We start from the raw sequence: 103527 nt of genomic DNA on the forward strand, positions 1-103527 counted from the left end.
TGAAAGGTTAAAATCCTTCTCCAACATCATGTTGCAAATATGATACAGCTAATGTGATACAAATGGACTGTGTACATGCTAGTTTCAAAAAAAGGAACATATTCTCAGCAGAGTAAACTACCACCATAGTGTTGCTATGCACAAAGGCAACTTATTGCCCACGCACGGCCAGCTATGATGGGAAATGTGTATGTAAAGGAATGCTGTGCCTGTGTGGGTCTTGGACCTCTGAATGGTTCTTGGAGCTACCAGTAGCAGACAGTGTGCTGCAGCAATGGCACTCACCTGATCTCTGATCAGCCACATTGCTGCTGCTTACAGGGAAGGAGTGTTAAGTGTGGTGCAAATGCACCAGCAGAGCCAATCTGGTACCTCTGCTAGTGTGTTTGCACTGCACCAGCTTCCCCTTCTTCCTAGTAAGTAGCTGTGATACAACTTGTGAGTGCCACCACCCCACCCCACCATCTTACTAGGAATTACATGTGCTGTTTCTGACATTAGGCTAGCAGCCATGCATGGAACTCCAAAAAGGAAACAGTTGTTTGAAGTAGACACAACGCCCAGACATATAGGAAGGAGGGTTTTGATTCAGCCCCCCAATTCATTGGAAACATACAAAGGATCCCATAGAAAATCTACTGTTGTACATCCATTATATCTAAATGTGGTGTAGTCGAATGGAGATGAATTAATACTTTCAACAAATATTCCAACTATGAACCATGCAATAGATATGCAACTTTGAAATGCAAAAACAACATCACAGATTATTTAGATTATAGAGAATAAAAATTTATTTGCTATAAAATCAATTTTATTCTTACTCGCCTTTCCACCCTATTAAAAATTGTTATTGGACATTCCTGGAATTTTTGGACAAATTTGTCTTTCTGTATTCAATTACTTCAGCACACAATTCCAAATATCAAGAAGTGAGTGAGATTCAAAAAGTTGACAAATCCTTCAGGGCTAAGTGACAAATAAGAATTCTGTTCCGAAGTCTCCCATTGCAATTAATATTGACATTCTAGGCCTCAAGGTTATGCTCAGTACCTTAATGTCATAAAGGCACTGGCTAGAGATCCTGGTGACTCCATTACGATATAATGAGGGGAAAGCTGCACAAGTTAGGGGAAATAGGTTGAAGTTGGTATTCTGCCTTATCAAACAGTAGACCACAATTGGGAGACGGGTGATGTTGGTAACGTGGTGGTCGCCAATCTGAACCGGGCAAAATTAAGCAGAGGAAACATGACATTTTTATCTTGTACCTGACCATTAAAAATAGAGAAAGAAGAAAATGTATGCTTAATTATGCTTCAAAGACATCAGTAGCTCATTGCATTTGTGAGTTCTAGTCCCAGTTCCGTGCATTTTGTTTGTTTGTTTGTTTCTTCACCTCTTTTGAAATTGGATTGGCGCAGCTCTTACACGCCACTCTTCAAGGCCACTTCTTGTTGGTTCTGTGTTTCATCTATTGCCTGGAATTCATCTGTTTGGTTTTCTGGCTTCTCATCATGCACCAAATGAACCATTTCCCGAGATCTACTGGCTTCTCCATTCAATCCACCCTTTTTTTCTCATCTATGCCTCCTTTGCCATTGTTGATAATAAGTTTTTGCTTCTGCCCACATCTAATGGAAAGGGAAAAACAGGATGTCAAAGCACACAATCACATAAAAAGTGAAGTAAAACTCACCAATTCTATCTGGGGTTAATCAAAGCTTTAAAACATAAAAAGTCCAGCATCCTGCCCTCACTTTGGCCAACAAGATGCCCATGGGAAACCTGCAAGTATGCATGTAGTATTTAATCTTGTGATATTTGAAGAAAAGCTATGTTTTCAATTAGGATGCCATCTTGATTTATAGCTTCCAGACTGAGCCATTTTAAAGGAAATGTTATCTGCATTTGATCATGGTTGGTCTGTGCTTGTCTGCTTCTTTCAAGACAATGGGAGAAAATTAAGAAATTAATATGTTTTCTGGAAAACAGCAGCTATGAAAGGTCAGAGACTATCATTAATTAGTAAACGCTTATGTCCACACTTAGATCCATGCATCAACTTACAAACTAGTGGGAAATTCTGCTGAAAAGTACATTCTGTGTTTTAGATAAGATTTTTTTTAAAATGAACAAATGTGACTTTGATAGGACTGGAATGCAGATTGCAGCCAAGGTAGTGATTCTCAGGCCACAGTCAGTGGAGGGCTGTCCGATCATGACTCAAAATGGGTTAATACTATAGAATCATCTACAGTTACAGGCAGGCGGGTGTTTGCTGCATTGCAAAGAAGCCCACAAAAGTTACAAGCCTGCTATTTTTACTATCGTTCTGAGGGCTGGAAGGAGGAGAAGGAGCTCCATCTCTCCTCTAACCTACTGCAGTTTTATGCTGGGCCCAAAAGAGAGGGCTTCCTTTCTTTGGCAGTCCACTTGGTTTCTATGCTGGTTGCATAGGATGAAAGGAGAGCTCCATCCCTCCTATGCCAACCTCCTATGCCACTTGCCTGCCTGCTCTCACAGTGGCCAACTAGATGCCTATGGGATGCTCACATGCAGGACTGAGTATCCTTTAGAAAAATACTTATACAGTGCAATTTCATGTAAAAGAAAAAAAATCATACTAAAAATACATAGTTGACAACCTCTTTCTTTCTTTCTTTCATCTATCTATCTATCATCTATCTCATCAATCTATATCTATCATCTATCTATCCATCTTTCTATCCACACATCCACTATAAAAACAAGAAAAATTTAAACTTGCAGATTACTAGCTATTACAGTTGCAAGGTTAAAAGATATTTAGATGCACAAAGAAGTTCCTTCATTACTTACTTATTTAAATATTTACCAGCCACACTTTTGTATAAATGCACTACTGTGTGCCTTGATGTGTGCTTTTCAATGGACATCTCTTGAAAGAAGGAGCTGCTTTCTCCTTTGTATTATTTAAAGATGTCAGATCTTGGAATTTCCCAGCAACAAGACTAAAAGAAAGTTCTGGCACTAACCAGTGGAAATTTACAAAAGCCATTCCTTACCTCCTTCGACTGTTCACAGCAATGCAAACACCAAGTATCAATGCCAGTGCCAAGAGAGAAGCAACTACAATAAGCCAATCTGTGGGTGGAAGTTCAAGGGAGGAAAAAAACATGGAAACTTTTACTGGCTAGTCATCTGGATAGAGAGTTGACACAGTAGTTGGCATAGTATCATTAATAATCCCACTTTACTTCCTTAAAGGACCCATGCTTATTGTTTTTTTTTCAACATATGAAGCAACAGAGTGAGGTTTCCTCTCAGGTCTGGCTCACAATATTCTATCCTCCCCTGCATGCCCATATAAATGGCAAAAATAACTGTATGGAGAACATTTTGTGAGAAGTGGGAAGCATACAGAAACCTGATCATAACAGCTGGTACACAGCACTGCTGTGACTGAGAAAATGGCTGCTGGTTGTTTCCAGGTTCCTCCTTCGTTACGCTAAGATTTCTCCACAAGGCTGTGTATCCACATACAAGGCTGCATGAAGGAAACACTTGAAAAACTAACATGGTGCTGCAATATTATTTTTAAAGGTGGGTTCAGCCAGGTGCCTGCCCCCCGCCCCATGGACTCCCCATCTCTGACCCAGATAGGATGAGTTAGCAAACAACAATGGTGCTGAAAAGAAACAATAGAAGCTGCTGCCTCCTGCTTCCTCACGGGCTCTGTATGGCAGTGGCAACTAGCAACAATGACACTGAGGGTGACCACTGAGAGCGAATTGCCCCTGGGCTCCCCAAGAACTGATAACTAAGTTCCTGAGACTTTTCCTCCTGTTTCCTGCTCCACTGACCTTGCAAATACATGGGGAAAAAATAAGCCACTTTATAATGAATCTAGTGGCCTATGTAACCCAGTGTTTTCCTTGTCTGCCTGGTAGAAGATCCTGAAATGTAAGGTGACGGTCTTCCCTAGACTCACCGTCAATGGAACTTTAACTTAATTTCTCTGTGATTTAACCTAAGAACTTCTACATGCAAAGCATCTAGAGCTATGGTTCCCCAGCTGTGGGGGCAATTTGAGAATGAGTTATTAACAGTTAATGGCCTTTTAGGCTTCCTCCATGTGAATAGGGGGGCAATCAGGATTTTAGAGATGCTTACCCGGTAGGTTAACAGAATATTGGGAACCACTGATCTAGAGGCTCACCACTTCCAGTGGTGGCAGTGAGAGGAGCAATCACAAACCAGTAGGACTTTATAACAGACATAAATGGGAAAAGTAAAGAAACCAACCTGGTATGATAGACATTCGTGGCTCGCTTTTTGGTGATTCCCCTGTCTGGTCAATGTGTGTCCCTCTTCCGGACCCCTTCTTTGGGTCATTTGGGTTAACACCTAGATAAAAAACAAACAAACATGTATTACTCACAAAACATCAGAGCTGTGTTATGAATCTGGAGCCCTTGAGTTTTCACAGATAAAAAATACATGATGTTGTCAAAGGAAACACAGGTGCGTTGAGTTTCATAACAAGGCCCTATTCCTTGACATGGGAATGGGAAAGGACAAGGATACAGCAGTACTTAAGCTCCACATAAACCATAGTTTCCTCAGAGCTTTCATTTGGGTTTCTCCATATCACACCTTGTTTGCCAACCATTTTAAAAAGCCTTTTGTAAATATATTTTTTTTTAAAATGGCAGGCTATGCTAAGGAAAGGGAAAAGGGGGATCTATTACTCTATGAAAATTAAAATCAGTTTTCCAAACCATGATAAAATGCTTTCTTCTTTTAAAGTTCCAGCTAGTGGTATATTTATTTTATCCATTATCCCTGTATTTTGAGTTCTTCTGCGACGTGTATCCCTGTAGCAATCAGGGTGAAACTGCCTTTCCAGAACACCACATACACTCATCAAATGCATGCAAATGCCACAGACATTAGCTAATATTGCAATGTGTAATTGTTTGTAGTGATACTTATAGAAATTTGTATTAATCCGTTACTAATTTGAAAATAGTTCCCATAAGTGAGAAAAGGGATAAAAATCAACTAATCTCCAAAACTGGAGCGACAGAAAGATTGTTGAGAAACGATCATGCACCTTCCCTCTACTAGTGCAAAATCATTCATTAAAATCAGTTTGATCATGCATCTTTGCAAGAAGCCATGAAATAAACAGAATGTAATCACAGTAAGATTTCCATCTAAAAGCTATTTGTTTCCACACCACATTTCCCCAGGATTTTGATGTATGGAAAAGTAAAGGTTAGCTGAAGTTCCTGGAATCTATTACTCTTACTGGCAGTAGGAGATGATGGATGTCTGTCAGAACCACTGTCAATTTCAGGAAAAACTCCAGATAATACATAATCTTGAGTGCCATTTACAAGAGGCTCATCTTCAGTGCTCCATTCAGGATGCAATCCATGTAACTGTGGATCTTGTGTTGATTCTTCAGTTTTGGCTCCATCCTTTGAGACTACTGCTGTTGTAATGATGGTTGAATTAACTATTAACTATCAATTAACCTTTAAATTTGCAGAATTAAAACCGTTTTCTTTGTTTGTTTTACAAAATTCCTACTATATTGAAAGTTTAAAAAGAGCAAAACAGGGAAGGCACAAATTGGTTGCAATGGTTCTGATCTGCTCTTGAAACCTTCCAGTAGTAATGGACAGAGAATCAAGTGAGGAACAGCCAGAAGCAGCTCAGATCAAAGCAGCATTGTATCAGAGGACCATTCGGCAAAACATGCCCTATTAGAGTGTGCATACACATGGAACTACAGTATTGTCTAATAATAAAATTCATGCATTGCTTCTGCTAACAAGCCCATTATCCCACACCACGCTTGGGAAGTAATGTGTTGCCGTTTCCTTCCTTTTTTTCAAAACATAAACAAACCCACTGACTCAAGTTCAGTCCGGTTTTTATCTCTACTGAGATAAATATTCAATAAATGTAAAGCATACTAGCAGTTTGGAAAGCCCAAGCATATGCCAGGAACAACAAAGTGAACTGAATAATCAATATATCAGTTCTCACTACAGATATTAAGAGATGCTCTAATTGTATACCTAAAAAGAAACACTAGCCACTGATACTAGGAAACAAGTCTCTAAAGTACACCAAAAACTTCAACACATTGCCATCTTTAAGCAAGCATCCTGCAAATCTTACATCTTGGCATTAATACTGACATAAAGACAATATTTAAAGACACCACCAGGCTCTCAAGTAGGAGATGTAACAACAGACAGTATAATAGATACATTTTGAGAAGGATCATTAGCTCCACATGATAGCAAAATGACATAATTCAAACAATAAATGCAAATATTTGCAGAATGGAACAGAGAAATCATTACCTAAATTGTTTTAGAAAATTATTCCCCTGTACATATCATACACACACACCCCGGGGCAAAAAAAGAACATGGGTAACAGGAATAGTTGGGAAATAGTCAATTTGATCACAACTCAGAATGCAATACTCCTCCGACAAGTTTACATTGTGTAAACGAGCAGTGCCTGGCCAACAGACAAGTACGTCTCACAATCTTGGTGGCTTTCAAAATGGTCATGGCTATCACAATCACATGTGCTCCCAAGCCACAATTAAAGAATATTAAGTAGGGAAATTTGACAGGGAAATTTCAAAACTGAAGTTCAAAGATATGGAAACGTCATTAGGCTTCAACTACTTACAACTGATTTTATGACATTATTTTATGAGTTGATCTTCACATGGTACAGTCCCCAAGTAGCAACTTCAACACATTCCTTTTACCAATAAGGGTCCTGGCCAAGGTAACAGTTTAGTTTCTGTTCCTCGGCCTGTCAAATGGCATACCTTATATAAGATCAGGATACCTGCAATTTAATTGTCTGTGTCTGTTTTAAAATAGACACCAAAATTAACAACATGAGATTATCTCACCTAAGATAGACAGGGTTAAAAAGAATCCCACCACCATTCTACTGGATACCTGTATGATCAGTATTATTTTTTTGACTTATTCCTCTTCGAGGAACAATTCCAGGAACTAAGACATCTGCTGTTGCGTTGTGTATTTGTCTTCGTGACCCCATTGCCTCACTGGTTCTGGGGTTGAATCTTCTTTGGCCACATCTATGGCAATGGTAAATGAATTGAGATTGTAAAAATGGCAAAACTATTAACTGCATTTCACTCTGATCCACTGATTTCTTACTCTACCAGCAGAATATTTCTATCCAAACAACATACTGGGATGCCAGATTTGCTACAATTCAGAAATTCCAAAAGACTTTGACAGTGATCTGGCTCCCCCCTTTGTTTTATTTTCGGACCCAACATCTGGCATCACCAGTTGACACTGACGGTTGATTAGGCATGCAGGAAATTTTATAAACTTGTCAATGACATTTGTGTTATATACTTTTAATGGAAGAGAAAACTGTTCATGAGCTACAGCCAAGTACTTGTCAGTTGTGGATGAGAGCCCATGTTCTTCAACCTTCTGCTCTCAACCTTTCTCACACACTCATTTCAACTTTTCTACAGGTTTTAACTTGGGCTAATTTTATTATAAATCATGTCATAATTAAATGATCATCACAGCCAACACCATTATTTGACTCTGGGTGATTGGCATATGCAAATAATATTCATAATGAATGAGATATAAAGAATTAAAATGTGAGACTCAGTGTAAATCTTGTTTGTTTATGTTCTACAAGCTCTACACATGATCAGAAAGTAAAACCAATGGACATTATGCCCTACAAACTAGCTTGAGAACAAAACAAACCATTAGCATAGAAATATCTGGTCAGGTACTATCAAGATCTTGTGTCGTGGAATGAATGCTATTATCTATATAATAGATAAAACCAGGCCTGGTTTTTCTGGAGCCTGCTATATAAATTTGATGGGAGGAGCATCTCCTTTAAATGGGGTTTGCATAAAATCAACTCCTAGAACAGGAGTTGTTCCTTATTATATTATTATTAAGGAATAGCAAGCTTGCCTCTAGTGAGAAGACTTTTAATTCTAATTTTCAGAAGGCTATGCCCCAGTATAATTTATGCCCTAATCCTATTTTGAACAAATCACTTGTCCTTGTCATGTATCATTGCCTAAAAATATCCCCATGGGCATTTTCAGCTCCCAGAGTCTAGATCTAACATTCAAAAGTTAAAATCAGAGTATTTCCTAGGTGTGAGACGTCGATCCCAAAGAATCAGTCCCTCTCAAATTGCCTGAAAAACAGCTACCTTATGTTAAAAGGAACAAATAATATTCCCAGATTAGAATTCCAACCTGAAAATCTAGACATTAAATACATTTCCATTTGTTGGAAAAGCAGGGTACAAATTTAAAGAACGATAAATGCTTTGTTTCAAAGCAGTGCTTCATTTCATCGTGATGAAATGAATAGATTATTCAGTGCAATACCTGTTTGTTTGCTTTCACTATCTGAATCAACTCCCATCAGTATACCATCTCTAGAAGTATTGTGGGATATATTTCTTCAGCATTCCAGCCTGGCTGATGAATGGGAGGTAATGGTTGTTGAGGTGAGTCTTCATGATCGTGTGTATGACAGCTGTTTGGTGAATCAATGATGAACTTGGGTTTGGACGTGTTAAAATACAAAATGATGGCTTTTGCAAGCCACTCCCCTCCCAATGACTCACTGCACAATGTTCTCAGCTTCACTCATATTTACATGCAATTACATTTCTTGTGCCCCTGACATGTTCAACTATATTTACTGACTGAAAGTAAGAATCCAGTTGTGAGCAATGTGATTCCCACACCATCACCAATCACCACATAATTAAGAATGGATCTGCCACAACTACCTGTATGATAGAAATTATCTATGTTACTGTTTCCAGCTGGAGGAATAATTTCTGTGGGTACTTCATCCTTCGTGCTGTTTGTAGAATAATCATCTTCTCTACCCAATTCATCATGTATATCATGTACTGTTGGATCACGAGTAGCAACTTCATGTTTGATATCATCACCGGAACCCACAGCTATGATAATGATGGTTGGGTTAATGTTAAGTGTTCTGTAACATTTGCAGAACTACATCCCACATGATTTGCTTAGCATCACATTAAATTGTTTAAAATTAGTATTGCTAACGGATAACCATTTTAGTGGCTCTCAATGCAAATTTAGTTTCCTTACAAACCAGGACACAAAAAGAATATAATTCATTTGGAATATATCAGCAGAATGAAAAAGCAGAAGCAAAACAAAATGCACACTTCCTCTTTAGAGTTACATGAAATGTTTTCTTTTTATTCTAACTTTCTGATAGAGGTATACTACTAAGTAGCAAGTTATCTCTAGACATTTGCAGTGTATTTTACTGCTATTTAAAAGCTTTACTGTGTGCATGAATGAGATATGAATGTTCAAGGCTTATACCATAACTATAGACCACTGCTGTTGCAATGATGCTGGAATCAAGTTTAAATATGATTGCACAGCCAGTTCTCATATCAATTACAAACCACTGTGCCCACGAGCATCTTCCATGTTTTGTTTAATGCCAATGAATTTCTATAGTTGATTTCAGTGAGATTATAATTGCAACCTGTTATCTAGCTCAATACAGCAGCCTAATTCATCTAGAACGTAACAAAGAGGATAACTGAATTTTCTTCTTCTTGCTTGTACCTATATGTGAAGTTTCATTTCCATGCACGTATTCAACTGAAGAAATAATTCCAGGTACAAAATAATCTGTTGACGTGTTTGAAGGATGTTTATGTTCATGTTCTGGCCAGTATGTGCTTCTTGAAAAGAATCTTCATGGTCACTACCACCATTGGAGACCACAGCTGTCACAATATAGTTAAATCATTTATTTATTTATTTCAATGCTTATGTAATCTATTATTAAATTGTTTACTGAGAGGCACATTACCTGGCCTTCTACTGCACATGGATTCAAGTTACAAGAAAGGAGATTCCAGCTAAACATTAGGAAGAACCTTCTGACAATAAGAGTAGCCCAACAGTGGAATGGACTCCCTTAGTAGGTGAGGGACTCTGCTTCACTGGCCAACTGCCGTGGAACTTTTGTTGAGATTCCTGCATGCAGGGGCTTGGACCAGATGGCCTTTGGGGGTCCCCTCCAACTCTATAATTCTATGGTTATGTATTGGGAGGCTTCTGACTCTTCCTGAATAATGCATACATTAGCCCATCAACATCCCTAAATGGCATGTTGATGGCAGAATTTCCTTCAAAAGATTTCAACAAACAGATTGGTTTAACAAAAAAACATTCATGTACAGTTTTGTTTTGTTATTGTAACTTGGAGGCCTAATGCCAAGTAGCCCTTCAGCCCTAGATTTATTTGTATTTTACCTGTCCTTTACTACTCCACCAGTAAATTACTCCATTCATCTGTGGGACTGATGCTAAGGCAGTGGGTCACTGTCATCCCTGGAAATCACAGCTATGGCAATTTATTCTGTACTTTCTGCATTTATATAGCCACTGTATAACAGTGACTCATAAAAAACACATACCTGGATTTAAAGGCTAAGTATGGAGAGTCATCTCCTGTAATTACGGACTCTGCTTTTAAGTGGGTTGTGAATACATTATTTTATTGCAAATGAATGGAACTTTATTATCAACTGACAGAGAGAATGAGAGTAGTCGGGACAGCTCTTCAAATGGAGGTACGGTGACAATATGGTACATTTGAAAATAATACAAAGAACTGCAAATTTATTAAAGTTCTATTTCCTGGGAGGTACCTGTATGATGCGTCTCCTTTCCATGCTTTCCTTCACTTGAAATAATAATTCTAGGTGGGATATCATCCATAGTTGTGTTTGTGGTATCTTCATCTTCACTTTCCCACCCAGGATGCATTGCATGCCACTGTGGTTTTTTTGTGGTGTCTTCCTGCTTGCCATTATCACTGGAGGCAACAGCTGTTGCAATGATGGTTTGAATATTTTTCAAATGTTACATAGGTATCGTTCTTTTCATCAATTCTTACTAAGTGCTATGTTTTGTTGAATTGAATCAATATCCTATCAAGTTTTTTAAAGTACAGTCATACCGCGGGTTGCAAACGCTGCAGGTTGCGTGTTTTCAGGTTGTGCTCTGCGCTGAACCTGGAAGTACCAGAACGGGTTACTTCTGGGTTTCAGTGCTCGCGCATAAGCACAAAATGACATCACATACATATGCAGATGCAGTGCTGCAGGTTGCGAATGCTGCGGGTTGCGAACGTGCCTCCCGCATGGATCACATTTGCAACCCTAAGCATGACTGTATAATTACGTTTAGTCTGATGGCATTTACCTACTATGATTTACAGTTCAAGTACCTTTCATCCAACACCAGAAGAATTAAAAGCCATTAGAATTCCCATACTGGGAAGACACCTAAGGAGATGTTTCCATTTCAAGACTGCTTCAACTTGGAAGAGTTATTTCAGGCAGGAGATAATCTCAAGATCGTTTTACAGTAGCTACCTATATAATGACTGCAAAGCAGCAAACAAATTTTGCATACTTTTTTCATCACGCCATGCTTCCTATTTAAATGGAGTCAGGATTACATCTTTACATAGCTTGAGATAGTTCCTAACTTATCTAGAGAGATTACCTGTATCTGAATGTTCATGTTCATGCTCGCTTTTCAGCTGCATGAAGAATTCCAGGCAGCAAATGATTTCCAGATGTGTTTGTGAGATGTTTTTCTTCATTATCCTGTCCAGAATGTTCACTGTGCAACATTGTATCCCGACCGGAATCTTCATAGTCAGTGCTATCACTGGAGACTACTGCTGTTACAAAGATGGCTGGGTCAGTTTTGAATTCTCTGCTTTCATATGTGCTTCATTAAGTGCCAATTCTACTTAGCCCTAACATGGAAAGTGGAAATTAGTAACCACCTTAGCCATTTTAGATGAGACAGAAACTATAGCTCTATCTAAAGTATATTCTATGGCTATAAAATCTACATGTAAAACAGGCCCAGTATACCTGAAGGAGCATCTCCACCCCCATCGTTCTGCCCGGACACTGAGGTCCAGTGCCAAGGGCCTTCTGGCGGTTCCCTCACTGTGAGAAGCAAAATTACAGGGAACCAGGCACGGGGCCTTCTTGGTAGTCAATGAAATAAACAACTATCTGACGTTTAGAAGGCATCTGAAGGAAGCCTTGTTTAGGGACATTTTTAATGACTGGTGTTTTAATGTATTTTTAATCTTTTGTTGGAAGCCGCCCAGATTGGGGGGCAGGGGTATTAATAATAATAATAATAATAATAATAATAATAATAATAATTACTATTTATAATTTAGCTAAAAGATTTAATGATAATGAATCATTGTCTGTACCTGTATGTGGCAATTCCTTTTCACTCTCTTTTTACTCTGAGGAATGATTCTAGGTGGCTAATTAAATTTAACATGCATTTGCAAGGTATTTATTGTCACTGTCACAGCCAAGATCATATACAACCATCTCTGCTTCATGAATCTTTTAAAGCCTCTTGTCTGGGAAAGCAAATCTTTCTGCCATAGGACTCATTTTGCTGGACTCTGGAGTATTTATAAATACTTGTCCAGATCAAGTCAACATACGCCTTCAGTCAACCTCAATGGAAGACTAAAGTAACCCAGACTATAAAAAGAAAAGGCAAGAATAGGTGGGTTGGTTTTTTTCTCTAGCTGCAAGAAATTTGCCTTCACTGCCCCAGAGGATATAAACTAGCCTACATGTGTGAATCATGAGAGGAATCTTTGTAGTTCATTCCAACAGCTGTTATAATAATGTCTGAATCTGTTTTAAAGGCAACGAATGATACCAAATGGCAGCCTGATAAAGAGTAGACCCATTAAAATCAATGGACTGGAATAATTTAAATCCATTATAATTTCAGTGGGTCAGCTCTTGATTTAGTTAGACAATACCCTATGTTAGCAGTCTCCTCATAATTATTTAAGGCCCATCTTATCTAGCTTTACGGGCACTATCAGAATTTTAGGTGAAGTCAATTAAAATATTAGGTTAAGCATTATTATTAGGTTAAGACTGAACTCCATATGCATTGTCAAAGTAATAAATTCCATCTGGGGAAACAATAACCTCCAATCTAACATGCCATATTTCTCAAATTCTTTCCCCAAAGAAGTATGCATGGCTTCATCTTTAAGCAGACTTCAACCCAAGAAGACTTCAAAAATGTTTCTGTTTTGTTTAGAAATCTACTGATGTGCTATGCAAGCTTGCTACTATTTCTTGTGTTTGGCATTTTTCTAAATTGTTTTTAAATTATTGTTTGATCTTAACATATTTGTCAGCCATCTTGTGGACGGTTTTTATTTGTTCTGAAAGGCGAGTATACATTTATTAAATGAATTTTAAAAGTATAGAAAAGTTTAACAATGCAGAATTTTCTTTTTCTTCCTAGTACCCAAATGAGATATTTCCAAATCGTCTTCATGCTTGTTTACGCTTGAAATGAGACCAGGCATAATTCCATTTCTAGATGTTTTTGTAGGATATCTGTTTTCATTGCTCCCACCAGGATGGATCTCATTAATCAACATACTGTGATTATCAGTCTTCACAGTTAATCTCACCCATGGGGAGACCACAACTGTTACAATGATGACTGAATCAATACCACATTTTCACTATCACGCTCATGTTATGTAAATTAAATAATTTTCTTAGGATATATCAGTAGTTAAGGCTGCAATCCTGATTCATGCTGACTTCATAGGAGTCAGAATTACACCCTTCGTAAGAAATAATAATGATTGGGGCTGAATAGAACTTTTCTGAGATATACCTGTATAAATGGATTCATTTTTTTGCTCATTTTCACTTGGATGAATAATTTCAGATAGTGTCTCTTTTGCTAGATGAGTTTGTGGGGTATCTTCCTTCATTGGACCATTCAGGATATATGCCATGAGATGGTGGGCCTTGAGTGGATTCTCAACTTTCATCCCATCATCTGCTTTTATGGTAAAGTATTTTGTTAATTTAATATATGCAGAACCACTGTCTATTGTACGTGCATCTTGCAGTTCAATATGAATCCACTACACTGGTGGCACTCAAAGAAAAAGGGTGCTTTTAGGGGTCTGTTTATCTGTCACTAAGTCAAGATTCTCTGTTACCACTTTTAGTATAAGCACTTTTCAATAAAAAAATAACCAGTTCATATTTCAGTTAATTCATTTTAGTTAAATCCTTTGAAACCTCTTTTTAAAACTTAGGTGCCTCTGATGCAAAAGAACCTAAGTCCACCATTCTTAACACTGACTGAGCTAGCAGGACAGAGAAATGTGCATAGGAGCCTGCAGAAGGGATAGCGCCGTTTGGAGGTTGGGCCTCCATGGACTGGTGGTAATGCAATCCATTATTGGGAATGCTAGCAATCCATTATTAATGGAAGGTTTTGTCAGACTGTCATGATTATCTTAGTGCCCTAATACTGGAATACTAGGAATTTACTTTAAAGGGCAGTAAGTAATCCAAAATATATGTGAGATGCAGGTCTGTGAATGTAGCTGCCATGTAAGGGGCAGCTGAACTGGATCAGAACCATGACATAGGAGGGGCTGCTGCTTTCCTCCTGTGCAATTACCACAATAAAAATTGCTTCTCTTTCTGAAGCCATGTTTCACCCCAAATGGAGAAGCATCAGACCACAGTTCTAAGAAAGGCTGGACTTCTCGCTGAGACATAAAAGCCTTCCTATTCGTGGACGTAAAAGAGAAATAGAACTGAACATAGGAAGATTACATTAATATCCTGCAGGCAGTACCTGTCTGAGAAGATTCATTTTCATGAACCTTCTCACTTTGAGGAATAAGTGTTTCTAGGACACCAAGGATCGTTCTGTTTGTGGCAGAACCACTTCTCCGCCCAGGTTTTCCCACTGTTGATAACTGATCTTGATGTGATTCTTCATGTTCAGCACTTTCATTGAAGGCTAGAACTATTGTAGCAATGATAAATAATGCAGGAATCAGTAACTCAATATTTTGGATTTCCGTGTGTTTAGTAGATAGTGAGTGACTCAGAAGGTTCTGTGTGTGAACTCCAATGGAAACAAGCTTCCCCAATTGTTTCACCATAGGATGGAAGCCTTATTTATGCATGTAGACTTGCCACAGAAGTTAATAGAGAAGCCCCATTTGCCTGTCAGAACTCTCACCTCAACAAGGTACAATTTGAATCAGTATAGTTCAAACCTTCCATGGGGAAGAAGCTTGACTCAGTGGCAGACTGGGAAAGACTGTCTGAAACCTGGTAGAGCTGCTGCTAGTCAGTGTAGACTGTCCATCTTGAGCTAGATAGAGCAGTGGCGTGACTCAGTATAAGGCAGCTTCCTATGTTTGAGATGGTATGCTAATCACTAGTTAGTGCAAGAAGAGGTATAATTTTATCATTTTATATAATTTTTCTTTTTATGTGGAAATGGGTAGAATGACTAATGCACAAACCAATTAGGCCAAAATGCTTGGATGAAAATTCAGTCTTTTTACAGAATCAGCTACTTCCACTGAGTTCAGTAGGCTTACATCAGCTTAAATCCAGATTCTTCAATTTGTATACTGTAGCAATAAGTCTGGCAACCAATACAACTCAGCTTCTGCATTGCCACAACAGGGATAAAACACAGATAACTTCAGAATAACCGACTAGCAAAGTGGTCTTGATTTATACCTCTGTGTCCTCACACACGGCACATCCTTAATATTCAGTCAAACCACTGGCCCATCAAGCCCAGTACAGTCTACTTTTAGATATTTATATAGGTTTACTAGCAAATGGTATAAACATATATTTTATCTGTATGACATATTTGGTGTACGTTTGACACTGATAATAGATTATACCTATCTTTTTAAAAATGTAACTAAAAATAATGGTTCCAGTTACAGGTGGGTAGCCCTGTTGGTCTGCCATAGTCAAAACAAAATAGAAAATTCTTTCCAGTAGCACCTTAGAGACCAACTGAGTTTGTTCTTGGTATGAGCTTTCGTGTGCATGCACATGTGTGCATGTGTGCACACATGCACACGAAAGCTCATACCAAGAACAAACTCAGTTGGTCTCTAAGGTGCTACTGGAAAGAATTTTCTATTTTGTTTTAAAAATAATGGGAAAGAATGGCTGCGAAAAGCAAAATTCTCAACAGTTTGCAACTCACATCTCTAATATATGGAAGAATAAGTAAAGGACACTCATGACCCACCCACCCCCCACCCCCCGGTGACTAAAAGTTCTATTTTTAAGTAAGGTTAAACACCATTTGTCCAGAAACCTGGATCAGGAAATGAAAGCAAACAATCCAAATGAAAATCTAATTCTAAAGTTCACTATTGGTTCTGATACCTGTATGGTGGGAAGATTCTTCCTCCAGAGTTCTTTCTCTTTCACTTGATGGAACAAGCACTGGATGTGGTACATCTGAAGTTGTGGTTGTAGGTAATGTGTCTTCAGTTTCTAATCCAGAGAGAGCACCATCTAGTGGATTCTGAGTTGAGTCTTCCTGCTTGAAGAAATCATCACTGGAGGACCCAGCTGTTATGATGATGTTTTTGAATCAGTTGCAGAGTTATGCTTGCTGAACAACCATCCGGATTGTTCACTTTATCTCGTTAAACTAGACATGGCTTGCTTTTTCAATTATGTGCATAAGCGAAAGGAGGAGGAAAGTAGATAATTTTTTTGGAAAGTATTGTTGAATTCACAGCCACCCATTGTCATCACCTCGATTATCAGTAGTTGCTGATTTTCCAGACAGTGCCCCAGAGACCAGGAGGAATAGCGGAAAGGAGTGTAACAGTATTATAGGCAGAAAAGATGTGACTACAGCTTGCACCTTTAACTGATCTATCAAACGTCTTTGATAGATGCCAAGGCTCTTTACCATCTGAAATCACAGCACCATCTTAAGTCCATAAACTTTCTCTTTCTTGTCTTCTTTATCTTCTTCCTTTTTCTTTGAAATTGTACTTTTTGGAATATGTTTAGACATTTGTTCCAGGCACTAAGGCCAAATGCTGCGATAGATGATGTTGGTTCACACATTCAGCTTGGGAAAAAAATATTTTGGCTGGCATTCTGAGCCAGATGTAGTTCAGCCGTTTCAGCATAGCCTTATACAGTTCTAAAGGTGCTGCTGTTTAAATCCAAGGAAACTGTCAGAAGCTTCTTGAAGTACCACCACCACACCACCAGATTTTTCCTTCAGAGTCAAACCTTTTCCTAGCATTCAGAAGGAAGCATAATGTGTTGAACATTATGGTGACTGCCTGAGATCAGCCTAAGAGAACATGCTTTAGATTTTGAGAATTAACACCAAGCCCACAGAAAGCCCTATGGAATAGGAAAGCAAAGTAGACCCCATCTGCCAGAGAAAATGCTAATAAACCAAAATTGCAATGCAAGTTGTGTATGTGTTTGTATAAGTGCCATTTATTCATCTTTCATCCCATAATATTGCAATCGTCCTCTAATGTTGGCAAATCTATGCTCTTGGGTTCAAAAGATATCTGTTTCATGTGTCTGTATAGCAGTTTAAATAGCTTTTTCTTTAAAACAAAGCGAAGCTTCACAAAATGAGCTCATGTTAGCTCCCAGCTTTCGAAATAAGGAACTGATCTGAGCCAATTTTGTGAAGTCTACAAGCACTGGCTACTTGAAAAATACAGTGGCAACTTGATTGGGTATGGGCCAATCTCATCATGTTTCTATACCTACTTTTATTGGCTGAGTGTCTGATCTATGTGTACTTTAGCACTGCCAAGCTCCCTTTGTGTAGCACTGAATTGAGGCCAACGTGGTTACATACGACAGCACTTTCAAAAATACTGCTTTAAGATATGGTTAGACAGGGATGACACGTTGGTTTGGAACTTCTGCAAATTTCAGGGAACTTTGGAGTCTAAAATAAATTCAGATTTGGGATTTGTGACTCACTCTTGCTCAGCCAAAGCCAAATAACACGTGAGCTTTTGGTTTCATGGTTTTGTTAAGATTTAACCGAACACATCTGGGGGGGGGGGAAATTCCTTCAAATGTGACTCTGCTTTCTTTTTTTAAAGTAATCACAGCATATTATCTACAGATGTAGTAGCAGATATACTACAGATGTAGCACTGCACCGTGATTCTAGTTATTAACTAACTTCTAGACTTTGATACTGTGAGAGTTGATGCTGACATGAAAGAGGTGGTGTCAAGATCATGCTTTAGTAGTCATACCAGTAGCTGTTGAATAATGTTCATCATCACCTAGAGGAACATTTCGGGGTAGCACATCCTCCCTTGTGCCATTTGTAGAATATCTGACTTCACTGTCTTTTTCAGAGTGTACACCATGCAGAAATGAATCATGGGCCGAGTCATCATGCTTGACATCTTTGGTGGGGACCACAGCTGTTGTGACAATAGTTGAATTGATATTTATTTGGCTATATTCCACACTACCACCAACCAATTAACATTGGTCTTATTTCATGGGTATAACACAGGGGTCCCCAAACTAAGGCCCAGGGGCCGGATGTGGCCCAATCGCCTTCTAAATGTGGCCCGCGGATGGTCTGGGAATCAGCGTGTATTTACATGAGTAGAATGTGTCTTTTTATTTAAAATGCATCTCTGGGTTATTTGTAGGGCCTGCCTGGTGTTTTTACATGAGTAGAATGTGTGTTTTTATTTAAAATGCATCTCTGGGTTATTTGTGGGGCATATAAATTTGTTCATATTTATTTTAAAAATATATATTCTGGGCCCCCACAAGGTCTGAAAAAGTTTGCTGACCCCTGGTATAACACATGGGTATAACATAAGCCATCTATATTATACAGTTATTTTTAATGCACAGCTCACATATCCATGTCATTTCGTCTTTAGCATCAAGTGGATACTGACAGGTGTGAGAGAGCCCTCTGAAATTCACCATCGCAGGCACAACAATTTGAAATCAAACCCAATACTTTACAATGGACAGTTCACACATGTCCATTGAATGCCATGTCCATTGAATGCCATCAAATACTGAATAAATAAACATCCATGAATCAGTTATGTCCTCTTTACATTGCAAATGTTCACTCTGGCTGAAAATTGCTGCAACAGTAGTAGATCTGCAAGCAAAATCCATGATATGGGACAGAAAATTTCCCCAAACCTGAATTTTTCTAGTTTCTGTTTCAGAAGTGGTAATGAATGGCTGCCAATTGCTAATGTAATATTGGGAAAGTTTGGAAGTTTCAACAGTTTTGTTCTGTTTACATAATCACAAGTAAAATAAATATGCTAGGTTAGATAACCATGTAGGTCATCAGAAAGTTTTCTGATGCAAACACTTCTGGAAAACCCACATCAATGGGCAAATGTCAGGATCATTGCCCACAAATGTCTTGGGAAAATAGAATTTTGGAAACTTAACATTTTACTTTTGTTTTTAGATGATGATTTCATCAGAGTGGCAGAGACAAATTCTGCATTTATTTTAAGTACAGGTGGGCAATTGCACAATAGTGCCACTAGTTTTGTACTACTGCTGAAGAAAATTGCAATCATGACCACTGATGAGTTTCAGAGATCATTACAAAAATCCAAACTCAACCCTTCTGTTACCATCAAGTGCTATGCATACTAACCTTTCCACTTATAACCAAAGGTTGCCATTAAAACAAAAACTGGGATTGGTTCTGTGCTTTGAACAGCAACTTGATACAGAAAAGTAAGGGTACTTCCACACTGTCGTTGTTCCTGGGTGCTGCTCAGTCATGTACCAACAAACTCAGCTTATACAATTAAAGCAGGTCTGGCACTCTTGTGCAACAAATCTGCTTCTCCTAAAAATCAGACTTAAATGCGATGGAAAGTGTGAAAAGTGTGGGATAACAATGGCTTTATTAAATAAAAATAGTAAGTAAGTAATGCTGTTACTAAAGGCACAAAAATATAAGTTTCCAACTACTGTATAAAATTATGTTGGAAAACAGTAAAATAAAGTTTTTATCCACATAATTTTTTCCCTTTGAAATGCACTCTTTGACTTATGATTTGCTTTGCTTCACTATGGAAGAACTATAGCAAAATTCATACAATGCAGTGAGATCCACTACACTTCTGATAGATACAAATGACTACAAACTGCTTGACCGATTTCACTAAATTGCATTTTCCACAATTAAGAGAAAGAATAATCCAGGAAGATATGCACAACATATGTTAATTTAACATATAACTTGATGCTTGTTGCTAAACCCAAAGAATAGCTTCTACCACCACCACAAACCAACCACCACCTCACCATAGCAAAATAAATCTGACCTCAAAGACCACCTATGCACAAATAACATGAATGACAAACGTCGCGAGCCTAGAGATTAAATGTATTGATAGGAATGGTACCTTTCCAAATACAACTGAAGGCACCAGCACACTTTGCAATGTCCCCATCATAGAGATAATCCAATGCAAAAGAAACCAAAGTAGTTTAAGGATGTTTACCAAGGAAAGCGTAGTTTCATAATATGCACTCCAATGTGAAGAGGTAAATGAACTCAAACATAAAAATGAGACTTGTTTGTAAGTATGCACCCGAGTTTCCATTTCCAGACTAAGCCAATAGGATTGTACCATTATCAGATGCAAACACGAAGTCCTGCTCCCAGTTTAGGATATGCATAGAAGCAATGGCAGAGTAAAATAATACATGGTACTCAATTAAACCTTCTTTGCTTTGTGTTGTCTATTAAGCAGTAATCTTCCACTATATCCAGAATTGCATTATAACATTATAAATTAATTTTGGATTCGATGCTGTTGTATTTCTGAATTATGTATGGTGCAAACTATTCCTTATAGATTATCATTTATTACTTCTAGAGTGCTTAATATGTACACATACACCCAAATCCCATCGTTTACTGAGACACACCTAATGACTTTCATTATAGCGCAGTGCATACATTACAGGAATTCATGCTTACTGGTTTTTGATGGCCGAGGTTCGTTATCACCACTGCTGTTCCATTCAAGAACTGTTTCAGGATTTAAGTGCCCAGACCCTTCTCCATTGTGATCATCATCATCATCACCACCATCATCATCATCATCGCCACCATCATCATCATCATCATCATGTTCTTCAGAACTCTTATCTAGTGATTTGATTATGTAAACCTACAGTAAGCTTTTAATATCATTATCCATTTCCCAATCACCAAAGTAAGTATTATCCATCCTTATCCTTTTCTTCCTTATTTGTGGTAGTGTTTTCAGAGCTCCTCGTTAGAGATGAATAATGAGTAAGAGATTAATAATGCGTAATAGATTTCTTCAGTGGAAATAAAACAACCAATGGTGGCGGTGCAACAATGTACAGTGGGCATCAAATCAGTGAGAGTGTCTGTGACGCAGTGCATGACAAGAATATGGTTGAATTGGTTACAGTTGCCTTGTATCACTGTAATACCACACAAGGCATTGTGAGTTATATAATAAAGAGAAGAGAGAGCATTTACAAGGTGCTCAATACACCAGGATTGGTGTATTGGGAGGCACTGCAAGATCCTTTGGATCTCACTAGAGAAAAAGTTGGAGATCTGAATACGGGTGATTTGACAAGAATCTCAGTGGAAATGCTATATTCTTACTCAGGCATAGGCAAACTCTGTCCCTCCAGATATTTTGAGACTACAATTCCCATCACCCCTGACCTCTGGTCCTGTCAGCTAGAGATGATGGGAATTGTAGTTCTAAAACATCTGGAGGGCTGAAGTTTGCCTATGCCTGTTCTTACTGTATAATTTGCTACCATAAGAGAAGAGACAGTTTCACAGAAGTTAGAAACAGCACAAGAGAATTTTCAGTTTATGCATCCCACTGTCAGCACAAATAATGGAGCTGGCATTAAGAACAACCAATGGATAAGAAGAAATAAAGTTATTCACGAAGCAACCCAATATTAGGATGCTTTGAGGAGCTATTAAAAGAGCAGGGGATCTCAGCAATACATACATGTAGCAATAGAGGATACATATTCAGTCCAAATGAATATTCATGCATATTCAGTCCGAACTACATATTCAGTTCCAAAGATTTCTGACTAAGTGGGGCTTTATTGAATAGAAAAATCCTTACAGAATTAGGGGCTGTTTTCTACAGTCAACACACTACTTCTGATGTTACCATTAAGTTTGTATTCTAGACAATTATAAAACGATTGTTAGCAGTTAATTTTTTTACCCCAAGTTCCTTCAATGGAATGGTGCACCTCCTTAAAATCAATACTGGTGGACATTTCCTCATGTGAGTTGTGATGAGGGCTGACAGCTGTTCAGACAACAGAGGAACGAGTTATGATATTTTTTATTTGTTAAGCCAACATTTCCCAGCTAAGCTACTATCCATCAACACCTTCCTGAATAAACAACTTGCCTGCCAACAATAAGATTAATAAAAGGAAGGGAGAAAGGGGCTTAACAGTTAGGTGTTTGGTGCTTAATTCAAGAATGAGGTGTCTGTTCCTATAGTTCTTGCATTGACTTCCCACAGGAATTGAAAACCTTGTAGTATTTATCAAAATCGGAAGAGTTTATTTATACACTAGAGAGAAGTTAGCTTAGGGCATGGAAAAAGAGCAGGACGTTGATAAAATAAAGCCAAATACAATATTAACCAATAAGGAAGCAAAATAAAGTGGAGGAAAAATTAAGTGAGGGTATTGGATCCCTTTATTTAAATTGTGGTGCATCTATAAGCCATTTTAGTGAATCCCAAAGTCCTTACTCACATCCACCCACCAAAGTTTTACCCTATGTATTTTTGAGCTTACAATGGGTGGAATCCAACCAGGGCACTTACGCTAACAGGAGGCTTTTGATTCAGCAGGTGCCTCTGCTAATGGACAGGGAGGGCAAAAGATTTTTCCCAATTCACTCTTCATCCTGCAATCCACCCCCACAATAGCTTATACTGTGTTTTGGAAGGTACCCCAAGTTTCTGGAGCTGCTTTTCAGGGGCACTGTGGAAGGGGTCAGCATACATTTCCTCCTCTCAACCGCTGGATCAAAAGCCCTTCCGTGAGCTCAGGGAAGGGTAAGAACAAGGATTCCTTTCTGTATGTGTGCATGCATGCAAAGGGTTGCCCTTTTAAAACACCTTATTGACTATATTATTATTTTTCTGATTTTAGAGTTGGTTCTGTTTAAACCTTGTACAAGAGAAAAATAGGACAAAGTGTCAGACCAAAAAGTACTGCTCACAAAGCTGTCCTCAAAAGATCACTAAGAGAACTGGATCCCATAAAGTCATTTGCCCATTTTCTGTCTCTCTTGTTTCCCATTGCTAATTGGCCACCCAAGTAAGCTGCTATTTTTTTATTCTGTTTGCAACTTTGATTAGTTTAAAGAGAAATGTCAAGCTGAGTGTGTCAAGACTCCTTAAATAGGGAGAAGTAAATACAAGGCTTATGTGTTTTGTATAGGCTACAGAATAGATCAGTTATAATGACTGTTTTCTGGTCCATGGTAATGCCAGAACTGTTCTAATAACGCTTGACTATGGTTTAGTGCTACATTCCACGAGCAAGAAAGAGCTACAGAGAGCCTTGCACTTTCCTTCTGCCCTTTCTGATCACAGGGGAGAATATTTATTTCATTTCTGAAAACCTGGCTTGCCATTAGTAGGAACCAGGGACAGTGGTTTAAGAGAAACTGTGGTTATTTAAACAAGCTGGTCATAACTCAAGGTTTGAAGTTGGCTTGTTCAGAAATTGATTCAGAGTTTGGTTTACACCAATCTCTGGTTCATATGTTATCAGTTAGATTCTTTGAACTTGGGACTAAAGCTCCAGAAGCCTTCTCCCTGCAACATGGAAGGAGAGCAGAAACAAGCATGCCCAAGACTCACAGAAGCTTCCTCACTTGTGCATGGTTTGTGCGACTAAACCATGGCTTTCATTATGTGCAATGCAGTGAATATGAAATTATCTAGGTTATACCAGGCTACAGTATAATACCTGGCTAATGTATCACAGTGTAATACAATTATGAAGAGTAATGAAGAAAGCCAAAACAATGTCTTTCTGGATTCAGTATATGACTGGCAACTTCCAGTGGTGAATGTTTTGCACAAGATAATGATTTCGTGTCAACGGGCTTTTGTGGACAGTTCTCAGGAAAAATATAGCTATGAAGTTTTAATTGGTGCCTAAAGAGGAGGAAGTGGAAAGGAGAAAGCCATGACTAAATATAATTATTGAAAATAATGACAAAGCAAAGTGACGCGAGTACAATGCAAGACTATGGAACTAGTTCCTCTTCTATGGCTACATGGGGAAGATACCTGATAAAGCTAGTTTACACAGCAAAGATTTTACCCCTAATTCTTATTTTCACACTAAACTTTTATGGATTATTGCGTATTTCTAAACAGAGGCACATATGTGAAGCTGAGGCCAGGGCCATCTTAAAGGGATCAGCTGCCCTGGTGCGACAATCCCTCGGCGCCCCCGGGAGGGGGGGTGGGCGAGCGGGAGATGAGGGGCATGGCGCTGCAAGCCAGCCGCCCTCCGGAGCCCCAGCTGGAGCGCTGGGAAGGGCGCGCAAAGCCCCGCGCCGCTCCAGCGCCATGCCCCTCATCCCCCGAGGGGTGGCCAGCGCGGGAGGGAGGTGGGCAAGTGGGGGATGAGGGGCGTGGCGCTGGAGCGGCATGGGGCTTTGCGCGCCCTTCCCAGCACTCCAGCTGGGGCTCCGGAGGGCAGCCGGCTTGCAGCTTGCCTGCCGGCGCGCGAGCACCCGCCCGCCCACCCGCCCATAGGGGCGGGCGCTGGTTGGGGAGGGGGCGCCTGGTCTGCCGGCGGGCTCGTGGTGGCGCCCCTGGGGAGCCTGGCGCCCTGGTGCACCTGGCCACCCAGCCCCTATGATGAGATGGCCCTGGCTGAGGCATTTAATACCTTCTTGGTCAAAGGGAACTGTTGTATTGTGCTACAACCAGGTAACAACAATGAAGCTGCTAGGTCAATCCACATGACCACTTCCAGCATAGTGATTGCTGTGCACTTACACTGGCAGTCCTCCTGTGGCTACATGCAGTACAGTATGCTGATTTGTGCTTCCGCATGATGGTACATGTGGTTGGGGAAAAGAGGACCTGTGGTCAACTTGTGCACTGTTCTATATGCCACTGGCCACCACATGACTGCATCCGTTCATATTGCCAGTGCTCAAGCACAACAGTCACTGTGCTGGAGGCAGCTGCAATGCTGGTTTCAGTCACAGCAGGCAAAAGAAGACTTGCAGCAACTTCTCATCGAGAAGACAAGTTTCTTGCCCAAGCATTTTTAAGAGTAGGGGGGTGGCAAACTGACTAGCAGAACATTGTAAGGCATTACCCCTTCCTGGAAGTGTGTTGTGCACTTCTTTGTGTTCTCCGACTGCCACCAAAACGGGAATTCTTCAGGAAGCCTGTCGAACTTGAGTAGAGTTTTCAGGGCGCTTCCCATTATTTGACACTTCACAGCAGCTGTAATGATGGCAGAGTAACTAACGGTTGGATATATGCCTGTGGCAGATTTAACTCCATTAATTGTCTTCCATCACATCACCAGGACTTCCTCTTAACGGAGAATGAAGGATAACGTCCTGTGTTCTTGAATGGCGGTTAATGTTGGTTTTGTTGTTTGTTTATACAACACAGGCAAATAGTCCTCAGCTTGGCCATAATCCAAAATAAGGGAAATGTATAAAGGGGCACCAACAGAGAGAAAAGAAGCCACAATAACACACTAAATGGTATGAACAATGTGACTGCAATTAAAGGTGTGAAGGCCTGAGTGTACGGTGGGAGAATAAGCAAGTATGAGTAAGCTTCAGAAAATATCTACAAGGCCATTTTCCCAGTAAAAAGAATTATGCTTACTGATACTAGGAGAAAGCTGAGTTTTTTCTGCCATACTTATCCCTTCGAGTCCAGGGGTTTGTATTCTTCTGTTGGATCTTCTTGCTTCTCATGTGAGTCTAAATCTGTGTCATGATGAAGTTAAAGGGTTGTAAAGATTTCATTTCTATCCACAACACGTTTGAATATTTAACCGTAACTGGAAAAGCAAAACTGGAATTTAGGCTCTTGTGCTAGAACACAGCTGGACCCATCATGGGATCATCCCTCTTCTGCTATGAGGATGGTTTAAGCAGTTACTTGCTTAACATTTTCCATCGTTATGTTACTTCTGTTCCAGTGCTGAGTCTTGGTCTTTTCCTTGGGACAGTGCGAGAAAGAGAATAGCGCTATCATTTCCTCATCCATTCATTTACATCACTCTGTGAGATGAGGAGATGTAAACTTGATGGAGAGAATTCTCAATGATAAGAGGGAAAGCAGCAGCAATCCAAAGGGGGGAAAGCCTTGGTGAAGAGGAAGAGATCAATGAGAAGAAAGGAAATCTCACTGGTGAGAAGACAAACCAAGCGGTATCTTTCCATTTCAGCAAAATGGAAAATGTGAGAGTGAATACAGCAAAGATGTTCATGCTGGAAATTCTTTCATGTATTTTTTTCCCAAATGACAGCTTGTTGCTTTCATGTTTATTCTAAGAATGGCAATTCTTAGTTTTCAGCTTTGAGTTCCCAAAACATGTGCAAGGAATGGCATTTATTCTTCACCCAGAGTGTAAAACTGCCCGTTTTCTTAGGATGATTTCCAGTACAGCGACATTCATTATCATGTGGCAATCTGTAATTACTATTAGGTCCACAGAATCCAGAAAAAATTGCAAGGGGTATTGCAGGCAATATAGCCCAGCTCACTGCTCAATGCAGGCTGCAACCATGGCATCCATGAGAGATGGCCATCCAGCCTCTTCTTAAATGAAGCATGGAACTAGACTTCAGATGGGTTCGTTCCACCAAGAAGCAACACAAGCATAGCTGGATTATCAGTAAACTGAAGCCTCTTCCCAAACTTAAGGTTTCATCTAATCAAAGTTTAGTGTACAGAAATGTATGGTATAAATACATACTAAGCATACAACAGAATGTATTCAGTGCTTGGTTAGGATGCAATTCAGTTGACAAAATAGAAATCTTAGGGAGGACAAATTATATCACAAACACAAAGACCCCCAGAAACAACAGGGGTGCATCAAGAAGATGAAGCAGCTAAGAAGAAGACCCCCAACCCCTGGTTGCACTAGTGCACAGATCAACAGGCTCAGGGTGACCTTTGATCTAGTTATAGAGCAGAACTGCAGAGAAAAGACCACTGTTTTATTCAGCCTCAAAATTCAGAATAGCTTAAAACAATTAATTTATTTTACAGATGTTGTCCTGGTGATAATGTGCAACATGGACAACTGTAACAAGAGACCAAACAAACAAACAAACAATTATAGATCAAATAGCTGCAGCAATTTTAAAGTACCATTAATTATATATTTATAAAATCAATAAGTTGGTGTGGTTCGGGCTAGTGGACTAATTAGATTAGTGCTAAGTGGTTTTGTTGGCTGGCTCTTTAATATGCCTTATATCAGCTTGCCCTTTTCATGAACTTATATAGTTTGGGAGTATCTAGTTTATAAACCTGCCATCATTTCTCAAAAAGCTGGTTTGAATCTCCAGTCGCTATAATTCCTTAGACCACCCTTGAAGCAAGAAAGCTGAGATCAAGATTAGAAACGCACACACATTCACAAGTTTCTGCTCCACTGCCAATCCCACAAATCTACTGTTGCAAGTTAGAAAGACAAGTAAGCAGCAGACCCACAACTATTATCTGTGAGAAGAAAGAGCTGTGGTGTGAATTGCACAAGATTTTCCAGTTAAGGCAACTGTACAAGTGATGTGCATAACTGGTTCAAATCTGTACTGCTGTCTACGTTTTGATGAGAAAATTTAAATCGTGCAGTTACAAATGACAATACACATGCAGTGTAAAGCTGGTGATTCAAACACACTGCTTTTGTAGGTATTGGTCTCAAATTCTTGCTGTCCCAGCATGCAGGACGTATTTCACACATCCCTGATACCAATCTCCCTTCCAACACCTTTATTCCCTGCCCCTGCATCAGCTGTTAGTGAAGCCTTTCTCCATGTTATGCATTGCTACATGAAGGGAAGTCACCACCATCAGTGCAAATTGTACATTTTACTCAACATCAGGAGTTACCTTGCACTCAGGGGAATTAACATTATTTTAAGAAGCAGGAAATAACTAGTAACACTACTGTGCAAGACCATTAAAATACATTTTTATAGCTAGCATTTCCTTCTTGCTCGCTATTTCCTCAAGAAGCCCCAAAGTAAACCTAAATAGATTTATCTAGAAAGTCGCAATGTCAACCACATCGTTCAGCAGCTAAAAAGTACATTTCAGTGAAAGATCCAAAGAAGCCAATTAAATGGCAGTGCTGGCCAACTTGCATGTATTGAGAGGACCATACAAATAAAGGAAAATGATGCCTTAATAATAGTTCATGTGAAAAGTGGTGATCCAGAGAGATATCAAAATCATCTGGGCTCTGGTCAGAGAATTCATTCTCTCTCTCTCTCTCTCTCTCTCTCTCTCTCTCCCTCTCTCTCTCTCTCTCTCCCTCTCTCTCACACACACACACACACATTTCACGGGACACAAAATTAAGTGCATACAAAAAACACCAAGATGAAAGCAACATTTTAAACTCCTATCAGGAAAACCTGGATGACAGAATCTCAAACTGAGGCTTCTCTCCATCCCTGAGAAATGATAATGACAAGATGAATCTAGACTTCTTGTAATTCAAACAAACAGCCATAGAACTACCCTTGAGAATTTCAATGAATATTTTTTAGTTTTTCTATATTGTCCAACAGAGAAAAAAAGGGATCCTCAAGCACCATTCTGTCATCTTTTTCAATGCGCTGTCGAAGCTGGATATGCAGTATGGCCTCAATTAACTGAAAACCACATAGGCATGCAGTATGTGTCAAAAGGGAAAATGCCTTTCACAAATGGAAGACAGCTTTCTAAAGAGCCTAAGTTGCATATTTCCAGAAGAGTCCTGGACATCTGACTCAATAGCATACTGGAAATATGAATGCAATAATTTAATTAATCACAATTTTAAACACAGACTGTAGAGGCTAGATTTGGAAAACTTGTACATTCTCCATAGCATTGCTCCATGGAGTGGGTATCAGGCCCATGCACAGTCCACCACTACAAGTAGAATTTATTTGTGATCAGCATACATACAGTAACCATGAGATCAGCCCTTCCCTTTTCTGAGGGAGACATATCATGCCTCTGGACCAATCAGACATGTCGCACTAGGGACGAAGAACAACACCGATCATTTGCTCACCACTGCAACGATGTACACAACTACACAACATAAGGATTGTGCAAACTAATCCTTATTCAATCTTATTTCTACCACACATCAGATTTCCCTTCTTGTCTCTTCCAGAAGCACAGGAAAGTTTACATAAAATGTACCATTGTTACACTTACTAGGACTTTGGGGGTGCTGGTCTTTAGAATGTCCTCCTTCATGGTGGCCATCAAATGTATTTGGAACATCAGTTGCATCTTCATCCTTCTCCGCAAAAGGCTCTTTTGAGGTAAAAGTACCATCATCTGTGTAATAATAGATAAATGAGTTGCATAATGGATAAATGAGTGACCTGCCACCCATACTGTTTTCATTATGAATTCTTCGAACAAGTTTGTTCATTGTTTCATTATATTACAGGAGCAATACTCTAGTTTCTGCTATAATAGACTAACAAGGGCACTATTCTAGAATTTATCGGCACTATGTTAGATGAATCATCTACAATATTCTTTTGTTTATGGCAGAAGGAAATTATCCTTATTGATAGTTGCTACTTTTTCACATTATGACTTAAACAGTAAATCCCAGCGGTACCTGCATGATGAGGATAACGTGATGAGATACCCGGACTGATAATATTGGGATCTGTTGTTGATCTGTCATTTGCAGAACCACTGCCACCGATATTTTCATCTTCAGAAATAGGTGTCCGTTCTGTGAATCTTTCTCCCTCAATATAGCGTGATCCATCAGCATTGTATATTTCTGTCGGAAAGAGGAAGTAAGGAATTAAACATAGTTGAACAGAGGAACATTTCCAGCAAGATAGTACTACAACAGGACAGCTATCTCCCATGTGGTAACTTACCATGGAACCTGTGCCTTCAACTACCGGTACTTAGAGCCAAGTTCAAACCTTGTTTTAAGCAGCAGTGAGTGTCACACTTACATACTCCCATATGTTCTACGAAGAGGCAACCAGTGTTTATTGTTACATCAGAATCAGGAACTCTGATTATTATTTTTTTATTAAAGATTTTCGAAGGTAGTACAATGTCTCTCTCAAGCTTTTCCATATAACATTTTTTTTAAGTCAGTGTTGGTGAGACATTAGAAAAGAAAGGGGGGAAGAAGTGGGTGGGACGGGGAGGTAGGTGGGGTGGGGTGACTGTGTTTCTTTTTTACTTGATATGAGTAGTGTTTGGTGTCAGCATTGTTTATGTAGGTTCTCTGTTGTTTGCTTGTGCTCGTTTGGTGGTGAGAGAGGTCGGAGTTGGCTTGGGATGTGGTTGTTTGGTTGTGGTTGGCTGTGGTGATCTTCGGTTACTAAACTATGGTTTTTGAAACAAGCCAGGATGGTAAACTATGAATTGATTCTGGGTTTTTTTTTAAAAACAACAACAACAACAACAACAACAACTTAAGTTTAGACTAACCATAGTTTATCCTTCTTAGACTTAATGATAAACTGCAGTTAATTAAAAAGAAGGAATGGGTGTTTCCAATCTCCTCATGGACATGATACAGTAGTTAGATGCACATTGTACAAGTCATCTCTTCTTCATAAAACCTTGCCATTTTGTGGTTATCGTGCACTTAAGGCACTCTGCCCTGTAGGAACTTTTTTGTACTCTGAATTGTGGCATGCACTGTCTAGGCAATGGCATTTGTTGCCTTCATTTTCCAGTTGTTCTGTGCTTTGGTACAACTTGAAACTATTTCTTTCTAATCTTCAGTGCTTTTGATAGACAGTTTTGATAGTTATTTAGATATATTAAAACAATTATTGTGTCTCGTGAATATTACATTCAAGGATTGTCTGCCACCTGTAACAATTAACCTCATTGTATCATTGACGGGATAACCAGTATATTTGATAAACTATCCAATACAGTGACTTATTCAAGTCTGACAATGTGTTCTAGATTCAACCAAGGCAGGCACTGCATGTTAAAATAAACATCCATCAAGGAAGAAGATGCACAAATGCTTCTTGTAATGTACCAAAAAGAACATGGAGATTAATGCTTGTGCTTCAAAGGCTCTAAGCCAAGAAATAGTCAGTGGGAGAGAAGTTAGAGGGCAGAAACACCTATACACACAAAATTTTGCTGCAGGGTCTCACTAATTTAATTTGATAATAATATGGCTGATGTTTAGTCACCTCCAAATGATCTTATAAGGCCTAATTCTAGCAGATAAATGGAAAACAAATAGTTTTAAAAATCAGGCAGGTGATTATACCATGAAGTTGTACTAGATTATACTAAATACCTACACAAAAGCTCATACCAAGAACAGAATTACTGTAGTTGGTCTCTAAGGTGCTACTGGAGGGGGGGGGAATTATTTTTTATTTTGTTTTGACTATGGCAGACCAACATAGCTATCTACCTGTACCTATAGTAGGTTATTATATTCTACAATGTATACAAAACTTTATACACATTTTCTGAATAGGCTTTCTTATGGCACATTAAAGGTTTGCAAACGTTTGTTTTGGAGCCTGCAAAATATAGGTCATCACAAAATGTATGAAATTCAGTTCTTACCTATTTTGCTATCTTCATCAGGCCAAATGGAGTATAACTTTACCACGGGGTCACAAACTATGTCCCTTGATTCTACAAAGGGGAGAGCAAAATATTACCTGGTTAATTTTGTAAGAAGCAACAAAGGAGATCAGAACTGACACTAAATCGGTGGCTATGCATCATATTTCAGCTGAGAACTCAACCATCCCATGGACAAAAGTAAGTCTTCCACACCTGTAGGTTTAGGGTCTTGAATTTGGTATTGACATAAATACTACATTCATTCATTCATTCATTCATTCATTCACTTATTAAATTTATATCCCACTTTTCCTCCCACAGAAGCTGACAAACAAGTAATAAAACGTATTTAAAACAATGCCAATACAAATGCAGATTGTAATCATGTTGAGTGTGAGTTTCTGTTAAAAAACAGAAGCTGAGATGCATAATTAGAATGCAAAGCAGATTAATCCTTTACAACTTGACAGCAGTACAAAATTTGCATGGCCTGTATCTGTATCTGTTTGTGTGTATCGGAAGCATCATCTCCTTCCTAACTGCCCCCCACACTCAAGAATGTTGTAGTTAGACCTTTCCTGGTTTTTAAGCCAGCATCATACGGAAATTTAATTTTTTTTTGGGGGGGGGGGCGGAGGCAGAGGACTCTCACTGTTCAACCACATGTCAGCTTCTTAGGACATATCAGCTCCATCTGGACCGCAATGCAAATATTTATTTCTCAGGACACTCTGAGATCCTGTCCCAGTTGCCTAAATCCACCACACTTTATTAGCCAAATGCGATATGATGGAGACAGCTGTACACTGAGGCCTCAGCCATTTATTGAGGTTTGCCACAGTGATATATTAAGCAGTGGGGAGGGTCCAATTTTTAGAGCAATTTTTGTGGAGAAGTACACCAAATGCATGAGGAGGCCTCTACATTCCTGATCTGCATACTGTTTTTTTTTTCTTTTTTCTTTTTGTTTTGCCTGCTGGAAATTGCAGAAAAAAGTGGGAAGGGTTGGGCCGCAATATATGATGACTGGTTCAATATGTTCAACTTAGTCTGTTAGCAGTTATGCAGGCTTGCAAAAAAAAAATCTGTTTTTTAGCATATGTCTCCTGCATATTCTGCTTCGTAAGATATAACATTTATTTCAACAAACTGAGACATAGCATGTGTGGCATCAAAATATCTCTATTAGGAAGCATGTGAACAAACCCAAGCATACCTGATGAATTGAAGCAATATGTATCATATTTGTCAGATATATTTGACGTAAGTACGTATATCCCAGTGTGGTTTGCTGCGCAGAGCGTATAAGGGGTGTGTCGAGGAACTACAATTTTTTCTTCTATATAACCGTATCTAGGAAAAAGAGGCATAAACATATTGATGCATCTAGGTATATAACCAATGTACACAGAATTGTATACTACCACAAAGCATCTGTGAAGGAACCACATCAACCATATTGAAGGAGCGTCTCTCCCCCCATCATTCAGCCCATTCAGACACTGAAATCTAGGTCTGAGGGCCTTCTGGCAGTTCCCTCACTGCGAGAAATGAAACTACAGGGAAACAGGTAGAGGGGTTTCTCGGTAGTGGTGCCCGCCCTGTGGAACACCCTCCCGTCAGATGTCAAGGAAATAAACAGCTATCTGATGTTTAGAAGACATCTAAAGACAGCCCTGTATGAGGAAGTTTTCAATGCTTGATGCTTTACTTTGGTTTTATAATTTGTTGGAAGGCGCTCAGAGTGGCTGGGCCAACTTGGTCAGATGGGCAGCATATAAATATTACTACTACTACTACTACTGTAGATTGACTCTGATTCTGTCCACATAATTGGTTCCTCTCTCTCTCTCTCTCTCTCTCTCTCTCTCTCTCTCTCTCTCTCTCTCTCTGTGTGTGTGTGTGTATCTTTCAAGCCATGATCCATCCTGCACTCTACCAGATCTTTTAAAACAAATTAAAGAACAAATATGGCACTATAGTACTGCAGTGGATTCAACCATTTGGGGAAATGCTTTGGAAGGTCCAAGTTAGAGTCCCAGAAACTCTGCTCTTCTAGAGAGAGCCAGTGTAGCAGTGGATGGTACATACTATTGTTATTCTTAATACTGCTATATTGAATATGTGTACACTACAATGAGTTCCAGATGTTTTGCTTTTGTTTTATTATTATTTTTAAATAGAAATACTCATTGTAGGAAATGGAAGGGACACTATTTGAGTAAGAAAGAACATGCAAGCACCTGACTCCATGTACTCATGATATCTCAGATTAAAATAAAAAATCCCATGTAGCAGGGTTGAGAAACAGTGCTATCTGAAATCTAGAAAGCAACTGCAGACATCTTAGACAGTACTCAGCTAGATAGACTAAAAGCTTGATTCATTATTAGGGGGCGTCATTGATTAATTGGATGTAACAATAATATAACTGATTTGTCAGGTGTGTACTGGACATTAGGAATGACATTAGGACATTGGATTTGGAAAGGGAAGGAATTTTCCTGCAGCACAATTGGCAGGCCACTGTTTTGGGGCATTTGAAGCTATTTGCTGTGTAAGCTGCTGTGTTCTGAATTCCAGATGTCACTGTGGTAGGTGGGGAGAAAATATTAAAGGCTGAATGGTCCCATATTTACACAAAGGGTTTACACTAGGAAGCTATATGCGATCTCTTTCCGGTCTGTGTTCCATTAACCCAGTCTCTGTTACCAGCAGAAGAAACTGACGGGGTTATTGCAAGAAAAGGCAGAGCACAACAATGAAGGAGAGGCAAGGATGATGAAAAACATACCACGCTCTAAACTTTGCAAAGCTTCAATAAAACGTTGAAATGTAGCAATAATCCACACATGGAATGCTAGCTAAAATAAGTAACGCCCCCCCTTGCTGTTCTGTACTGAGCATAGGGCTTTCCAGCATATATGGAACGTTTCAATGAACGTTTCAGTGGAACATGTGGTTAATAAAATTATGTAAGAAATGAAGGTTTTTTTGCAATACTATCCAGAGTTTCTAGCACATTTAGTACCGATTTCGTTTAAATCTTCTTTGCCGAAAAGGTTTATTAAAAGTTAATCAACATCTCTGCCCCCCCTCCTTTTAAAAAATGGCTTTTGATTGGGGAGAGACAGCTAAGGGCTCATCTACACTTCCGCTTACCCTCTGTATAGAAAGCACAGGTCCTAAAGGTTTTCCATTTGAAACCTGCTGAATTGTAGGCAAGCATCAATCTGTGTAAAACCCAATCCGGGTTTGGTCCAGTTCAGTGTTAAAGAGTGGGTTTTCCTTAGGGGAAAGCAGAGGCACAAGCAGAAATTTGGACGTGCCCTAAGGTAGCCACTGCTGAAACTCTGGCTTGTATAGAATGCTGCTGTTCCATTTGTGCAACTATCACCTACTAGTGCAACAGATTTCCCCACCCTCCTCTGCAGTCCACTGCACAACCTCAGAGAGAGGTTGTGTAGCAGCTAGCACTGATTTTGAGGGGTGTGCAGAGACAGGAGAATAAAACGTCTTATTTCATGAGTGGAATGCTGTTCATGCAGTGCTGGATACAACCCTCTGGTTCAGGATTGAAGTGCAGAAAACTATACTGTACTCCATTAATGTGATCCCTGTCAACCTAGGACTGATATCCAAGGAAATGTGTGTAGAATCAGGCTGTTAAAGTGTTACTTCTTTTGTCCCGAGGTGTACAGTAAAGATACTGTACAATCGCAATGGCTTTTTAGTAACAGATCAACTCAAGCAGAAAGTGAAGCAAGCCCTTTTCAGATGAATGCACACTGGCATTGTGGCACTAGTTTCCTGCAAAATATGACATGGCTCCTCTAATGGTTTGCCTTAAAACCTGTGGAAATTCCCTGCTCCACAAAACTATCCAAAGGTGCAGAAGCTTTGATTCCTCCCCCCAAAAACCTGGCCAGACTATTCTTGATTCACCTTATACCCTTTCATTATGACCTGAATTAGGATCTTTCTTAGGCACTCATTTTTTAAAACAAACAAACAAACAACCCATACATAGCTTGCATTAAATATTCAGAAATCATCTCCCACAAACTAGCAAGCCTTAAGGTAATATCATGCAACACACAGTTTTGGGAGCCTTTTTCCTTCCAGTTGTGGAACTTGAACACAACAGTTAGGTCCCAGTTTCCTCACTGAGCCACGGTCCGGGCCTTAGAAACATGAGTCCTTCTCGTTCATAACTATTTCCACTGTACCATTAATGTGCTGTTGCCAATGTGGGTCCAACAACATTGTCTACCAAACCAGAACCCGTTTCTTCGGAGCCAATGCATGTCTGATGCGGCAGAGTTGCCAGGGTTGTTACCATGGTATGTACAAAGCAACCCTGAAGAGTCTCATCCTCTTTAACAAGCCTAGGCACCATACTAATCTTTTAAACCCCTTGCATAAGAAAATAAGTCATAATATGGGAGATTCAACTGTCCATTATGGAAAGAATCTCTAAGTCTCACAAGTTTTGAAATTTAGAAGGATCTTTAAGGTTCCGTCTCTTCCTTACTACACATGACCTAAGAGAACATGCGTTCTGTTCAAATATATTAAAGATAGGAAAATATATCTACTGGGAAGATATTCTCACCATTGCCATTACTGCAAGAATGGCCACAATCTCGGCCCTATCTAGAATTGCAATAACCTTTCCAGAGCCCCTTGGGAAGGATGAGCTATAAATAAAAAGGAATTAGTTAAATCATTTTTGCTCCTTGGGCAGGATTCAATTAATGAGTCCTGCTAGTGGACGTCTGCACAAGGACTTACACAGGGCTTTCCTCCACACCTCCCAGCTTGGGTGGTGGGTGGGAGAAACTCAGAACGCTGCATTAAAAAGAAGAAGAATTTTGCCAATTACACCTTAAGAGACTTTTCTATAACTTCGTTGACCATTATTTTGGATAAGATGGTTCCTTCATATTTCTCTACTATAATTCTGTTTATCCCATTAATTTATATCCCATACCCTGCAAAAAGGAATAATAATGCAACTCAGGCCCTTAGGGAAAACGGGACTGTGAAGACCTTTTGCTAATGCTTCCTGGAGACTATGCAACTATTAATAACTCTGCTTGACATTTATTCCATACACAGTTAAATATTTTTGAACAATTGCACCATCAGAATCTAACTAATCTAATTACTTACCATGCTAATTAGGCTAATTACTTTCCATACCAATGAATTTGCCTTTACTCCGCGTATTTTGAAAGTACTCTTATACAAGTCCAAGCACTGTGTAGTTCACAAACCAGCCATAAAATCCACATCATAAAGATGCAAAAGCAATGCAGCTAAACCTTTTGACAGAATGGACTTGGGAGTACTTAGGTGGTTGTGTTATAGACAAGAAGGTGCTGCTTTATCAATTTGCTTTTCCCCAGTTGCATGTTCATAAAATTTAATTGTTAGTAATGGTGCCACACACACGGCCTAAGCTAATTTAATATGTTAAGTTAATGAGGCATATGTTGCCCTTAGGCTGTGGTTCTGCTTCCATATAGTTGCCCAAGGTAAGTAACAATTCCTTCCAGACAACCCAACTGCCAGATCAATGTGGAAGCTGCCCTGTGGCACGTACATCTCTGCAGGTGGGCAGGAATGCTGGTAAATATTTATTGTACTTATATGCAATGCTGATGATGATACCTGGCACAGCATAGTGACTAACAGGGTAATTAGCAGCAGGAGATGGGAAGTCTTGCTCAAATCTTGCCTTGTCTGGGTACTGCCTAGGTGGCCTTAAGGCAAACAAAACACTACTCTCTCAGTCTCTCCATCTGACATGGGGTAATGCTACATTAATCCCGCATCTTACGCGCATCTGACCTGCGCAATTTCAGCCATATGCAGTTGAAGGCAGGCTGATTGAAATTGCACAAGTCCCCAAGCAAGGCGGGAGAGAGCTTAAAAGCTATTTTCATGCTGAGTCTGCTTGGAGTTATGGAGCGCAAAAAGAGCTCTTAAGTTCTCCTCCTTGCTTGCTGGGCCACACCTGCTCGGCACACTATGGGATGTGCAGTAAGATCTCGCAGGAGCATCCCTAGCCTTCTAGAACCAGTGCACTGAGCAGGCATTGGCCCCAAGCACAGCCGAGTGCTTAAAAGCTCTTTTCATGCTGGGTAAGCCAAGCGGACCTGATGCAAAAAGAACTTTTAAGTGTTCCACCTGGCTTGCTGGGCAAGGTCCCCTCAGCTCTGAGACTGCTGGGGATATTCTCTCGCCGCCCTCACCTGCTTGCCGTGGGGCAGCTCCAAGCGTTTGACTATACACAATTTTCACATATACCGGTACATGTAACCCTTGGGGCTGAATGAAAGATGGGGGATTACTATGCTGTTCTATTTTACAGGCTTGTTCTAAGGCAGGGGGTGGGGAACCAGTGTCACTCCAGATGTTACTGGACTTCAGTTCCCAAAAACAAACTATCCAAAACCTTTTGAAAGTACACCTGCAGATTTCCTACCTGCAGGTTTCAAATCCTTGGTCATAAGCTTTCTGCATCTGGTCCCATGTTGGAAGGGTGCTGTTGAGAGCTTTACAAAGCTCAATGGCCTCTTCTCTTGAAAGGCTATAACGACGGTTTTTCTCAACGTGGAAAACACCTGCATATCTGCAACTTATATTCAAATCTGTGCATTAGAGAAAAACAAAGAACTGATTACTAAATGACATTGGCCATTACATTTTAAATACCATATCAGATGTTTGGCTATTTCAAAATCCTAGTAAAAAAATTATTGTTATTACTGAACCAAAAGCACTTTAAGCAAACCATACAATTCTGGAAGGACCACTGAGGTGATTTAACGTTTTTGACCTTGCACTCAAGACATATCTCAGAATCTGGTGGGCAGCAATGCACAAAAGGGCCTTGGAAATGATAAGCAGTAGTTCTTTCATGTTACATATGAAGTTTTCCATGACAGGAACATGTTGGAGTTAGTTTCCTCTTGATAGTACCTTCTATATAATCTGAAACATATCTATTTACATTAGCATAAACCTTCTCTTAAGGACTGGCATTGGTTCAAAATGCATTTTTTTGCCTCAGAAAAATTAGTTGAACAGAACATGTCAAGAGAGGAAATGTTCAAGGTTCGCATATCTACATTCAAGCTTGAAATAAGTATTAGTTTGAAATGCAAAGGTGAGTTATGAGGATTTCGTAAGCATGGAATCTCAACTGTGCTTGGATTCCAACATGGGAGCAAGTGGGGCATTCTTACCCAACAGTATTTTTTTTTTAAAAAAAAAAAATTCCCATTCCAAGGCAACACTGGCCTTGTCAAGCATACCAAGGCATAAATAAATGCATAAATCTCTACTTGTGCTTCACCAGGGGAGAGATTGTGGTCACAATTAGTGAAGACTAGCCCATGTGCCAAATTTGCAATTATCCATAACCTTTGTCAAGCATTCCTTTAACTGGAATTCTGTGTTACTGTACAGGTTGCAAGGGCATAAACCAGTCATAGTACGGGAGAGAAACTCTCCCTCTCTCTGGAAGATTTTTTTAAGATCGTGGCTTAATTCCTGGCTACATTCTCAGTATTAATACTACAGCCCTTCTCCAATAATTTGAAATTGGCTTTGTATCAAATAAACCATTGTGTCAGAAAATATAGCACAACCAAACATGCAGGAGGTAAATGGTGTCCTTCTAGGCCCTTAGCACCATCCTAAATATTCTCCTTCCCTAATAAGAAAGACAGACTATAGTAGAGGTACAGAGTGGGCGCCACCTGCTAATGTCTGTAGAGCAAGCTGCTGTTAAGGAGATAAGAGATGGGGCCGGTGGTAATCCTAAAGGAAGTCCTCTCAATTGTGATCTGAGAGAAGTGCCTTTAAATGGTGTCTGTTGCTGATCCATTAAGCATGATGGACTCGTGTTGCCTAAGTGTTCCATCCCATTTGCGATGCCATCAGAAATTGGGCCTCAGCTACCCTATTTTATTCTTCCTTTGCCCTTCATAGCTGGCAGGCACTGGCATGACAATGTTGTTTTCCTGACACCATGTGATGTTCCATAGCTGGAAGCCAATATTGTTTAATAATGGCTCTTAAGAGAGGCAAAACTTGCACAACAAGCTGTAATTGTCCTAATCATTAATCTCGGCCAGCCCATAAGACTTTGGTGATTCAATGTGAAACCATGAAATGCCCCTGAGCGTGTTTCAGATTTTACAGAGCATGGAGATTGTTAACCCACAAGCATAAGCCTTCGTAGCCAAGCCTTTGCCTGTCTTCTTTTTCTTCTATCTGCCTTGTGTCCAGTAACCTCTGCAGCGGAATGCCCTGTGAGATCATTGCTAGTCAGCTATAGGCTCCATGGCTGATAAAGAAAGGGAACTGGGCAAAGTGGTGGTAACAATACCTTACAAATAACGAAGCAGGGGTTTTGCTGCACTTCCTACTGAGGGTCTACCTAAAATGGAAGTGAAATTTGCAATGGATTCACATTTCAGTCCTAACACAGAGCAAAAGCTTTTAGCTCTGAGGACAGTAGCAACAAAACTCTACGTCCACCAGATGGTTGAAATCAGGCAACAACTCTAGTTTTCCTCAGTTATCCCTCTGTCCTCCATGAGCCACATTCCTTGTTCTTCTCCCTCCGTGTTTCTGATGCCTACTGGCAAATTGGGTTCTCCTCAGGGAGAGCACGTGTTGCGGTGGGGGCTGGCAAGCCACCTCCCTTGCAGCTGGGTGGGATAGTTGGCTGGCCACAGCTTTGATAGGTCCCTGGGGTTTTGCTGGGGAGAGTTATATGTTGCAATTTGTGGTGGCCAGCCCAGCGTCCTTTATATTGTCCTGCACGCAGGGTGATCCTTCTCTTGGCTGCGTGCTTTGGATCACCCACCCTCCCTCCCAGGGGCGGAGCAAGGGGGCGGGGGGCGGTCCGCCCTGGGTACCGCCGTGGGGAGGGTGACACTCTGGGGGCAGGCCCCACGCCCGCGATCGAGCGCGGCAACTTTTAAAAGGCTGCAACGTGCGAACAGCAGCACAGCGTCTGTGCTGCTGTTCACGTGCTGCAGCCTTAAAGGTTGCTGCACCGCACGGAAGGGGTGCCGGCCGATCGCGCCCGCCATCTTGGGTGGGCATGCGCAGTCCACCCAAGATGATGGGTGCGATCGGCTGGCACCCCTTTCGACCGGCGCATTTTAAGGCTGCAGCGGGCGAACAGCAGCACTGCTGTTTGCCCACTGCAGCCTTAAAACGCGGCCTGGTGCCGGTCAGAAGCGGTGCCGGCCAATCGCTCCCGCCATCTTGGGTGGACTGCGCATGTCCACCCAGGAGGCTGCGCATGCGTTGTGACGTCAGGAGGCTGCACACGCGTCGTGACGTCACGACGCACGCGCGCAGAGGGGTGCCTTTCAAGTTTGCCGCCCCAGGCGGCAGATTGGCTCCCTCCGCCCCTGCTCCCTCCCTCTTTCTTAGGCCTCTGCATTGACCTTGCAGCTGCCTGTCATGGGGACGTCTGCTTTTGGGGCAGGGGCCTGGTAGGAATTTTTCCATTTGGCTGATTGGCGGTTGCCATTTGGTTTTCGCCTACTGCAGTAGCAACGAGTCACAACTTGTAAGGTTGGCGGTTAGACATTGGTTCTTGTGTTTGTTACTGGAGGGGTGGTCGCCCCTCCAAATGATGGTGGTGTGTAAGGAATTCGGTTAAAGGAATCCAGGGGCTCGACATGCTTTTGTCCGAACCCCCGGTAGGGGGACAGGGCCACACAAGAGCCCCTGGGAACCTCCAGGGAGAGGGAGGGCTCCGCCCCCAGCCTCCATATCTCTCCCCAGATGGGATCTCCCGTTGCTGACCGGTGGTCAGCTCTGTCCCGTCAGACAGCTAGTTAGAACCAATGCCTGCCCAACCACTCACATAATTTGTATTTTAATAAAGTTGTGGCCTAAATTATTGACAAAAACCCAAACAAAAAATTTATGTCTGAAGTGTGAATTTATTGGGGGGTGGCTTGGGGACCTCGACACGCAACTACTGTGGCAGTATATGACAGAAGCAAGATGGAGAATTATCAGTGATTCTGCCCTCACCCAGAGAAAGAACCTGCCTTCCATTTGTTCCTTCCCTACAGAGATTTGAAAAGCCCCACTCCTGGCAGAACCAGGGAAAAATTGGGTGCCCACAAATAACCCAGAGATGCATTTTAAATAAAAGGACACACTCTCCTCATGTACGAACACGCTGATTCCTGGACTCTCCGTGGGCCGGATTTAGAAGGCAATTGGGCCAGATCCGGCCCCTAGGCCTTAGTTTGCCTACCCATGCCCTAAATGGATATCACCTTCCATGTAGGAAAATGATGCCTAGTTTGCGTAAAGCAACATGTTTAAGGCCTCCTTTTCATCATGGGTAAGGGACAATGGCCTGAAGCCACAATTGTGTGGCCATTCAGTGTGTGGGAGAACAGACACAGTACACCCAACTTTCCCACAAAGAAGTGATATTTGTTTAGGAAATTGCCATGTGGCTTTCAGAAACCAGGGGCTCAAATGTAAGAGCCAAAGAGTCTTTTTCATCCCTGCTAACATAACCACACAGAGCTAATCATTCACAACAGCCTGGCTTTGCATCCGTTACTTGAAATAAGTATATGCAAACATTGCTTCTCTATGACGAATGTTGAATGTTAATAATAATGAGGGTTATTTTCCCCTCTGTGTTTTCTTTTTAAGTACAGAACCAGCAGGTTTCACACTCAGACAGGCTACCATTTTATATTTTAAAACTTAGTGCACCATGTAATTAAGAGATGTGTAGGGACATCAAAGTAACTGCAGCAGCAAAGTATTTACAGAAATATTGCTTTGCTTCACGGGGGGGGGGGAGGCAAAGAGAACTAGTATGTAAGCATGCAAAACTGCAGACGGTTGCCATGGGAACCAGGAACTGCTCATCTAACTTTGGGATTTTTGTATCTGGTTTCTGCGGTTCAGAGCAGAATGTTTGAGAACCGGGCAGGATGTGAGAAGTGGAGCCTGTAAGCTCCGATAATATTAGGGTTTTGATGGCGCAACGCATCGTCTTTCTATATGTTTGCCATGAATTCAGATTTAAGCTGTGGTGCTGTGTTATTTGTCCCTGAATATGACCACAAATAGGCATTTTATGGATTAGTATCTCATAAAGCTTCTGTATAGCCAAGCATGAGTTAAATTATCTTTTCAGTCTGTTAAATTCTGAGGTGGGGAACATGTGGCCTTCCCAGGTGCTGTTGAGACTCCCATGAACCTCAGCCAGTATGGCAAATAATCAAAGAAGATATGGTTGGAGACCAATAACATCCACCTCTGTTCTAAACCATTTGCATTTTGTTATGCTGCTTTCTGAATCTTTATATTTGCGCGTCGAGGTCCTCAAGCCACCCCCCAAGAATTAAACACAGAGACATAATTTTTGTTTGGGTTTTTGGCAAATAATTTAGGGCCACAACTTTATTAAAATACAAATTTGGTGAGTGGTTGCGTAGGCATTGGTTCAGACTATCTGTCCAAACGGGACAGCTGCTGACTTCAGTCAGCGTCAGGAGAATGCAGCTGGGGAGAGTTAAGGAGGCTGGGGACGAAACCTCCCCCTCACCAGCGGTCCCGGGGGCTCTGCCTATGGCCCTAGCCCCAGACCTGGGGTTCGGACAAAGCAAAAGAGCCGCCGGATTCCTTTAACGGAATTCCCTGTACCAACATAAACATGATTGTGGAGGTGGGGCCTCACCATCCGAGCAATCCAAAACATAACCAATGCCTAACCGCCAACCTTACAAGTTGTGACAAGTTGCTACTGCAGTAGGCAAAAACCATAAGGCAACCACTAATCAGCCAGATGGAAAAATTCCTACTGGGCCCCTGCTACAAAGCAGACAACCCCATGACAGGCAGTTGCAAGGTCAAAGCAGAGGCCTAAGAAAACAATGGGGGGTCGGGTGGGTGATCCGAAGCTCGAAGCCAAGAGAGGGATCACCCTGCATGCAGAGGATTATAAAGGACGCTGACCTGTCCATCACAAATTGCTACATCTCACTTTGCCCAGTAACTCTGCCTGACCAATCCTGACTAAGGCCAGCGTCCAGCCACTCCCTACAGGTCAATTTAGTGTCTTGCCAGGCCCCGACCGCAACACGTGCTCTTACTCAGGGTAGAACCCGATATCTGGAAATGGAACCAGGTTAAAATGGAGTTCCACAGGTTGTTTCCTTATCAGACAGGATGGCTGAGTCCTCATTGCAGTTCCTATATCAAATTACAGCATGCCCACTAGATGCAACTCCCACAAACCGTCTAATTGTCTTGTTACATGTGCTTCGCCTCTCTGAATTGTACTAAGTTTGGCTGGTTTTTATTTCCTTTCAGAGGTTGAGCTTTGGTGGAGGCGCAGCTTATCTACCACAAACAGCAAAATCTATTGCCCTTTGTCGGTTCTGCAGAATGAGGCAGTCCCCAAAAAGGTGCTTTCCAGAGTTCAAGGCTGGTCCTCTCTCTGTGCCCCACTCAAAACTGCAATTTGTGTTTCTGTTTCAGGGAGAGTGGGGGAGAAAGACTTGCTCTCACATTCCAAAGAGGTATCTATTTCCTAGCCATTTTAGGCCATTTACCAGTAATGTCTTTAACAATAGATGTGCCTGGCAACTTGGAACATTCATAGTCATTCTGGCCTCTCATTAACCTTCCTGTCCCAAACTTCAGGCTCCTTGAAAGTATTTATCACACCCACACAACTTCTTTTCAAACACACCTTGTTCACGAACCTTAGTTTGGTTGCTCATATTGGTATGTGCAGTATGTATGCATTAAATCAGATTAATTACAATAATCGTGTCTTCTTCATTACCATTTATTTGGGCTACAGATAAAACCAAGCTGCAGTGTGAAGCTTTGAAAAACACAATGGCTTCTTGATGAATTATGTCTGATTTCACAGCACATAAATACAAGGAAAATATACACTGGGTAGTATGAAATTCATCTCAGATCCAACTTTGGTTAATGTTTACATTTTTCTCTAATCTGGTTTCCGTTTCCTGACTCCAATATGCCAGATGGTTTAATGTAATCTCTATCAGGAGAAGTCATTGGGTGAAACACAAAGGAAGTTTACCAATCCCAAATTTCATTGAAATAAAATTATCGTGCTTTAAAGTGGGTGGAACTGCATGCTTTAGTTCCAGTGACTACAGTGGCCAGGCCTACACAACCTAGTAAAAAATCCTTTCTTGCATTCTTAATATATGAACAATCAGGACAATTTTTTTTTCCTTTTTAAAATGCATTGGCAAAAGGATGGCCACATCTTTTTTACAACACCCCACTGTTGAAAGACATCAAAAGACAACTGAAAGACACTGAAAGACAATACTGAGCACTGCCATTCCAGGTCTTTTACTTTTCCTCCTGGCTCTCAATAAAACATTCTAAGCACAAAGCAGGATTGCTCTTTACAATGCAAGCTGGGCTTCACAACTACTTCTGTCAATGCTTAGCAATTAAAACAAACATCCCATGGTGACTAAAGAATAGCTATTTCCCAATATTTCAGTTGCTGTATTGAAGCTGAACAGAGAATCAGGTTCTTAAAGGTGAGCCTGTCCCCAAAGACATCATCCATGAACCAGCTTGAGACTATTGTATTACTTTATATTTTTCTTTTGGAAGATATATTTTGTTTTTAAATGTATTGTTTGTTTCAAGAGGGCAACAGCATCTCTTTACCAAAAAAAGGTTGGCTAGCAACAAGTATGACATCTAAAACTTAAGATAATAAGATACCGTAGAGAGATTCCACAAATGTCACAGACATATGAATTATCAAGCCTATTTAGGATTAGATGTTCCACTGGATAATGGCTACAGACAACTATGAGTAATAAAGTAGTACCACAGACAGGATGATTGGTGACATGGAGATATGTCTCAGAAAAATTCCACAGGGTGTTGCGTGGGGTGCAGTCATCCCATTTAGCTCCTTAGCTTGTTGAGAAAGTCACCTCAAGCGACTTGCATTTCTTGAGTATATCTGCTTTGTTTGTCGCCCATTGTGGTTTAGGTTTAGCATGATTATTCTATCTACGTGGGGGACAATTTATTATCCGTTGACAATAACCACGAGTGGTATAAACCATGGCATTTAAATATTAAAGCATTAATATCTACATTTTGCCCCATGCCTAGACCAATGCTGAAGTATATGCTGAAGTGTCTCCGGAAAATTTTACACACACTTGGGAAGACAGACGAACTAATACCAGTGTACTGGATGAAGCAAAGATTACCAATGCAGAAGCAATGATTCTTCAACATCAACTTCATTGGACTGGCCATGTTGTTCGGATGCCTGATTATCGTCTTCCAAAGCAGCTACTCTATTCCAAACTTTAAAATGGAAAGCGTTATGCTGGTAGTCAACAAAAGAGGTTTAAAGTATCTCTCAAAGCAAATCTTAAAAAATGAAGTATAAACACAGATAACTGGGAAACACTGGCCTGCGAGTGCTCCAATTGGAGAACAGCCTTTACCAAAGGTGTCATGGGCCTTGAAGACGCTCAAACTCAGGACGAAAGGGAGAAATGTGCTAAGAGCAAGGCACGCTTGGCAAATACTCACCGTGATCAACTCCCACCCAGAAACCTATGTCCCCACTGTGGAAGGACGTGTGGATCCAGAATTGGCCTACACAGTCATTTATGGAATCACTGTTAAGACCGTGTTCATGGAAGACAATCTTACTCGGGTATGAGTGATCACCAAAGAAGAAGATATCAGTGAAGACTTCAACAGCAGACTTAGGCTAAGAGAGACTGATTTGTTGAAGGGCACCAGTAAGATCTACTTCCTGTAAGCAACGCCCAATTCTTTGTCCACTAGGAATTTCAAAAAGAATAGCATCATGAATCAAACCACAGAGTGATGTACGTGCCAGCATGTTATAGTGGTTAGAGTGGCAATATATGCTCAGAGAGACACAGATTCAAATCCCCAAACATCCCCAAACATCACCCTCTGGAAACAACCATCCAAGTAGGACCAGAACCACCACAAAGTGATGCCATCCACTGTCAGGGACTGGGCAGAGCAGGAATGGTGGAGACCGCCTCCCCATCCTGACCCTTCCAGGTCATTAGAAAGCATCCCAGCCCCTCCATCTCCCAGAACCCGATGAGCCTTGAAAGTAGGAGAGCAAAGAGCTCAAAGACAGAGAGCATGTAGCAGGACCCGTAGAGGAAATGATGAGAATGAGGAATGAGGAAATGGGAGACGGGGGATGGAGATTCATCTGCTGTAACAGCAGTCAAGATACCGATTGATACAAGTGATTTTATCCTCAAAATGCTTTGCAAACAAGTAACAGAGCGCTTGTGTCCTCGCCCAAAGCTCTGGAGAATACCAGGGAGCCAAGCAGGCCCCACAAAGCAGGAGAGGGCACTCAGGGGTGATTGTGTCAACGACCCAAGCCATTTTCTTGGGAAAGGAAGCTCTTGCCACAACATATGAAAACATAGTTGCTGAGCACTGGGAACATGGAATGAGCAATGGAAAAAAAATCTTTTAAAAATTGCATCAAAACTGCTGATCATGCTATGTTGCTTCCTCAAAGCTTCATACTTCTAAAAAGTGCTACTTAGCTGTATATACCACAGAACATTCTGTGCACTACAAAGTATTCTGGGACATGTTTAATTTGTTTTCTGGTTGCTGGTGAGGCTTGAGCCTGTGCCTGAGAATGTACCAAATTCCCTGCAGTTGTACATTGGATAACAATAAGATGGCCAACTTGCCTTTCAGGAAACCTTGTCTGCCTGCCATTACTTGCCACTGAGGTGTCACTAATAAAAAACATTTATGGATTTTTGGACATGTCTCCAACACCATTCTAAAGCTTTGTTGTTTTTGTTTTTGCTTTTAGGGAACCCTTTCGATATCAGTTTGTTGGCAATGGAACCCCATGTGCATTCCGGAATGCTAGGGACAATATTCTAGGAGGCTGAGCACCATACCTCCTAGCAGCTATGCTCAGCAGAAATGGGCCAGCAATCTATTCCAGTGCTATTTGTGAACCCTGGCTGACCTTTTCAATGAGGAACTAGGTAAGTTTCTGATGAAATCCAAAGTCTCCCAAGCAGTTTCCAAGCAAGTTACCGGTATTTATATCATGATTAGCACTTTATAGTGCAGAAAAAGTGAGTCATATTTAATTCTGAAAGTAAGATCCTATGAAGGCCTTAGATTTTATCCTTTCTACTTTGTCATCCTATACTTCCTCTAAGTTTAGAGTGGCATACACTATCCTTCTCCTTCCACCATGCCCCATTTTATTTTCAGAAGTTAGGAGACAGCAATGAGCTCAAATTCACCCACTGAGCTTCAAGGCTGAGTAAGGATTTGAACCCAGGTCTCCCCATTCCTAATTCAATACTCTGACCACCAAACCACAATGGCATGCCTTGTATATGTATGTGCTTTCATAATGAGTAGAGCAGAGAACAGCCAAAGTGGTTCTCTCCAGATACTGTACACTACAACTCAGCCAGCATGGCCAATAGCTTGGGGCGATGGGCGTTGTGGTTCAAAACCATGTTGGCTGCCCCTGGATTAGACTGCCACAGAATCTAATCTGGCACATTAAATAACTACATTAAATCAGCTTTATGGAGATGAAATAAGGAACACTGAGCCAAGCAAATGCAGGCACATTGTGTAGTTACAAGTAGGAACAAGACATTGCTTTCATTTCCTCAGCAACAGCTGCTTTCTCTTTTTCTTCTCTTCTCTTTTTTTAATGCTGCTAACAGGAGTTTCAAATATGCTTTATCTGTATGACAACTGTTGTTGGGGTAAACACACCGCCATCGTCCATACGATGTCAAAACGTTGGCCAAACTCCCTTCCTTGCTGTGCTAAACATTATGTGATTTACAATAGCTTCGGCCCAAAATAGAACAAGAGTCTTTGGGCCGGCCGCATCAGAATATGGCACAGCTGTGCAGTTGTGGCAGATGCTGCAAAGGAAAACTGAAGAGCTCAGGCAGTGAAGTCACCGTTTGTCGATTTAGACAATGATCAGGCATGGCCTCTGGAGAAGTCGAGATCATTAAAAGCATAGCCAGGCACCAATGACCTTATTGGAAAGCAGCTCACAGCACAGAGAACCTTTGGTGTAATCCCAGTTACTATGCAAGGGAGGTCACAGATTTTAACCTCTTCTGGCACTCTTCTAAGAATTCAGCTAAAGCCACTTAAGGGAAATGTAAGCTGGGGGAATACTGAAATTTGTATGTGAACAATTGTTTTAGATTAAAACAAAACAAAAGCAAAACAAAGCATACTTATTTGGGCTATGTAGCCAGAAGGAAGTCCATGAATAATCATATTAAGCCATAGCAGAGTCTTCTGCCAAAAGCAGACCATGTGAAGTGAGCAGCCTTTTTTGCATTCAAAATGTCCATGATGCAATTACTGTTCATGCTATTGGCCAAGCATCTTTGCGCAATCAATTTAAAAAGCACCGTGAAAAACTCTAAATAACTTTTAACTGAAATAAAAGGCAACGCTCATTCATATTCAGAAGTAATTTGTTAAATGCTTCCATCAAAGGTCCACAGAGCTATCCAATACTGACTGTTTTGTTTCTAAACAGTCTTAAACGGAAAGTTCATTAGAGAAGAAAAAACAGACAGTAGCCAAATGCAAGGAGGAAAGAAAAAGCACTCACTGAACGCTAAACCATCTGTTGACTTCACTAAAAGCTTTTGTATCAGAAACGGCAGCAAAGGGGAGGTTTTAGCTTTAGATGACTTTTAAACACATTGAATGCCAGCCAGTTAATACAAATGCACATGACGTCCACTAACAACCTTGACAAAAAGGATGAAACAGACTGGACTATGCCTGAAAAAAGGAAAGAAGTCAAGCCCCAGAAACTACTGGTGGGAGGAGAATATGGTTTAAAAATAAAACTGGATTAAACAAATTCGTGGAAGAATTCATGGTGCCTCCACGGGTCCTGATAAGCTGCTCACTTTCATAGCAATGTTTGCATAGGACCATCAAACCTCCCTGGAGGGCATGTAAAGAGAAGAGAGAGCTGCGGAGAATCGAAAAATACTGAGAGAATAGTTAGGTGTATGTGAAAGCTTGGCTCAGTCAAAAAGACCAAACTATGGCACAGCCGTAACAGACTTCAAGCTCACTCCCATTCAACGCTTTTCACATTAATTGTAAAAGTACCCTATGCTTGGAAAGACTCAAACCATATTTCTTGGGACTCAACAGAATTTTTATATGGCATTGTTTATGAGCTTTTGATAGAACACAGTTAATTGGAAGAATCGAAGGGAAAATGTTACTTTGAAGATGATGAGAACAAATGATTCATTGCAAGCAACAGCCACAGCGAAGCTTGTGGTTAGGTTTGTTTCCTCTTAATTTTGTTTCCTTCTCAATTTAGTCTTCCAGTTACTCAGACTACTTCAGTTACTCTTCTTCCCAGACTTGGTTAGTTTTATAGTTATGTCTCTCCTCATTCCCTTTCTTGTTAGATCTAGGATTGTCACAGAACCTTCAAATTTGCACCCTCACCCTTCAACTAGCCAAACATTGTTCTAGCTGCACTTGCCTATACCTGACCAATCCACTACTACCCATTTGTCAAGTCTTTCCCCTTGTTAAGACAAAGTCAAGGAGTGGCTGCACCAAACCCAGACCTGCAGGGTAAACTGCAGTTGTGTTGTTGCAAACCCACAGGAATGGAAAATACCCGCCCTTTTTTTTAGTCACACTCTGCTTATTCCCAGTAGAGCATACCTCACTCATCCTGGAACAAAAATTAAATGTTGTTTAAAAACATGGGGAGTCTCCACTTCATATTAGAGAACCAGCTTCTATTTAACACTGCGGATTCACCAAGTGTGTACAAGAGTTTCTACTTTACTCCTACCATTTCACACCTTTTAACCACTGCCACCATATACCTGTGCTATGCTGTTTACCTTCATCTATAGACCTGTAGTTGTCTGAAAATGGAGAAGCTTACATAAAACGCTTGGTATATGCCAGATACCTTTAGTCCCTTTTCCCCAGTCAGTCAATCTCAACACCAACAGGTACAGAGGAATCTTGCAGACTAGCCTGTTCTCTCTCTGGTCAGCTCCAGAAGCTCCTGGCTGAACTCTTCCTCAGTGCTCACAGCCCTTCGATGACCTCTCTTGCAATCTTCAGCTTATGCCAGAAATTCAGCTCTCTCGGACTATACTGCTAGGTATACTGCCAGCTTCAGTAGCCTCTTGTCTTCCATCATATTGTGCCTTTTCTCCCAGCTCCTTCTTCTGTTCCACTGCATTTCCTAGTCTCACTTTCCCTGAACAGTGGTAGAACTGGCCTTTTTATTTGCCAACCTGCCCTTCTAACAGTCAAATTTGAATGGCATAGCATTCTCCCTCTCATCAGACCACTTTCCCAATCCAATAAGTTCCCAAAAATTTTGCCTAGTAAGCCAATCAGAAGAATTTTTTTACAGCCCACTACTTCTGTAAAGGGGGTGTGGGTAGCGCTGAGGGTTAAACCGCAGAGCCTAGGGCTTGCTGATCAGAAGGTCTGCAGTTCGAATCCCTGTGACGGGGTGAGCTCCCGTTGCTCGGTCCCTGCTCCTGCCAACCTAGCAGTTTGAAAGCATGCCAAGTGCAAGTAGATAAATAGGTACCGCTCCGGTGGGAAGGTAAACAGCATTTCCATGCGCTGCTCTGGTTTGCCAGAAGCAGCTTAGTCATGCTGGCCACATGACCCGGAAGCTGCACGGCACCTTTGCCAGGCACCTTAATAACACTTTGCCAGCCTTTCTTGGAACTGCAATAACCAGGAACCAGGTCTGACTAAAGACAAGAGTACCACAATAAATACTGCAATGCAACAGGATGCAATGATGTCATCGAATCATCCATAATAATTGGGTGAACAAATGAATGCCGGTTCTAGAGAAAACAGCTAATATAGAAATACACCTTATTTCGAACAAGCAGCAATGTTCCAGAACAGCTGCAGCTTACAAACAGTTCGTTTATGATTCAAATAGAAATAGATGTTCAGCAGCTACATTAGCTTTTACATATGTCAGAAGAGGGTGACAACACGGTTTTGTAACATAGCCAACACTGCAGTCAGCTATGGAGTGTTTCCATTTATTGTGGACGCTTGCTTGTTTGGTCTGTGGCAGCTGTCCTTTAATCTTCGCTGGAAGGGAAATTGTGAAGCAACAGAAATTTTGGAGACATCTTGTAGGTAGGCCTATATATTTCTAGCATGCAGACATCTGGGAGCTTCAAGTTTCATCATTTTCCAAGTGTGGGTGTATTGTTACGCAACCCACTAAGGAAGGGGTATAGTAACTGAAAAGGCAGTTGTCTGACAAAGATAGCTGAAACAAAGTCCTATTTCAACGAATAAAAACTTTTATCTATTTATTTAGAAGGGGTTAAGCAAGATGGTAACATCTTATTGCCATTTTAGACTTTCAACAGCACATTTGAACCTTGTCTGAAGGATGGTATTTCGAAACCTGCCTTAACAAATTTGGCGAAGGAGCTGTATTATGATTCATGTATTACACATTAGGTAGTAATAACTGATGATGCAGCTGTTTTCTTATGTCAGAGATAATGCATTGCCAGTGTAAGGGCTTGGCTCATTCTTTATTGCGTGAATCAGTATATCATAACCTAGCGGAAGGAGTAGCACAACACTGTTAGTATAGTGAAGTAATGTAAGGGACGACTAGTACAAGACAGGTTGTGTGGGTTTTTTTTTTACCTACATGTGTGGTTTTATTTTCTGATTTGCTTTGTTGAATTTAAAAAAGGGATGCTGCCTACATGCAGCACCCAGCTGGCTTCTTAGCAATGCTAGGGAGATCAGTTATAAGCTACATTAGAACATTTGTTTGTTAGTAGTTTCATGGATTCCACATGACTACCTGTTCACTGGCCCAGTTCATCAGGACAGCTTCTAGGACATTTGCCAAATGAGTGTCAGGGGGTGCTTTCAGATGAGGGCCCACATTTGCAAACAGTTCTTTCAGATACTGCAAATGCTCCATTGGCAACAAACGCTTTTTAACTGAACAGATTTTCTGCAGAAAGGGTAGATCTGGAGTAAATGGGGAACAAACGCAGGCTGGCATTTTGATATCAACATCAGGTGGATGCTGTGAAAACCTTGCATGGGTGAAGTCATCTATATCCCACACCCTGGGAGTGAAACAGACATGTTTCTGAGAATTTACTAGATAATGTTATTATCATTTGGCAGACATAAAAACATCTTTCTGCCAATCTCTGACAGTGATGTGTTCTCCTTAGTTGGTGAATTGTCTCAGATATTTCGGGAGGGGGTTATTCCAATTTGAAACAAATCTTCTCTGTGGTTGCTAAGGGATGTCTCCAATCTCTCTAAAGAATTTTGCACTGACTTCAAAACATCAGTCAGGTTATCATCTTACCTATTTCAAATTCTGCCATTGATTTTGTCACCCTTTATTGACTTCTCCACAGCGTTTCTGTCCTTAATTTCTATGTTCTCATTTAATATCCTTACTTCAGAAATCTCCTCAGTCCAGTAACACCTTCCTCCTAGTTTTTCCTTTTATCTTTCCTCCCGATTTTATCTTATATTGCATATTTCCTTTGTTGGGACATTTTCTGTACATGTGTGTCTCCCAGATATTCACTTGGAAAGCTCAAAAACAGTGCTTTAGCAGTTCAAACTATAGGCTACCTTTCACTATATATTGAGACAGATGGAATGCACTGTTAATATAAACAGAACCACAGTCACAGATTATGCTGCAGGCATAGAGGTGTTTCTTTGAGTTTCATAGGCTTCTGTATTGTGCTGGAGGTGCCAGAAAAAAGAAACACCCACAATTCTGATTTGCATTGCTTGTTTATGTGTGCCCCTATCTCTACAGATGAATCTTGGCAGAGCAGTGTGCATTGCATGCCAGAGATGCAAGAGACCCTGTAATGTGATTCAGCATAAAGCATCATATCTTTCAACTCCTTTATATGTCAGTGAAACAAAGGTTTGGCTGCTGATGTGACCCTAGTGCTCTTTATTTAGTTAGACTGAGCATGTAGACCCTAATTTGCATTAGCACTTTCCTGAATGAAAGCCATCTTACTTGTGATTCAGCTTACCTACTGGGCTGTTGCAGGGGGTGAAGCCGCATTGTGTTAGGGGGAAATTGCTTGCAAAGTTGCACGTACTTGGCAAAACTGCATGCAAAAAATGCATATATAGGGAGAAATGGGGTCCTCCCTTAAAGAGGGCATGTATTGCAGTGAGACCTGGCAACCAAATCCCTGTGTTGTGGTTGGGAGTGATTGACAGCCACAACACCCAATCAGTAGGTCCCTTGATGCAGAGTTCAATCTGGCCAATGGGACGCAAGCTAAAAGGATTGAGGGACCTATTTATACCCATGCACGTGACCCTGAGGTTCCTCTTTTCGGTGCATGCATCGGAACACCTGCCCACCTCTCCCGACTTTTAGGGCTTGTGCATTTGACCTTGCTATTGCTAGTCGAACCAGAGCCTATGCAACCGATCACTTGCTGTAATCAATAAAGTTGTGGCCTGAATTCTGCCAAAAACCAAACCAAAATTTGAGTCATGTCTGAATTTATTTGGGGCGAGGTTAAAAGGTCTGAACACGCAAATGCATATGAAAATATACAAATTTTCATACAAGCTTTTTAATTTTCATTATACATGAACATATGTGAATTTGGGGTGAACTGAACTTAAAATTGGAAACATGAGAAACTGCAAGGTGCCAAAACTGACAGATTCATTGACTTCTAGGAAGAGCAGTTTGAGGAAGAAAATAAGGGACAGGGAAGGGATGTAGCCTACCTCTGCCTGTCAGTTCTCCACCTCTGAGGCTGGGCATGCACTACACCTTTAATGCACATTCAAAGCATATCTTTTCACTTAAAGAATGCTGGGCACTGTAGTTTGTTAAAGGTTATAACTCTGTACAGCGTAAAAGACAGTGTCCAGAATTAATCAGAGAAAGAATACAATTGGAATAGTATGATGTGCACACACCCTGAATCAACCTGTCACTAAAGAAGCATCCTGACCCAAAAAAGTGGTTTATTAAAAACTACAGTGGACGCTTGGGTTGCCTCCGTGCGGGAGGCGCGTTCACAACCCGCGCCACTGTGTCTGCGCACGCGTGTGACACAATTAGGCGCTTCTGTGCATGTGCAAAGCACAATTTAGCGCTTCTGCAAGCCCCGAAAACCCAGATCTTAATCACACTCCCAACCAGTTGTGATCAAATATTTAATGCTGATAACACTGCTTTGACCCCATTCCATATTCCTTACCAAAGGATGGGGTATGAATCATGTTAATACTGCTTTCCAAATAAGCTGTATTATAACTTCACCATTCTCAGAAATGTATTTGAAAGAATGTGTTTAAGACTGGATATACAAGGAGTCAGACCTGCAATTCTTCTGTTATAGCTATTTAACTAGCCAAGGGTCCTCTAAGGATCCTAAAAGGTTGTGCAAGTTAAAAGCTGTTTGGCAGCAGCTATTATTACGTCAGGGCTGGAGCTTGCTGTCGGCAAAAATCAGCTCTAAGTTTCAAGACGCTTCCTGACTTCCCTGATTTAGGAGAATGACTTTTTCAAGGTGACAATAAAACCTGTACTATTGGTACAGACAAATCTCTTGGTGAGACAGTCCACACATATGGGTGACATTTGATTATTGTGGTGGTGATATAATTTAGGAGTTTGCCATTGATCTGAGCAAACTCTTCATTTAGAGCTGAAACAGGAAAGTGGACGTCTCACATGACATGTCTGTTGCAGAGCATTGCAGACTCCAGATACCTGTACCTGAAACTGATGGTTTGAATTTTCTTCTTAACTTTCGGTTATCTTCTTTTGAGAACTTCTGGTTATTGATAATTCCCATGCAGCATCACAGATCCTGTTAGCAGAACATTGCAGCAGGCTTTTTTGCTGGTGCAAAATTCTTGTATTTTAGGGCAACAGCCTTTAGTAAGGTTAAGTTGGGTTATCTGGCAGGGGAGATATCTTGATCATGAAAGTTCTTCTAGGGTAGGGCTCATCCACTGCATTCCAGGTGTGTGGACCCCTGCAAATTCCCCAAATACGGGAAACTTGACTGCCTAATCTGTAGGGTTGCCATATGTCAACCAATCCAAGATGCTAAAATGCCTGAAAATTAAAGTTATCACCAGGTACCAGAAATTCATTAAACTAGGGGGAAGGTGAGCTTCTCTGGTGAGAATATTCCAAATGCACGAGTGAGGTCACTAGCCTTCCAGTCACTAGCAGCCTAATTCCAAACCATAGTGTGGCCCAGACAAGGACTTCTAATGAAGATCACAAGGTTCTGGTAGATAGAAGGTGCCCCTAATGAAAATATATATCTATTGAAAAGCTCCCACATGAAATCTGAGAGCGTCCACCTCCTTTTGTGTGAGACAAAGGTTAAGAGCTATCTTTGACAGCAATCTGCATTTTCTTTTCCTCTTTTTGTTTTTGTTTTTATTTAGATAAGTGTTTTAATTGTATTATGAAAAAACTTTAAAAAAAAATTATGGATTTTTTTTTTTAGATAATGCCACTAGCTCACTGTTGAGTTAACTACTTTCATAATTATTCATTCAATGTCAAAGATTCTGTCCATTCTGCAGCTCATGGTACTGTCGATGGTCCTCCTAGCACCAGCACATCTGTACCTACAGATGCAGAAGTTAGAGACTAAGCCTGATTGACAGCTCTGGGTTTAGCCATCCTTTTAAAAAAAAAATCTCTGCCCAGTCATGTTGGCATTTTCTAAATAATACAGAAAAGTTTTCCAGGCACCTGGAAGTAATACCCATTTCAGTACGGGAAGTTGAGGCATGAAAAATGAAACTGTAACGCTTAGGATATTTGCCCATACATGCTACATCCGATTGCTTAGGCCCACACCCAGAAGCAAACAAAAAACCCCACAAAGTGAAAATCGGCATCAAGTACTCACTTCCCTTTGGCAATGCCTTGCACAGCGGTTCCCCAAAATCAAAGCATCTTTGAAACAATGTCATGACATGCAGTAAGTATACTGCAGACCATTTTCCTTCTTGGGGTGTTTGGTAATGCCAGAATCAACCATTTCCTTTCCACACCTTTCTCCAAATTAAGTGCCAGTGCGGGAATCACTTGAGAATGGCACCATTCCTAGCAAACAATGCTGCCTTTTTAGCACAGCATGCCTGATCATTATTTTCTGCAAGCTCAAAAGAGTTTGGGTGCATCTTTTGTGTGAGTTTAAATCCTTATGGAGTTTTGACATAGTTACTTATTTATGGATAGTATAGATGAGTGTACTACAAAGTCTATTTATTTGGACAGTGCTATCACTTTAGTCTACAATGTTATACTCTTAACTGGGAATAAAACCCACTAAACACAATGGGCCTTACTTCTGAGTAGACAAATACAGGATCATAGAATCATACAACTGTCGGGTTGGAAGGGACCCCGAGGGTCATCTAGTCCACGCCCTGCAATGCAGGAATCTCAACTAGATCATTCATGTCTTGTTAGGTCTTGTGTATCACCACTTGTGTTTTTTTTGTTTCAAGCTTATATATAATTATTGAAGTTTCTTAGGAATAAGCATGACATGAGCCAGTTATTGTTCAGCACTTTTAAGCCCAACATATTTCTGTGGGGAAAATTGACTCATGAGCTTAAACTTCCCCCCAAATCAAGGTCACCCCAAAGAGTTATCTTTGGCAGCATAATTACCTGTGCAATTAATAGTTTTCAAAAAAATCAAAGAAAAATTATACACAAAATAAGCATGCAACAGCTGAGCTCAGGATTAGAGCAGAATTCCTCAGAAGTGTTCCACACAAGTTACCAGTAGTTAAGAGGATGTTTGCAAAGTGCTTAGAACTTACAACACACATTTAAACAAAAAAAATTCTCTCATTTTCCTTTGAGGGAAATGTTCGTGTGGATATTTGTCTACATTGTGTATACCAATAAAGGCTTAAGAAGCAAAAGAGAGAGAGTTGTGGAAAACTACACATTCATTAAATGGAATTAAAATGTGCTGGAATGTCAGTTTGATAAAGAAAGCCATTTAAGGCACCCGCTTTCTTATTTCTTTTCTGATCTTTTCTTCTTCTACATTATTTAATTCATATCCAAACATCCCATTCGTGCTGTGGGTGGGGTCAGCAAAAGCCAGGAGCAGGGAAATCGCAGCCAGCAGCTGATGATGATACAGTAGATGCAACACTTCAAGAGAGACTGCTTGTGGTTTGAAGATCAGGGAACTGACAAGCTGTCAGATTTGGCATTCTCCCCTTTCCAACTGGGATTCTATCTGCAGCATCAACTGTCAAATGTATATTATTCAACATGTTTTTATAGCAACCACTTTTAAAAAAAAGTTGGGTGGTTTCAACTGAAATCCCACAATGGGTGACTGAAATTAGAAAAGTTATCTTATAACTCTGAAGGGCAGGATGTTGGTTAAGGGAATGTCAAGAGTGCTTGATATATGAATTTCATAAACTGAAAACATTTCGCTTTGTCTAAAAAAAATATGCTAGTACATGCATGCAACTATGTGTGCTTGACTGCACTATTCCACTGCTCATAGCATCATAGAATTGTAGCATTGGAAGGGACTATGAGGGTCATCTTGTCAGCCTAAAATGCAACAAATTCATAAGCTTTATGGTGTATTATAAACTGTAATGGATAAAAACAGACCAATGGGCCACCTAGGCCAGCATCTGGTTCTCACGGTGGCCAACCAGATGCCTGTAGGAAACCCACAAACAGGACACATGCACAAGACACTCTCCCCTCCTGCAGTTTTCAGCAACTAATATTCAGAAGTGTACTGCATCAGACCATGGGGGCAGAACATAGCTATCATGGATAGTAGCTAATAGGGTCGCCATATTTCAAACAGTGAAAATCGCAACAAAAATTGACGGTTTTGAGCTATTTTTAAGGAAAATATGCAAAAACAACACTACCGACATGGGTTGCTATACACATGGAATTTTCCCAGACATTTTGCTGATTTCCGCCCGGACACTGCTTCCGAATGCAGTATTCTGGGTATGTCTGGGAAATTCCAGGTGTATGGTAACCCTAGCAGCCTATGATAGTCTTTATCTTCAAGTAATTTGTCCGATCCTATCAAGGTCTTGTTCCTGACAGTTCAGACCGCATGAGCGTGTATGTGAAATTACGAGGTCCCCCAAAACATGCACCACCTTACATTTGTTTATACAGACTTGCATCTGCCATTTTACCCCATATTCACTAAGTTTGGAGATGCCCTTTCAGAGCTCTTCACAACCTTCTTTTGTTTTAACAACCCAGGACAACTTAATATCATAAAAAACTTGGCAACTTCACTGCTCACCCTTAACTCTGGTCATTCATAAACCCGTTTAAAAGCATATATCCCAATATAAATGATTGGTGAACTCCACTTTCTACATTCCTCCATGTGGATCACTGTCCATTTATTCCTCTCTGCTTCCTGCTACTTAACCAGTTCCTGATCCTCAAGAGGACATTTCCTCTTTTTCCATGACTGCTAGGCTTATTCAGGAGTCTTCAGTGAGGTACTTTTCAGATTTTGTACTTTTCTCCACATGTAAGTGACTTCCAAACATCAAATGTGTTCTACTTAAATCAACATAAGGCTGTTGTTTAAATTCCATGTTTTGGGCAAGCTGTAATCTGCTATCTTTCTAAGAGCTAGTGACAGTGCAATGTGTTCCAGCTTGAACTCCCCAGATAACCTAGGAATCGAAGGTGCAATGCATGTCTTCACCATTATGCTAGTGATGGCCACCAGGATGAAAAGTGAGGAGAAAAGACTGTGTCAAAATCCACTCTGTGCATTGTTATGTGGACCCCAAAGATGTATCGTGGCTCCAGCTGCAGCACTAAATGCTGACTGTGGTTGGATGAAGGCAAATAAGCTGAAATACAAGGGGGTGGAGAGTACTGTTTTGTGTAGAAAGTTCACTTTCTGGATAGAGTTGCACAGCCTTTGATGAACCTGTTCTGGATAGAGTTGCACAGCCTTTGATGAATCAGGTACACATCTTGGACATCCTTCTGGACTGGTGCTATTTGTTGTAATAGAGTTAGGTGTGACCATCAAACTCCCCAACTCCAGCTGTTTCACACAGATGTTAAACAATACAGGGGCCAGAATAGAATCCTGAGGGCCTCCATAGCAAGGGAGCCCAGAAGGATACCATGGTCAATAGTATAAAAAGCTGCTGAAAGTTCTCACAGAACCAACTGGGACAACTCTCCCTATCCAACTGCTGGCAGAAATCATCTACTGAGGTGATCAAAACCGCCTCTATCCCATAATCAGGCCTGAAACCAAACTGGAATGGATCTAGATAATCTGACTCATCCAGAAACCCCTGGAGCTGAGATGCTACCACACATTCCTGTACCCTGCCTATACCCATATGAACCTGCTTGAACCTTAGGATCATTCACCTCAGAGATTGTTTCTTGGCCTGCCAGGAAAAAAACAGGTTGACAACAACTAAGACAGAGCCTTTTCAGTGGTGTTTTTTAATCTTTAGAACTCCTTCCCCCATCATTGACAAACCCCTTTGGGTTGCTTTTCAATCAGCTCTAATGACTCATTTGTTTTACTTAGACTTGTTTTACTTAGATTTCTTTGATTAATTTTTACTAATAATGAAGTCTCTTTGGATCCTTATGCTTAAGTCTCCGTGCTTAGAACTCTGTCATTCTGGATTTGTGTTGTTTTTGGTTGGTGTCTAGTTTCCATTAATTTACATTTTCTACTTTTACTGTAATTATTTTTTATCTATTGGTGAAAAACCACCTCGTTAGAACATTGCCCTAAAAAGTGGAGCATAAATATTTAAAATAACTCAATAAATATAAAGCTTCTCTGGAAAATACTAATAAAATACTACACTAATCTGTGAATCCAGCCCCACACTTTGTATCCTGCCCTTGTTGGACTCATGCAAACAATGTGGACCAGGTTGGAACTAGAATAAACTGGAACACCATTCTATTTTGAATTGTAGGCATTGTAATTGTAACTGCTGAATGAGAGAAAAAAGTTGTGATTGTGTACACTGTAAGGTAACTGCTTTCATGGCTTTTGAAAAAAAATCATTGTTTTGGCCATCCTCTGCAGGAAACATTCAAACCACAAATCTATTTAGAGCAAGTGTTGTTAAACTTAAGTTTAAACTGTTTATGCCACACATTTGTGTCTTGCTCTTGAGTAGTTGAATGTTGAGAAGACTGGGTGACTTTTGCATTTGCAGGTTAGATGTTAAAAGACTGTTTCAAATTTCAAGGCTGCACCACTTGTTTCTGAGAGGTTATATTTAGAAAATATAAAACACACAGAGAGAGAGAGCCATGAGCCATATTTTCCTGCTGCAAACTTTGTACCCAGTTTAACAGAGAAAAGGGGTGGAACACGGAACAAGCCACATGATTCCATAATTGTCCTCCTTATGAAATTATACCTCAGAGAAGTATTTGAATTCAGTTATGACAATGCATAAACCAATTCACATTAACTCTTTGTAGCATTCTGCACCTCAATTTCTGCTCAATCAAAATGTCCAAGGAAAAAAGCTGAACACACTGGAAAGTTCTTAATAGAAGTAAAATTATCAAACGTTTCATAAACCTTTTCTCATTAAGATCCCTCTGTCCTTCCTATCCTTCCTCCAGTTTTGCCAATTTTGCTGATGCTTGTTATTTAATAGCTCACAGCAGGTTCAACCTGAAAGGTATTGTTTCCTAACAAAAGCAGATTCTTTCCATGTTGTGATTTATTTGCTGAACTGCCACCATTTTGTCATTAGTATAAAAAGGTGGGGTAATATTAACAAAGAAAGGCTTTGAAATATTTCAGGCTTTAATTTTTGATTAAAAACTTTTTTAGTTGCAGTGTTTTTAATTTTTGTGATATTATGATCACTCACATGATACAGCCAGAAATGGGGTGAAGGGATCCTTTAATTTTCAAATAAGGCATAAGGGTTTTTTATAGTTGGTTTGCAATTTTGAATTTATTTAACCATAACTTTGGTGCAAAAGGTAAGGGACCCCTGGATGGTTAAGTCCAGTCAAAGGCGACTATGGGATTGTGGCACTCATCTCGCTTCAGGCCAAAGGAGCCTGCGTTTGTCCACAGACAACTTTCCAGGTCATGTGGCCAGCATGACTAAGCCACTTCTGGCAAACCAGAGCAGCGCATGGAAACGCCGTTTACCTTCCCGCCGGAGCGGTACCCATTTATCTACTTGCACTTTGACGGGCTTTCAAACTGCTAGGTTGGCAGGAGCTGGGACCGAGCAATGGCAGCTCACCCCATTGAGGGGATTTGAACTGCCGACCTTCCAATCTGCAAGCCCTACGCTGAGAGGTTTAGACTACAGTGCCACCCTCATCTAAACCCACTCCAGCAGTGCTTGGGACTGTGTTGTAACCATCTTCAATTCTTCCTTTGCTGCTCCTTCTTTTCCCCTTCTCTACCCCTCTTGCCTTCAACAAGTATCATCTTCCATTCCCTCTTTCAAACAGGTCTAGGAATCTACAACTGCAGCTGTAATGACCTCACACTTCTTGCTGGGATTGCATTTTTGCTGTGCTCTCATTCATGCTGCTGAGATTATTCCCTCGGCCAGTTGCGAAAACCAGAATACCACTTTGACATTTTGTGGTAGCAGGTCATGCTATTATCATATTTGGGGCATCCCCAGTATGCGGGGAAGCTTTTCATAGACATTTATTTATTTTATATCCTGCCCTTCCTCACAAAGAAGCCCAGGATGGCAAACACACAAACAATAAAACATCTGGAAAATCCCAATACAGATGCAGACTATAAGATCTCTACATAAAAAAACTTGTTGGAAGAGGCAGGCTTTCAGTAGGCACAAAAAGAGACAGCAGAGAAGGAGTCTAATATTTAATGGGAGGAAATTCCAAAAGCTACCTTAAATACCCTACCCAAAAAAAGACTGACTGCCCCCAAAAAATCCAACAATGGCTATAAGGAAGGGAAAAATCTATAACAGTTCTCAGACAACATTCATGTATTTATTTTAGCTGGGTATGTGTCAACAAGTTCTTCTGGGCAGCTTATGACAAGAAAAAAAAATTCAAATGCACAAGAAGGCAGGCCAACAATAAAGCATATAAAAGCAGTATAAGAACAAGAGGCAGAAGCAAAATGATTTAAAACCCTAGGAAAACAGTAACATTTTTGCCTTGCACCAAAATGGCATCAAGGTACGGTAGGCTTTCTCTGTGACAAACATATTCCATATCCTGGCTACCACCACTGAGATGCGCCTTATCTCAGTAGACCTCACCTGGTGGGTGCACCAAAGGAAGGAACTGGGTAGAAGCTCTTAAGGTCAGAGTACGTACATGTGGACAAGGGCAATCTTCCAGGAACTTTGGTCCCGACCCAAACCAATAAAGACTTTAAAGATCAAAACCAGAATTCTGAACTGGGTCCAGAAATGGACACATGAGAATCCAAAGGGAAACACCGACCTGACAAGGTGTGGTGTTGTGAAGTTCCAGCTCAGGCATATCACTTAATACACCTAATTACCTGAGTCTGTTCAGGAAATGGCCAAAATAACAGCACATGAAAACCAGCATAAAGAAAGGATATTACATTCACAACAAGTGTGAATAAAGGGCATACTGTATAAAATACAGTTTGACAGTCATCCTGTTCAGAAGGCAGAAAAACAAAACCCTCTTTAAGAACAGTAGACAGAATCCCATTCTCTTCTATAGGTAACGTTTCTGGTTTCATCACCTCACCTGAGTTAGACTGCCTCTTCAGCATAAGGACTTCGCCTTTCTATGTGTCCCTTGCTATTTCTTGGCACTCCCAAGTCTTCTATTACCAAACCCTGGAGATATCTGGATACACCCAAATAAATGAGGCTGGTTTTCACTTTCCTTGCAAGGGAGAGGCATAAGGCCCAACCTATACACTACCGATAGAGGCACAACCACTCCCATGCTGCACCTAACATTTGAAGGAAGGAATTCAAGAAGCCAAGGCCAGCACATGGTTCCTATCCATGCCTCATGGTACAGCAACATTGATATGGGAAGCAATGATGTGTCACTAGCTCTGCCGACACAGATTTGGTTCCATCAAATGTTTCCAGGAGTAGTGGTTGAGAGGCCATGCTGCAGCAACTGCCAGGCAACTGCAGGTAGCATATAAACTGAGTATCAGAAAGGTTCTGGATTAAATAGATTGCACTATTGAAGAGTCAATTGCTCCAGGCTGAAGGTACTATAGGAATGAGAGGCAATTTGGATCTGTAGCCTTTGGCAGCTGGGAACTGGGAGATCTGGGTTTAAATTACTTGAATGGTTGGCTTTGTGCAATCTGCTGTTTCTTAGGGTACTTACAGACTGTCATTATTTCAGTCACATACAAACTCAGGTTGTTAAAAGGATAGCCCCTTGCACAACAAACCTGTTCTCCCAAAAGACTAGACCTTATGCAATAAGGAAACTGATCGGGGAATGCCCTGGAAAAGGTGGGATAACATTTGTTTTTATGCAGCAGTCATCTAACTTCTTTGCAAACAAATCGGAAGGAATGCTCATTAAACAGCAAGTGTCATCTAATCTCCTTGCAAACAAATCAGGGTGGCTGCTCAGTCTCCACTTGGCCTCAGCAAAATGGAAATACAGTAATCGTATAGCTTTTTTAAGGAGGAAAGTCAAAGCTTTCCAAGCCTTGACATCTCCAGTTGGAACTGGAAAATGCAAGAGTCATTGTCACTCAGTCTAGACAATACTGACCTAGCTGGACAAATGGTCTGAATCGGTGCAAGGTAACGAGGACTGTAAAGTATTTTATAACTCATTTGCCACATCCTAATCCTGCTCCTGTTTCACAAATCTCATGGCAGCATATACGGCATTATCCAAGATGAATCTGGCAAGCTACAGGTTAAAGTAAGTGACAGTAGTGGACCCCAGGACACCCACAAGGCTTTATAGCTGAGCAAGAGTTTGCACTCATGTCTTCGGCTGTGGACTAGAATCCGATATCCCACTACATGACCTGTCGGAAAAGCGACAAAAATGCTAAAGAGAATTCTATCTAGTCCTGTAGAATTGTCTGTATTCAGATATAACAAGACAGGAAGATTGTTCTTTCTTTTTTGAAGAGAGGGAGCTGAAAACAGTTTGAGACTTTACATCCCATGCACTGTCTGACTCCTCAACCGTTTTCATTGCATCTGCTCATATAAAATCTTCTCACTGAAAAAACAACAACTACTGTACTGCCCGTCTCCAGCTCAGGGTGGTGCTGGTGGGGGAACCAAGTGCATTTGCAAAGCCATTTGTCACTATAAAGCTTGCCTGGAATGTACCGCATACCGACCAAAATATAATGTAGCCATAATCTAATACCTTGCTAAACCCTTAAAGAAACTCTCCTGCAAGACATACATGTGGCTTGACATGTTTTTTTCCTAACCACACCGAGGATTAGATTATCCGGGAAGGAGAGATCCTTCTCTCTCTTTTTACAGCTAAAATGCAACACAACCCAGAGTAATTGCAGGCTGGGCTTATTTATAGAAGGTTTGGCAGTTCATAAAAGGGAATATTAGCTGAGCAAGGAATAACTAAATAAGAAACATAACCATTCTAAAATGTACATATGTACGTACACATGTTATATCTAATCCAAAATGTTAGCCACACCTCATATATCTCTCACAAATCAAGAACACCTCCTTATGTTTGAAAAATGCATACTCGGGTACCTGGTAACCTGTTCGGTTGTGTGTGTGTGTGTGTGTGTGTTTTAAAGTAAAACCCTGATCACCGAAGAAGTATTTCTGAAAGCAGTGCTGGAAAAAAAAAAAATCTGGAAATTCCAAAATGTGGTTAGAACCGTGCACTCTGACACACCCATTTAGGAATTGGTAGAGCAACCTATTATCCAATTTACTTCTTTATGATCAAATAAGTATTAAAAACACTAAGGAGCCAATGCCCCCCTCTTTTTTTTAAAAAAAACCCAACTATTTTGTAAGCTTCCAATGATCTGGTGGGGGGGGGTGGATAAGGATAATAGATTCCCTTCAAAACAGCTCAAGGCAATTTCTATTACAATGGGTCTCTGTTGAAGGCACAGTTATTTCTTTGCAAATACTTGTGGTTCTGTATCACATCAAACTTTTAAAGACTTATTTTGTCATTCGGGGCATGTGATTTTCTTAAATGCATGAGCACTTTCATTGCCAAACAAGCATTTCGTTTTATTATTCACAGGCAGACTTCGGAAAGCTAGCTGGGGGGCAAGGAGGGAAATGAGCTGCCCATTCCTGCCAGACTGGCTTAAAGTTTGCTTCTAAACCTCCTCACTAGTCCTGCTCAAATTAAAGTTCTGAAAGCCAGCGAGCACTTTTCACTTTATGCCCTTAAAAGTCTCCAAATTTCATTCCCAGCATGGAGAAGAGAAGTCGTTATGGCTTCTGCATCTTGCAAGTATGCAACCGCTTGTTTCTCCTGAAACTCAAGAATACAGCTATTGTAAGGTTCCCCCCCCCCCCCCGATGTCTACTTCACAGAAGGAACGGAGCAAATAATAAATACATAACTGTGGTTTGCAGGGCTGAATATGGACCAGATGTGCAGAAGCTCATTTCTCTGTCCAACATTGTTAGCTTTAAACCTCAGTGTTTCAAGCTAAAAGAACCTTCTATACTCCTCTATCCTGCCTCCACACAAAACACACCCATGCATCCCTCTTGTAACAAAAATTCCAGTTTCCATTTCAGTGTCTTTGTCACGCGGGAAACGCACAGCAAAATGTCAATGAAGTTGTACAGTCCAGTAATCCCAGCAGCTGGCAAGCCGGAGGAAGTTTTTGCTCTCCGAAGTATCTCATACGCTCATCGGCTAGTATAAGGGATTTCATTCATAAGTCACTTACCTATCCGGGCTAAAGAAAGCTGCAACAAGTAAAATCCAACAGCTGCACCCAACCAGACCTTGGCCATTGTTTCCTCTCTTCGAGTTAATGTGTAAAAGTCAAGGAGCTCCTCTCTCCCTGCCTGCACAAAGGAGGGGCAGGAAGCCAAAGGAGGGGTGGGGAAGGTCCCAGGTCTTGTTAAGTCTGCACAGAGAGGCAGCGTCGGAAGTTTGCTGCAGTTTTTATTCCAATTCAAAGTAACTGAAGGAGTGACAAAACAGGGAGGGGAGCGGAATCAAAAGTCACACCCATCTTGAAACAAAAGTGACTAGGCAAAAGGGGGAGGAGAGAAGGCTACTACTTATGAGTAAGCAGTTACCAGCAGCAATTAGTGGAGGCTCCAAATATCTTTTACTCATCACAGAGAAGCCTTACTGGAGCAGATGTGCTGGGAATTGTCTGCAATTCTTCATGCTTAGCAAGGAGGGGAGAAGCTGCCCTCAAAGACCAAAAGTCTATATAAAAGATCCAGAATAACAGAGGTTTTAGAAGTACGTTTTAATATACATATATTCCTTGTGAATTCACAGCACAAGGTAGAGAGTTTAAACAAAGAACTACATTTCTCTGTAGGTTTGCCAGTAATCCAAATCTAGTTGCTTCTGCAGAAGACATGTTGTTGTTCAGTCATGTCTGACTCTTCGTGACCCCACGGACCAGAGCACGCCAGGCACGCCTGTCTTTCACTGCCTCCCGCAGTTTGGTCAGATTTATGTTGGTAGCCTCGAGAACACTGTTCAACCATCTCATCCTCTGTCGTCCCCTTCTCCTTGTGCCCTCCATCTTTCCCAGCATCAGGGTCTTTTCCAGGGAGTCTTCTCTTCTCATGAGGTGGCCAAAGTATTGGAGCCTCAGCTTCAGGATCTGTCCTTCCAGTGAGCACTCAGGGCTGATTTCCTTAAGAATGGATAGGATTGATCTTCTTGCAGTCCATGGGACTCTCAAGTGTCTCCTCCAGCACCATAATTCAAAAGCATCAATTCTTCGGCGATCAGCCTTCTTTATGGTCCAGCTCTTACTTCTATACATCACTACTGGGAAAACCATAGCTTTAACTATATGGACCTTTGTCGGCAAGGTGATGTCTCTACTTTTTAATATGCTGTCTAGGTTTGTCATTGCTTTTCTCCCAAGAAGCAGGTGTCTTTTAATTTCGTGACTGCTGTCACCATCTGCAGTGATCATGGAACCCAAGAAAGTGAAATCTCTCACTGCCTCCATTTCTTCCCCTTCTATTTGCCAGGAGGTGATGGAACCAATGGCCATGATCTTAGTTTTTTTTTTTTTTTAAGTTGAGCTTCAGACCATATTTTGCGCTCTCCTCTTTCACCCTCATTAAAAGGTTCTTTAATTCCTCCTCACTTTCTGCCATCAAGGTTTTGTCATCAGCATATCTGAAGTTGTTGATATTTCCTCCGACAATCTTAATTCCAGCTTGGGATTCATCCCAATGAATTCTGCATATAAGTTAAATAAGCAGGGAGACAATATACAGCCTTGTTGTACTCCTTTCCCAATTTTGAACCAATCAGTTATTCCATATCTAGTTCTAGTTCTAACTGTAGCTTCTTGTCCCACATAGACCCCAATGTGGTCCACACACAATCTAGACTTTGCCTCCGGAAAGGCTTCTTGAGAAACTAGCTTCATTCTGAAATTAAAAGCTGATTGCATTGCATTGAGTTCGCATTACCCTACAGTTTGTCCATTTGAAAACATTGCATTGGTGGTGCTGGGGGTGTATCCACACCTGCCCCCAATGACATTGTGAACAGAAGTGTGTGAATCTGAATTTACGACATGGTTTATCTCTGTAGATCATGACATAAGAATAAGATTGACATAACATAAACATGACATGCGGTTCTCCATCCTGACGTGGTACAAACCTGGTACTGGACTCCTCTCTGGAAATACTTCACACCTTGAGAAGGTCAATACATGCAAATGCAGTTGCTAGCAGTTCAAACTCCTGACAATACCTTCAAGCTAATGGTGGCACAGGAGGCAGACAAAGAGATGGCCACTGCTCACTATCACACTTCTTCCACCCTTTTGTTAAGCAAAACACAGAGAGTGAGAAGCAAACAGGATAGCCAGTTTTTAGCCATTTCTCACTAGGATGAGCATTGCAAGGTAAGAAACAGGCAGGAAATATGGGGGTGGGAGGCAGCAATTGCTAATCTCAAAGCCCCTAATTTCCCCCTTGGAGGCATGAGCTAAGAACCCCAGCATTCCCAGTAGTTAACTAACAATCCTAGCTCCAAGGAAACAGCACACATACAGTACCTGCTTCACTTTAAGGACAGATACTGTATATTCTTCCTTCTCATTTCTTGCTCTTAGCGTGGGCCCTGCTGGCAAAATTGCCACACCCACATTTCTGTAGGCTTTTTAGAATAGGGAATCTTTCACCCTTCAGATCAAGGGTGTGTGTGTGTTGTAGGAGTTGCTGCCTGCTTAAATTGTAATTGTGCAGTCTGAAGAAGCATTTATAGGTTCTGTCTCTTGTAGTTCATATACAGTAATAGGCCAAGCTTTCTTTATTCCTTTGGTGTGAGAAGTTCTTTTGCCATAAGGTTACCATGTATTCATAACAAGCACACTTCATAACTCCAGCCAAAGATCCTAAACCTCTCAGCAGTGTGTATATGAGTGCTTGGACATGTATGTGGGTTCAGACTGCAACAACGTTGTGGGTGGGCGGATACCAAGATTGCCGCCTTCATTCACCCAGGACATGTGCAGAGAGGAAAAGGCACGGATCATCCAATCAAGGGGCAGGTTTCAAATGCATACCAAGTAACCACAGCCACACTTGTAGATGGCACAATCTAACACCAATCTAGATTGAAAGCAACATGCTGAGGATGAGCATAAGCAATTCCAGACTAGGCAAAAATTAAATTAAAATAAAATAAATGGTGCTACAAACCTGGCTAGTGTGAACACAGCCACATATTTTTTTTAGATAGATATGTGCCATAATTCACTACAGACATTACACCTAAAAGAGCCCCCCCCATAGGAAACGTTAGTTACTAAAGCATCCTCTAGCCTAACTTTTTGTGTCATATCTGAAGCTACCCTCAGAAAGTTGATAACAATTGATCCAGACAGCATAAATCAGAATTTCTGTACTTCTTCAGTTACTATTGACCTAGGCTAAGGACGCAGGTTTTATTCTGTGAACCACCCTGAGACCTCTGGGTATAGGGCAGTATATAAATTAAATAATTGTAAAATGTAAATGTAAATACACATATATAGTTTTATTGATTTCCAATATATAACAATTACAAAAAGAGAGAGAAAAGGATACAAGGTGGGATTTTGTTTTTGTTTCCAAAGATCACTTTTTAAGGCTTAAGTGTACCTAAGAATTTTACTGTGACTAAAAAGGATACATTAATGATGATCGTACCAGATATGACTTCATTCCTCCCCGGCAAGGCTCAGAACATATAAATGTTTAAAACTCCATAAAAATAAAGAATGCAATGGTTTTCATAATAAATTTTGTCCAGTAACTTCTACCTGGCATCCATTTTTATTGATTACTTAGATTTTGATTGCTTTTTTATTTCAAATTTGTTTAGATTTATGTGAAATTTAATACATGTTGGTGACAATAATAAAACACGAACACAAAGAAGCACCTGAGATATGTAGCATAGATGTACTAGGATGGACATTTGAAGGATTTCTTGGTCCAAGTTCAGTTTAAAAATAAAGGCCAGTAAGAAGATTGATGTTACTCAACAAGAGTTAGCACCTTGACAGCAGAAGCACACAGGCTAACTAGTCAGAAATCTTCCCCAATATGGTGAAATGTACTGTAAAAAAAAAAGGTAAAGGGACCCCTGACCATTAGGTCCAGTCGTGTCCGACTCTGGGGCTGCGGCGCTCATCTCGCGTTACTGGCAGAGGGAGCTGGCGTACAGCTTCCAGGTCATGTGGCCAGCATGACAAAGCCGCTTCTGGAGAACCAGAGCAGCGCACGGAAACACCGTTTACCTTCCCGCCTGAGCGGTACCTATTTATCTACTTGCACTTTGACGTGCTTTTGAACTGCTAGGTTGGCAGGAGCAGGGACTGAGCAACGGGAGCTCACCCCGTCGCGGGGATTCGAACTGCCAACCTTCTGATCAGCAAACCCTAGGCTCTGTGGTTTAACCCACAGCGCCACCCGTGCCCCTGAAATGTATTGTATTTTCATCTAAATGACAGCATTTCTTCTAAATCAGCATCTATACATATAATATGCAAATTCCATGCAAATCTGTGTTCTCTTTTGCCCTCTTTTTTTTGGGTAGTGCTGTTCCTCCTTTTTGGCAAATGTGGCTGTCCTAAAATACAGGCTTAGCGTATGGGAAGAGGGTAGTTTTGTGCAAGCAACTCCCACTAGATTACTCTGCCATGGCACTGCTTGCCAATTTCATGAGCGTCTGGCCTACTTCCTACATCACGTTTGTTCACATCTGCAAATAAGCCCAGATTGATGCTTCTTTTGTGTTTTTATCTGTGCCTAGATTTTATTTTCTCCACTAACGGTTTGTATGGCACAGCAAAAATGCCCTTTCTTTGTGGCGCCAAAAGCTTTCCATAACAGAATGTGTGCTCTGAGCTGGTTTGAGCCAGATAGTCCGTTTTGTTTACTTGAAGGCAGAGAAGTCTATTGGAAAGCCAGGCATCCATTTCTACTCCTGCCAACCACTTTGTTCCCACGTGTAATTTATGGCCTGTGTCCTGCAGAGCAGCAGTGAGGTGAACAATGGCCTCCAGTAGTTTATGTTCAAAAAGGGAAACAAGCAATAATCCTGCACAACCTCCACATGTTCCAGTTTCCTTTCCTTACTGAGTTCGCAATTAATACTGGAGGAAACCATTTCAACAGCTGTTCTTATACCACTCCTTTAAATTTCCTTTTAATGTAATGAAGTGTGGGCCAAAGGGATGGTTCTCTGGCCATCTCACGCAACTTACAAACTCAGCACATATGCAAAGGCATTTTGCCACTGCCTCAATCACCTATTGTCACATCCCTTAAGATGGACTACTTTGTGTTTGTAAATGGTGTTCTCAAGAAATTATTAAGCATGCATGCACAACACAACTGATAAATGACACCCGTGTATCAGGCTGCAATTGTTACCAGGGAGTAAATCCCATTAAATTCCTGAAAACACATAAAGGCTTACACAGCAATACGATAATCCTGGACATATTTCCCTGGAAGTAAGTCTGTTCAACACAATGGTAGAGGTAAAGGGACCCCTGACCATTAGGTCCAGTCGCGGACGACTCTGGGGTTGCGGCGCTCATCTCGCTTTATTGGCCGAGGGAGCCTGCGTACAGCTTCCGGGTCATATGGCCAGCATGACTAAGCCGCTTCTGGCGAACCAGAGCAGCGCACGGAAATGCCATTTACCTTCCCGCCAGAGAGGTACCTATTTATCTACTTGCACTTTGACATGCTTTTGAACTACTAGGTTGGCAGGAGTCAACACAATAGTACTTACCTCCAAACACACAGAGGATTGCATTGTAACTGTAACTTATTATTGTTGCCTGTCAATGACATCCTTTTTCACATGCTACTTTCATGTTATTTGTTGAAACCAGCATTTAGTACCTTCTACATGCCAAGCGGAGCTTGTGCTTTACATGTAGAGTAATTGCTTCCGTGAAACCATCATGAGTCATGGTGGCAGGGAGAGTATGTGTACAAATTCAACAGGGCTTAGTTTCCTGGTTGCTATTTTCTTAATGTTGTTATTATTGTTTTCAAGATCATGAATGATATAGTACTTTGTGAATCCTATAATATGATTTTTGGTGTAATTCTGATGTTTAGCTTATTTTTATGTTTTTTGTTAATAGTGTTTCGTAGATGGTAATTGTTTTATTCATGGTTTGTAATTGCTTTACGGACAATTTGATAATTATTCTATATGATTTATGCTGTATTTGTGATGTTCTGTTACACTAATGTTAATTATTTTTGTAAGCCGCTTTGAGATTCATTTGAATGGAAAGCAATATAGAAATATCAATCAATCAATGTAGCAGAAATGGCAAGGAAACTGCTAGAGAACCTTCAGAGAGACTGCCGGTCACAGTACACAGAACTGGGTTAAAAGAACCAATAGTTGGACTCAGCATTGGGTGTTACATGCATTTTGGAAACAAAAGTCATTATTTCCTCTTGTAAACATCATTCATGAATGGCACGGTGTACTTTTATTTTGTACACAAGCATTGGCTCCCAGCCAAAGAACAAAATGATAATACATGAAGCAATCCAAAATCTATTCGGGAGAAACTGACTAGATTACTATATAGTGCAGAAATAAAATGTGTTTTCCGCTGTAGGCCCTCTGAGAAGCCCCTTACTTATCCCTCTTTCCTCCAGCAATTGCTTTGAACCTGCCACAGAAAAATCCAGAATGAAACTCTAACAGCAGTAGGCAAGTTACACAACTTCCCCAAGGAATACATTCAGCATCTCTTGGGGACCACATAACCACTGAGAGTGGAGCAAGAACCTGTGAGATAAGGATTGTGGCTAACTTCATGCGTACACCACTTTTCAAACCAGTGGTTGAAGCACACCGCATGCAGAGTAAACAGGGCCTTTTAAACTGCCTTCCTCTCAAGAAAGTGTGCAAAGGATTGAGCTTTGTTTCAGTTTGTAAGTAGAAAAAGGGGTTAAAAGCAAAAAGCTCCACAGGAGAGATTGACTTTAATGTGTGTGTGTGGGGGGGGTTGTTGGATGCTGGAGACAAAGAAAAGACTTTTGGTTACCTGCTGAAATCCAAAGCAACCTCAAGCTGAAGTATATTCTTACAAAACACAAAGCCAGAGGAAGTACCGGTAAATTCATCTTAGAACCATGTGTGTCTTTTACTGATTATACATGGGGGCAACTCCATTAACCAATACAGTTTTGTTTATGCCACGTGCCAAAGAATGCAAGAATGATAATTCATCCCCCTTGTTTTCATTATAACACTTCGCTAGCCTATACACAGGTTGTGTAGAAACAAGCACTGTATCAGATCTTCAGCATGTGACCCCAGTGTGGGAGGAAAGCAAACGAAGAACATTGTATGTTTAGAGAAAATAATAGGGATCCACTTGTTTCCACTGACTCAGGTAATAACTGGTTACATGCAGTGTTGAGTTAAATAAAACACAAGTGACTCGTGTGATGGACAGAATAAGATTTTTAAAAAGAATTTGAATATGTAATTTATTTATTTTTACTAAAAATGTTGGTGCAAGGAAAACAACTAAATTTTAAGTTATGCACTGATAAGGAAATATAACATGAATTGGAATCATTATTATTAATAATAATTGTTTTCAGTTACTTGTTACAAAAAGCATCTCCAAGAGATTTTTAACATAAACAGAAATAAAAACACATTATAATATAAACACATTGACACAAAAACACATGCAGGTCATAAAAAAATACACAAGGCAATCTTCCATAGCAGCAGTAGAAAACTTCAGCAGCCCACGAAGCGCAGAGAGCAACATTATAGTCCACCAAAAGCCTGGGAAAACGGTAAGTTTCTACCTGACTGAAAAGATGTCAACAAAGGTGCCAGGTAGACCTAACTAGGGAGGGTGTTCCATAACAAGGAGCCACAACTGAAAAGGCCCTTTCACTTATACTCCTTTCCCATGATGTGTTGATTTAAGCCAGGATCTATCCAGGTCTTGTGCCCCACTTCGTGCCCCGACTGGGCCAGGCGATAAGACTGGAACACCTACAGCTCAATCATAAATATCTGGACTCAAGACTGTCATGAGCACCCTCACTTCCTCAGAGGTCGAATAAAGCGCTGGCTATTTTAACTTGAAACAGTTCTTCTTTATTTTTCTACAAGCTACAATATATACATAACTATACAGCTTGTGTGGCTAGGTTTTCTTCCACACATCTTATCCACAGAACGAACCCTGTCTAACACACACAGTGAAGGTTACATTCTGTCTGACACAGAGAAGTTAATTAAGAGATCAAAGACTCAGCTCCCTCCCCCTTCTCTCAGACCACAAGTCACACGATTCTCACAAAGGGAGGGGGTGAAATACTAACATACTCCCCCATTTCATCCCGAGGTTTGGGAGAATCTAACATAACTGTAACTGTTTAACATATATACCAAGTTGTTCCTTGTTCACAGCTTTAGTCAACACATCAGCAGGAATTTCCTTCCCTGGTACATATGAAACCTTCACAACATTTTTCTGAATACATTCTCTGGCGCGTTGTAATTTTATCTGCAAATGCTTTGTTCTTTGCTTGCAACCTTCAGAATGTATCAGTGCTATGCAAGATTTACTGTCCTGGTATACATTAACTGGACAAGTAACTTTCAGTCTAATGTCTTGGCATAGCTGCAGTAACCACTCAATGTCCATAAGTGAGTGAGTTAATGCATTGAGCTCTGCTTCGCATGAACTCAAACTTACAGTCGCTTGCTTTTTACATGCCCAATCAAAAACACATTGGTTGTACATATAACAGATACCTGAAGTGCTTTTTCCATCAACTGCGTCACTTCCAAAACTGGCATCCGTGTAAATTTCTAAACCACCTGACTTCTGGCTAGAAAGACGCAAGCGATAGTGCATAGTACCTTTAAGGTAGTTTACAATGCGTTTGAGCGCCTTAAAGTCTTGCACTGTGGGATTGTTTGAATATCTGCTGAGCAGATTTACACTAATGGCAATATCAGGCCTGGTACATCTAGCTATGAAACTTAGCTTGCCCAATATGCTCCGAAACAATGTGACATCGGGAAACATTGTAGCAGTTGTGTCATGTTGGTACCCTGTGACCATGGGAGTGTCCACTGCATTTGACTCAGTGAGTCTCAATTTCTGGACCAAATCATTAATTTTGCATGTCTGGTGTAACAGAACATCACCTTTGCCATTCCTTTCAACTTCTAATGACAAGTAATTAGTCACATCTCCCAGATCTTTCATATCAAAATGTTTCTGCAACTTCGTGAGTGTGTCTTTGTAAATATTTACATTTTTCCAAAAGAATAAGAGATCGTCAACAAAAAAAATGCAATACAACTTCTGTTGCTTGTGCTCTTTTACAAAAACACAGGAATCGGCCTTTCCTTGTTCAAAACCTAAGGAAAACAGTATTTCAGTAAGTTTTGTGTACCAACAGCGAGAACTCTGCTTGAGGCCGTACAAAGACTTTTTTAACTTGCACACCATTCCTTGCTTTACTTGTACACCATCTGGTGGTTGCATATAAATGTTTTAATCTAGAACACCGTATAAAAATGCGGTATTCACATCGTGGTGTGAAATTGTCATGCCTTCCTCAGCAGCAAGTTTCATCAACAGTCTGACACTTTCAAACCTAACTGTTGGTGAATATGTCTCGTGGTAGTCTTGATCAGGAATTTGAGAAAAACCACGAGCTACTAGTCTAGCTTTGTGTCTGACCACTTTACCATGTTTGTCAGTTTTGGCTTTGAAAATCCACCTGCTATCTATTAATTTCATGCCTGGTTCTTGTGGAACCAATTCCCAAGTTTCATTCTGCTTGAGGGAATTCAATTCAGATTTCATGGCATTAAGCCAAGGTTCTGCATCTTTGGCTGACATGTTTTGAACCTCTTTGTAACTGGTTGGTTCAAACACAGAATCTGAATTACTGGCAGTAACAGCAGTTTTGGCAAACTCAATGGAAAAACGCTTTGGTGGTTTTCCCTTGGTGGTTCTTTCGGACCTTCTTACAGTCTCCTGATCATCTGGATCCACTTCCTCCTTAGGGGAATGAGGATCTATTGTGAACAAAGGTTGTTCATCTGCACCAGCCTCTGGCTCATCTTTAACTGAGGCTTGGGCACTGTGAAGGTCTGTATCTGGATCAGACTCTCCACCATCACTAGAATCAGCATCATCAGACTCAACCTTTTTCTTTTCTGGTTTTGGTTTTACATTTCCATCATCAGACAGTGGGTAACATTGGAAAATACCAACTGTGTCCCATTTAGGATTACAGTCTATGCTCCTGGTCAACCTTATTGCTTTTGTGTCTGTCATCAGAACACGATAAGAACCTTTCTCATATCCTAGAAAGATACCATGTTGACCACACTTACTCAATTTGTCATTTTTCACAGTGTGTACCCAGACTTCTGAACCAAAAATTTTCAAATGTTTTACAAATGGTTTCTTCTGAAACAGCATCTCATATGGAGTACTCTTAATACTTGAGTGGAATCTCCTGTTATAGACATAAGTGAAGCAAGACAGAGCTTCCCCCCAAAAAAGGTTAGAGAGGCCTGAATCATGCAACAGAGTTCTTATCCCTTGTTGCAACGTTTGGTTCATTCTCTCACACAGGCCATTTTGCCATGGTGACCTGGGTGTGGCGGTCAAGTGTTCAATTCCCTGTTCAGAGAGGAAACTTTCAAATTCTTCTGAACAAAACTCACCACCCCGGTCAGTAAAAAAACAGCGTACATGTTCATTGTGCACATTCTTAAGCCATGCACAGAATTGCTGAAATCTCTGAAAAGCCTCTGATTTCTTTTGCAACACATAAACCCAGACATATCTGGAAAATGAATCAATCAGAACTAGAAAATACCGTGAATTTCCTCTAGAGGGCGCTAGAGGTCCTACCAAATCAGCATGAATTACTTCATAAGGTTTTGTAACCTCCCTTCCTGATTCTACACCTTTGGAGGCCTGTTTGATTTTGTTCTCTGCACAAGAGATACATTTCATGTGGTAAGGACACTTCTTAACCTTCATACCATCAACCAAATCTTGCATTTTTGTTAAAGCCTGAAAATGAAGATGGCCAAACAAGCGATGATAATCATGAATACAATGGTTATGCAACTTCTCATTCTTATCAATTGATATGTTGCAGTGGGCCTGTTTAGTTTTCTTAGCTGTACCAGCTGTTGCACCTGTAACAAAAGGCAATACATATAAACCATTAACACATTTGGCATAAAGAATGAGTTTGTTGTCTCTAATAATGTCACATCGGGACTTTGTGAACACCAGCTTGAGACCTTGAGAAGTAAGTTGAGAAACACTCAACAAATTGTCCTGCAAATGAGGTGCATACATAACATTCTTAACTGTTGCATTAAGATTCTGCAGAGAAATCGTTCCCTGGCCAGGAGACTTTATCTCTGACCCATCGGCCTGTTGAATTCGGCCTTCTTGTCGCTGCAAATTAATGAAAATACTCCTGTCGTTGGATACATGGCGCGTCGCCCCAGAATCTACAACAAAAACAGAGTATGCGTCCTTATCAGTACAACGAGAGATCAAAGCCTTTTGTGCAGCTGGCCCTTGAGGTCTGCGTAGTCCTCCACCACCTTTGAAGTTGCCCTTCTTCTTTGAAGCTTTCTTGCAATTACTCCGATAATGACCTAGCTCTCCGCAGCCATGGCAACGTACTGACTTCAGTGCCTTTGCAGTAGTTTCACTTTCTCCTGCTGAAGGCTTAGAAACATTTTCAACAGCTTTGCCCCGGCTTTCTTTAACAGTCTGTCTGCGGTCAAACTCATTTAAGAGCACGCTAGATACATGATCCGGTGTTAAACGATCATTAGGCAATGCTGATAACTGAGAAGCAATAGCATCATACGACTCATCCAGGCTATTAATCATTAGCATAGAAAAAACAGCATCAGAAAAAGTCAAGTCTCTTTGGATGAGGTCTTGTCTAAGACGTTGTAATTGGGACAGATGGCTAGGCAAATCGCCATCTTTCTGCAACTCCAGTCTACACAATTTCTTGAAAAAAAGAATACTGCTCCCTGCTCCCTGCCTAAGATGCAAATTACGAAGTTTGTCCCAAACAGCTCTTGCCGTTTCAGCATCTTCTAAACTAACCAACAGGGTATCACAAACGCCCAGAACAATAGTCCCCCTGGCTCTTTGATCAGCTTCATGCCAGGCATCCCAATCATCGTCATCTTGCTGTGGGGGATCATCCTCAATGGTATGGAAAAGCCTTTCCCTTTGTAAAAGCGCTTTCATTCTAACTTGCCAGGTAGGGTAAGTCTCTGGCGTGAGAGGAGGAAAAGAGAGAGATATCTGGCCAAACTGTGCAGAAGACATGCTTGCGTTTTTAACTGTAGCAAACACCACTTCTTCATACAACAAAATAAGCCTTAACTCCCTTTAACTTCACTCCCCCAAACTGAGCGCAATTAGCAAGAATCTGGAAAAGCGTCTCTGCTATCTGTTCTGGCAGCTAAACAGCATACCATTGTAAATCAATTCTGTAGCTTGAAAACAGCTCCGAAATGAAGCAGCCGAACTGTCTCACCAAACACAGCAGCAGCACGTCTCAGCAGCCTTCATCTGCAGAGGAACGAAAACCAGCCGCTCTGCAACACAGGAGGAACGCCAACCAGCCGCTTTGCACCATAGGAGGAACGAAGCCATCCGCCTCTGCTACCATATGTTGATTTAAGCCAGGATCTATCCAGGTCTTGTGCCCCACTTCGTGCCCCGACTGGGCCAGGCGATAAGACTGGAACACCTACAGCTCAATCATAAATATCTGGACTCAAGACTGTCTGTCATGAGCACCCTCACTTCCTCAGAGGTCGAATAAAGCGCTGGCTATTTTAACTTGAAACAGTTCTTCTTTATTTTTCTACAAGCTACAATATATACATAACTATACAGCTTGTGTGGCTAGGTTTTCTTCCACACATCTTATCCACAGAACGAACCCTGTCTAACACACACAGTGAAGGTTACATTCTGTCTGACACAGAGAAGTTAATTAAGAGATCAAAGACTCAGCTCCCTCCCCCTTCTCTCAGACCACAAGTCACACGATTCTCACAAAGGGAGGGGGTGAAATACTAACATGATGCACACACATGAACACCCTACAAATACAAAAGTTCATATCCCAGAAAAAACATTATTATATTTGTTCTGAAAAACAGTCAAGTACTCGGCCAGCACCAACATTTCAAGATAGTGAAAACAAAGCCAACACCAAACTTCTGAATCCCTGGCTAGAAAACAAATGTTATAACTGGTGACAGAAACACAGAATCTCAGGTTACATTACCTGATCTTTCAAGTAATGGAAGGAAGGTGTTTACCTTTGGTACATCGTAGATGACCTAATATATGAGCTGAAGCTTCCACACACCTGATCATGCAAAGACCTGTTGACACCATTGTTCTTCCCTTCCCTTTATTTGAAAGATGTAAGATAAAACAGGGCTTCTGTGCAATTGGACCTTCACATAAAGCATGTGACATCACTAGCATAGTAGTATACAAAGGAAGCAGATGGCGCTGTGGTCTAAACCACTGAGCCTCTTGGGCTTGCTGATCGGGAGGTTGGTGGTTCGAATCCCCACGACGGAGTGACTTCCCATTGCTCTGTCCCAGCTCCTGCCAACCTAGCAGTTCGAAAGCACACCAGTGCAAATAGATAAATAGGTACCACTGTGGCAGAAAGGTAAACGGCGTTCCTGTGCTCTCTGGCTTCCATCACAGTGTTCTGTTGCGCCAGAAGCGATTTATTCATACTGGCCACATGACCCAGAAAGCTGTCTGTGGACAAATGCCGGTTCCCTCGGCCTGAAAGCGAGATGAGCACCACAACCCCATAGTCACCTTTGCCTGAACTTAACCATCCAGGGGTCCTTTACCTTTACCTTTACCCTTTTAATAGTATACAAGGAGATGAACCATGCAAAGGAGCTTATGAATTGGGACTGAATCACTGGTATCGGCTTCTAAAGCCTAAATCCTTGTATACCATTTTGGGTAGTGGTGTTCAGACAATGAACTGCTCTACATAGGGGAGATTTCCTGATTCAATCACTGCTCCTTTCACAGGGCAGTAAAGACATCTTTATTTCAGTTCAGCATTTTGCTGCTGTGCCGAATATGATTCATTTTGATGCTTCTCTTGACAAGTTGTTTTTTAATGTACTGTTTCTTTGTTACTATTCTAATATGTGGTTTCGTGACTGCTACTTTATATTGTTTTATTGAAACCTGTAAGCCAAACTTTAGAGAGATAATGAATTGTCCGAAATGTTCGTTGATATCCAGCAATAGCACAGATACGTTGTGAACTGTCATTGATTTCACAACAGCAAATTTACATGGAAAGAATTCTGCTATTTACGTACAGAGTCAGCACCTTAGCTCTGCATGTATGTATAATGTCAAGATGAATGGTGCAGACAAGGTTGGTTAAAGGTCAGCTGAGTCAGCGGCAGCACCAGGTGTTCAGAAACAGAGCAGGCACCTATGAGAATAAATCAAACCTCATGTAAGGCCAAGAGCTGTAATTCAGGGTCAAGACGTCTCATGGGATCAAGGTCTAGTCAGGGGGCAAAAACCAAAAACAAACACAAAAGCTGGAAGAAACAAACACAGAGTCTGGAAGAAACCAGAAGAGAAGCTAGGCACTGTTCAAGGTATTGCTTTTAATCATCCTAGATATCCATACATTGACAGATAACTCTCCCATCCTAATTTCTATGGTAATCTCTGCAAACCTAATTTTGTAGCCTTCTGGAGGCAAATCAGGTGCTCTGTTACCGAGCAACATGCTTATCACTGCGACCGCGGGGCCTCACACTATCCTTTTGAGAGGCTATGGAAAGTAGTGGTGCTTGGTAAATTTTATTATCAAAATAAGCTGTTTTCGGAAACAGACAAGGTACATTTTTACATCTAGATGGCATAAAACACCTTTTGCCTTTGGATTTCAGGAGAGAAGTGTATTCCCCATCTGCAAACTGCCCTGGGATCTTTGGATACATCATCACCATCATTTGGGGACCAAAAGAAGAAACACCTTGGAGGAGCCATCTTGGACACCAGTATGGTGGAAAGATTGGATATACGTTTTTGAAACAAACTCACATCCTTTGTGGTAAAGGATCTCCTTTGCATACAGCATGTATTGCTAGTCAACTAAGGCAGGGACTGTGGGCCCATGTTATATTGCCTGATGGTTACCTGCACTACCACTGGTACACAAATTGAGTAAACACGAGCAGCAGGTAGCTCTCATTAAAAATTGGCAACATATCTATCAAAATGCTTTCCTTCCTAAATGAGTACATTTAGGAGGAATGAGGTAGGTGTACTTATAAATGCTGGAATACTGGCCATCTGCCAGTCCAGGTAATTGCATTCTAGCTAAACAAACATTTACCTTATGTTTTATATTAGAGCTGTTGCTGTTAAAATGAATCATGTCGGGTAGCTGCAAAACTCTTCTTTAGAAAATGCTATACTCCAATACTTGATATGTGATCTCTCCAGGCAGAAATCAGTATTTTTCAGAATGTAAACTATGAAAGAACACCTAGAGAGGTATTGGAGAGAAGACAAATGCATATGGGTTGTCAAGGTGCCCCAAGCAGTTACAGTGTTAAAATAAAGGTTAATTAAAGAAGAAAGAAATTGATTCAAACAAAGATAGTACAACAAGAATGGGAACTGGGGGAGCATAGAAACCATGCACATCTTTAAGGTAAAATTCATAAATTCAGGAGTTCCCAAACTGTGGAGTGTCCAAACCACTAGTGGTCCTTGAGCTTCATTCAGGTGGTCTGTGGCATTTTTGTAGAAATATAATTAAAAGTCATATAGCAGCGAACACAGTACATTACAATTGTTATAATGGGCAAAAAACCCCAAAAACCATTAAGACCTTCAAATAATTTTCAAGTGGTCCATGGGGGGGAAGTTTTGGAAGCACTGTTCTAAACCCACAACCAAATTGTCATGAAGTGGCCCTTTCCCTTCTGAGGTGGAAGACCTCTCCCTCCTCGCCACCTGAACCTCCCCCCTCTCCCAGCCAACTTTACTCAGCATGCAAGGAATTGCCACTAAATTAAAGTACTTTTGCTAGCCCTGACTTGCTAATGGACACAAAGTTGTAAGCGGACAAACCAGAGATCTCACAGGTCAATGACCTTGGGGAGCACACAGGGCCTCCTAGGGCCAGTGCTGATAACCCCTTGAGGGGCCCTTGGACAGGAGAGAGACGTGCTGAAGAATCATGGGTATTGTCAGAAGAGACAGAGCCACCCGCCAGCCCTCAAGAACACTGGTGTCACTAGGTCTGAGCTACGACATAGTGCTGTACTGACCCAGATTAGTTGTATGACTCTGGAGAAGAGGACTTGTTGAGAGTCAGGGATCTCCTCAAGAGCAAGGAATCTCTCAGACACCTTCACCACCAGCAGCAACTGTGGTTGGGCTATGTTCTGAAAAGTCAAAGTACATCAGGTCTCGTATTTGAGCATTCCAAATGCTGAGAACAACACAGGTTGCCCCTCCATGCTGTGCTGCACCTTGACAGGATTAACTCTGGTGTTGAATTACCTTTGGCCTTCTGGCCTGGCCTTTGGATACACTTTGCACCTTGACTGATTCCCTGTGCTTGACCAAGTTTGTTTGGACAGTGCTGCATCATTAGGGCTACCATACGACCAGAATTTCCCAGACATATCCGAGATTCGTCTGTCGAAAAAAGCGTCCGGGAAGAATTTCTGTGAATCAGCTAAAATGTCCAGGGAAGCCAAGGCATATGGTAGCCCATATAAGAACTATTGGGTTTTGGTGAGTTGTTTTTGTTTTTGTTTTTTGTTTTTGTTTTTTGTTACAGATTTTCCAAAAAATAGCTTAATAACTTCATTTTGTGTCTGGATTTTCATTTTTTGAAATATGGCAACCATGTGCATCATCATGGCTTTCACCTTGAGTGTCTTGGTAGTAGACGTCTACCTCTCTGGAGAACACCTGCTGAAGCGCGAGAGCCACACACCAAACCTCTAAATAAGAACAGTAACAACTACTACTAAACTAAACTTAAAAAAAAATTATTTCATGGAGGTAGTTTCAAGCTCAGTCATCTTTAAAAACAACATTTGGTGCCAAAATCACACCAAATAGCTGCTTTAGTGATTCTCCATCATGAAAATACATGGATAAGAACTTGATACATACCCACCCTGCTTTGTTGGGGGCATGTATTGACTTCTATGGGCAAAACGAGGCCACATAAAAGTAACATCTGCCACCAAAGTCGAAAGATGGGCCCAGCATGTTTCACAGTGAACCACCAATTGTGGTGTGCTATGCTCAGAAACCTCCCCCCTTCCATTCTATGAAATTGTACAGGTCTTTACTTGCTACATAAAAGAAGCACCTATTTACATATGAGATAAAGACCTTTGAAACTGAATCTAAATTAGCTTCAGGGTTTACAAGCAATTTTATTTCCAAATGAGCAACACACGTTTCACATCTCCTCCTAGTCCAATCCTGTCTTTCAGATTCATGTAACTACATGACAAGTCAGGAAAAGAAAGGAATAACCTTGCCAAGGGTTTGAAAGTCAAACTGTTCTATTATAGTCAACATATTGCACATCAGATGAGAACAGCAGAGCTTTAATTAAACAGAAGCAAAGAGAGGGCAAGGTTACACAATTTGTTTTGCAATGCTTTATTCCAAATGATTAGAAATTTCTGGCGAATGTGAGATTTTAAGTAGTTGGAAGTTTCTTTTAAATATCTGATAAATAGCATTATTTTAGCAAAGGCTAAAATCAGGAGTTCGTTTCTTGTGAACGTTATTGATGCAGGAAAGGAAGCATTTTAAACTGAAATGTATTGCAATTAAAAACCTATAGATATAATATTTTTGAGGGCTTATATTAAATACTGTTTAAGTTTCAATGCTATAGATTGTTGTTGTTGTTGTTGTTGTTGTTGTTACCCTGTCCAGGTTGCCCCAGCCACTCTGGGCGACTTCCAACATATATAAAAACATAATAAATCATTAAACATTAAAAAAAAACTTCCCTATACAAGTTGCTTTCAGATGTCTTCTAAAGGTTGTATAGCTACTTATCTCCTTGGCTCCGGGGAACTCCATACCCTCCCACATTTCTCCAATGAAAATAGAGACGTCCTAAGGAAAAGCAGGACATTCTGGGATCAAATCAGAAACTGGGATGGCTTCTGTAAATCCCAGACTGCCCCTGAAAAATAGGGACCTATGGAGGGTCTGCAATAAATAATGAAATATAATGTATTCAAATGTGATTCGAATTACAAAACATGGGATATTCAAAATGAGAGGAGGGCTCATTGAACTGTGTGGGACTTACTTCTAACTAAAGATGCATAGGATTGTACTGTAATTAAATATCCCTTAAGCAACACCCAGCATTTGAAAATGCCCAGAAGGAGACAGGTAAACATGTAATTCTGGTTGGGTCATTGTTGTTCTTGGGGCAATGTGTGCTAAAATAGAGCAACTATATTTCAAATTCCATTTTAACTGTTGTTTCTCAGGCCTTCTTCTTTTTTTAAAAAATGTATAATTTAAGGAATATCAAGTCAACAGCGTTAGTCATCTCGGGTTTCTTTTCCTGTTGATGCTCAAATTTTAAGTCACAAAAAGGAAGGAAGAAATCTACATGTGGTTATATTTACCCAGAACCGTGAGATTATATGTACCTTTATATCTGCTATTTTGCACGCATACTGATACACAGTTTAAAATACATCCTTCACGGGCATGCATTTATATTTAGTAGTGCTTCTGATAACATGCTAACAACAGAAGCGTTCCTTTAAATAAATAAACAAAACCTTCTGAATTTATCTACTTGCAAAACTGAACCAAGACTTGCTTTTTTACTAGAACATGCAAAGTCAGACCAGCAACGTGTGGGCACAAGTTCTTTAATTTCAGTGGGTAATTTGGAAGTGGCTTTGTCTTAAATTAATTTATAAGGAGGTTAATAATATATGTTATGATAATCCTAAATTGCTAGAAGCACCTGCACTAAAGGCCAATGCACAGCTGAGCCTGGATTGCCTTGGAAGGATTTAACATAACTAAGAGCACAGGAAGTGCTACTGAGTGGTACATTCAGCACAATTAGCAGATTCAATGTAAACAGATTTCACAGGGCTATGGCGTAGTTATTTGTTCTGTTTGTTACATTTCTATCTCACTCTTCTTTTGAGAAACCCAGACCAGCATTTAGTTCCCAACCAAGTGAACTAAGTTAGTCTATGACAGTACCTTCCGTGCTGAGTTTTCTTATATAGCTAAGTAAGAAAACATACAAACCAAGCTTTCTAGAGGTGGGGATGTAGTCTAACGATAGTCCAAGGGCCAGATAAGAAGGCCAGGAGGGCCACATTCAGGCCCTGGGCTTGTGGTTCCCCATCCCTCCTTTTAAAGGTGAAAATATGTTCAGTCGTAAGTATGTATCCTGATTTTTGAAACAAAAAAGCTTTGGGCCAAGAGAAAATACAGTGGTACCTCGGGTTAAGAACTTAATTCATTCCGGAGGTCCATTCTGTTCTTACCCTGAGGTATCACTTTAGCTAATGGGGCCTCCTGCTGCTGCCGCTGCGCCGCCACCACGCGATTTCTGTTCTCATCCTGAAGCAAAGTTCTTAACCCAAGGTACTATTTCTGGGTTAGTGAAGTCTGTAACCTGAAGCGTCTGTAACCTGAAGCATCTGTAACCCGAGGTACCACTGTAATGAGACAGATTACAAATATTACCAGCAATATTGCATGGATGGTGAACGCTTAGCGACTTTGAAAGGGGGCTGTTCTGATACAGGACAACCACAACACATTATTTCATGCAGAACAAATTCTGTACTATAGTCCCACAGCTTTACCATGGAAAGATAGGCCCACCCATTTTAATTGGTGAAAATGGTGAAAACTGGGAATCTCTCAGGATTATAATTTCCATCTGCACTCATGTAGTGTAACAGCCATGAAATCACAGATGCAGCAGGCAACTGCTTAGGCTCACAGTAAAAATGAATCATTCAATATCCTTAATGTCTACACCAAGTTCAGCTTCAAAATTGAGTTAGCTCTTGCTTCCATTTCTGTTCAGTAAAGTCCCAATTGTGAAATTTAAATCTCCCAGCTATTCTGGGAAGCTACAAGGAGATTGATAATGACTTGGCATTATGAATAATATATTGCATTTACTACCCTCAAGAAGTCACTATGGCGATAATCATTGCGTAAGGATAGCAGAGTGAAGTGACCTGCCTTCAGTGGCACCATGGTGTGTGCTGGGGGGATAGAGGAAGGCAGGAACTGGAACAGTGCAGCAAGACTTTAAAGAGTTGTCTCTAGAAGGGGGAGCAATTTTATTACTGTATATTATGGCGTATAAGACTACTTTTTAATCCAGGAAAATCTTCTCAAAAGTCGGGGGTCGTCTTATACGCCGGGTGGAGAAAGTTGGGGGTCGTCTTATACGCCCAGTCATCTTATATGCTGGAAAATACGGTAACTTCAGGCAACATAATGATTGCTAAATGATGTTTGGATCTTGTGCCACACTGGATTATCAAGCAGGGTATGACTTGGAGTGCAAATACTACTGTTCTGGTAAAGAAGGCCCAGCAGAGAATTTATTTCCTCAGACTTTTAAAGAAGAACAATCTGAGTGAGAGACTGCTGGTGTCCTTCTACCAAGGCTCCATAGAGAGCATTCTTACATACTGTATTTGTGCTTGGTTTTCCAGCTGCACAGCCATGGAGAGGAAGGTACTCCAGAAGGTCATAACCACAGCCCGGAAAAGTATTGGTCACCCTCTCCCATCTTTGGAAGAACTATACAGTTCCCGTTGCCTTAAAAAAGTAAACAATATTTTACAGGATCCATCTCATCCGGGATATAGTTTTTTTGCACCACGGCCTTCAGGCAAGAGATATAGAACAATTAGATCAAGAACAAATAGATTGAAGAATAGTTTCTACCCCAGAGCTATAACCATCTTAAATGCTGTAACCAGATAATATGACCTTGGAGAGTTGTGATGGGTGTGTACATATGTGCATGTGTGGCTGACAATGTGTTTGTTTTTTGTTTTGTTTTTATGGGATGGCATCCAATTTCGTTGCACTTGTACAATGTTGTACTTGTACTTGTACAATGACAATAAAGAAATCTTATGCATTAATACTAGGTATAGTAACTATTTACTGTACTAAAGTTGGACAAATAGTCCATCTGACAGACAGAGGGGGGAATGATAATTTGGCACAAGATCCTTAATTGGTTTTTTTTTTTTAAATCACCTTGCCAACAAAGGTCCGTATAGTTAAAGCTATGGTTTTCCCAGTAGTGATGTATGGAAGTGAGAGCTGGACCATAAAGAAGGCTGATCACCGAAGAACTGATGCTTTTGAATTATGGTGTTGGAAGAGACTCTTGAGAGTCCCATGGACTACAAGATCAAACCTATCCATTCTGACGGAAATCAGCCCTGAGTGCTCACTGGAAGGACAGATCCTGAAGCTGAGGCTCCAATACTTTGGCCACCTCATGAGAAGAGAAGACTCCCTGGAAAAGACCCTGATGTTGGGAAAGACTGAGGGCACAAGGAGAAGGGGACGACAGAGGACAAGATGGTTGGACAGTGTTCTCGAAGCTAACAACATGAGTCTGACCAACATGAGAAAAATGCAACACAATAGCCCTCTTCCTGCATTTAAAAGAATGTGTGTGACACGCACTGACTCTGTGCTGCCTGTGGTCCCCCCCCCTCACTTTGCTCCTGGTTTTCCAGTTTTTAGCAGGAAGGTCTGAAAGGGACTTGTAATTTTAAATACTTAATGGAGGCAGTGTAAGAAAAGAGGTGGAATAACACAATCACATCTTCTGATGGGTGGTGCTGAGGTGCTGTCATAGAAGAAATGAGTTTAGCAGAGGCATTCTCCATCAACTTGGCTGGGAAGATTGAGGATACATGTTCCAAATCAAGAACAAATGAAGCTGCTTTTTTAAACACACACACACACACACACACACACACACACACACACAGTTATCACGTATATTTCCGTGCTCATTTCTACACAGGATTATCCTCTACTTGCCCCAAATCAGTCTATACTTCCATGGTGAGAGAAGGTAATTGCTTCCTTAGGGTAGTACCCTATCCAGATATTGTGTTTTATATTCTCCTAATCAGACAGTGTTTTTGCTGATGTTACCATGATAGTCACACACTCAGTTATCCAAAAATGGCATGTAGGTAAAAGCAATCTAATCACCAATTGAAAGGAAGCTATTGCAAAATGGAGATTTTAAAGAGAGATTTGTTTGGTAGATGGCTTAAGATATCAGATGACGATACATCATGAAGGAAAAATGACATGGCAACCAACAAGCAATGCACACTCTGAATGAATTCAAGTTGGGACAGTTACTGTTCGGTGTACAACAAGACAAGATAAGATTCATGTCACGAAGAGGAAATGTCTAGTTATGATTAAGGGAACAGGAAGCACTTCAACATTCCTTTGAAATGTTTTTGAATTTAAACACTCAAAACGATCAAATTGTTTAAGTGTTTTTTATGGCTGTATTTGTAATGGAGAATATTTTGAGAATGCTTCAATACACCTCTATAACATTGAAAAAGGGTGTAAACAAGTCTGATCTATTAATTTCAAATTGTGTCATATAATTTCAGAGCAATTTGACTCCAGGGGACTTTGCCAGGTAAAAGAACAGATTGCTAGTCAGAGGTGACTTGACTTTGACTGGAAGGCATCATTGGTCTTATTCATCCTCTGTCTTAAAAACTCAGTATACTATACATGCACGCACAAGATAATGAGATAATCCCTACCCTCCAGACAGAACAGCCATCTTTCTTTACGTTAGGAAACAGGCTATGACTGAACTTCCATAATATAAGAAATGAGGCGACCTCATCAAAGGTCACAGAATAGTCTACTCAATGTCTCTGAATTGAAGTAAAAGTTCACTCAACCTGTGGTTGGTAGAAAATAAGGTATTAATGGAGATTTGAACCACATTCCTGCCTTGCTTCCCATCCACCAATATATATTTTTTTGTTTTGGTTTTTTTAAAAACCAGCTTCCTTCCATGGAAACATTGCACTAGTCTACAGTGCTCTCAACAGTTTGATGTAGAGTTTCTGTTAGAGGATTTACATTTAGTTAAGAATAAAGAATACTTGCCATGCTTTCCTTCCCAAATTAAGGCAATTAAGAGTACAGCTTTCAATATCCAAGGCAGCTACAAGATAACAATAGGACTAGTTGCTAGCCCTCTCTGTTCAAGCAAAATATCATTGAATTAGCTACATACATATATGATGTGTGTGTATGTGTTTGTGAGTTAGCCTGTGGTGGATTAGCATATTTCACCACATCAATCTATTTCTTAATCTTTATATTGCTTCATGCTTTTTTAGGTTATACACCAGGGGTGGCCAACTCCCAAGAAACTGCGATCTACTCACAGAGTTAAAAACTGGCAGTAAGCTACCCCCTTTTGGGGGGTTCAGGTCAAAGCCGTTGAGCTTTTTTTAGGGGAGCCACAGTTGTTCAGCTTCTCTAGGGGAAGCTAGTGATCTACCAGTGATCTACCACAGACGGTCAGCGACCAAAAAGCCAGCTTTCCCCAGCACACTTTGCCCTGCTCCTAGAATTGCTGGCAAACTAGTATTTTTCAGTATGCTGTCTTGTACTGAGAAGGACTATTGGTCCATGTAAATAAGTATTGTCTACACTAACTGGCAGTGCATCTCCAGGGTTTCAGGCTGGGAATCGTTCCCAGCCCAACCTGGAGATACCAAGCATTGAACCTGGGGACCTGCAAAGCAGATGCTGTAGTCCTGATCTCTGGTATAGCCCTTCCCCAGTGAAACCATGTTATATCAGGTAACCAGTGCAGGCGGTTTTGCCAGGATCTGATGATGGCTCATCAGATTCTCTGGCTCTATCCCAAACCCAGCAGATTCTTCGTTCTGCCCACACTGGCTTCATCACTTGGCCCCACCCTGGAGCCAGTATTATAGGACTCAAACATTGGTAGTCCTAACTGAGTCCAGATGGATTCTCCCTCTCTCTTATTTAGGGGGAAAATATATATTCCAAGTTGGCAGAAAGGGAGTGGAGTGGATCTAATTTCCAAATCATGAGTCACTTTGTCCAATCCTGACTTCAGTGTTGGTTGGGAAGGGGCATGCCAACTCATGATTCGGAAATGCATTAAGACAAGTGACAGATGCTGAGATGACTCAAATATAAAAAATAAGAACACCAATTTATTTTGGGGAAGGCGTGGTTGACCTCCAGCTTTTCAGAAGTTGTTGGATTCCCATCCAACACAGGCAATAGTCTGGGAACATCTAAGGTGGCAAAGGCTACCCTTTTGCCAATCTAGGGTATCGTAATTTCTGCCCCACATTATATCTGATCTACCCTTGCATTTTTTTTTCTAGCTATATAACTGTTCTGTAAAATATAAAACAAAATTACATTTGTTCCATTGAGAGGCACTTGAGGTGAAATATGTGCGAATTTGTGAATGCTAAATTCATATTTCTTATTTATAGTTATTTTCATTCAACTCTTTAAATCATGACAGAGTTCTGGATTTCTAAGAATTTAAAATTCCATCAATTTAAAATTCTAACCATAGAAGAACAAGGCATTCCTTAGAAGTGATTTTCTGCAAATACTAATGCACAATATGTGTGGGTGGATGTTAAAGAATTTCCCCACTCCCAATGGCTAATAATAATAATAATAATAATAATAATAATAATAATAATATTTATTATTTGTACCCCGCCCATCTGGCTGGATTTCCCCAGCCACTCTGGGTGGCTTCCAAATGCAAATTTTGAAAACTTTCTAAAGGTAAGGACATGTCCCTTGCTGTGCAATAGCTGAATTCCAGGCACTCCATAAGAATTCACTGTATGGTTAACCTGCAGTACAAAAGTATACATATCTACCAAGAAGGAAGTGTCTTTACTCCCAGGTATGTGGAGACTAGGCTTCAATTTAGTGTTGGCATTATAGTGTTCTTGTTTCTTTAACAGCTGTGTGGTAGGCAGGTTAATCCTTTTCTAGTGTGGGAATACAAATATGGGAATACCATCACTTGTTCACATTCTGTCTGTAAGACATTATGTGTGTGGCCACTCCATCTTACAAAAAAGAACATAATTTTGCATATGACAGAAAGCATGTGCATATTTTATGCAAATTTGTATTTTTTTTTGCAAGTGGGTCAGAGGGCCCAATCAACATACCCCATACAGGCTTCAGGGAATCTGACGCCCATCCATCACAGCGGGCTGCTAGTAATTGGAAAGACAAGAAGCTCTTACCAAGGTATCTTATTCAATATTCAAATAGAGAGAGACGCAGGATGCAGTCTCTAGGATAATGGTGTTGCTCCAAGTAATCTCTCCACTTCCCTTCTCAGTTACCAACAGCCCCACCTCCCTTACGCTTACGGTGTCTGCTTGGGGACAATTGTCTCTGGGCTCTCTGGTCTCCTACTTTCATTGCTCACTGTGTTCTGGGGGAAGGGAGTCTGGAATGCTCTCTAGTGATAAAGTGTTCTGCTTCTCCTATTATTTCCCAGCTTTGCCCTTCTTCTGTCTCTGAGCTGTGACCCTCTGCAAACCACTGTTGTAAATCTATACTGTCCTCCTATTCTTGGGAAGGTTCAGGAGAAGGGGGAGGTTGTCTCCACCATTCCTCCTCAGTCCAGTTCCTGATGCATACAATGTACTGGGCCCAGAAAATCCTGTTAGCACACCTGATAACAAGTGTTACTTATATTGTATTTACTTATATTGCATTTATATTTATGTCCAAAGGCTCTACTAAGCACTGTGTTTAATGACTCTGGATGGTTTTTAGCAAATAAATCCCATCAGCAGAAGCCCTGTGCAAGGACTTCTGCTTGTGCAACAAGGATTTCCCCACTCTCCTCCTTACACACCCCAAAATTGGCTCGGGGTGTTATGTCTGAAGAACCCCTAGAACAGAGGATTATATAAACCCAAATGCTTGCCCTGGTGGAACAATCTCCTTAGTGTGACATTGAATTGCTCCCTCAGACCCCTGTCTTCTTTTAAATTCAAGTAATCTGGATTCACTACTGTCTACTGTTAATATGAATCTATACAATGAGCCACTTGTGACTTGAAAAATTCAGCCTCAGTGGGAGTTTTTGCGAAACTTGACTCATTTATGTTCAGATGCGGTTTTCCCCTTTTCCTACTATTTTGTCCATTTCTTCCTTGTTCCGTTCCGTTGTTCTATCCATTAAAATATTGCACAAGAAATGCCAAGTCTAAATGTGCATCATGCTCTGGGAACATAGTTCTGAGGAACAGCTTTATTCTTTTGTGAATGGTTTCATGTTACTTGACAAAGAACTCTCCTATCATCGAGGGAAATGTCACAGCTAATGGAAATCCTGTTTATATGGCTTGTCTTTTTGTTTGCGATACTGACTTCCTGTTTATGTGGCTTAATGTATCTTTCTGTTACACCGACTGGGTCAAAAAGATATAAGGCAAGCCTTTTCCAAGCCCCTTTTTGGCTTCATACCTTCACCTGCAAGAGTAGTGTTTAATATGGGCCCTGACATCTTGCTTTTTGAACACCACTATTGACTTCCTGTTTTACCAGGCTAACTGAAGTCTTGGTACTTAGGTTCTCTATCACACCAGTCTATAACTCACTCTTCCTAGAGTGGCTGGGGCAACGCAGTCAGATGGGCGAGGTATTAGTAATAAATTATTATTATATTATAATGGCCCAACCACCACAGATATCTCTTTCACCAGCCATAATTGTCCTGCCACCAACATAAACTCTCTCATCTCACCTGCCCAGTTTCCTCACTGGGGGTTCTTCTAATTATTCTCTCCTTGGTCCTGCTTCTCAGTTTTCTGTTTTTTCCATTTAGGTCTCCATATCTTATCATTGATACAAAACCAGACTTGATGTTTTAAAAAGTTACCGAGCTTCAGAAAATGGGGAGTCAAAATCTGGTATATGTAATAACTAGTAATAAAACAAGTAGAGAATAATTTGAGGATGGAATGGCTAGCATCATCTGTCAACTGGCCAAGCATAATATCCATTCCTCTAATATTTTGAGATATTTGTCCAATCCACTATGAAAGCCTAGAGGGCCAATGTTTCAACTACTTTGCAAAATCATATATTTTACATGCAATGTATCTAATTCCTTGGAAGGAGTCCCAAGATTCAGGCATTTTTTAAATTCAATTAATTTCATCTCATTTCTTCTAGAAATAGCCTTGAATATCAAAATATATAATTAGTTGCCCTCCTTAATGTTAACACCCTTCAAAGAAGGATGACTCCCTATTAGTCATCCCTTAGCTAAGTCATATACAGCTATAACTTTATCTTCTCTATTAGTCAAAAGTTCCAGTTCCTGGGTTGTTGTGACTCCCTTCGATTTGTCCATCCTTTCTGGCAGTATCATACTGCTTAACTGCAAACATTATCCCAAAAGAAAAGAATTCCACCTCCAAACACCCAATGCCTTAAGTATGTAGCACTTCTCCATGAAATAAACTGCAGCATTTATGTACAACCAGGGCACACAGATTCTTGCTAAAGGTAAAGGTAAAGGGAACCCTGACCATTAGGTCCAGTCGCGGATGACTCTGGGATTGTGGCGCTCATCTCGCGTTTCTGGCCGAGGGAGCCAGCGTACAGCTTCCAGGTCATGTGGCCAGCATGACTAAGCTGCTTCTGGCAAACCAGAGCAGCGCACGGAAACACCATTTACCTTCCCACTGGAGCGGTACCTATTTATCTACTTGCACTTTGACGTGCTTTCGAACTGCTAGGTTGGCAGGAGCAGGGACCGAGCAATGGGAGCTCACCCCGTCGCGGAGATTTGAACCACCGACCTTCCGATCAGCAAGCCCAAGGCTCTGTGGTTTAACCCACAGCGCCACCCGCTATATAGTTATGCATCACCAAATGTAACTACAAAGTGATTAAATCAGATATCCAGCCTGAAATTTGGTGTAATGGCTCAGTTCCTCCTTCATGTCTTGGACTTAAGGTATGAAGAAAAATAATATGTGAAAAACAACACTTCCTAGGGCCACAATACTCTTTGTTCTTTTCATTTGCCACCAAACAGTATATATTCCTCATAACAATGTTACCAAAGATAACACTTTATATTGAGTAGAAAGGAGATGTCTGTCTGTATCTGTGCCAGTTTCTTTGTGAGATTTATGGACTTCCATTTCATGCGGCTCAATGTGGTGCCTTCCATAGTTCCATAGACCAGAAAACACCATCGCTTACAACAAAATCTAAACCATGCTGAAAGGAGAGCCATAGATAATCTCAGGAACAACCCAGACATTATAATTAAAGAGGCGGACAAGGGTGGAGCTGTTGTCATCATGAACAAAACTGATTACATCCAGGAGGCTCACAGACAACTTTCCAATACCACCTTTTACATAAAATTGGACTCAGACCCCACGGAAGAATACAAAAAAGAACTGAACAAGATTGTTAAGGAGCTACCCCCACACATCCAAGAACAGATCCTCATGAACACACCAGCAGAACCTCGACCAGGAACTTTCTATCTTCTACCCAAAATACACAAACCAGGAAATCCAGGACGCCCCATCATCTCAGGTATTGGCACCATTACAGTGGGGGTTTCCGGTTATATGGACTCTGTTCTGAAACCATATGCCATCAGTGCTCCCAGCTACGTACGTGACACCAGAGATTTTCTGAGAAAAATACAATCTTTGAATAACCTTCCTAACAATACTATTCTAGTCACTATGGATGTGGAATCTCTGTATACCAACATCCCACACAACGATGGTTTACAAGCTATAAGGAACACCATTTCAGATAAAACCACAGCAGACTTTGCTACGAAACTCTGTCATTTTGTCCTTACCCACAACAACTTCAAATTTGGTGAGGACCTGTTCCTTCAGATCAACGGCACAGCAATGGGCACCCGCATGGCCCCACAGTATGCCAACATCTTCATGGCAGATTTAGAACAACGTTTCCTAAACTCCTACCCACTCAAACCTCTCTTGTACCTGCGTTACATTGATGATATTTTTATTATCTGGACACATGGTCAACAGACCCTGGACACCTTCCACAAGACATTCAATGACTTTCACCCCACCATCAACCTAACTATGAACCAATCTATGCAAGAAATACACTTTTTGGACACTACTATAAAAATACAGGATGGACACATAGACACCACCTTATACCGTAAACCAACTGACCGACAAACATATCTACATGCTTCTAGCTACCATCCCAAACATACCAAACAATCCATTGTATATAGCCAGGCCCTACGTTACAGCCGCATCTGTTCCAACTCTACAGACAGAGACTCTCACCTAAGAGATCTACAGCAAACCTTTTTAGAACTAAAATATCCACCTGATGAAGTTAAACAACAGATCGACAGAGCCAGACTGATACCCAGAGAGAACTTGCTGCAAGACAGACCCAAAAAAGAAAATAACAGAACACCACTAGTCATCACATACAGCTCCCAAGTTAAAACAGTACAACGCATCATCAGAGATCTACAACCTCTCCTAGACAATGACAGTTCTCTTTCTCAAGCTCTGGGAGGAAGACCCTTCATCGCATACAAACAGCCACCCAATCTCAAACAGCTCCTCACCCACAATAATACAAAAACAGGACTCAACATGGACACTGGTACCAGAGCCTGCAATAAACCCAGATGCCAACTTTGCTGCCACATAAACCCGGATAACACCATTACTGGTCCCAACAACATCAAACACACCATCTCAGGACTATTTAATTGCTCATCTTCCAACATTGTGTATGCAATCAAATGCCAACAGTGCCCTTCAGCTCTCTATATTGGACAAACAGGCCAAACCCTACGCCAAAGGATAAATGGACATAAATCTGATATCAGGAATCACAAGACAAAGAAACCAGTAGGAGAACACTTCAATCTCCCAGGACATTCTATAAAAGATCTCAAAGTAGCTGTCTTAATACAAAGAAATTTCAGAAATAGACTGGAAAGAGAAGTGGCTGAATTGCAACTAATCACCAAACTTAAAACCATGGAGAAACCTGGTTTGAACAAAGACATTGGATTCTTATCTCATTATACATAACAAAGCCATCTTTAGCCATCTCACCCCTTGCCTTTCCCTGCAAGACTAATTGCAGCCGTTTAGAGTCGTCAACAAGTTTTCCACACTTATCAGCCTATCACCCATTCCCACCACCCTTCTGAGTAATACCCCTCCCCACTCCCCCACTATATTTAAGGATCTGGTGACTTCTGTTTCAGTGTATCTGAAGAAGTGTGCATGCACACGAAAGCTCATACCAGGAACAAACTCAGTTGGTCTCTAAGGTGCTACTAGAAAGAATTTTCGATTTTGTTTTGACTATGGCAGACCAACACGGCTACCCACCTGTAACTGGAACTATGGAAGGCACCACATTGAGCCGCATGAAATGGAAGTCCATAAATCTCACACTTTATATTGAGAATATTGTTGTCCAAGATCTAGCTGATTAAGATCTTGTAGAGGATAAACAGCAATGGAATATGCACAGGCTAACTGGATTCCAAGCAAGATGACCACTAAATGACGTACAGTACTTCTGTTGTTTGCTATTTTATATTCACAGCACACAAATGAACATCCCAAACCGTATGGTTTTCATTGCACACAATTCACTCTTCTCTCATAGAGAGATGCACATCCTTCCCTTCCCAAGCAACGCACATGTACATCCTCCACATTGTTATGCACACCTCATCTCAGCTCACACACACTCATTCACTTCTCATTACATTAGCACATCTACAGACCTTTCTTTCCATTCAGTTAAACATACAGATGCCTCAGTCACGCTTCACGTACACACATACATCTGAGCCACATCATGTGGTGTAGCAGGACATCCTGAGGGCTCTCCATTTTGTGAACTTTGTCAATTCAACATCCAGCATTTGGGAGAATCACATGGAAGAGATGGCACACCCCACAGAGATGAGTGGCATGGAAAACAGGTTGCTTGGGGACATCTTAGCTATTGGTGGTCCTTGCCTTTCAAATGTTTGGAGATGAGGACTATTGCCGCATCTCCCAAAGCCTGTCCAGCTCCCTCAGATAAACTCAACGTATTGTAGAAAAGACACTTTTCAAACGCTTATTTCTCACTTTCCCTAACCACACATTAGTGAGCTTTTCATAATACTATTGAGCAATAGGTGGCCTAAGTTTAAATAATGTCGAATAATACAAAGAACAGCCATTTTAGCCCTTTGGGCTGTGCTGTTACAATTACATTACAAAAACCGAGTATTCTCACAGCCTTGAGACGTAGATCTGAAGCATGTTTAAAATCGTATCTTTGCCTCTCTGTTTCTCTTGTGGCACTTGAACCTTTGAATTTCCTTAGTTTTATTATTTGACGCTCAGTCCTGAGCAAAGCAAATCCTAAGATGGCCTTTATGAAGTGTGTGGTCTTCAGCTGTGAAAACAGAAGTCTTAAGAGCCTCCTGCCCTCAAGTTCATTTTTCTCATTCATAAGCAGGAGATTTGACATATGCTTATTTGTTATGAAAGTGATATGAAATATACAGTAGATCCTTTACAATGCAGTCCTAGGCATAACCGCTCAGAAGTAAGTCCCGTTGATTTCAATCGGACTTACTCTTGGGCTAAGTGGGTATAGGATTGCAGCCTTTATCTGGTTTATTTATTTGAAGATTGTCATCTTACCACAAGATGCAATTCTTGCAATGACACTTTTAATTCTTTTTAATTTTTGCAATGCACTTTTAAAATGTGGAGAGTGATGTTAGAATTTCAAGGTGGAAGAGAAACTGAAGAAAGGAAGAAAGCAAAAAGAAAGATAAAGAAGTCTGAAATAATTACTAGGAAATGGGAGTTTTTAAACTAGCTGTACAATAAACGCCAGCTTTCTGGTGCTACTGTTGGACTTTCCCAGTTTTTAAAGAGTATGTGTCTGTTAAAATTACTCCACACAATTCAGAAGGCAACATTGGCAGCTAATTTAACAATCTGGCTAAGTACCAAGGGTATTTTTCCTCTGCCATTTGAAAACAAAATCTACAGCAGGATAGAAAGTCTGGTTCAAGTCACCCTTTAAACATTCCAGACCCCAAGAAGAGCATTTTATTCTCTATTCTTTAGCCATAAATCTATTCCCATTTCTCGTTAAATATTTTAGGTGTTATTTTTTTTAAGCCAGAAAACTCTGAAGGGTTGTTAAAAAGGAATGGAAAAAAAATGTATAAATAGTTTTCTTTGCTAACTGTTAAAATATGTTTGTTCCATGTGTCATCTCTGTTCTCTTGAAATGATGCCAGCAGAGCTGGATTCATAGCTTTTAAAACAGTACAAATCAGAGGGGAATAGCTTCTGTTGAGATGGGACAATATGATTCCAGCAACCGAGTAACCAATGAATGGTTGAAAACTATCTTGAGCCCACTGGAATATAATCTGTGCTGGACAGTACTCAAAGCAACAGATGGAACAGGAGCTTTCCTACCCTTTGTTGACTTTCCAGCAGCCCAATCTGTCACATGGTTTTTCTGCTTAGAGACACATGGGAGGGACCTCGTTGCCACACCTATACTTTTGGATTAGGAATGTCTGAGTGGTGTAGAGAGCTGATTGGCCAGAGAACAGGAGATTGGCAGAAATGCCTCTGTAAATTCAAGAAAGTACAAAATGTACGTGGGGCAGGAAAGAGTGTGTGGCTTTGAGACTTTGAGGAGGTTTCTCCCCCCCCCCATTGCTTGACATTTTCAGGCCACTGTGTTCAGATGTGAGCTGGTGACATTGTGAAACAGGGTTTCTCAAACTTGGGTCCCCAGCTGTTTTTGGACTGCAGTCCCCATCATCCCTAATCACAGGTCCTGCTAGCTAGGAATGATGGGAGTTGTAGTCAAAACACTACTGGAGACCCAAGTTTGGGAAACCCTGTTGTAAAACAATAAATATGAATCAAGTTGAGAGAATGGTGTTTCGAAAAGTAATTTACTTTAAAAGATCGAACAGTATTTAAAGGATACTGTTAAAGGATAACAACATATGGTATGACTGCATAGGACATAATTTAAAAAAAAACGTAGTAGTGATGGTTCTAATAAGCAAGAACAGATTTCAAAAGTTTTCTTAGAAGTCTAAGGAGCATCACTTTCTTTCAAAGTCTTACCCAAATGATTCCTCTAAGTTTTCCTCAAAGGAGGAGGGGAAGGGAAGCCATGCTGGTGTGAGGAGCTAAAGTTTGGAAAGCCTCTGTAGATTTTATTCTGAACCTGCTCTAATATTGAAAGCCTTAAACTAATATAGATCAGCAGAAATTGGAAATTGTCTTGGATCATTATTCTCCAGTAATGAACTGTCTGTAGGTCACTAAGGTTTAAAAGAAAACATTTGATTTCAGGTCAGATAGGAGTTCCTTCCCTATGTGATCCCCAATATAAGTGCTTTGATGCTACAAAAATATTTCCACCATGTGTTCATCTTGTTATATTAACAAGAGATATTAACAGTATTAGCTTCACCAAGTTCCTGCCTCCTCAGCTCCTTAGTCATTCTCACTCTTCTTGAGACAGGAATGTAACAGATGGACTGCAGACGAACAGGTTGCTGGCCATGTTGATGCATACTAATCAGAAAATACTGAGCTAAGAAGAAACAACAGACTGAAAAGGACAGGATAAAAAGGCAAAGATGAGATATTAAGATAACAAGGTTAATATGAGAGTGAATATAACCCACATGTTCATCCTTTCTCTTAATATTTCTATGAGAACATAGGAAACAATCCAAACATAAAGCAAAAATGCCATAGGTAAGTGATTTAGACAGCAAGAATTTACAAACTTCATTTAAAACTATTTTGTTTTTCTCTAGTATCCACTACACTGAGACAAATACTGGTGACCAGAAATGAAGTTTCACAATTTACAGGCGAATTAAAAATTGACAAATCACTGGGTTTCGATGACACCAGCCCAAGAGTTCTAAAAATGTGAAATGGGTCATCTTCAAACATAAAGATGTAACATTGGCTTCTGTACCCGAGGACTGGAAAGGGGTCAATGTAACGCCATTTTTTAAAACGAAAAAATAGGTTGGAGAGGGGAGAAATGGAAAATTTCTAATAGGCCTATTATTTTATTGTTTCTACTGGTGAAACTCGTAGGAAGTGTTGTTACAGATAACAAGTAACCAAAACTCTGGAGAAACAAATCTAAAAAAGAACCAGCATGCTTCTTCTAAGGTAAATCCCTTTTAGAGTTGTTTTGAGTATTTCAACTGGAGATGAGAAGAAATTCACCGTTTTTAGACATGGGAGTAGATTCTGAGGTAATTTGGTCATTTGTGCCACACAACAATTGGATGGCAACATTGTGGCCCTTAGCAGCTTTTTTCAATTTTTAAGACCTGGAACAACTAATAATAATAATAATAATAATAATAATTCCCCAGCCACCCTGGGTGCTCCCAACCGAATACCAAAAAACACAATACAATAACATTGTTAATGGACTGTAGCCATAGAATAGATTACAAGTCATTTCCCATCTCTGGGAATGCTAGCAATGGTAGCTCTATACCCATAATAGGGGTCTCCCAACAACTCTCAGCAGCCTTAATAAATGACACTTCTCAGAGTCTTTGAGAAAGCCATGACTGTTTAAAGTGGTAGGATACTGCTTCAAACAGGGGTGCCGACTGTAAGGCGGCACTTGGCCACAACATTCAGCTGCAGAAGCAGCACTAGAGTTAGAGGTGAGCAGTGAGGTGATGCTGATGACACAAAGTGCTCATTGTGGTAAAAACAAAAAAGGGCTTTCCATGAGCTACAAAGTGATCTCTCCATGGAAGGTGCATGGGCATTAAATTGTGGTTAATGTAAGCAAATTGAAACTAATCCACATTAGGGCTAATCCACATCACTTTACATGCATGCTAGTGAAATGGAGGTGACTGACCAGAAAAGCAATCTTTTCTGGGATCCTAGGGGATGTAGGTGGCGCTGTGGTCTAAACCAGTGTTCCCCAACCTTGGGCCTCCAGCTGTTTTTGGCCTACAACTCCCATCATCCCTGACCACTGGCCTTGCTAGCTAGGGATGATGGGAGCTGTAGTCCAAAAACAGCTGGAGGCCCAAGGTTGGGGAACACTGGTCTAAACCACTGAGACTAGGGCTTGCCAATCAGAAGGTCACGACCGGGTGAGCTCCCGTGGTTTGGTCCCTGCTCCTGCCAACCTAGCAGTTCAAAAGCACGTCAAAGTGCAAGTAGATAAAGAGGTACCACTCTGGCGGGAAGGTAAACATTGTTTCCGTGTGCTGCTCTGGTTTCACCAGAAGCGGCTTAGTCATGCTGGACACATGACCTGGAAAAACTGTCTGCAGACAAACATCAGCTCCCAGTAAAGCGAGATGAGTGCCGCAACCCCAGGGTTGTTCGCGACTGGACTTAACTGTCAGGGGTTCCTTTACCCTTTACCTAGTCAATAGTTTTTATGAAAATGTCAGCCCCAGTGTATGTCAGTTATGAGAAAGGCAAATTCCATTTTAGGGATCATTAGGAAAGAGACTGAAAATAAAACTGTCAATATAATAATGTCATTATACAAATAAATAGCTTACAGGGGGATTAGACAAATTAATGGAATAGTATACTAATATAATAAAATAGTATTCTAATGGAATAGTGTACTAATGCATAGCATCCAACTTTTCTCTGATGAAAATTATGATGCTATTTATACCCCACACATCTTACTAGGTTGCCCCAGCCACTCTGGGCAGCTTCCAACATATATAAAAACATAATAAAACATTAAACATTTTTTTAAAACTGCCCTATACAGTATTGCCTTCAGACGGCTCAGGGGTTGGATATATCTCCATACCCTACAACATTTTTCCAATGTAAATAGGGACATCCTAAGGAAAAGTGGGACATATTGGGATGAAATCAGAAACCAGGACAATTTCTCTAAATCAGGGACATCCCAGGAAAATAGGAACACTTGGAAGTTCTGCTAATGGAATAGAATACTTATCAAAAATGCAGAGGATTTACAATAAAATATCTCATTTACCAGCTGTGAAGCTTAATGAAAGAGGAAGTTTCTGTGCATTTCCCAAAAGAAAGATGTATTGCAAAAACAAGAGCCTTTATTGTTAGCTTCTGAGAGCTTCTACTAATTAAAGGCAATTATAGAAGAACTGGCAGTTCCTATCATTTGGAGAGGTACAGCTCCCTTGGAACTTCTATAGAATTTATCTGTTTGTTCTGAAAAACACAAAGGAAGAAATTGGGTAGCCACGTGATTCTATACAAAGTTAAGTAAGTAAGTAAGTAAGTAAGTGTGGGTTTAAGCAGAGGTTGGATGGCCATCTGTCATGGATGCTTTAGTTGAGATTCCTACATTGCAGAGGTTTGGACAAGATGACTCTTGGGTCCCTTCCAATTCTACAATTC

At 40.7% G+C, this 103527-nt stretch overlaps 1 protein-coding gene and 1 pseudogene across 1 annotated transcript; one reads left to right on the plus strand and one right to left on the minus strand.

The window, feature by feature from the left end:
- Nucleotides 1–622: 622 nt before the first annotated feature.
- Nucleotides 623–67418, minus strand: CD44 (CD44 molecule (Indian blood group)). The gene is given in 16 exon segments (XM_033149829.1): nt 623–1573; nt 1576–1634; nt 3048–3126; nt 4288–4389; nt 5297–5482; nt 6987–7058; nt 7061–7129; nt 8848–9027; nt 16393–16581; nt 18267–18440; nt 29514–29639; nt 29932–30102; nt 31890–31961; nt 33109–33245; nt 38386–38551; nt 67013–67418. Coding segments are annotated over 16 exon segments (1995 nt in total). The 5' UTR covers nt 67080–67418; the 3' UTR covers nt 623–1427.
- On the plus strand, nt 56005–56156 carry LOC117061658 (annotated as a pseudogene).
- Nucleotides 67419–103527: the final 36109 nt, after the last annotated feature.

Source organism: Lacerta agilis, chromosome 1 (assembly GCF_009819535.1).
Source record: "Lacerta agilis isolate rLacAgi1 chromosome 1, rLacAgi1.pri, whole genome shotgun sequence".
Taxonomy (NCBI): domain Eukaryota; kingdom Metazoa; phylum Chordata; class Lepidosauria; order Squamata; family Lacertidae; genus Lacerta; species Lacerta agilis.